Source organism: Macrotis lagotis, chromosome X (assembly GCF_037893015.1).
Source record: "Macrotis lagotis isolate mMagLag1 chromosome X, bilby.v1.9.chrom.fasta, whole genome shotgun sequence".
Lineage (NCBI taxonomy): Eukaryota > Metazoa > Chordata > Mammalia > Peramelemorphia > Peramelidae > Macrotis > Macrotis lagotis.
The window spans coordinates 77,020,237-77,142,132 of NC_133666.1; the positions used below are offsets into that span (position 1 = coordinate 77,020,237).

General features: G+C 42.9%; 6 protein-coding genes and 1 long non-coding RNA gene across 9 annotated transcripts; 4 read left to right on the forward strand and 3 right to left on the reverse strand.

Moving 5' to 3' along the window:
* Positions 1-7,130: 7,130 nt before the first annotated feature.
* GLOD5 (glyoxalase domain containing 5) lies at positions 7,131-15,262 on the reverse strand. The gene is made up of 4 exons (XM_074204239.1): positions 15,132-15,262; positions 13,078-13,233; positions 9,070-9,207; positions 7,131-8,523 (listed from the first exon to the last, which is right to left on the reverse strand). Exons 1-4 carry the CDS (start codon positions 15,204-15,206, stop codon positions 8,497-8,499), a joined length of 396 nt encoding a protein of 131 aa, XP_074060340.1. The 5' UTR covers positions 15,207-15,262; the 3' UTR covers positions 7,131-8,496.
* Positions 15,263-37,282: 22,020 nt separating this feature from the next.
* Positions 37,283-38,227, forward strand: LOC141498710 (olfactory receptor 1P1-like). Its single transcript, XM_074201869.1, has one exon. The coding sequence runs from the start codon at positions 37,283-37,285 to the stop codon at positions 38,225-38,227; it is 945 nt and encodes a 314-aa protein (XP_074057970.1).
* A 14,165-nt stretch (positions 38,228-52,392) lies between these two features.
* On the reverse strand, positions 52,393-99,647 carry LOC141500683 (uncharacterized). Its single transcript, XR_012471998.1, has 3 exons — positions 99,019-99,647; positions 53,599-53,795; positions 52,393-53,036 (listed from the first exon to the last, which is right to left on the reverse strand). It is a non-coding gene; the product is annotated as an uncharacterized LOC141500683 (long non-coding RNA).
* LOC141500682 (olfactory receptor 3A2-like) lies at positions 97,835-98,782 on the forward strand. The gene has a single exon (XM_074204080.1). The coding sequence runs from the start codon at positions 97,835-97,837 to the stop codon at positions 98,780-98,782; it is 948 nt and encodes a 315-aa protein (XP_074060181.1).
* A 144-nt stretch (positions 99,648-99,791) lies between the features above and the next one.
* Positions 99,792-105,875, forward strand: ARAF (A-Raf proto-oncogene, serine/threonine kinase). Of its 2 annotated transcripts, none has more exons than XM_074200763.1 (15): positions 99,792-100,202; positions 102,085-102,270; positions 102,410-102,513; positions 102,631-102,891; positions 103,084-103,185; positions 103,287-103,428; positions 103,585-103,612; positions 103,710-103,837; positions 103,993-104,195; positions 104,276-104,452; positions 104,577-104,623; positions 104,762-104,880; positions 104,968-105,099; positions 105,240-105,374; positions 105,488-105,875. In XM_074200763.1, exons 2-15 carry the CDS (start codon positions 102,130-102,132, stop codon positions 105,623-105,625), a joined length of 1,857 nt encoding a protein of 618 aa, XP_074056864.1. In that variant the 5' UTR covers positions 99,792-100,202; positions 102,085-102,129; the 3' UTR covers positions 105,626-105,875. The 2 variants fall into 2 exon arrangements, with proteins under 2 accessions (XP_074056864.1, XP_074056865.1); XM_074200764.1 differs by lacking the exon at positions 99,792-100,202 and adding an exon at positions 100,484-101,671.
* A 252-nt stretch (positions 105,876-106,127) lies between these two features.
* On the reverse strand, positions 106,128-119,907 carry SYN1 (synapsin I). 2 transcript variants are annotated; one of them, XM_074201756.1, is made up of 14 exons: positions 119,489-119,907; positions 118,241-118,298; positions 117,907-117,998; positions 117,411-117,567; positions 117,232-117,321; positions 108,828-108,890; positions 108,377-108,519; positions 108,097-108,171; positions 107,618-107,720; positions 107,376-107,516; positions 107,220-107,292; positions 106,718-107,035; positions 106,408-106,612; positions 106,128-106,269 (listed from the first exon to the last, which is right to left on the reverse strand). In XM_074201756.1, exons 1-14 carry the CDS (start codon positions 119,905-119,907, stop codon positions 106,128-106,130), a joined length of 2,079 nt encoding a protein of 692 aa, XP_074057857.1. The 2 variants fall into 2 exon arrangements, with proteins under 2 accessions (XP_074057857.1, XP_074057856.1); XM_074201755.1 differs by having other exon boundaries at positions 106,408-107,035.
* Positions 114,303-116,251, forward strand: TIMP1 (TIMP metallopeptidase inhibitor 1). The gene is made up of 6 exons (XM_074201370.1): positions 114,303-114,437; positions 114,693-114,836; positions 115,070-115,149; positions 115,239-115,368; positions 115,796-115,917; positions 115,996-116,251. The coding sequence occupies exons 2-6, from the start codon at positions 114,713-114,715 to the stop codon at positions 116,176-116,178; spliced, it is 639 nt and encodes a 212-aa protein (XP_074057471.1). The 5' UTR covers positions 114,303-114,437; positions 114,693-114,712; the 3' UTR covers positions 116,179-116,251.
* Positions 119,908-121,896: the final 1,989 nt, after the last annotated feature.

The window sequence follows — 121,896 nt, forward strand, 5'->3', positions numbered from 1 at the left end:
AAAATATTTACCCCAAACCTTGGAAGGGAAATCTTACCTGACTACCATTGTCCACAGTTACAGTTGCTATGGATATTGGGTCTTTCAATCTCAAGAGATTTCAAAAGTGTTAAGCACTCACCCCCTAATGAGCAATGGAAGTTTGAGAATACTGAGAAGACTGAGGCCTTTCTAAGAGAACAGGTCCCATGTGCCAATAAGGACCTCACAGAGAAAAGCAGAAACTAGAAGGTTTACCAAAGGTCAGGTTTTATAAACTCCTTACCTTATAATACCCTTGTGAGGTGAATATTATGGACATTCTCGCTCCCATGACAGATGAGGAAACTAAGGTTTGCCCAGTGTCGTGCAGCTAGTTCACAGGATCATAGATGGAGGGGAATGACTTGGCCAAGGTCACACAAGTTTAAAGGATTCAAACTCAGTATCCAGCCAGCAGTCAGTCTTTTTTCTGTTATTCCATGTCTCGATAAACCAGAGCACAGACTGAATAGAATAAGATTCAAGTCAATTAGGATAAATGTAAAGTCTTACCTTTGGGTTCAAGCAATCAACTCCACAAATACAAGCTGGGAGCCATCATCCTAAAGGATAGCTGGGGCTTTCAGAGGACTGCATTCTTTCTTGGTCTGAATCAGTGTGAAGATGTGGCAGCATCTCTTCGGTTGTTTCAAAAGGGTCAGATCTTCCTGAATACAGAGGTTTCTGTTCCTTTGGTCCTCTGTCCTGGTCAGGCCACACTGGAAGTATCAAGTTCAGGACTCTGTACCTGATCACTTGAGAGGACATTGCCAAGTAGGTCTTACAGAGGATGAAGAACCTCAAGATTAGAAGACCCATAGAAGAACCTACAGCTCTCCATGTCTCTGAAGGACTGTCGCAGAAAGGATGGGTTAGATGTGTTCTCTCTGGTCCCAGAGGAGTTGGCAGGGTGAAGTTCCCAACAAGTGAAGCTGCCTCGGGAGCTAATGGGTTCCCTGACTTTGCTTGATTAAGCTTTGTCAGTCATATTAACATGCATGGGGTTTCCTCACTTCTAGCTCTGAGCTCCCTCCCAAATCTCTAATTTTATGATTTTTGTCAGATTCAGAGAATAATGTCATAGAATGTTGGAGACAGAACAGACTGCAAATGTTAAGAACTGGGGAGAGTAATTAGTTTAGGTATCAGCTCCCCATTCAGGGATGGGAGGTGAGAGAAGCTGGAATCTAAAGGGTAGGATAGTGTGAGAGAGAAGAGAGAACAAGTAAGGGGTCTGAGGGCACAGGCAGGAACTTAGAGGTTCAACATTTAAGGTATCATCACAACAGTGGGGAGCTAGAGTAGGTTGCTGGAGTGGAAAATGTAGAATTCTGTGACCTGGTTGCTAGAAAGGTAGATCATCCACATAAAGAGTGAAGCCTGGAAAATGATGGCAGGGGAGAGACTCAAGTAGAAGGATCCAAGTGCTGATACTTTTGCCTGAATAAAATAAGGAAAAGGGGGTAGTTAGGGGGCACTATGGTAGACAGAACACCAAGCCTGGAGTCAAAATGGCCCAAGTTTAAATGTAACATCAGACACTTGCTGGCCAGGTGAGTTAATCCATTCTACCTAAGTTTCCTCATCTGTTAAATGGGTTGGACAAGGAAATGTCACACCATTCCAGTATCTCTGTCAAGAAACCCCAAATATGGGGTGGCTAGATGGTGCAGTGGATAGAGCACTGGCCCTGGAGTCAGGAGGACCTGAGTTCAAATCCAGCCTCAGACACTTCATAATTACCTAGCTGTGTGGCCTTGGGCAAGCCACTTAACCCCATTTTGCCTTGCCAAAACCTAAAATAAAAACCCCAAATACAGTCACAGAGAGTTAGATACATTGAAAAACAACTCAAGGATAAAATGGGTAGCTGTCAATGAGGGATAGGGAAGTTTTCAATTAAAGATATCCATATGATTAATAAACTTATATAACTATATAAGACTCAGAATAGCTCACAATAGATCACAAACAATAAGAAATATAGAAATCAAAGCAACCATGAGATTTTGCCATACTCCCAGTGAATTGGCAAAGATGACAAGACATGAAAATCTTCAGTGTTTGTGGGAGGGGGTACAGGAAGACAGGTGCATGAAGCAGTGATAGTGGGGGGTTTCTGACCAGTTGCTCTGATCATTTTAGAAAGCACTTTGGAATGTTGGTAAGAAAATAACTTTTATGGGAACTAATGTAAGCATTTTAGTGAGCAAGATGGAACTAATGTCCAAAGAGCAATAAAACTGTTCCTACCCTTTGACTCAGCAATTCTAATACTAGGCCTATATCTGAAAGAAATCATAAAAAATGGGACAAGTACCCCATGTTCCAAAATATTCTTAGCAGCTCTTTTTGTAGTGGCCAAGAATTGGAAATTGCAGGGATTCCCATCCATTGAGGAATGGCTGAACAAGTCTGGGGACATAAATATTATGGAGTATTATTGTTCTACAAAAAACCATGAATGGTCAGACTGTAGAAAAGCATGGAATGAATGGCAGGACCTGATGCCCAGAGAAGGGAGCAGAATCAAGAGAACAGTGTCCACATTAACAGCAACACTGTGAGTTGATCAACCTTGATGGTTGCAGCTCCTCTCTGTGGTTCAGAGAGCTGGGACAACCTGGGGAGACCTCTTATGGACAATGCTATTCCCATCCAGAAGTAGAAAACCAAAACAAAACAAAGTTCAAAACAAAATCTACAGGATCTGAATGAGCACTACTTTCACTTTTAAAAAATTTTTCTTGTTTTTTTCCTATCTCACTATTTTCTTTCTTTTCCCTTAGTCCTAATTCCTCACATAAAAATGACAAATCTGTAAACATGTTATATATACGCACATATATATAAATATGTATATGTGCACATAGATAATATGCACCAGACTGCTGCTGGGGGGGGGAAGGTTTTGCAAGGGATGGCAGGAGGAAATTATATAACTTATAAATATGTACATGCATGTGGATGAATGTTGAAAATATTTCATAACATGTAACTGGAAAAATAAAATATCAATTTGGAGGAAAAAAGAGTAACTTTTAAAAGATAGGCACAAATTCTGCCTCAGGCACTTGTATTTATGTGATGCTGGGCAGTCACTTCATCCCTATTATTTCTTTTTTTTTTAAGGTTTTTGCAAGGCAATGGGGTTAAGTGGCTTGCCCAAGGCCACACAGCTAGGTAATTATTAAGTGTCTGAGGTGGTATTTGAACTCAAGTACTTTTGACTCCAGGGCCAGTGCGCTATCCACTGTGCCACCTAGCCGCCCCATCCCTATTGTCTTTAAAAAAACCAAAAGGATAGAACAAACCATTCTGAAAAGAATTGCTCATTGTTTCCAATCATTGGAGAGAACCGTCCAAATCCCCAAGAGTCTGAGCCGGGGTCCTCATGATGACTCAGAGCTTTCACCTGATACCCTGGCAATGAGCCAAGGTGGCAAATGATGGGAGTAGTCAGTGGTGCCCTCTTGGTGGAACCATGATTTGGTGAACCATTTTGGAAAGCAATATGCAATCATGCAAATCAAGTAAGTGTCCTTTGATTCTCGTCTCAGGCCGAGACTCCCGGGACGGGGCTCCTACCTCGTGCCATAAAGAAGTCCCAAGATGGACCGAAATGTTTGTGGACATACTTTTGATGATGGCTGAGAATTGGAAGGGAAGAGAATGCCCATGGTTTGGAGAAGGGCTGAACAGTGTGTGCTAATATGCCAAGCTTCCTTTCACCACCCTGCGACTCCAATCTGCTGCCACTTCCCCCAGCAGGCTCCCAGAGGCCTCTTCCAGGCTGGACATGCAAAACACGGGGAAACTGCCAAGTGACCGAAGCCATTCTCTGCCCTCAGGGAGCTGCCAGTCGAAGGGGGGGAGACCTCAGGCCCCCAACTCTGTCCAAATAGAGGATAACTAAGCAAGACCTGGTAGGAGATGGGAGCGGGAAGCCTTCCTAGAGAAGGGGGATGGGGGACTGTGGGAATGGAGATGAAAGGAGGCTGGGGAGCTCAGTAGATGGAGCGGAGCAGGGGGACAATCAAAAAGGTTGGGAAAGGAGGGCAAGATGGACGTTGAAGGCCAAAGAGAGCACCTTGGATCTGCTCCTGCAGACCATAGGGAGCCACTGCAGCTTGTGGACGCAACAGCATCCAAAGGCCCTGGAAGGGCCCCGCCCCTCCGGCCTTCCGGCCCTGCCTCCCTGCCCACCCGCCGCAGCCCCGTCCTGCGCGCAACGCGCCTGCGTACGCACACAGGCGTACTCGCATAATGCAAACACACACGACAGCGGCTGCGACCGAGAGGCTTCAGACCCGACTAAACGATGCCAGACCGTAAATCCGGGCGGCCAACGCGAGCTCCGAGCGCCCCCCGGAGGAGAGAAAGAAAACTGAGCACTCAGGGCCCACGGCGGTCGGGACACCGCCCTTCTCCCCCCAGCACCTCCTCACCTAGCTTTTAGGTTTCAGAAATGACTTGTTCTTTGGCAAAGACTCTTCACGCTTCTATTGGGACAATCATGGACTTAATTTTCTTTTCTTTTTAATACGATCGATTTCTACTGATTTTTGCCTTTATCCCTAGCACAAATACACAGATTCATGATGAGTGACTTCTCGGATAAGCCTCCAGGGGCTGTGCAACAGAATGCGGCTTACAGGTTTTGAACCAACATTCATAGTAACAGCAATCTATAGTTTCTTTTATCATTCTCTAATAGAATACAACACTGTATTTGTCTCATCAAAGATCGCTGGCAGTTTGTGTTCTGAGTTTGAGAATATTTCATGCTCTTTGGGTACAAATGGTTCTTGAAAAGTTCTTCTTAAAACTTTGATACAACTCTCCTGTGCATCCCTCAAGATCGAGTCTCTCTTGTTTGCTCCCTTTGGTACTTACTTTACAGATGTTCTGTCTTCCCTTTCTGAGAATGGGTTATTTCAGATCTCAATCTGGTCATCAATTTGGATATTTTCTGTCAAAGATTTTCCTTCATTTCTTTTCTTTTTTTTTTTTTTTTAGATTTTTGCAACGCAAATTGGGGTCAAGTAGCTTGCCCAAGGCCACACAACTAGGTCATTATTATGAAGTGTCTGAGTCTGGATTTGAACCCAGGTCCTCCTGACTCCAGGGCCAGTACTTTATCCACTGCACCACCTAGCCACCCCTGATTTCTTTTTCTGTTCTCAGTTTTACCAGCATATAACTGTATAATGGGTTCTAATTATCATTTCTTCTGGCTTGGCTATACTTCACCTTGCTCATCTGCAGTTTTATTCATTTGATTTTTCTTCCCTGTTCTTTTTAATAATATTGACTAAAAATTTCTCAGTATTTTCAAAGAATCAGATTTTAGTTCTGTTTACCATTTCTATAGGTTTTTTAAAAAATTCCAGTTTATCTATTTCTCCTATAATTGTTAATCTCCTTTTTTGCACTCATTTTAAGTTTGTTTTTTTACAATTTGTTAATGCCATATTCATTTCATTAATCCTCTCTTTTTCTATTTTGTTGATGTATGTTCTGTATAACAACATAAGTTGTCTAAATACAGCTCAATGATAGATATTTCTTGATATGTCCTCTCCAAGAACACCTTTGATTCCTAACTGGAGGGGAGCAGAAGGGGTCTTGAGACTGACTACTTGATTCTCCTGTGAGAAAGACAAGTACCAAATTAAAATTATATTTTTCTGCCCCCCCCCCAATCTAGCTGATCTAAACATATACTTCTTATTAGGTTCAAAGGAAACAAAAACAGCTAACTTCCCTGGTTGGTAAATGGTAAATGGGAATGGTAAAACTCATCTCTTCCCATCAAATGCTAGTTACCCAAAATACCATCACTGAAAAGGATTATCTTAGAAAACCCCTTTACTCAAACAAATATCAAATACAAATCAGAGAAGTCATACAAGAAAATATAGAGAGAATGAGGGTTCCAAATGGATACAAGATACCTCAGCCAAAGAAGAGGCCCTGATGTCATCCAAAGAGAAATTCCTCCCATTCACTACGGAGAAAAGTACCAGATCTACTTGCATGCTGCTTCCCAGTCTTTTCTTTCTCTTCAAAATGAATCTGAAACAATTTCTTTCTCAAGGAAGGAATGAAAAATACCTATCTCCAAATCTCTCAATTCTTCAATAAATATCCCTTTGTCAGGGCAGCTAGGTGGTGCAGTGCATAAAGCACCGGCCGTGGAGTCAGGAGTACCTGGATTCAAATCCAGTCTCAGACACTTCATAATTACCTAGCCATGTGGCCTTGGGCAAGCCACTTAACCCCATTTGCCTTGAAAAAAAACTAAAACTAAAAAACTAAAAAAACTAAAACTAAAAAACTAATAAATATCCCTTTGTAAAGGTCTAATTGATAGTTAAATTAAAGGGAGATCAATAAGTCCATTTATTTTGGAGTGCCTATCATCAGGCAGAAGATCCTGAGAAACTGGTAACTAGGTAAATGACATTGAGAGGTACAACCATGGGGCGGCTAGGTGGCGCAGTGGATAAAGCATCGACCCTGAAGTCAGGAGTACCTGGGTTCAAATCCGGTCTCAGACACTTAATAATTGCCTAGCTGTGTGGCCTTGAGCAAGCCACTTAACCCTGTTTGCCTTGCAAAAACTAAAAAAAAAAAAAAGAGGTACAACCATATGGAGGCCTAATAAACAGTAGTCCTAAGACAAAGATCCTCACTCCCACCCCCAACCTCCAACCCTTCAAAGTTACCCATAGGACCCAAAGGGTGGTTAATCTGCTTCACACAGGTGTTCCTGGCTTTCTAAATCTTATCACAGAAAGGACAAACCCTAATTCCAGAGAATTATTTCATAATGAAGCAGGTTACCTGCCTTCTTGCTTTTCTATTTTTTCCAGTTTAGGGTGGAAGCAGGTTGGAAGGAGAGAGGGACTAGGAAATGTACCCTCCCCATTTCTCTACCTCCCAAATTATATGAGAAACAGATCAGAAGGAATCATGGACCAAGAATCATGGACCACTTTAAAAGTGAAATATTCAACTTGTCACGCATTTTTAGAGAAGCACAATAGAGACTCACAGTTTTTTGTACAATTCTCTCTTTGATACAGGGAACATGAAAAGGCTTTTATTTAGGGTTAAGTTCAAAAGGAAAAATGAAATAAAGTGAGAAAAAGTCTACTAAAACATGACATCTTGTACACACAGGTAGACACCCTCTCTTGCTTGAAACTGTTAAATCCATGATTACTTCTTCTGACTCTGCTTCTTCTTTCCTTGTTGTTACGGGACCCTTCAAACCAAACCACTTCTCACTCTGTGAGGACCCTCAAAAGCTCACTAGCTACCATTGTGGCCAAGAGCTAGGATGAGAGATTTGGCCTTGGAAGGGTCCTCTTTCTCTCAACTGTTGTCTGAGTGTTGGAAGTAGGTCTCAAGTTAATACCCCCTTCCAACCTCTGGCTTGGGCAGTATCATAGCAGGGACCAAGAGACCTTTCCTTGGTGCCTCCAAGGGAGCCACTCACAGGGTGATTTCAGGACTCCCAGGAAGCAGCCCTTGATGCCCCAGAGCCTCTACCACTGATTAATGATGCTGAAGATGGAAGGTTATGTGCATAACCCCCCCAAAGCAGTTAGCTCCAGCCAAAGAATCACATGGATATGGAATGCAATTTTATCTCTGGGCAAATGTTTGGGATTTGGTCATCAAGAGGGAGCAAGGAAGAACACCTAAGAAACAAAAGCGGGGTTGGAAGCACCTAGTGCCAAGAATAGAATACTGATCTAGGGACTCAGGATACTGTTTCTGCATCTGACTAGCTCTCTATGACCTTGGTCAAGTCATTTCCTTCTCTGGATCTCACTTTAATTTTCTGCAAAATAAGATGATTTGAGTGAGTTATCTGGAAGTTTCCTTTCTAGTATAACATTTTAGGACCTGGCAAGAACAAGGGTGAGGGCAGAGCACAGTGCAGAAAGTAAGGCAGGGGCACAAAGAAACTCAGTCAACTTAGTAACTTTATGGAGGACTGACCTTAACAGGCAGCAATCATTTGTGTTGGAAAAATCTGAGTTTAAAAAAGGTTTTTTGGTTCAGTCAGCATACTGTCCTGTGCATAAATGCTAATGCTAAAGAAGTATAGTAGAGAACACAGAATGTAGGATGAGGGAAGGCAAAGAAAGAATCAAAAATATCCAAGTTATAAAGCCGGCATTGGGAAGATGGATGCAACCTTGGTGGAACTCATAGGAAGACATCTGTTTGGGAATGTCCCCCTGGACAATTCTGGGAAGGGCAGAGATGGGTGGCAGGACTCTTGAGGTGGCCAGGTCACTTAGAAGGGTCGTTCCCGTTCTGTGCTCTTCCTCTCTTTCTTTTGGTCTTTTCCCTATTGCTTCTTTCCCAACACTTCCTTTGACATTGAAGGAGCATCCTCTGAGATAGCAGCAGCTCACACCCAGATCATAGGCAGGAGGGACAACTGAAGTCCAGTTAGCAGCCAGCATGATTCCTATGATCCTGAAGACAGGTGAACTGAGTGAAATACCATCTTCCCCATATCCCCTTGTTTAGTCAAACATAGGGGCAGCAGATGCCCTCCCCCTTCCCATTATTCCTTTCCCAAACTTCAAGGTGGGGAGCAAGTGAAAAAATAGAAATCAGATATATGACAGCAGTTCATGAGCCAGGCAGACAGACAGCAGATTTCCAGTTTGGAGACTATTCCATACCATCCCTCCAACTCATTTCAGGGTCAGCCTTTAAGACAGAGGGATTTCATTGTATCTCAAGCAGACGATGTTATGCAAACATTGTCCTCTCTGTTGGAATGACCCCCACCCATGGCTCCCTATGGTTTTTCAAGAAGGTTAGCGGGATAGCTTTTACACCATCTCACCCAGGCCCCCCCATGTGTATCATACATGTGTGATGTGTCCAATGAATATTATGCCATATCTAAAATGTAATATGAATATATGATATGTCAAAATATGAAATAATTTGGGGTGGGGCTAGAAGAAGTAAAAGCTATATTTTACAAAGAATAATACTACAGAATCATACCTTATAGCCAACACGTTCTGTGATATACTTGGAAACTTCAATCAGATTCTTGTCAGGGTCTCGAAAGTACACAGATTCAATTGGCCCCAGAGCTCCAGTTCTGGTCACTGGGCCTTCTTCAATAGGGATGTTGCAGCCCTGTCACAAGGGGAATAAGGGATCAATTCCAAACTAAACATCAGAAGGAATTGTGACTCAGGGAATACATTTAGAAGCATAGATCATTTCTCCAAAGCCCCTCAAAGTCAATTTCACAACCTCAGGTTACAGAACCTCTAAAAGGACCTCGAAAACCATCCATCTAAGCTAGCTTGCATTGAAACAAGAATCCTGCAATGTAGCTTTATTGATTATATCTCCATAGTATCCCCCGATAGCCCTCATGCCCCTTTCCAAAGAACTACCCCATAGAACAAAGAAAGAAAAGGAAAAAACAAAAAAACTGATCATATCATACACCACCTGAGGATCTCCCACCTTTGCACAGGAATGTTCTCACCCACATTGTTATGGTCCTGTACATTGTTTTCTGGTTTTTGCTTCCTTCCCTCAGCTTCAGTTCATGTAAATCTCCTCATGCTTCTCTATATTTCTTACCCACATAATTTCTTTTATCACAGTAATATTCCATTACTTTCATGTACTATCATTTGTTTAGCCATTCCTCAATGGATGGACATAGACATTGTTTCTAATTATACTCTCACAAAAGTGTTGCTGTCAATATTTTGGTGTAATTGGGAACTTCTTACCAATGACCTCTTTAGGGGATAAGCTTAGGGCAGCTAAGTGGTGTCATAGAATGCTGGCCCTGAAGTAAAAAAAGACAAGTTTAAATCGTGCCTTAGACACTAGTTGTGTGGCCCGAGGTAAATCACTTAACCCCTCACCCTCAGTTTCTTCATCCATAAAATGGGAATAACAGCACATTCCTCCCAGAATTATTGAGAGAATCAAATTATATAATACTTGTGAAGTACTTTGAAAATTTTATATAAATACTAGCTATAGATAATCTTTATATAGACAAATCTAAATAAAGGTCAGCTAGTAGCAGCAACAGCAGTGGGTCCAAGATATGGACATTTTAGCCACTTTATTTGCAAAATTTCAAATTGCTTCCCCAATGGTTGTACTGATTCACAGCTCCACCAACAAGGTATTAGTGTCCCTTCATTTGGCAACACCTCAAATTTTGATATTCCTATATTTTGCCAATTTTTAGAATGTAAAACGAAAACCTCAAGGTTATTTTGATTTGTATTTCTCCTTGTATTTATACTTTGGGGCATTTTATATGGTTGTTAATAGATTGTAATTCTTCTTTTAAAAACTTCCTACCCTTTGATAAATTTATCTTGTGGGGAATGGATTTTGATTACGCGTGTATTTAGCTAGCAGCTAGTTGATGCTGCTGTGGTTCCAGTGCTGAGCCTGGATTTAGGAAGACCTGAATTCAAATTAGGACTCCAATACTAAGTAGTTGTATAGCCTGGGCAAGTCACTTAACCTCTGTTTGCCTTAATCCATTACAGAAAGAGATGTCAAACCTCTCTAGTATCTTCACCAAGAAAGCCTCATGGACAAAACTACAGTCCAAGAGTTCACAAGTCAGACATGACTAAATGGCTGAACAACAGCAACTATAGGGGTGTGTGTGTGTGTGTGTGTGTGTGTGTGTGTGTGTGTGTGGTCTGTCTGTCTGTCTGTCTCTGTCTGTCTGTCTTGGATACCAAACCTTTTATCAGAGAAATTTGATCCAAAGGTTTTTTTTTTCTCATTTGACTGCTTTCCTTCTTATCCTGTGTGCATTAATGTTATCTGTACAGAAGCTTTCAAGTTTCATTTATTTCTTTTATCTTTTGTAACTGCCTCTAGTTTGATCAAGAACTCATTTCCTAATAACAGTTGTTTAAGGCAAATGATGTTTCCTCTTCTATTTGTTTGGTAGCATGATCTTTAAGATTAAGTTCACATGTTCATTTAAAAAGTATTCTGGAGGGGGTTGCTAGGTGGTGCAGTGGATAGAGCACCGCACCAGAGTCAGGAGAACCTGAGTTCAAATGCAGCCTCAGACACTTCTTAATGACCTAGCTGTGTGGCCTTGGGCAAGCCACTTCACCCCATTGCCTTGCAAAAAAAAAAAAACCTAAAAAATAGTATTGTGGAATGTGGCATAAGATACTGATCTAAGCCTAATTTCTACCAGACTGATTTCCAGTTTTCCCAGCAGTTTTTAATCAGTTCTTTCCTAGATAATTTATGTTTTCTAGTTTATCAAACATTGTCTATTGTTTTCCTTTGTCTAGTCTGTGCCATTGATCTGTTCTCTAGTTTGAACCAATACTAAATACTTTTGATCTCGTCTGTTTTATTCTAAATCCAGACTGAAGTCTAGACGTGCTGTTCTTCAGTCACTTCTACCTCTCTTCATTATTTCCCTTGATAGTCTAGAGCTTTTGTTCTTCTACACTGTTTGGCTATTTTTAATTATTGAGTTCCACAAAGTATCCCTTCGATAATTTGATTGGCATAACATTGAGATTGTAAATTAACTCTGCTGTGCTTTTATTTTTACTGTATTGGCACAACCCCACCCATGAGCACTGAATATTCCAACAACTAAGTTATTTTTGATTTGTTCATAGTGTATTTTATAGTTGAAGCTATACAAGGACTTTATGTATTTGGGTCCAACAATCTTACACATTTTATAGTTATTTGGAATATGATTTCCCTATCATTGCCTCTTGCATTTTACTAATAGCATAGAGAAATGCAATTGATTTTTGAGGGTTGGTTTTGAAGCCGATGCCTTTGTTAAAGCTATTAATTGTGAAAATTAGATTTTGTTCATTCCTTGGGATTTTCTAAGTACATCATCATTTAATGGTAAATAAGGATAATTTTTCAATTTCCTCTTTACCTATCTTCATACCTTTAATTTATTTCCTCTTGTCCTGTTGCTATTATGAAAATTTCTAGAAATGTATCAAATAATAGTGAGAAAGGTAGGCATTCTTGCTTATTCTTGTATTTATTGAGAAAAGTTCTAGAATATCCCTATTGCATATGATCTTTGGCCTTGGTTTTAGTTAGCTACTTTTCACAATATTAAAAAGGTGCAGAGTATGATTTCTCTCTCATCACATCCAACTGAGATCAATGTATACCAATGGGAAAGACTACCAGACTGCCTTCCATGGGGGTCGGGGAGGGAAGTGAGATTAGGGGGAAAATTGTAAAACTCAAAATAAAGAAATACATTTTTAAAAAAAGGTTCAGGGGTGGCTAGATGGCACAGTGGATAAAACATCAGCCCTGGAGTCAGGAGTACCTGGGTTCAAATCCGATCTCAGACACTCAATAATTACCTAGCTGTGTGGCCTTGGGCAAGCCACTTAACCCCATTTGCCTTGCAAAAACCTGAAAAAAAAAGTCCAGAGGATGAAGCCAAGATGGCAGCGTAAAGGCAGGGCCTTGCCTGAGCTCTCTCCTCAAAACCTCCCTACATATCTTTAAATAATGACTAAATAAATTCTGCTTTGGTGGAACCCATAAAAAGACAGAATGAAAGAATTTTCCAGCCCAAAACCACTTAGGAGGTTGGCAGGAAGGGCTGTTGTGTCAGGGTGAGAGGGAAGCATAGTTCAGCAAGCTTTGCCAATGCAGACTGGGTCCCAAAAAACCAGGAGCAGGCCTTGGAAAACCACTGAGTCAGTCCACAGACAGTATGGAGCTCAAGCAACTGGTCAGAAAGAGATCACGGGGTTGTCTTTGGTAGGGAGCACGGAGGCAGTACTCTGTTATTGTGTCCATCCTCAGATTCCAGTCTCAGTCCTGGGTCACAGTCCCAGGGAAAGGAAAAAGACTTGCAGCCAGAGTAGCCTGGGGACCCTCCTCACAGTTCCAGGTCAGAAAAGAGTGCTGGTGGTCCCTGACAGACAGAATTCACCTTTACATTCCTCCAGTCATTTCTGCTCTCTTGGAGATAGCTGACTCACTAACCTTGAGATGTTCTACCACCTCATGGAGAGGAGATTCTGTAATTAGACAGACATCGAGGGATCCTGGCACAGGCTGGTGGGCTTTGGGTTCAAACTCCTTCCCGACCTCATGAAGATTAAATTTCTGATTTCCAAAGCACAAGGCTTTCCGGTTTCCCTGTTTGAAAGAGATCATGTGTCCAAGTCAAGAATAAGGTTGGAAGAAAGAGCAAGAATGCAAGCATTCTTGGCCCTCTCAGGGGGGGGCAAGACTGCAAAGGTTACTCCTGAGGCAGGTTCTATATTTGTCCCTTTAGGTGCTCATTACCAGACTTCCACACCCATCTTCCTGCCTGCCTGGCTTGAGAAGACAGGACCTATTAGGACATTTTCCAGGCCCACCCCTCCTGTAAACTGCAGCTTTTTCAGATCAGAGGCCTCTGGACAGTCTAGACAGAAGAGCATGGAGAGGCTGACTTCCCATGTCCTGGGCAAGGGTGCTTAGGCTCCCTCCTTCCCTGATCCTCCACTTATCAGGGCACCTCCCAGAGTAGCCAGGCCCAAGTGGAGGCAAGATCATTTCCAGGAGGCCTTGCCTTGCCTCAGTAAAGGGTAGCAGGCAGGGTCTCGCAGCTTACCTCTCAATCATTCCACAGCCAAGTGCTCAAAGCTAGCCATCAATCCCAATACCTCAGCTAAGACCAGAAGACAGAACTTACTCTAGCCCAGGCCCATATTAGAAGGCAGATAATAGGAGTCATTCAAGTTTGCCAAAGGACAAAAGGGCAAAAGATTCAAGAAGAGAAAAGACCCTAGAGGTTGAACTGCTTCACCAAGGGCTCAAACTGGAGAAAGCAAGAGAGTGATGGCCCAAGACAGGACTAAGAAGTGAAGGCTACAATGATGATGAAGAACAGACTTTGGGGTTTCAAGGCAGAGGGAGAAGTGCAATTCCTGAACATGGAATTCCTGGTGTATTTGTGGATGCTTGTGAGATCAAGGGTCTGACCAGCTTTGGGAGGACCGAAGTGTGCCTGGCAAGGAGCACCTGATTGCCAAAGAGGAATCCATTAACAAACAAACGAAAACCAGATAAGATTCCCTAAGCTGTGCTTCTGTCCAGTAGGGATGACCTCTGAGGGTGGTGGAGCCAAGTGTTCTCTCAGGAAAAGAGCACACATCATGGAGTGACTCACCTGCAGAATTCCTGCAATCATTTACTGCCACCACTCTCCAAACACATCTCTCTGACATCTGGCCTCACAACTAGGGGACACCACAGTACCCAGAGCCCTCAGCCTGGAGGGAAGAAGACCCCAGTTCAAATTTGGTCCAGCTGAGTGACCCTCATTGAACCTCTTCCTACCTCAGTTACATCATTTATAAAATGGGGTTAACAGCCCTTGTTTCCCAAAGTGGCTGGATGCATAAGACAATATTTATAAAAGCACTTTGCAAATCGTAAAGCATTATCTCAATTGCTAAGGGTTACTACCACTGCCTACGCCACCACCACCACCACTTCAATGGCTTTTCAACACAGTCATTTCCACTTAGGGTGTCCACTACATATCTCCCACCAACTCTCAAACAGGAGGACTTTTGTCCCCTGGAGGAGAGCTAGATTTGCCAGCCTCTGTGCAGACATGTCTGGAGCCAGGGGAAACTGTTATTGTATCACAGAGCACTAGAATAGTTGAGGCTATAGGCCCAGTTTAGCAGAGGAGTCTAAGATCATAGAGCACAGAGGCAGGTGGGTGATGTCAAGCTGAGACTGTTGGGGGGGACAGGGTTGGACAGGGAGGAAGAGGAGGATTACCAGCGCTCCTGGCCCTTGCCTCATTTTATGGTCCTCAGAGGGGTCCTGTACTCACATACACAAGTGCATGTTCACATACTCAAATATATTCACAGTCATACACACTTTCATGTACACACACACACACACACACACACACACACAAACTTATTTCTGGGCCAGGTCGGTTGACAAGGTCCCAAAGGAGGAGAAGGGGCAACCAGACCCCCAGAGTATCCTAAGCAATCATTGCAGGAAGAGAATGAGAGTGGAGTTACCTTGAAGGTCACCACATCCATGCCCAGTGACTTTGAGTAAAATGATGTTGTTTCCTCAATACTCTTTACAGTCATCACCAGGTGGTCTAGTCCATGGATGAGACATGAGGATAATACTTTACTGCAACCACTTTGAGACTGAGAAAAAAGGAAGGAGATCCTGTCTTGGTTGACTCCCCCACTCCTGCTCCCACTCTCCCTTTCCAACCCAATTTTAGAGGAAAATGGTTGCCTAGATAGATGTTCTATAATTCTCAGGAGGTAAATAGTGTAGTCACTCCTTTGCTCCTTTTCTATTCCTGACTAGCCTGACTTTCAGTTCTTCTTCCATTTCTCTCTAACTTCCTTGTCCCCCTCCCTTCTTGTGTGCCTTTTTTTCATCTCCTTCACTCCCCACCTCTTTAATCTCTCCCTCCATTTCAGTCTCCTGACTGATACAGGTGAAGCAAAATAGCAGGAAAGAAACAGGAAATCACCAGGGTCCCTGAGGAATTCAAGAAAAGAGAGGGAGAGGTTAAAGGGCTAAGTACACAAGTTTGGGAGTTGCCCATTTCTGTCCAACCTTACTGCCTCTCCCTAAGCATAGATTATAAAAATGCTCAGCAAGCCACAAGAGGGAAAAGGTTATTTCAATGTCCATGTTTTCCAGACCATTTCCTGTGCCCTGCCACCAGATGCTTCTGCTGTTCCTGGCTTGTGATGTTCCGCAGAGGCCAAGAGCGATGTGGCTCTGTCCCTTCTTCCCTCTGCTGTGCTTCCTGTCCAGGGGAGTTCCAGCTGGACCTTTTTTTTTTTTGCTCCACTTGGGCAATGCCCTTTCTCCAAGCCAGGATGACTGTGGAGTATCCAGACCCAGTGCTAGCTCTGGCTCTGCTCAGGCCAACTTCTTCCTGTCAGGGCTGGAGTCCAAAGGTAGGAGGAGGAGCTTTTGCTACCGTTGGCTTTTCACCCCAATGCCATCAGGGTACAGGTAGCAGGTCCCACTGGGGCCTAACTCAGTCAAGTTAATTCCAAAGGCCACCAGCTCCCAGCTCCCTCTTCTGCCAGATACAGAAGAACTATGAGCACCTGGTAAAGCCAAGGATACACAGGTTACGCTCTACTCACAGCCCCTCCCTCTGATTTAGGCTAAGCCAAGATGCCTCAAAATGGAGAGCAACCAGGTTGGGCACATTTCTGAAGCCCTGAGTTGGGAGGAGTCTGATTCAAAGGCACAGAAGGTCATCAGCACAAACCCCAATCCTATCCTGTGGTGACCTTCTGAAAGGATATGAAGAAGAGCTGCCCTGAAGGAGATCTTACTATGCTTCCTTCCTTCTGTATTGTTGGAGGATATATCCAAATTGAGAATATAGATTCATGGGATTATTTGAATACTGTAAATGAACAATGGAAATGAAGGAGGAGGAGACTGGGGATGGGGGTGGGAGGGAGCTGATGACTTCTAAGGTCTCTGCACACTCCACAGCTGCCACCCTACGATATTGTAGTAGAAAGAGACTGAAGGGTCTGACCAAAGGTGGTGACTTCATAAGGACAGAATGTGAAACTTGGACACTGATTTTTGAGGGGGGACAGAGAAGGCAGAATCAAGAGTTCCCTGATGTTGTAAACCTGAGGAAATGAAAGCACTGGTGGTACTTAGATTGCAAAAAGTTCCCCCAAATGCATATAGACTCTAAAAGATTGGATAGCTAAAAATGCATGCAAAATCCACATTTTTAGTGAGGACTCTCCATGCATTTGGACCCTAAATAAAGAATTAAACTATATGTGTTAACCTCCAGAGTCTGGTCTTAAGAAAGTACAAACAGAAATTTAGTTAACATACATGTTTAATAGTTCTTCTAAACTCTGGGGTAATAGACAGTACTGGGTCAGGAACAAAACCACTGTTAAATCAGAACCTGGAAATAAAGGGGGTGGGGAACCTCTGCAAAGGCAAGGCCTGGACTGCATAGGTAACATCTTGGGCAATGGCAAGCCAGGGATCAGACCCCAACCACAGAAAAAAACAAACAAAAATAACATTGGATCTATACTCCCTGTACCCCAGGAGCAGAACTAAAACAGCAAAGATGAACAAAAATACTAAAAGAATGCTTACTATAGAAACCTACTTTACAGATATCAGTGCCATGTCTAAAGAATAAAGTAGTGAAAAGCACAGGGGAAGTAGAAAAACAGTCTATAAATTGCACTCAAATACAAAAGCTCATTGAAGAGCTTAAAAATAATTTAAAAACCAAAGAAGGGAGGAAGAAGAAAAATGGGGAAAAAATGAAAGTCATACAGGAAAATGATGAAAAATTGACCAAAGAAATAAACTCCGTTAAAAGTAAAAATAACCAACTGGAAAAGGAAACACAGAAGCTAATTGAAGAAAATAAAACCCTAACAATTAGAATTGAACAAATAGAAACCAATAAATCTACAAGACTACAAGATTATATCAAACAAAATAAAAAGACTAAAAAAAATTGAAGAAAATGTAAAGTACCTTTTAGGGAAAATGAATGACCTGGAAAATAGGTCCAGAAGAGACAATCTATGAATAGGACTACCAAAAAGCCTGGATCAAGAAAAGAACCTGGAAAACATCATGCAGGAAATTATAAGGGAAAACTGTCCAAATATACTAGAACAAGATAACAATATAACCAATAGATTTAGCCCATTGAGGGAATAAAATACATTCCCACTTGGGTTTAAAAATTTACAAGGAGGCGGGGACTAGGAATGGGAAAGATAAGGGAAGAAGGTACTGATAAAAGGGAAGGGAATATATAAGTGAAAATAAACTGAAAGTTAAATTTTTAAAAGAAAAGTCAAAGGGGAAAGGTAGTAAAATTTTGGTGAGGAGGAATAAGAGAAAAGGAAAAAGGAAAATATAAATGGAGAAAGATAGCATGGAGGGAAATACAGAATTATTAATCTTAACTGTAAATGTAAATGAGATAAACGATCCCATAAAACAGAAGTGGATAGCAGAATGGATTAAAAACCAGAATCCTACAATATGTTGCTTACAAGAAATACACGTGAAGCAGAAAGATACACACAGGGTAAAGGTAAAAGGCTGGAGCAAAATATATCATCCCTCAGCTGAAATAAAAAAATCTGGAGTGGCAATTCTAATCACAGACAAAGCAAAAGCAAAAATCAATCTCATTAAAAAGGATAAGGAAGGAAACTGCATCATCTCAAAAGGCACCATTGGTAATGAAGCTATATCATTACTAAACATGTATGCACCTAGTGGTATAGCATCCAAGTTCCTAGAGGAAAAGCTGAGTGAATCACAAAGAGATATAAACAGCAAAACTTTAATAATGGGGGACCTCAATCTCCCTCTCTCAGAACTAGATAAATCTAACAACAAAATAAACAAGAATGAAGTTAAGAAGGTGAATGAAATCATAGAAAACTTGGAAATGATAGACCCTGGAGAAAACTTAATGGGAATAGAAAAGAATATACCTTTTTCTCAGCAATACATGGCACCTGAACCAAAATGGATCATGTACTGGGGCACAAAAACTTTATAATCAAATGTAGAAAGGCAGAAATAATAAATGCACACTTCTTAGACCATGATACAATAAAAATTACATGTAATAAAGGGTCAGGGAAAAATAAACCAAGAACTAATAGGAAATTAAATAACTTTATCTTAAAAAGGGGTGGATCGGGGTGGCTGAGTGATGCAGTGGATAAAGCACCGGCCCTTGAGTCAGGAGTACCTGGGTTCAAATTTGATCTCAGACACTTGATAATTATCTAGCTGTGTGGCCTTGGGCAAGCCACTTAACCCCATTTGCTTTGCAAAAGCCTTAAAAAGGGGTGGATCAAACAGCAAATAAAAGAAATAATCAATGATTATATCCAAGAAAATGATAATAATGAGACATCATACCAAAATTTATGGGATGCAGCCAAGGCAGTTTTGAGGGGAAACTTTATATCTCTAAATGCCTATATGAATAAAATAGAGAAAGTGTAGATCAATGAATTAGGCATGCAACTAAAAAAAAGATAGAAAAAGAACAAATTAAGCATCCCCAATTAAATACCACATTAGAAATTCTGAAAATCAAAGGAGAGATTAATAAAAAGGAAAGCAAGAAAGCCATTGATCTCATAAACAAAACTAAGGTTTGGTTTATATGAAAAAGCAAATAAAATAGACAAACTTTTTGGTTAATCTGATTAAAAAAACAAAAGAAGATAACCAAATTACCAGTATAAAAAATGAAAAGGGTGAACTAAGCACCAATGAGGAGGAAATTAAAGAGATAATTTGGAGCTACTTTGCCAAACTGTATGCCAATAAATTGGATAACTTGAGCAAAATGGATGAATATTTACGAAAATACAAACTGCTCAGATTAACAGAAGAGGAAATAAATTACTTAAATAACCCATCTCAGAAAAAGAAATTGAAGAAACCATCAATAAAATCCCTAAGAAAAAGTCTCCAGGTCCAGATGATTTACAAGTGAATTCTACCAAACATTTAAAGAACAATTAATTCATATTCCACATAAACTATTTTAAAAAATAGGAGAGGAAATTCTGCCAAACTCCTTTTATGACACCAACATGGTTCTGATACCTAAACCAGGAAGAACCAAAACAGATAAAGAAAATTATGGACCAATCTCCCTAATGAATATTGATGCAAAAATCTTAAATAAAATTTTAGCAATGAGACTACAGCAAGTTATTACTAGGAAATACACCATGATCAGGTTGAATTTATACCAGGCAGGCAGGGATGGTTCAACATTAGGAAAACACTCAACATAATTAAACATATCAATAGAAAAACCAACAGAAATCATATGATTATCTCAATAAATGCTGGAAATACCTTTGCTAAAATACAACATCCATTCCTATTAAAAACATTAAAAAGCTTAGGAAATAGTATCTATCTAATATTATATATTATATATTATATATTATATATTATGTATTATGTATTATATATTATATATTATATATCATATTATATATGTCTTGGAACACTATTGTTCTATTAGAAACCAGGAGGGATGGGAATTCAGGGAAGCATGAAAGGATTTGAATGAACTGATGCTGAGCAAGATGAGCAGAACCAGAAAAATATTGTACACCCTAATAGCAATATGGGGTGATGATCAACCTTGATGGACTTGCTCATCTCATCAGTGCAACAATCAAGGGACAATTTGGGGCTGTCTGTGATGGAGAATACCATCTGTATCCAGAGAAAGAATTGTGGGGTTTGAACAAAGACCAAAGACTATTACCTGCAATTTAGAAAAAAAAAATTATCTTATTATGTAATTTTGCTATCTCTTATACTTTATTTTTCCTCCTTAAGGATATGATTTCTCTCTCATCACATTCAACTTAGATCAATGGAAATAATGTAAAGATTAACAGACTGCCTTCTGTGGGGGGTGGGGGATGGAAGCAAGAATAGGGGAAAATTCGTAAAACTCAAATAAAATCCTTCTAAACAAAAAAAGAAATGCTTGCAGTAGCAATAAGAGAAGAAAAAGAAATTGAGGGAATCAGAATTGGCAATGAGGAAGCAAAACTTTTGCTCTTTGAAGATGATATGATGGTATACCTAGAGAACCCTAGAAAAGCATCTAAAAACCTCCTTGAAACAATTAACAAATTCAGCAAAGTAGCAGGATATAAAAGAAACTCACATAAATCATCAGCATTTCTTTATATGAACAACAAAGCCCAAGAACAAGAGATGGAACTATAGACAACATTAAATACTTGGGAATCTACCTCCTAAGACAAATCTAGAAACTGTATGTGCACAATTATAAAGTTCTCCTTATCCAAAGAAAGCCAAAGCTAAATAATTGGAAAAATGTCAAATGCTCATGGTTAGATCTAACTAATATAATAAAAATGACAGTTCTTACCCAAATTAAATTACTTATTCAGTGCCATACCAATCCAACTCCCAAATAACTACTTTACTGAGCTTGAAAAAAATAGTAACAAGATACATCTGGAGCAACAAAAGGGCAAGAGTAGCAAGGGAACTGATGAAAAAAATGTAAAGGACAATGGCCTAACTCTACCAGATCTGAGACTATACTATAATGTGGCAGTCAATCAACACTGCCTGGTACTGGTTAAGAAATAGAGTAATGGATCAGTGGATTAGCATAGGTTCAAAAGAAACCACAGTAAATGACTACAGCAATCTACTGTTTGACAAACCCAAAGACATTAGCTTCTGGGATAAGAATTCACTATTTGACAAAAATTGTTGGGAAAATTGGAAAATAGTATGGTAAAAGCTAGGCATAGATGCACATCTCACACCCTACACAAAAATAAGGTCAAAATGGGTACAGGATTTAGACATAAAGGGCAATACCATAGATAAATGAAGACCAAAAAATTCTCTATTTATCTATGGAAAAGGGATCAATTTATGACCAAATAAGAATTAGAGCACATTATAAATTGCAAAATGAATGATTTTGATTATATTAAATTTAAAAGTTTTTGCACTAATAAAATCAATGCTGCCAAAATTAGAAGGAAAGCAGAAAGCTAGGAAACAATCTTCACAGCTAAGAGTTCAGATAAAGATCTCAATTGTAAAATATATAGAGAATTACATCAAATTTATAAGATCACAAATCATTCCCCCACTTATAAATGGTCAAAGATTACGAACAGACAGTTTTCAAATGAAGAAATCAAAATGAAGAAATCACATGAAAAACTGGTCCAAATCACTATTGATTAGAAATTAAAACACCAATGAGGTATACATCTCACACCTATTAGATTAGCCCAGATGAGAAAAAGGAAAGATGATCACTGTTGGAGAGGTTATGGGAGGATTGGGACATTGATGCTTTGCTGGTGGGGTTTCTCTCCTTTGGGTTTTTCAGGATTTCTAATTTGGTACTTAACTGAAATTTTAAATTTGATCTCTTTCTAGCTTTTTAAGTTGCATACTCAACTCATTGATCTCCTCTCTTCTCTATTTTATTCATGTATGCATTTAGTTAGAAATAAAAAATGTCCCCTTGGAACTTCTTTCACTGCATCCCATAAGTTTGGTATGTTGTCTTATTATTGTCATTCTCTTGGATCAAATTGTTGATTGTTTCTATGATTTTTTATTTGACTCAATTAATTTTTAGTCTATCTTTTCATGACTCTTTATTACATGTAATTTTTAATGTATAATTATGTAAGAAAGATGCATTTAATATTTCTGCCTTTCTACATTTGATTGTGAGAAAGTAAAGGTAAAATTAAAATTAAAAAGAAAAGTGAAAGGGGAAAGGGAGAAGAAAAGGGAAAAGGGCTGATAGAAAAAAGGGCTAATCAAGAGGCAGCAATTAGAAACAAAACCGGTGAGGAGGGAGGAGGGGAAAGGAAAGAGTAAAGTATAAATGGGGGAAGGTAGCAGGGAAGAAAATACAGAGTTAGTAATCATAACTGCAAATGTGAATGGGATATTTTTTGGAAAGAGGGTGTGGTATAAATTTATTACAATTTGATGATGTTTGTGACTCTTGAGAAATGTATTTCTAATAGGGCAGTTGAGGGGAGTATACTTGGACAGAGGCTGTGGGTATGAAGTGACTATGAGATAATGTTGACTATAAATCAATCAATCAGGGCAACTAGGTGGTGCAGTGGATGGAGCACTGGCCCTGGAGTCAGGAGTACCTGAGTTCAAATCCAGCCTCAGACACTTAATAATTACCTAACTGTATGACCTTGGGGAAATCATTTAACCACATTGCCTTGAAAAAAAATCAATCAACCCTTGAGAACTGTACTAAAAGGATTATATCTTGATAGAGGATGTGGGTAGAAGACAGTTTAAAACAATCAAGACATGAAAAGAAGGACTATACTAGGAGAAGGCAAAGCATTAGAGGGTAAATAACCCCACATAAAGAGGCACAATCAGGTAAAAGTTGAATATGAGTAAATTTTACTCTCCTTTAGTTCTAATTCCTCTTTCACAAAGTGACTAATATGAAACTATATTAAACTTTTACAAGATTGCTGCCATGGGAAGTAGGGAGGGAAGAGTAGTAGAAAAATGAGGAACTCATAAAGTTGCAAATGGATGAATGTTGAAAACTACCTTTGCATGTAATTGAAAGAATAAAATTAAAAAAAAAAAACAGAAAAAATCATGTGGGACAGGAGTTCAAAAAAGTCTGGAAATACTTGCATGAACTGATGCTAAGTGAAGTGAGAAGAGCAAGAACATTGTACACATTAACAGAAACACTGTGTAATGATCACCTTTGATGGACTTGCTCTTAGCAATATAATCAAAGACAGTTCCTAGAGGACATGTTATGGAATATACCTCCATATCCAGAGAAGAAACTATATTACTATTTTCAATTTTGTAAATATATTTTATGTATTATTTTTCTTCCCTCTCATTTTTTTTCTTTTTTCGCTTTGATTTATCTTTCACAATGTGATTAATATGGATATATGTTTAACATAATTATACATGTATAACATATATTAGATTGCTGTCCATGAGGGGAAGAGGGGAAGGAAGGGAAGGAGGGAGCCAGAAAAATGTGAAACTCAAGACCTTACAAAAAATTATCATTGAAAACCATATTTGCATGTAGTTGAAAAAAATAAATAAAAATATTTTCTTCAGTTAGTTTTTCCATTTGGCCAATTCTGCTTTTAATGACAGTGTTTGACTTCAGTCAGTTTTTCTGTTTCCTTCTTCAATTTTTTATTCTCCTGCAAAACTCATTTTTTCCCATTTTTCTTCTACCTATCTTCCTTGGTTTTTAAAATCCTTTTTAAATTCTTCCAAGTAGACTTTTTTGGACTTGAGACCAATTCATAATTCCCTTTGAGGCTTTACATCTAGGTATTTTGTCACCACTTTCCTCTTCTGAGATGGCATTTTGATCTTCCCTGTGACCATAGTAGCTTTCTTTGATAAGGGCTCTTTGTGGTTTTTGCTCATTTTAAAAGTTGAGTTCTGGGATCAAGGTACAACATGGAAACAAAGTAAAGACTGACAGATTGCTTTCCGTGTGGTGGGGGGTGGGGGGAGGGAGGTAAGATTGGGGGGGAAATTGTAAAACTCAAATAATATCTTTAATAAAAATAAATTTTAAAAAAGTTGAGTTCTGGGCCTGGAGCACAGGGCCACAGTCTCAAGCTTTTTGTGCTGGGGGCCAGGGGTCTAGTCACTGGCTTTCTGCCCTGGAGCTTCAGGTGCTGGTAACTTGATCCTGGCATTAGGATACCCATGGCACTAGCAATCTAGGACTCACAGTGTGCTTTCTGCATTGTGACTGGGCCCTCACTGTTGGCCTACTGACCTGGGATCCAGGGGTCTTGGTTACTGATCTGCCCTGTAGCTAAGAACCTCCTTCCCCCACTTGCACTGGACTGTATTCCTCTTTTACTCAAATGAAACAGACTTTTCCTGAAGTCCCCCCAAGGTATCTTGAGGTGAAAATTTTTTTTCACTCTGTCTTTTTGTGAATTCTGTCACTCCAGAATCTGTTTAGAGGCTTCATTTCAAGTTGTTCAGAGGGAACAGGGTTTTTTTCCTGAAGGCAATCTAAATTCTTTCCAATGGAGTTTTCTTTTTATGTTCAGTAGCAATTCTCTTCCATTATTTCTTTCATTATTGGTATTAAGATTTTTTTTGTCCTGTCATGTTCTTCTGAGAAACCTAACATCCTTAGGTTGTCTCTGCATATTCTGTCTTTGAACATAGTATATTTTGTCTACATGGTGGGCATATTTTCTTTTAATATTACAAAGTTTTGTTTTGTTTTTTAGATTGGCCTTCCCAAACTGTTGTTCTCTCTTGTTTCTTTGATGAGGCTTGCTATTATGGATTCTAGTTTTTCTATTCTGTTCATTATTTTTGCTGTGCAGGACATAGATTGTTCTTATAATTTTCATTTCTTTTTTGAACCACTCAGGAACAGTGTGTTGTGATTTTATGTTCTAAAATCTCACAGGGTCCTCCGTCTCAAGTGTTAGATTATTTTCCTTTGTTATGCAGTATTTATTCATAAATGTCTGAAGTTGTTTATTAAACCTGGTGGGCATATTGCCTTCTGTTGTTACTGTTTTTCCTGATGATTTATCTGTTTATAATCAAGGTCTTTGATTTTTCTTCTTCCTGAAATCTTTGTTACTATCAATCTTTACTTCCTCCTTATTTTCCCTATCATTCACTTCCTGACTCCTTCTCTGGTTATGGCTTCCCTTGGGATTGGATCTCAGAGAGATCTAAGGCTTAATATCTCTAACTTTGGGGCAGTAAGAAATGTCCCAGCTGGAAGTTTGGCTCTTTCCCTCTGGCTTGGTAGAGTGCTGTGCAAGTACACACACACACACACACACACACACACACACACACACACACACACACCACACAGAGCATCCTGTCCTGGTGATCTATCCCATTCCCATTATGGCATCAACAAATCAGAGCTTGTTTCCCTTCTCTCCTCCAAGCCAGCAATTCTTTCAGGTTGCTCCTAGAGGGCTGCAGCCAAGCTGGTCATTAAGGCAAATGTCTGCAACCTGAAGTCAGCCTGGATCCATAACTCAGGAAAAAGGAGAGATAAGGGTATACTGGTAAGTTCTGTTGTAAGGCTCTGTGGTGTCCTTGGGTCTGCTAATGCAGCAAGGGAGGTGGGAGATGGCTGTTGAATGAACTCAGAGTCAGTAAGCATCAGTTCAAGGTTTTAGGGAGGGTTTTTGCCTTCTTTTCGATTCTTGGTATTCTAGACAGTGGAGATAGCTGAAGTTGTTTTATCTTTACCACATAATTTCTGTTTTTGAGCAGGTTGAGAAAAATCATGGATCTTAGAGAAAATATCTAGACCACCATTTTGTTGCTCACAATCTCTCATTTGATTTTTGAAATCATTTTGTTATTGGTTTGTTTTTTTGTTACCTTGCTATGGTGCTTTTCTAGATCTTTGTGGGGAAAAAATGTGGAGGAAAGATTAACTTTTCTTTTTGCCATACCTCTGTTAGCATTTTCAAAATAGATTAGTGTCTGAAAATATGTTAAACATGATTGAACGTGTATAATCTATATCAGATTGCTTACTGTCATAGGGAGGGGGGGAGGGAAGAGAGGGAGGTGGAAAATTATGGAACTCAAAAACTTCCACAAATATGAATATTGAAAACTATCTTTGCATGTAATTGGAAAAATAACATTGGAAAAAAAGACTAAAATAAAAAAACAGATTCCACTAATCATAAATTTATAAGCTATGTCAATGTCCATCAAAATTCTAGAATAAATAATTAAAATAATGACTTGTGAATATTTTGAAATAAAAATGTTCAACACCAGGACTTCCAACTAAAACTCTACTTTCTATAGGATGCCTTGTGCTTTCTGTCTGTTAATTATTTCCTATTTATCTTATATTGAGCTTGCTCTGCATATATTTATTTGCATGCTGTCTCCTCCATTAGATTGTAAGTTCCTTGAGGGCAGGGACCAACTTTTGCCCTTTGGTATTATCAGCACTTCCTATAGTGGTAGGCACATAGTACATGCTTTAAAAATGTTTACTGATAGGTGGTACAGTGGATAGAGCACTGGCCCTGGAGTCAGGAGTACCTGAGTTCAAATCCAGCCTCAGACACTTCATAATTACCTAGCTGTGTGGCCTTGGGCAAGCCACTTAACCCCATTTGCCTTGCAAAAATCTAAAAAAATGTTTATTGATTGTTTGATTGAAGTATTGGACTACCATGGCAAACTCATTGGTCTTAAAGTAGGAAGACCTAGGTTGAAATGCCAACCATGCTGATGACTACTCATGTAACATTTTAGTGCTCTAAGTCTCAGTTTCCCTATCCATAAAATGAGGTAGTTAGCATGGATGATCTCTAAAACCTTCCTGACTAAATCCTGCAAATTTTTCAGATTAAACTCCTTCAGTTTGTAGAATGTCTATTGGGATATCCTTCCACCAAAGCTCTACTCTTGTGACTTGTAGTATCTACATGGCCCTAGGTCTTAGAAGGAAAAAGAAAAAATGATGCATAAATTCAAAATGGAAAGGATGGGGACTAGCTAGGGTGCATATAGAGAAGGCTAACCAGAAATAGTGAAGTACTTTAAAATGATGCCCCCCAAGGACAAGTTGAATAGAAAGCTAAAGAAGCACCTACCAGTGTCTTTGAAAGTCTGAGAGGCCATCAGAGACCCAGAGGAACAAGGTGTGGAGGTGGGAAAGTTGACCCAAAGTAGAATGGGTGACCTCAGGATGCTGGAGACTCCTCACTGGAAGCCTCCAAACAGAAACTGGATAACCAGGGGATGCCTTTTCAGGCAGGGAGTTCCTACCAACACAGGTGTTCTGAGAGGCCTTGTCTTCCATCCAAAGCCTTTCCTTCCCTCAAACTTCACTTTTCCTATTGCCCAGTTACCCAGATATGTTACCTTGATATCATCTCCCTTCTTACTTTTTTTCTCACCCTCCCCAAGCCAATGAGATGCCACTTCCACTTTCATACCCATCTTCTTCCTTTTACCTCCATGTAGTCCCTCATCACTTTTCCCTGAGATAGCAGAATAGTTTCTCCATACAGTCAGTCTCTCATTTCTTCAATCTATCTTCTACTCAATCCTCCCAAGTCCCATGCCACTGTAGCCAAGCAAATCTGACCCTGACACTCTCCCCCCTTCATTGAATTCATCAAATGAACTCATAATGATGACTACCTTATTGTCTCTGGGGATAAATATAAATTCTTTTGATCTGGCATTTAAGTGCCTCCAAAGTCAGGATTTCTACTACTCCCCTTCACAAACTCCATCTTCCATCCAGATGGGACTGGTAATGGCTCCTTGAATTTGGTATTCACTTCCTACCTCCATACCTTTGCCCAGGGAAGGATCACACATCCTACAATGCCATTTTCCCCAATGTCTGTCTTTCCAAATTTTTATTTTCCTTTAAGACTCAGTTCAGGGGGCAGCTGGGTGGTGCAGTGGATAGAGCCCTGGCCCTGAAGTCAGGAGGACCTGTGTTCAAATCCGACCTCAGACACTTCATAATTACCTAGTTATGTGACCTTGTACAAGTCACTCTTAGCCCCATTGCCTTAAATAAATAAAACTCTAAAAATGTCAAAATATTCCATTCAGGAGTGATGTCTTCTATGAGGATTTCCCAAATATCCCACCTACAGTTGTGGGCACTGCCTCTCCCCAAATTACCTTCAATTAATTTGTTTATATCTACATTGTATCAGGCAGGAGAAGGTCATCTCCTTGAAGGCAAGAAATGTTTGCAATGCTCACAAAGTATCCCAGTGGGATGCATGCTTAGGCAGATGCTACTGAGCTGGGAAGTGATCACTCATGGGCCTGGAGCAGGCTCCGTTCCTCTCTTCTGAAAGCCAGTTTAGCTAATTGCGTAGAGCTGGGGACCAAGTGGAAAATGCCGTTGGCTACAGCAACTGATAAAACTGAGTACTAAAGCAAAGAGGGCTGATTTTTGGAGCAAGATGAAATCCCCAGTCCTTGAAGTATTAAAGCCCAAGTAAGTACAAGAGAATATCAGTCATAGAGGAGAAGGAGGAGGAGAGAAGAGAAAGGGAGGGAAATGCAAATAAGGAAAAGAAGAAACAGATAGAGAGGAGGAGGGAGGAACAGATAAGGAAAGAGAGAATCATCCATAAAAAGGGGAAAGGACATGGGTGATGATCCAACAAAGAAGGAAACTGAGAAGATGTGGTCTGCCAGGATGGAGAGAGTGCAGACCAGGCCATTTATCTATTGCTCTGTGGGGAAATATTTCCCCAATACTAAACCTGAATGGCTGGTCTCTTGGCAGTTTCCCAACCCTTCCTACCCCCACTTTGCTCCTAGTTCAACTCCCCTTTCTCATGACAGTTCTCATGCCCTACTACCCCACTTCAGAGCCTTCCCTTCTCCAAGTTAAGCATTTCAACTTCCTTCATCCAACCCTAGCATGGCATCACGTCTCCCTTGCCTGGACTCTTGCAGTGGCTGCCCCTAATTCCAATCCAACTTGCACTCAGCTGCCAAAGTGATCTTCCTAAGGATCTGACCCTGTCACCATCCTAACTGTCTATGCAGTAAACTCTACCGACTCCCTATTGCCTTCAGGATCAAATAGTGACTTCTGTTTGGTTCTTCAAGCCCTCCACAGCTTTACCAGGCTTATCAACTTCATATAGTCTGCCTATTCATATAAACCTGGCCTCCTGCTGTTCCCAACATACACAATTCTAGGCCCCATCTCCATGTGTTGGCACTTCCTTCACACCTCTGCCTCGTGGAATCCTTGGCTGATACAAAGCTCAGCTCAAAGGCCTAGGTCCTTACCTTAGGATCTAGAAATGTGTTTGTTTGCTTTTTTTCCCTCACTATTTCAATAGAATCTGTTTCCATTGTAACCTTAGGTTGTTCTTTTATACATTGAAAAGTTTGAGGATCTCCAAGAAACAAAAGAGCTCCTACAAGTTTCCCTCAGTCACGATCATTCACATTGTCATTGTTACTAGATGTGTTAGTTCCTTCCAAAAGGTGAAAGTTCCTCCACGACAAGGCCTGCTTCTTCTTTGTCTTTGTTCCAAGCTTTCTGGCTGCTGATGGCTTGACAGGGACTCTAAAGATCCAGGAGTTCCTACCAATTATTTGGGTTGCAGCTTTCCAGCCCTAAACTGCTGAGATGGGTTCCTTTCCAAACAGTCCTTACTCTTCCAGAGATAAAGCTGATCTTAGTCCAAACAGAGCTACCTTTTGTAGCACCTTCATTTCAGAAACTTGTCAAGGTTTGGAAGGGATGTGAAAAAGACAAGTTCTCCAAGATGAGGCTTCTGCCATCCCCTTTCACCACCAATTGCTTCCCTCCAAATCCTTGGAAAGGGAAAACTGAAATATCACCAGCAGCCAGCAGCAATAGGACTTTTTTAAAAATAAAAATGAAAAGGTGGTGAATCATCTGGGGTGTTGCCTGCCCCATGAGATTGTTGGGGTGTGGTAGTCCCTCTCAAGACATCTGGGAAGCTGATAGAAGCGGCCCAGCTAACTGACAAAGCCCCAACTCAAGCCACAGTGGCCCCACCTGAGAGTTCTGCTGGCTGGCAAGCAGCATTAGGAGATAGTTGTTCTGTGCTCAGACCACTCCTGTCCTATCTCTGGACTTTGCCAAGTCAAGTCAATAAGCAGGCACTAGAGATGCAAAACTTAGCTACTCTCAAGAAGTTCCCAGTCTAATGTATTCAGAGACCAGCTGCTGCTCTTTCCCCTTCCACATTCCAGATCCCTCTAATTCCAGGAAGGTCTTGACTTCTCTGAGCTTCCCATGCCCCAGATCCCAGTTGCCTTGTCCCAGAACTGATCCCTTCAGTGTCTGAAGTCCCCATATTATCCCTGGAGTTTGTCACGTGGATTCTTTTCTAGCCACCCCTCCCCCAGCCTGTCACCCTCATCTGTTGGACTTCTTTGGACTCCTGACTCAGCCAGCCAATGGGTCAGATTTCACCTCTTTTGTCTTTGGATGAGGACCCCAGGACGAGAGGCAACTGACAGCTGCTGATTTCTCCATTCTTCAGTCACCTCCTTTAATCCGTCCCTGCAATCCCCACTGTAAATTGCTTCTGTAACTTCATTTTCCTCCATCTGCTTACCCTTCTCACTTCCCTCTCATCCCTCCTCAGCCCCTTTGTATCTGAAATCACAAAGTCCCCTTGCCTCAGCCCTGTTAAGGCCTTTATGTCTCAGGTCTGATTACTCTCCTGTTCTCTCCTTTTTCCCCCACCGCCACACAGTCACCTTCTAAGTTCCCATGTTCTCATTCTCTTCCATGGCTCTCAGAAATCCAGAGCAAGGAAGTACAGACAAGGAGCCCAGGCCTCAGAGTTGTCTATGACTAGAGCATAGTTTGGGGGTGGGGTAGCGGCAGAGAAGGCAGAGGTGGAAGTGGGAAGAAACTCTCCTCAAAACCCAGGGTGGGGCTATGGGGAGGTGGAAAATGAGGACTGATGGGCTCAGAATCTGGAAAGAAATAGTGTTGGCTTATTAGGGGTTCAGGAAGGAAGCTGGCCAAGACATTGGAAGGCAACAACTCCAGGTGTGGGGACAGTGAACTTCTGCTTCCTCTGCTTGGCCCCACGGTTCTGGAACCACACCTGGGATGAGGGAGAAAAGGAAGTCTTGTAGTGAAAATACTGTCCCCCTGCCCCCATGGTCCCAAAGGGTGAGCCTAGACCTCCAGAGTCATTGGGAAGATGAGGTGACCTCTTTTAAGGACACAAAGAGTGAGAACATTCATTGCAGGGCTTTCCCTCTCAGAGACTGATGATTCTCCCTGTATCAGTATGACTAAGGACACTCCCCTCCCATTCAAGATGCTCCCCAGAGATGAGAATTCTACCAGGTCTCTCTGAGGGCACAGGGCTATCACCTGAACTCAGGTCTCATCAGACCCAGTATCCTGGATCAGAGCTTCTTGGACCCAGACATCAGGGTACTGGTTTCTTCCAAAGACTTCCTCAAGCTATCCCAGCTGTGTAGGAGTGAAGATGGCCTGATATCAACACCGTTGCCCAGCTGAGGGTAGAGCTGACCCTGGAGTAGCTTCCCCTGGGGGGGGAGATGTGCCCTGGACAGCTCAGGCCTGGCACCTCCAGAGCCTGGTTGGAAGATCCAGTGCCCACATCTTCTGAGAGAAGAAAAACAACGGAGGCCACATTCAGTTCAGTCCCACCCCAAGTCATTTCCAGCCCAAATAAAATATAGAATGTCCGGAGCTCCCATATATAATCCAGGCCCCATGTATAGCCCAGGCCAAATATCTAAGTCCTGGAGCCCTTATACAACCCAGGCCCCTGAGAAATAGCCTGAGAAACACAGTAGGTTTTCCATAATTGGTTGTTTATTGAATAACCCCATGTTCCTAGGAAAAAATTCAACCCCTTGCCCAACCTACAACCTGGCCCTCTCCCCATTCCTCCTACCCCCTCCCAATACTGTTTAACCCTTCCTAGTTCTAGCTTCTGGCCATGTGTGTTTGTGTGAGTGTGTCTGTGTATGTGCATGCACACGTGCACCTCTCTCTCTCTCTCTCTCTCTCTCTCTCTCTCTCTCTCACCCTGAGCTCTGAGCTGATGGATCTCTAGCTGGAACTAGGGGACCTGAGGCCAAGAATCCAAACCTAGACAGAGCTCAGGTGCCTGTAGAAGCCCACTGGCTTTTGTCCCAATCCCCTTTTGAGGTCTGGAAGGGGTTGGGATGGGAGGGGGGGATACATTCCATAACCCAACCCCTCTCCAAGGGTGAGGCTAGGGAAAGGGGGCCAAAAGCAGCTAGGATGGAAAGCTGGGCCTGGGAAGGCTCTGGGTAGAGCCCCACCCCAAGAACCCTGGGAGGCAGCCATGAGTCAAGGCTCTAAGCCCAGGCCCCTCGTTCACCTGTTCCCTCAATCCACAGTAATGAGAGCAAGGATTCAAGGCAGGCCCAGGGCCCAGATTGGGGGGGGGGGGTGAAAGGACAAATGAAGGCAGCTGTTCTACTCTTTGTTCTCCCATCAGTCTGATTATTTTCCCTTATTGATTGGCTTCTTCTTTTCCTTTGTTGATTGGAGCAGCTGATTGCTGCAACTTACCTCAGCTTTCTCATCTGTCCAATGGGGCTTAGAAGATATAAAAAGATAGAACTAGGAAAGTGAGTAGAAGAGAAGCAAATCAAATTAATTACAGGAAGTGGGGGGTGAGTACAAAGAAGCAGGAAAAACTCTCTGAATGAGGTGGCATTTAACCTGGGACTGGAACTGGTTGAGCTGTCAACCAATGGAGAGGGAGGCTGGTAACCCAGGCAAAAAGAAAAGTGTAAGCAAAGGTCTTTGAGCCACAAAAGCATGGGCCACATCTGAGGAGCTTGGGGACCATGGAGAGAGAGGGAATGGTGGAAGACCAGGCTGGAGAAGCCAGGCGGCTCTGCATTATGCCAACCTGTATTTGGAATATATGTTTGTAGTCTATGGAAAACCCTGAAAAGTTTTCCTTGCAATGTCACATATCTGGGAGGCCTGTGGCCCCTGGGTTTTGGCATCTAGTGAGTTTCTTGCCTGGTTTCCAGGGTCTCTAGTTCCCAAGTTCTTAAGAAAGAACCATACATCCCATATACTGTCTAGGTCTTGTCCATGGTTCTGAAGTCCTCTACCCACCCTTTCCAGAGAGGCTCAGTTAGCATGGAATTTGCCTTCAAATAATTGAAGGTCTGTCTTGTGCTTGGTCCCAGCTATCACAACTGGAATGTCTGGGAGACAGATTTGGGCCAGGGAAGTAATGAGCTAACAAGCAACCCCAGTACTGAAGTTGTTCAGGCTGAGGCTGCTAGAAATACAGGGGTCTTCTCCCCTCTGAACCCTATATCAGCCATCTGTTGCCCTCTGATATAAGAACAGAAGCATCAGGGGTCATAATGGGTCTCAGAAGTCAGCCAGTTCCATCTCATTATTTCCCAGTTAGCATCCTTAGTGAACCTTGTGGCTTCATCCTTTCTTATTTTTCTCCCTTAACATGTTACCAAGATTCTGTATGTCTTTCTAATGGCCAGGGCAGAGACTCCTCATTTGTTGGGCCACAGATGAATTTCTGAGCCATGCATTAGACCAGCAGGAGTGTCAACCTGTGCTAGGGGAACCAGGAAATCTTGCTGGCTCCTCTCCAAGGTTTGGCTCCAACACACAACCATACCCTTGCCACCTTCTTGGGAGTGATGCCCATGGGCAGACAGGGGAGCAATAATGAGCTCCCCAGATCAAAAAGGGGTCCTTGGAGGCTGGCTCACGAAAGACCAGTAATTGGGCCTGGGAAGAGGACTGGAAAGGCAGGAGATCCCTGGCCAGCTGCTCACTGGGGATTCATCAAGTAAAGGAGAGAAAAGGAGGAAAGACAGGACTATGAAACATGCTCTGTGTTGATGCTTCATTTGAGATTGAAGCAGAGGAAAGGGAGAGGGAGAAGAAGCAGCAGAGGTCACCAAGGCAGCACTCAGGGTGTCACAGGTAGACAGAACACCAGGGTCTCTGGCATTCATCTGGCAGGGGCCCTTTGTCCTTATGGGCAATGTAGCCAAGAGCCTAGTGGCCACTAGTCCCTTCTTCTATCTGGTTGAAGGTGGTCCCCAAACCATTCTTCTCAGTACCTCAGCTCCTTGAGGAAAGGCAGGCTAGCTACAAGTGTTCAGGTTTGCCTCCTTTTGAATTTGCCAATGCTAACTACCACCTTAATTCTCTACAACTTAGTCTTAGAGCATCTAAGGAGGTGCTGAGAGGTTTCATCAGGGAAGGTCAGAGCCAGGATTTGAATTCAATTTAAGGAGGAAACTAAAGCCCAAAAAGAGGAACATCCCATAGATAGTAGGTAGCAGAGTAAGGCCCCAAACTCAGGGTTCTTCCTCCCCCCCATGCCCCCCCACGCCTGATGCCTGTTGGATAGCCCTAACATTCAATGTAGCCAAGAAAAAAAGCCAGAGCAGCAAGTGAAGGACTGCAAGAACTGAGTGATGGGATACACCAAGGTCAGTGGCTGATGCTGGGTGCCAGATCCCGGAGTGGACAGTAGGAGAGGGAGACCCCAGGATGCCAGGCATTGTTAACCTTGTGCCAGACCTGCTACCTATATCATGATCCCACCATCATCTAGGCTGGAAGATGGAAGGAACCAACAGTTCCAATATCCAGTCTGCCACTCAAACATGTCCCGGCTGGAATGTGATCTGCTTGTTGGCTCCCCCATTAGACCATGAACTCCTAGAGCTCCCATTCATTTGGCAGATGAGGAAACTGAGGACCCCAAGGAAGTGAATTGTTCAATGGCACACAGGTAGTGAGTAGCAAATGTTTTCCCCATATGAACCCCCGAAACTATAAAAACTTTCAAATATAGGATTTAAATAAAATGACAGAAAATATGGGTTAGACATTTTAAGTTTTATTCTCTAAGATCTTACCTCTTAACCTATTGGTGGAGGCCATTAAGGTAATGACCACCTCAACTGAGAGAGAGGGGAAATATTTATGCAAAAACATAGACTAGGGAAAATTATCAACTTCCTTTGTGACCCCAAAATGAAGGTTGCACAATATCGAGTTGCTCAAATGCTTCTCAAAGGTTCTCGTCCTTGTACAATACTATCTGATGAATTATTATCTCTGCCTAGCATCCTGATCATTGTCTTCCTGAGTTTGTAATCAACACAGGGAGAGATACCCAGGAGTCTTGCCTTCTTACCTAGTGGCAAGATGACTGAGAAGGGAAGGCTGAGGACTCTCCAAAGAAATCAATCTTTTTACCAGGATTATAGTTTTGAAAAATCTATTATCCTTTAACCCCCACTAGTGACATTACTAGTATCTCTGAGTCCCAAGGGGCCCCAAGTCAAGGCTCGGTCGGATTGAAGACAGTCCAAGCTTCCTCCCTAGGCAAATATGGGGGTTATTTTTCCTCAGGGAGCAGCCTCTGGGAACTGAAAGAGCTGTCTGATCTCTCTCCCCCTAAAATGAGGCCCTCTCGTTTTAGCTATGCTGAAGATAAGACCCAAATAGGAAAAGGTTACAAAGCCAAGTAGGGAGAGAATTGGGTACTTTCCTCCACCCACTGCCTCTTTCACTTCCAGGGATGAGGACCTCACTCTCTCACGCCTTTAGGTTTCCTCACCTGCAGGAATGAATAACCAGCCAGATTCATTTAGGCACTGGCTTCCTGTATGGCTGCCTCAGTGGTTCCTGGGTCCTTCCTGTCCCCTCCAAAGCTGTGCTCTCTCCTCATCCTTCACTCCAGGAGATGCCTCAAGTCTTTTCTGTTCCATTCTGGGTGATATTTCTTTCTCCCAGATTGTTGGGTCCTTAGAGCTGGAGGGGATCCCAGAGGGCATTAATAAACTTAGCCCAAGGAGAGCAGGGATGCTCTCTACCACATCTCAAACAAATGGTCATTCAGCCTTCACTTGGAGCTCCATTGACAGGAAGCTCACTCCCTCTTGAGGCTCTTCAATTCCCAACATCCCACCCCAACTTGGCCTCCTCCTGACTTCTCCCCAGGTGCTTCTAATCAGAATTCAACCCAGGAAGGTATGAGCCCAGGGTCACAGAGCAAATTAGGGACCCAGCTTCCTTCATTTTACACGTGGGTAGGGGAGACTCGGACCCGGGGTCACACAGTGAATTCAGGACAGACTAGATGCTAAATCAGAAATTATCCCTGTTGTGGAGGCAGAGAGGGGGCTACTAAATCTTGGACGGATTTGGCTCAGGGCCAGAGAAGAGTCAGACAGGGAGAAAGGCTGGAGAAAAGGGGGACAGAGAAGGGAGCAGGGAGGGCCCGGCTGGCCACTCCTCACTCTCATTGTCATAAGTCACATTTGTATGAAGTTCTGCCCAGATATGATCTCAGTGGAACCTCACAACAACCCTGCAAAATATTGCTCTTATTGATCTTGCTTTATAGATGAAGAAACTGAGGAGAGAAATGAAATGACTTGCCCAGGATTGTACAGGTAGTAAGGATCTGAGGCAGAATTTGAACTCAGATCTTCCTGACTACAAGTCAAGAGTTCCATCCAGTGACCTACCTTGCCACCTCAAGCATCTTTGGTGATTTGTTTATCCATCTCTCTCTGCCTACATTCATCTATCTATCCATCCATTCAGGTCGAAAGAATGTGAAAAGTGATGGGAGATGTACAACAGATTGGTGGGGGGGGGGGGGGAGAGGATGGGGAAGTAGAGTAAGGAAGGTCTAATTCTGAAGGAATTAGGAAGAAGAGCTGGGGAATACTACCTGAAGGTGGAAGAAAGCCTGAACTCAAACAAATTCCTCCTGTCTCAAGCCCTGTTTACCCTCCCACAAAATGAGAGAGTTGGGCTCCCTAGTACATTCTAGCTATAACAGATTATAAGTCTCTAAGCCATCACAGCTCAGTTAAGTGGAGGCACCAAACTGTACTACAGGATTCTTGCCTTTCAAAACTGCTCTCAATTGTTTCTCCCTTGGGAATTCGTTCACCAGGAAGGGGACAGAAGTCAATACCTCCAAACTGGACTAGGTAGTGGTTCTGTGAATTTCAGAGCAGACTCATGGATGAAGGCAACCAAAGCCAACTCTTGGAATTCATCCTGCAGGGTCTTTCAGAACAAACAACCTATCAATGGATCTTTTTTGCACTCTTCTTCTGGTTGTATCTAGTTGCTTTGATTGGTAACTTGCTCATTTCCATGGCCATCCTGCTAGATGCCCATCTGCACAAACCTATGTATTTCTTCCTTGCCCACCTCTCTCTAGCTGATGCCTGCTTTATCTCCACCACAGTGCCCAATCTGTTGGTGAGTACCGGAACTCATGACCAAAGCATCTCTTACCCCAGATGCATGACCCAGCTCTACTTTTTCCTGACCTTTGGTGACCTTGACATCTTCCTCTTGGCTGTGATGGCTTATGATCGCTATGTGGCCATCTGCTACCCACTCCACTATGTTATGGCCCTAGGTCCCAAACACTGTGCCTTCCTGGTAGCCATCTGTTGGATATTTACCAGCCTGGTGGCCCTCACACATACTCTGCTTATGGCCCAGCTCTCCTTCTGCCCTGCCAAAACCATCACAAGTTTTTTCTGTGACCTGGGGCCACTGATGCAGGTGTCATGCTCCAATACACAGACTAACATGTTAGTGCTGCTCACCCTGGGAGGGGCTGTCATCCTTATCCCCTTTACCCTCATTCTGATCTCTTATGCCCACATTGCCGTGGCCATCTTCAGGACCCCATCTGCCCAGGGAAGGCGCAAGGCCTTCTCCACCTGTGGCTCTCACCTCACCATGGTCTTCCTCTTCTTTGGGACAGTGATCCGGGCATATCTGTGCCCCACAGACCCTGACTCAGCTGCCACAGGGGACAGAGTTGCCATTGTCATGTACACAGTTATCACACCAACAGTGAATCCTTTCATCTACAGTCTGAGGAACCAAGATATGCAAGCAGCTCTGGGCAGGCTCCTCAGAGGGAATATCCCAAGAAGAAATTAATAATTACCCAGTTGTGTGACCTTGGGCAAGCCACTTAACCCCACTGCCTAGTTAAAAAAAAAGAAAAAGGAAAGGGAAATGAACTATAATTTAATTACATGGAATTCAAAGAACAAAAGGTTGATTTTAAGTGTCAGAGGCAGGATTGGAGCCCAGATCTTCCTGCCTCCAAACCCAGTATTTTTATCCATTATAAATGAATGGAGCATTTGTTAAGTACCTACTGTATGCCAAGCCCTGAGAAAACAAACTAGGTGAATCAAAATAAAAATAGAAATCATAACTATCATAAAGAGAACACTAAGGGGCAGCTAGGTGGTGTAGTGGATAAAGCACCAGCCTTGGAGTCAGGAGTACCTGGGTTCAAATCCAGTCTCAGACACTTAATAATTACCTAGTTGTGTGGCCTTGGGCAAGCCACTTAACTCCATTTGCCTTGCAAAAACCTAAAAAAAATTTTAAAAAAGAGAACACTAGCAATGAAACAAGAAAAGTTCTATCTGGGGAAAACTTTTGTTAATGAGATAGAAATAAAGAAGATTAATGAGAATACAACTAAAAGCCTAGAAGATCAACAGCATTCAAACAGAAATTTTTGAAAATTAGAGGAGAAATAGACAAAATTGTAAAGGAAAGAGACCATAAAGAGCTTTTTTTTGCAAAAGACAAGTAAAATCAATAAACCATTAGCCACCAATAGAAAAAAATGATAGAAGTTGCCTTTCCTGAGATCATGATTGCTAGCCCTGCGTTTTTTTTATTTCAGTTTAAATGTATGTGACAATTTTGATTATTTTAAATTTTAAAAGGTTTTGTACAAATAAAACCAATGAGATCAACAAAGTCACTGCTGGTAAATTATTTCACTTGAAAAGGCTACAAGCTAAGTCTAAAATGAAGGGAGAATTGGTGCATAACTTTTTTTTCACAGATGATTGTGCACTTAATGCAGCCTCTGAAGTTGAAATGAAACAAAATATAGATTCTCTGCCACTTGTGCTAATTTTGGTCTGACAATTAACATCAAGTAAATAAAGGTTCTCTACCAGCCAGCACCATGCTATCCATATGTGGAACCATTACAACAAATAGAGAAATTTTGAACACTGTGGATAAGGTTACTTACTTTGACAATAAATTCTCCAGATACACTAATGCACTATTGATGGGTTATGAATTGATCCAATCATTCCAGAGAACAATTTTGAAGTATGCTCAGTTTTAAAATTGTGCATTCTAGGTCTGTATCCCAATGAGATCAAAGAAAAAGGAAAGGGACCTATATGTAGAAAAATATTAATAGCAGCTCTTTTTCTGGTGGCAAAGAATTGGAAAATGAGAGGATACCCATCAATTGTGCAATGGCTGAACAAGTTATAGGTATATAATTGTGATGAAATCCTACTTTGCTATAAGAAATTATGAAGAGGATAGTTTCAGAAAAACCTGGGAAGACTTGTATAAACTGATATGAAATGAAGTAAGCAAGATCAGAACATTGTACACAGCAATAACAATATTGTAATGATGATCAACTGTGAAAGACTTAGCATGTCTAATAAATGCAATGATATATGACAAATCCAAAGAGCTCCAGAGAAAGAACTGATGGATTCTGATTGAACTGAAGCAGACTGTTTTTCACTTCATTTTTCTTGGATTTTTTCCCATAACTTTGGCTAATTTATAAATGTTTTACATGATTTTGCATGTATAATGGGAATCAAATTACTTGTCCTCTCAATGGATAGGGGAGAGGCTGAAGGGAAGGAGGAAATTTGGAACTCAAAATTTAAAAAAAATACACAAAATTCCTAGTTACAACTCTGTTATTACAATAACAAAGGAGGAAATGAAAGAAAAAATAGAGAAGGCCATACAGTTGTTAGTAGAGTCCAGTAGAAATGGCTTTTATATTGATATAGATATAATCAGAGTTTTAGAATCCTAAAAATCAAAGGGACCACAGAAGTTACCATGGTCAGTCCTTATATGATGTCAAAATATTCTTTTAATTGGCACCTAGGAGTCAAAGTAGGAGCCAAAGATCACTGATTTCTGGGCTCACAACTAAGTGACTTTTGAGTTGGGAAAGTTGGGGCCAATAAGCTCAATAAATAATTCAAGTACTTTGCCCTAGGAAGGCACAGAGACAGTAGCTAACATTGAAGGAAAGGAGCAAGAGAAGAGCTGCAGGTCAGGAACAGTCTGCCATGGTGTGCATTTGGGACATTTGTTTTGGCCTATTATTTCTGGATCAATTGTTTAGATGGGATGAGAGGGACCATTTTGTTTTCTAAAATTGATCTATTCTACCTCTGTCCCATATAGCCCTTCCCTTAAGATGGAAAATAATTAATCATTCTGCACAGTGATCCATTAAGAAAGGCTCTCTGACCTCCAGCACTGGACAGTTCAGACTGAGGGCCCTCACTGGAATAGTCTTTGTTAAGTTTTTAATGCTTTTTTAAAAGTCAAATGCAGGATTGTCCATTTGTGGATTTACATTTACATTTTCATCAAGCTGAGCAAGGACAGGACCAAATGGAATGAAATGAAAGAGTGGGTCTTTTGAAATGGATTAATTTACCATGTTACTAAAACAAACCCTACCACTGGGGAAAACTTAGTTCTTGAAGCCAGATACTAGAGACAATGGATCCAAATTCAATTCAACCCAATAAAAATCTATAAAGTGTTTACTGTTTGCAAAGTTTTACCTTTGTCTTACACAGAAAATAGAATAAGAATGATCCTCCACTAATATACAAGGAATAAAAGATGGGCAGTAACAGATGGGTGCCTCAAGTGTTGCACTTGTATACAGAAAATATGAAAAGATTTAGAGCAGCTGTTCCAAGACTGGAGACTAAGCTCGCCTTGACGGCTGCAGTGTTATTGTGAGAGGATAGTCACATAGTAACTAGGCTAAATGAATGTCTCTCCCATCTAGTTTTTAAATACGTTTTAGCTATTATCCTGATTAATAAATAGAAAATAATTTATAAGAATTTAATTGATTATCCATTTGTAATTTTTAAAGGGGATGGCTTCAGAAAACCTGGGAATACTTTTATGAACAGAATCAGGAGAATATTGTACATGGTAATAACAACACTATAAGCAACTGTGAAAGATTTAACCACCCTGAACAGAATAATTTTAAGAGATTCGTGATGAAAAATGTTCTCCACCTTTAGAGAGAGAATTGATGAACTCTGAGTGCAAATCGAAGCAGATTTTTTCCCTTTCTTATTTTCCTTGCTTCCCCCCACACACATGGCAAATAGTGAAATTGATTTTGTATGATTTCGCATGTGTTGCCCTTGCCTTTTCAGTGTTTGAGGGAGGAATGCAGGGAGGGAAACAATTTGGAACATAAAATAAAAAATGTAAAAGGTACATCATTTTTAAAGAAACAGAATTAGGGTTAGATATAGAGCAGGATTAGAAAATTCAAGTTCTAAAGTTGGGTATTTTACATTTCATCCAGGAGGCAATAGAGAGCCTCTGGAGTTTATTGAATAAAGCGGTGACATAGTAAGAATGGACTACCTATGGTGTGAGGAGACTTGAGTCAGGGAGATCCTTCAGCAGTTATTACAACCAGCTGGCATGGAGGAGATGAGGGCCTGTACCAGGGTGGTGGCAGTATCAGAGGAGAGAAGAAGGTCTAATTGGAGAGGTGTTACAAAGTAGAAATGCAAGTAGAAAGGACTTGGCAACTGATTGTATTTGTCATGTGAATGAAAGGGAGGATGGAAGAGAACAAGCCTTTATTAATCATCTCCTAGTGCCAGACATTGTGTTCAGCACTTTATAAATATAATCCTATTTGATCCTCACATCAACCCTGTTTATTATTCCCATTTTACAGTTGGTGAAACTGTGGCAGATAGAGGGGAAGTGATTTGCTCAGGTTCATGTTGGGAACCGTTGTGTATGGGAATATTGTGAGTTATCTTCACCTGGTGTCCTTGAACACCAGAGTCTTATGTTACTAAGTGCTATGGAGTGAGAGTGGACTAGAGACTGGAAAGTTATTTAGGCACTGGTGTTTTGGTAAATAAAGGGAGCACTTGGAGATCTTGATGGAGTACTTATCTCTTTTGTCTTCCTTGTCTCCCACCCCTCCAACGCTGGCCTGGGGAAGATTGAAGGAGTCCAGAAGTGGGACTCAACATAAGAGTCTGGTAATGGGACTCGACAGGTTCACACAAGAAGTGTTTTAGGTCATATTTGAACTTGGGTCTTCCTGACCCTAGGCCCAATGCTCTCTTCATTGCTCTTCCTAGCTGTATTCTCAGCAAGTAAGAAGATAAGGAAGGCTCCTAGCTTGCAAACCTGAGTGACTGGTAGGATGGTGGGGGGCGGGGATCTTCATAGTAATAGGAAAGTTAGGAAGAGAGAAGCTTGTAGGAAGAAAGATAAAAGTTCAGGGTTGAACATCTTGAATTTGAGATGCCTACAGGACATTCAGTTCAAGATGTTCTTGGAACTATGCCATTGAAACTCAGCAGCAGCATCTACAGAAATGATTTGGAACTGATCAGATTACAAATTAAAACAGCATAAAAGGAGAAAGGAAGGGAGACCCTTTGGGGCATGGTTACTGGACATGACCCGGATGGAGATCCAGCAAAGGAGACTGAGAAAAGTATCAAGATGAAGAGGATGGTATATTAGGTGAGAGGCTGCCAAGAGGTCAAGAAGGATGAAAATTAAGAAAAATCACTGGATTTGGCAATTAAGAGATCATGGTAACTTCAGTGGAACAATCAGATCAGAAGCCAGGCTGCAGAGAAATTAGTTTAGAGTGAGAGGGGAAGAAGTAGATGTACCAATTGTAAGTAACCTTCTTAAGGAATTTAGCCAGGAGAGGGAGGAAACATCTAGGGTGATGCCTAGTGGAGATGTACAGACAGGGTGACAAGGCATGTTTGGAGGCATTAGGGAAACAGTCAGAAGTCAAGGAGAGATTGAAGATCAGGGAGAGAGTGGGGATTATAGAAAAGGTGATCCACTGGAGGAACCAGGATTGAATGGGATCAAGAGGGGAGGGAGTCTACCTCTTCTTGTGAGACAGGGATGAAGGAAGAGATAATGGCAAAAAGCACCTGAATGATGGGGCATGAGGAGGGGAGAAGAGGGAGCTCACAGTGAACAGTCTGAAGTTTTTCAATAAGGTATGACATGAGATTCTGGGTTAAGTGAGTTGGGAGAGGGGGGAACCACAGGAGGACTGAGGAGGAATGAAAAGTCCTCTGGTTGTCATTTCAAGTACTTCATCGACTTAGAATGAAAGGTACTGTCCATCTCCAAAGAAAGACCTGCTGGAGCCTGAAAGCAGCTCAAAGATTTGGCAATTTGAAGTCAGCTCCAGATTCTCCAGTAGAAAAAAGCAGCCACTATTTGTATGCAGAGGAACTGTTTGTCTGGGGAGGGTGCTTGTCTAAACTTTACTTTTGAATGGATCTTTCAGCCTCCTCCTTCACAGCATGACTTACTGGGAAATGTGTTTTGCCTGGATATACACGTATAACCTATGTCAAACTGCTCATCTTCTCAATGGAAAGGAAAGGAAAGAAAAGAGGGAGAGAGGGAGAGAATTGAAATTCAACATTCGAAAAAAAAGAATTTTACATTTGTTTTTACATGTAATTGGGTGGGGGGAAATAAAATATAAAATAAAATAAAATAAAATAAAATAAAATAAAATAAAATGAGCCGGAGAAGAAAAAAAAAATCAGTCCTTCATAACCTGGTCTCTTCCCGTGTCTTCTTTTTTCTTACTCCTTACTCTTCTCTATGCACTCTGTGGCCCAGCTCCACAGGCCTCCTGGCTTCTTGCACACACCTCTCCAATCTGAGATCTCTTTGTACAAGCCATCACTCAGGATGCTCATGTAAAAAGTAAAGTTTAGACAAGCACCCTCCCCAGGCAACAGTTCCTCTTCACACAAATAGTAGCTGCTTCTCTCTACTGGGGAGTCTGGAGCTGGCTTCAAGTTCCCATATCCCTCTGGGGAACTAAGAAGGTGGGAGGAATGAATTTGGAATTTGGATGAGGAGCCCCCACAAGATCTGGGGGCCAGTCATCCCACCATTATTTGCAATCCAGCAGCTCATTTGGTGATTTCCCTTCCCTCACCAGAAAGTTCATCTGCCCAATGAAGTGTGCTCAGCCTCATATGCTAAATCAGTATTGGGGTGGGATCCTAACCTTGGCCTCGTGCCTCCAACCCCAGAGCTCTTCAGAGAGCTACAAGAAACCTCCAAAGGACTCTTGTCCAACCTGGATTTCAATAGTCTTCCCATTGGGTACCATCCCTGACAAAGGCTCACCCAGTCTTTACTTGGCAACTTCCAGGGATGGGGATTTCACTCATCAGCATCAGGGAGAAGCCAGAGGGCATCAAGCTAAGCCTAAGAGTCTCTATGTCCCAGGATTGGGAAGGAGGGAATTTCTTGAGCAGCTGCTGAGGGAGGAGAGAATAACCTTGCAGAGTGAAGCTGAGCACTTTCTTCCAGATTCCTACATCTTGGCCTCAGAGGGGTAAATGGGAAGCAGAGCTGCCATTTGAGGAGCTCTGGAGGTCTTCAAGTCTAGACACAACACTATTTCTGGAATCCAGAATCATCACATCCCCAGGCAGGGAAAGTGCTTAAAGATCATCTCATCTACTTTTCAACAAGAGAAAACTAAAGCCCGTGGAGGAGAAGGAGCTCAAGGTTATGAAGCCAGTCAGAATCATAGATCATAGATCACTTTGGAGTTCACTTTCTAGACACATTCCACACAATCAGGGGATGAGATCCTGGATTTCTGCCCCTATAAGGCAGGGGAATAGGAGGGGGCACAATAAATGATATCCTATTTTCCCATAACAAGGTATTGGCCTCCAGGGGCCTCTGCACACAATAAGTCTTGGGCTCTGCCCCTCCTCAACCCAGACTAAAATGAGAGCCTGGCTGGGACCATACCACCATGTGGAGGAAAGAAGATACATGAAGCCACTAGGCTAAGGGACTGGATAGCAGACAATAGAAGCCTTGAGGTATACATCCATCCACAGTCAGACTTATAGCTCCTCAATCCTCCTCAGTTGCTCTATGTTGCTACTTTCTCCAAGTCTCAGCTAAAAGTCTACCTTCTCCAGGAAACCTTTGCCACGCCCCTCTTCATTCTAGTGTTTCCCTCCTTAGATTGGGAGCTCTTTCCAAGTGAGGACCAGCTTTTGACTTCCTGCTGCTTATCACAGTGGCTGGTACGCAGTAGGCACATAATCAATACTTATTGCCTTGACTCAGAGAGCTGCCAGGGACATCAAGGGGTAGAGGTTGTCTTCACTCTGTCAGCTTATTGTCCATGGGATATGGGATAGATACAAAACCAATTCATGGTGCTCTGGGGGAAAGTGGTGGTGGTGGCACTTGGAATGATCCTTGAAATAGACCAGGGTTCTTCAAAGAGGCTGAGGCCAAAAGGGCCCACAGGGGGAGATCCTTTTGTGTAAAGTCTACCAGGGAAACCAGCTTGACTCGAATTTAGAGATGTGAGAGAGAAGAAACCACACTGAGTCCACAAAGTCCTCCTGCTGGAGGCAGATCTTGAAGGAATGATGGGGAAGCCCCAGGGATTCTTGTGATCAGATCCCCACTGGCTTATGAATAACTCTTTAGCACAGGATGGGCTGGTCAGGGACTAGATCAGAGATCTAGAAATTTGCATTAGTCCAGGACCACAGAAATGAGGGCCTGACCAAGGCTGGTGGCTGAGGGAGTTGAGTGAAAAGAGTGCATATGAGCAATGTTGTCAACATAGAAATGCTGAGACATAGGGAATGAGAGACAAGGAGGAGTCAAAGATGACGCTGAGGCTGGGGGCCTGGGGATGAGCAAGATGAGGGCTAGGCAGATGACCTGCTCAAGATGGAATTCCAACTGTCTCCTATGGGATGTGACAAAATTCTATGTCCCTGTGAGAGAAATTTCTCTGAACCTCAGCTTCCTCATTTAGGGGAGGAGGCAACAAACTGGACTTGGATTCAGAAGATTCAGAATGGAATTCCAGCTCATTTCCTTACTTTTTGGCCTTCTCTTATCTGTGACCCTCGGTTTGCCCATCTATAAAATTGGGTGGGTGAATTTAGATTTTTCACTATGATCTCTTCTAGCTCTGCCATCAATTTTCTGGGTAACCTCAAATAAGTTGTTTAATCTCTCTGGTCCTCAGTTTAACCAATTGTGAAATGACAAGTGGCACTTAACGATTACCAAGTTACCTTTTAGCTCTATATTTTAAGATCCTGGTACAAAATGTGTGTGTGTGTGTGTGTGTGTGTGTGTGTGTGTGTGTGTGTATACATATATATATATGGGATGAGGTCAAATAACACAACTATGACTTGAATCAACTAACTTGAGGCACCTAAAAAGGCTTAATGATAGTACACTGGAATCATTTAAGAATCAAGCAGCCCTGGGGCGGCTAGGTGGCGTAGTGGATAAAGCACCGGCCTTGGGAGTCAGGAGTACCTGGGTTCAAATCCAGTCTCAGACACTTAAATAATTACCTAGCTGTGTGGCCTTTGGCAAGCCACTTAACCCCATTTGCCTTGCAAAGGAAAAAAACCTAAAAAAAAAAAGAATCAAGCAGCCTTGGAAGGCCAAAGCTAACACCTTCACTCCATAAGGCATTGAGGCAAGCAAACATCACCAGTATTAGTGACTTCCTCCTCCAGAGCTGCCCTACTGTGCTAAATTTATAGTTTTCCCTACTTCTTTTGTGACCAGCTGTCCTGCTCAGACACATTCAGCAGTAACTTGCTGGTATTTACTGAAAGGGGGTTAGTATTGCTCACCTGTTTCATTACCTTCATCTCCTATGTCTATATCTTCTCAAGGAGTCAAAGATCCCACCTGTCCAAGGAATTCAAAAAGCCCTGTCAATCTATGGCTCCCACCTCACCACAGTGCCAACATACCAAACTCAGCACCTGAACACTGGGGCCTCCTTCATGCTCAAGCCTCTCATCTCTTGTCTAAGGAATCAAGATAGGAAAGCCACTTGTTCTCTGGAAGATCTAGAGACACAGAGAGTTTCTGAATGCATGAGTGGAAATATGAGTATAAGAATGAAAAATCAGTGTCAGTCTAGGACTTGAATCCAGTTCTACTCACTCAGAGTTCAGTGCTCTTTCAAACACCTGGCAAGGGCAGGCCTCAGGTGTCCTCCATAACCTGGACTCAACATTAGCCAAACTCACAGTACTCCAGAATCCTTCCAATTCTCAATTTCATATAGATTGGAAAATGTCGATAATCCCAGATTGAGAAACCTGGACATCAGCAGACTGTGATCACCCCTCTGGGCCTTGCCACTTTCTAACCCTAAAAAGTGCCGCTATCAATATTTTAGTGAATATGGGAAATTTCTTATCAGTGGTCTCCATGAGTATGAATCTAGTAGTAAAATCTAAGTCAAAGGGCATAGACACTTTAATTACTATATTTTCATAATTTCAAATTGCCTACTATAATGTTGTACTTATTCACAACTCCACCAACAATGTAATGTATTCTCTTCCATCATTGATTATTCTCATCTTTGGTCATCTTTGCCAATTTGAAGAATGTGAGGTGAAAATTCAGGGTGGTTTTGATTTCCATTTACTTCATTATTAACGATTTAGAGTATTCTTTCATTAATTCTGATTTCTTGGATAAGTCATTGTAGTCTGACAGTATTTTATTGAATACATTTGAATCAGTTTTCTATAGTTCTTTTATCCTTCTCTGGTTTCACTTTGGAGGCGATATTTGACTCAGAAAACAAATCTGGCAGGGTACTTCCTTTCTCACTTTTTGAGAATAACACATGTGGTATGCATAGTAATTGTTCTTTATAAGTTTGATGGCATTCTCTGGGGAATCCATCAGGATTAGTTTTTTTCCCCCTTTGGGATTTCCTTTATACAAGCAGTACTATTTCCTTTTCTGAGATCTGGTTATTTAAGATCTCCATTTGGTTTTCTTAGTTTGAATATCTTGTATTTTTAAGGTATTTCTCTTTACTTTTGTGTTCTCAGATTTGGTAACCTATAACTAGGTAAGAGGTTCTAACCAGTCTCTTTAATTTATCTTGGCTTTACTGTGATAGCTATTTAACAAATATTTAGTGAATTGAATTCTTTTGCTACTTTGCTGATTTGACTGCTCTCTTCTTTTTAATCAAATGGACTAAGGGCTTACCAACTTTTTTAGTATTTTCAAAGAATGAGCTTTTAGTTTTCTCTAGGTTTTTTGGTTTCCAGTTATCAATTTCTCCTCAAACTTTTGGTCTTCTGTGCTTCTTTTAGGTATGTTTGTTTGTTGGCTTTCTAGGGTTTTTTAATGCATACTCAGTTCATTAATGCTCTCTTTTTCCATTTTGTTAATACATGTTTGTAGAAATATGATTTTTCCTCCTGAGGGCTGCTTTAGATGCATTCCACAAATTTTGGTATACAGTTTCATCATGATCATTTTCTTTCACAAAATGATTGTTTCTATGATCTTTTTTCCTTGACCCAGTCTTTTATTTATGGTTCCTGAAATTACTATTTTTATTATATCATGATCTATAGATAATATATTTATTATTTTTGCTTTTTATATTTATTTGAAATATCTATGTGTAATAACAAATGATCAGTTTTTGTAAAAGTTCCCTGTGATGCTGAGAAATATATATGTTCTTTAGCAATTCCATTTAGAAGATTCCATAGGAGATTCAGTAGATATAGCATTGAACCTGGAGTCAGGAAGAACTAAATTTAAATCAAACCTCAGACCATTCAGCTATGTACACCTGAGCATGTCATTTCACCTCATTTACCTCAATTTCCTCATCTGTAAAATGAGCTGGAGAAGAAAATGGAGAAGAAAAGCCACTCCCATATCTTTGCCAAGAAAACCCCAAATGGAACCACAAAGAGAGTCTGACACAACTAAGCAACACTAAGTCTCTAAGCTCTCATTTCTCCAATGATTTATCTGGTTCTGCATTTTCCCTTTTGTTTCTCTTCTGGCAGACTTATACAAAACTGAGAGAGGAACAATGAGGTCTTCTAGAACTATTGTATTACTATCTATGTTTTCTTGTAGTTCAGTTAATATTTCCTTTATGAATTTAGATACTAAGGCATTTTGAAGCATTTAAGTTTGAAACTGATAATGGTTTTCTGTATGTGGTGTCTTTGGGTTCCTTTTTTATCATTTTTTATGGTATAAATGTTTTTTTTTGGGGGGGGTGATTCAATTGATGCATAGTCAATTTTGTTACAAATTCTCATTTTAATTCTGTGTGTGTCTTGTTTTTTTAGGTATGCTTCTTTTAAGCAATAGATTGTGGAACTTTATTTTTGTGTTCAATCTATCACTTTCATTTTATTGGATTATTTAACCAATTCACATTTAACTTGTGAGACTTACGTTTTAATTTCCTTCTATTTGATTTCCTTTTTCCTTTTTTCAAAATTAGGATTTTTCTCCCTCTTCCTCTGACAATACTTTGTCTCCAGTTATTTTAGCTCCACGAAGTTTTTTTGAAAGTATTTTTTCATTTATTTCATTAACTGCTTCCCAATTACATGTAAAAATGTTTTAACATTCACTTTTTAAAATTTTGAGTTTCAAATTCTCCCTCCCTTCTTCCCCTACCCATTCTTTGAGAAGGCAAACAATATGATAACAATTATTATACTTGTGAAGTCATGTAAAATATTTTTCCATATTAGCCATGTTGCAAAATAAAAAACACACCAAAAAAGACAAGAAAAATATAAAGATTAAAAAGTGTACTTCACTTTGTACCAGTTCTTTCTCTGGAGGTAAATAGTATTTATCATAGGGGTCCTTTGGAACTGTCTTGGAGCATTGTAACTGCTGAGAATAGCTAAGTCATTCAAAGTTGATCATTGTACCATATTGCTTTCACTGTATACAATGTTCTACAGATTCTGCTCACTTCATTTTGCATCAGTTCATGTAAGTCTTTCCAGGTTTTACTGAAACCATCCTGCTCATCATTTCCTATAACCCAAGAAGTTCTATCACAATCATACACCACAACTTATTCAGTCATTCATTCTCCAATTGATGGATATCCCCTCAATTTCCAATTTTTTGCCACCACAAAAAAGTTGTTATGAATATTTTTTTACAAATTGGGTCCTTTCCCTTTTCTTTGATCTCTTTAGGATGGTATTGCTATTTCTGAATCAAAGGGTATGCATTATTTTATAGCTTTTTGGATGTAGTTCCAAAATGTTCTCAAAATGGTTGGCCCAATTCACAACTCCACCAACAGTGAATTAGCTCCCAATTTTTCTACATTTCCTCCAGCATTTGCCATTTGCTTTTCTGTCACATTAGCCCACTTTGATAGTTGTATGGTAGTATCTCAGAATTGTTATAATTTATATTTTTCTAACTAATAGCAATTTAGAGTATTTTTCATGTAAGTATTGATAAGTTTGATTTCTTCTTCTGAAAACTGCCAGTTTAAATCCTTTGCCATTTATCAATTGATGAATGACTCAATGTTTTATAAATTTGGCTTAGTTTTCTATATATTTGAGAAATGAAGCCTTTATCAGAAAAACTTGCCATAATTTTTTTTCACATTTTTTTTCTTCTAATTTTGGCTGTATTAGTTTTGTTTGTGGCTTAATCTGCTTTAACACAATCCTATTCTGACTGGATCTCTTTCTTTCATACTCAAGCTTTACCCCTCCCATTTGTTACTGTTTTACATAGTTTTGAAGTTTTGCTTAACTTCTTGAGTCCTTTTTCTTTTTTTCTTTTAACTAATTATCTTATTCTTTTGTCTAGTTATCTAATTCTTTCCTTCTTTTTTCCCTCTCAGTTAAATAGTTAAGTAAAATTCCCCATCCTCTCCTTTCCTCCCACCCAGTGCTCCCTGTAAGTCTATTTTGAAAGGGTTTTTTTATTCTAGATGGTTTGGGGAAGAGTTCAAATGAGTATTGGATATGGCAATATCTAAAACATATGTTGCTCTTAAGCTTTCATGACTCAGACAATTGTGGACCATGGTTCTCTGGGTATAACACTATTCTGGTTGGAATATAGTTTATGTGCTGAATTTCTAAGGATATCTTCAGGCATGTGTTTGTGGTCTACAGATTTTTCTCTGAGGTATTAAAGGTTATCAAGCTTTTGGTTAATAATTCTAAACAGCAAGTTGTATATTTCCAGGTATCCCACAGGTGCTCAGTTTTTACATTATGCAGTGATATAGTGCCCAGTGTGGGGGACTTTGTTATATGAGCTTTTTTAGGATGAATGGTAATGATAACCTGCTCCTAAATCACCATCATAATAAGCTTCTCTGGTTCTAAAAATATTTCTTCATGAATAAGACATTTCTTTCACTTTTCTCTGTCAACTCATTGTTGCTTGCACTCATACAGATATCACCCATCAAGCACCTTCTGATGTCATCCTGATTCCTTAGATCTTTGTGAATCATGGATTCTGTTTAGCACTAAACCCCTGTCATTTATGCTCATCATGTCCAGTGGCATATACCTAGTGTCAGCCTTTGCTCTTGTTCTGTTTGTTTCAGAAATATTTCTGTAAAGGGTTAACCTGTTTAGTGTGTGATCTGAGAAGTCATGCCATCTGCTTCCTCCTTTTTTACAGAGAAGTGTTCATTTCTCTGAAGGTGCCACAGAGTTATGAGTCCTAGTTTTGATTAACTTTATGAAATCATCATTATCATTTTGTTCTCTTCTTTTTTCAAAAGAAGTTTCAGATAGAAACAATCCTGGGACAAGTCACTGTCCTGCTCTTTTATATTGAATGCTCTCTAGATTGTGGTACAGGCTTTTTCTAAGTGATTCAAAGTGTTAGGATGTGATCTTGTGCTTTCTTAGCTTAGCATGGTGCCAGTAGCTGGCAGAGCCACAGCACTCCTCCTATCCTCCAGTTCCTACACCATTCTGTTCTCCTCTGCTATGGACTGCTGTATTTCAAAAGCTTAGAGCTAATGGGTACTAAAAATGGTGACAATAATTACAAACTTTGGTCTCCAATAGATCAATGATATGTTTGGTAGAATAGGGATAACAGTTCAGTCTGTGATAATTGTCCAATTCCACTATAATTTAATACTTGACTTCTCCAAGATATTTCAAAGTCTATATAGAATAGGGATTTATTATCTTTCAGCCCATGAAAAGTAGTGAGCTTCTGATATATAATCCTAGTCATCATGTTATTTTTTGCAAGGTATTCTGTAGTGTCTAAATATCTATCACTATCATTGTGACATGTTGTCAAGCTGCCATATCCTTGAACAATAAGCATCAATTATTAAATCTGTGTTCCTTAAGGATAATCCTTCTGGATTCTGGTGCTAGTAACCTGCTCCCAAATTTCTATAATAAATTCCTCCATTTCCACAAACAATCTGCATGATTCAGCTATTTGTTTGAAGCTTCTTTATTGACATATTACTGGCTGAGCTTACCCCTTCAAGTGAATAAGTATCAACAAAGCCCCTACTGCGTGGTAGGCACCCTCCAGGGCTCCCTGGAGAGATGGCTCTCTCTTGGTTCAGGTTCAGTGATTTATGTGACCCTAACACAGCAAGGACACAATGGCCTCTGTCTTCTCTGGTCATCAGTACATGGTGCCTTGGATGGTTTTTAGAAATACATCCAGTTGAAGGGACCCTGACAGCACAGGTCCATAGATGACCAGGAAGTTTGTTGGAAAAATAGGAGTCCTTGGTCTTTGTCTCCTAAGAGAGAAAACATATCCTTAGCACAGGAGGGAAGGAAAAGGGGTAGGTTTGCCCCATGTTGTGGGGAGACACTGATAGAGATTAGTTCTATCACAAAAGCAAAAGGAAAGAGAGGCTTACATTGCATAACAGTGACTACTTTGGCCCTTACTCCCTACACACTGGGTGTGTTACATTTCACTCCTCCTCCCACAGGGTTTGGGAGGGTGCTGGTTTTTTTCCACTGACTCAAGCCTCCACCAATTATGTTCCTCCAAAATTTTAGGGGTCCAATCACTCTAGATTCATTTTAACAACTTAAAAGTCGAATGAGGAATATTTCCTTCAAAGCATAGCACCAACAAACATACAAATATTCCCCTTCCTCAACACCTGGGGACAGAGCATCATCTCCCCTAAAGACTGCTAGGTGCTTTGGACAGAGCACCTGAAGTCAAGAAGGCCAGAGTTCAAATTCAACCTTGGATGCCTCCTAGCTCTGTGACCCTGGGCAAGTCATTTAACCTCTATATGTCTCAATTTTTTTCAATTAAAAAATTAAAATAAGAACAGTGCCTACCTCCCAAGCATTATGAAGAACCTGTTATGAGGACCAAATGAGAAAAATATCTGTAAAGCACTTAGCATAGTGGCTGGCCAGAGTAGGTGTGGAAGAAATGCTTCTTTTCTTCCTTCCTATACTGCCTCCATTTCTGGAGGAGGGGGAAGGAGGTTAAGTGACTTGAGGTTCCACATTCAGGACTCCACACTCTGCACCTAGAATGAAATAGACCAAAATCTCAGTCCTGTTTCTTGGGACCATAGGCCTAAGGGGAGTTCTTCCTCCCCACCCATACTATGGGTGAAGAAGACATTCACTCCTTGATGACACTGAAGAGGCTGCTCCCATCTCTCTGGTAAGCGAACACACAAAGGAAGTAGGCCTCTGCTATCTCCCACATTCATGCCTTCATCTTAGATGATCTGAGCATACAGCAAAGCCTCGTTACCATTATAAGGAAGGGGAGGAAGATAAGGAGAGGAAAGTACCCAAGTTGATCCATGAAAGCAAAACAGAGAGGCGGGAACAGAACACAGAGAAGAATGAAAGAGGAAATGTGGGGAGCCCAGGCACTTTCCTTCAAATGGAGATTCTCAGTTGACCAATCAGAGGAAGGGATCAGAGGAGTGGGGTGATCTTCCAGGGTGAGAAAAAGTCCAGAGAGGCAGTAAGGGGGTCATTTTACAGGATTCATACAGAGGTGAACCACCCTTATGCAGTAAATCCAGGGGGTTGTATGTCTATTAGCAGATCAGCTCTGTTATCAGGTTAGCTCAAGGGCAGCTAGGTGGCACAGTCAATAGAACACTGACCTTGGAGTCAAGAGGATGGGAGTTCAAATCCAGCCTTAGACACTTACTAGCTGTGTGACCCTGGGCAAGTCACTTCACATTGATTGCCTCACATCCAGGGCCATCTCCAGTTGTCCTGATTCATATCTGGTCCCTGGACCCAGATGACTTGGGAGGACAAAGTGAGGCTGGTAACTTAGCATACTTCACTCAAATCCAGTTCATGTGCTTGTCATGACATCACCTCCCTGATGTCAGGGTCTTCTTCAAGAATGAGCGATAACAGTTTTTTTTCCCTTGAGTTTTGTTTCACTAGCTGAATATCTCCAAGACCAGCCTCTACAGGATGCCAGTCAGCTGTGCCAATCATTCCCTGGACCCTGCCTAAATGAAGTTCTCACTGCAATGCATTCTTCTCCAAATGGACTCTGAACGGCCCAAAAGAATAATTGTGAAGGGGGAAATGATACAGGGAAAAAATGTAAAGAATTATGAATGTAACAGAAACAAAATCTGTTTTTTAAATCTTGTTAAATGGGTGGAGATACCCCACCCTTCAGATATAAATCAACTACCATTGTTTCATTGTAACCTAATCTCCTCAGTCTCTAACCCTCTACCTAATTCCTGGTGCCATAAGGGGGAAGGAAATTCCCCTTTTGTCCTCTGGATAAGGGGCAAAACCATAAAAATCTGGGTTGGACCTCCGCTTGGGCTAGTGCCTCTGACTATCTGGCCCAGTCAGCTCTGCTTGACTGTTCTTTTATCTCTGTCTCTCTCTCTTTACCTATCACTTTCTTTTGGGTTGTAACTTCCTTTAATAAATCTCTATTTTCTACCAAAAAAAGAAAAAAGGATGAGAGACAAACATTATCATTATTATCAACTTTGCTTTGGTAAGATTTTTTATAGGGTTTGGATCAATTTATTAGGTGCTTGAAGAATATCTGTCCATGTATGTGAAGAATATGGGGATGTTTCAGTTTCACAAGAATGTGAAGGGAGAATTGTTAGTTCATATTACAAAGACTGGGGTCTGCCTGTATTACTCTTGTTGCCTATGGACAGGTAGGTGAGTTAAGACAAAAGATTCAGCCTCGATCTGATCAAAAACTGAGATTAGGCCAGGTCTACCTCACCTAGTTCTGAGTTAACCTAGGATCTGAGTACTCCTTTACCCATGCTCAAGGAGGGAGCTGTTCTTGCTTATTAGTATAATGAGTAGGGTGGGGAAACTTATGGGGATGAATATATCAATTAGATTGTCCCCCCAGCCAATGATTAGCATAAAGGGGGAGGAATAAAGCCTTTCAAAGTGCATATAACACCTATCAGTTCTGAATTTCAGGGCCCCTCTCCCCAGAGAGAGGTGTGCCATTATGTCTTAATAACATCTAAATAATTGGAAAAATGTCAAATGCTTATGGATAGGTCGAGCTAATATAATAAAAATGACAGTTCTACCCAAATTAAATTACTTATTCATCACCATACCATTAAAACCACCAAATAACTATTTTACCAAGCTAAAAAAATAGTAGCAAAATTCATCTGGAGCAACAAAAGGGCAAGAATAGCAAGGGAATTAATGACAAAAAAAAGTAAAGGAAGGTGGCCTAACTCTACCAGATGTAAAACTATACTATAAAGCAGCAGTCATCAAAACTGCCTGGTACCAGTTAAGAAATAGAGTAATGGATCAGTGGATTAGGATGGGTTCCAAAGAAACTGCAGTAAATGACTACAGCAATCTACTGTTTGACAAACCCAAAGACATCAGCTTCTGGGATAAGAATTCACTATTTGACAAAAATTGCTGGGAAAGCTGGAAAATAGTATGACAAAAACTAAGCATAGATCTACATCTCATACCCTATACCAAAATAAGGTCAAAATGGGTACATGATTTAGATATAAAGAGTGATACCATAGACAAATTAATAGACCAACAATACTCCATCATTGATCTCTGGAAAAGGGATAAATTTATGACCAAATAAGAATTAGCATACATTATAAATTACAGAATGAATGATTTTGATTATATTAAATTTTAAAGTTTTTGCACTAATAAAATCAATGGTGCCAAAATTAGAAGAGAAGCAGAAAGCTGGGAAACAATCTTCACAACCAGGAGTTCTGATAAAGGTCTAATTTCTAAAATATATGGAGAATTGCATCAAATTTATAAGATCACAAGTCATTCCCCAATTGATAAATGGTTGAAGGATATGAACAGATAGTTTTCAAATGAAGAAATTAAAGCTACATATAAGCATATGAAAAAATGCTCTAAATCACTACTGATCAGAGAAATGCAAATTAAAACAACAATGAGGTATCATCTCACACCTATTAGATTAGCCCAGATGAGAAAAAAATGAAGATGATCAATGTTAGGGAGGTTGTGGGAGGATTGGGATATTGATGCATTGCTGGTGGAGTTGTGAATGGATCCAACCTTTCTGGAGAGCAATATGAAACTATGCCCAAAGAGTAGTAAAACTGTTCATACCCTTGACCCAACAATTCCAATTCTAGGCCTGTATCCAGAAGAAATTGTAAAAAATGGAAAAAACCTACATGTTCCAAAATATTCATAGCAGCCCTTTTTGTAGTAGCAAAGAATTGGAAATTGAGGGGATATCCATCCATTGGGGATTGACTAAACAAGTTATGGTTCATGAATGCTAGGGAATATTATTGTTCTATAAGAAACCATAAATGGTTGAATTCTAGAGAAACATGGAATGACTTACAGGATCTGATGCTGAGTGAAGGGAGTAGAGCCAAGAGAACAATGTACACATCACCAACATTATGAAATGAACAACCTTGATGGAAGCAACTCCTCTCGACAGTCCAGAGAGCTAGGACAACTGTATTAAACTTGTAATGGTCTATATTATCCCTAACTGGAGGAGGAAAAACAAAACAAAACAAAATACACAGGAAAAAAAAACCCTTCCAAATCAGAACACTTTATAAAAATTATCTCTTATGTATCTCTATCCCTTAATCTTAATTCCTCATGCCAAAAATTACTAATTTGTAAATATGTTTAACAAAATATGTATGTACAATACTAACCTGACTGTTCCCTGATGAGGGGAGGGGGATGGGAAGGAAGGGTAGAGGGAAATTTTGTAACTTGGAAATATGCATGTACAAATGGATGAATATAATAAATATTTTTTTAACAGATGTCTTAAGAAAAAATCATTTTAATCACTCTGGACTAAGTAAATATTCATGGTCATTTATAACAATGTGGTAAGCCTGTTCCTGAGGTTGGAGCAGGGTACTTTTATTCCCCATCATGACAGATATTCTTCAGGCACATAATAAATTGATCTAAACCCTTTAGAAATTTTTTGGAACAAGCACAGCTGATAACAGATCATTCATCAAATGATAGAATATGAAAAAGTTGATAACACAAAATTATTCAGACTCTGGCTCCAAAATAACTGCTTTTACCACCATGGATAACACAAAACATCAGATTAAAAGAGCAAAGCTCAAGGGGCGGCTAGGTGGCACAGTGGATAGAGCACTAGACCTGGAGTTAGGAGTACCTGAGTTCAAATCTAGGCTCAGACATTTAATAATTACCTAACTGTGTGGCCTTGGGCAAGCCACTTAACCCCACTGCCTTGCAAAAACTAAAAAAAAGCTCCAGCCAACTGGAGGAGTAATAAGGAGGGCAGGGGCTTTACAGGGAAAGAGAATGAATGGTTCTGTTTTGGACATTAAATTGGGAGGTTGGGGTAAGCAGAGAATTTGAGGCAGGAGACCGTGAAGCAAGAATCATAAATATAGAAATGATTCATGGGAACAAAGTAGTAGATGGGAAAAAGAGAAGAGCTCATTGGTCACTTTGGTGGAATAATGAGGTTTTGAAACCAGATTATAAGGGGTTAAGAAGAGAGTGAGAGGAGAGGAAATAGAGACAGTTTTCTTTTCAAGGAGTTTCACCACAAAGGGCAAAAGAGACAGTATAGGTGAGTATTGGCAAGGATGGAAGGATCAAATGAGAGATTTGGGGGGGGGGGGTTTCAGGATGGGGGAGGTATTTGTAGGCAGTAAAGAAGGAACCAGTAGAAAGGGGGAGATTAAAGAGAAGTGAGAGAGTGGGGATGGCAGAGGAGAAAACATGATGTTATGGGATGACTTGTACAGGTAAATGGATAACCTTGGTCAGGACCAAGGTCATCTTTTCATGTGATATGGGAAGAAGGTCCCTGAGTGATAGGAAATGAGGAAGAGGAGAGGAGGGGGAGCTCAAGGTGAGTGGATTTTTTTCTGTATAATATGAGGCAAAGTTCTCAGCTGAAAGGGACGGGGAGCCACATTGAGATTGCTTCTTGGGAGTTGAGAGAGCATGAACTCACACTCCATTACTTAGATTCAACTAGAAAAAGATGTCACTTTATTCACATAGAAAAATAGCAGAATAGTTAAGTCTGCCCAGGATCACTTCTATCTGAAAACCATCAACACAGATGTGAAGAACAAGATAACAATTATCAAAACAGCCTAGTGGAAAGTCCAAAAGTATAAAACACATAGACAAAATGAAAAGGCAGAAGGTCCCAAATAAAGGGGATTAAAAGGGAGAAGATAATTTCAATGTATCTGAAAAGTAGGTACTAATAAAATATCAGTTCAGCCAAGACAGATGAGAAAAGGGTATGAATTGTTAGGTTTTTCTGACCTGGAAGGGGGCTTAGGGATCCTGAAGATCTGCCCCACAAATTTAGAGTTATATTTTCCTTATCCAAGGCCAAAAACTTTGGAATTTGGGCATCTAGGTGATGCAGTGAATACAGCACTCACTCCAGTGTCAGGAAGACCTGAGTTCAAATCCAGCCTCAGACACTTACTGGGTGGGTGACCCTGGGGAAGTCACTTAACCCTATTTACCTCAGTTTCCTCATCTGTAAAATGAACTTGAGAAGAAAGTGGCAAACCATTCCCGAATCTTTGCCAAGAAAATTCTAATTGAGGTCACAAAGAATCAGACATGACTGAAAAACAACTCAATAACAAAAAAATAGCAAAAGTATTCATTATAGATATATGTATACATGAACCAGTTCCACTTGAGAATATTCTTGATGAAACACTAAGTACAATGTCTTATTCCATTTTGACCTTTAAATCCAATTTTTGGAACATTCTGCATGACCCAAGGGGAAGACTGTACCCAGCCATTGCACTTCCTACTATAATGCCATGGTTTTCATCAGGAGAAGCCCTTAGGAGAAGGTTGGAGCTATGAGCTGAATCAGCCACTTGGTTCAGGAAAGATCTTTTTTACCTAAAAGAACAAATGACAGGCAAACTCTGGTTACTGAGACATTTTCTTAAAAATTAATAAAGTCCAGCTGTCAACTTCACAAATAAGAACTGACAATACTTGGGGGTAATGATAAAACTCAGGTTGTCAAAAGCACATTTCTTGAATCCTTGCAGTTTTCTGATGAAATGGGTGCTGATACTGACAACTCTCATTTTTTGTATAATGAAATGTGGCAACATTGCAGATATCTATATAACCAAGTGAAGTAGTATTTTCCAAATGACCAAGGCATCATGCTACACAATTATCCCTACAAGGATAGCCAAAGCCTTAGCCCTGTCTGAAGATGGCAGCTCTCCAAGTTTTCCTGAGTCCCCTGCACTTGACTGTGGAGGGTGCCTGTGGGGGTAAATCAAGGCTTCCAAAGCTGACAGCTGACTCACTGGACATAACTCATGGGTTGGGGTTGGAAGCAAAAGGTCAGGGAGCCATGTCCTGACCCTCAGTTCAGATCCTTCACTACATGGGGAGCCAGGAGTTCTGGCCTTTGGCTACTAACCACCCTAAACCACCAGTCCTGTTCTCAGCCTGGCCCTCACATCCATCACTTGGGGAGAGGGCTCTTGTGAAAAAGGGGCTAGTCACCCCACCATCTGCCACCCACAGGGGAGCAGTCTTGGAGGCCGAAAGACCTGAGCTCAAATCCCCCACAGATGCTGACTGGACAAGTCACTTTACCTGTCTGTCTCAGTTCTCTCATTTGTAAAATAAAGGAAATGACAGCAAGACTGTTGTGAGGATCCAGTGAGATCACTTATTTATAAGTGATTATGATAATGAGGATTATTGTCTACTGGAGGCCTTGCTGTGATGTCTCCCCCCCAATTTCCTTAAATAAATTTTATATCTATGGACACAGTGTCTCCCCTGATAAAATGGCAGTGCCTGACCTGATTCATTTTTGTCTTGCTATGGGCCCTTAGCTGATTACATATTAAATGCAGTTATTCCTTGGAGTCCCGTCTCTACTATCCATTACATGTGCTCTGTTCCAAGGTGAAGAACCCACCACTCCTGGCCTTTCTGAACCCACTGCACTCTCTATCTCTTTCCCAAGAATACCCTGAGAGACTCTGGAATAATAATATTAACCAGAATAAGGACAACAGCAACAATAATATGACTACATTTCTCAGGCACTTTAAGGTTTGCAAAGGTTTGTATGCATCAACATAGGTTGATTGGTTGGTTCTTGTCCTTCATTATCAAAGAAGACCAAAATGACATCACTATGTGTGAGACAAACATAATCTCATCAACAAAGACTATCTCATTGGACCTTCAGAACATCCCTCTCCCTGCTCTGCTTCTGCTTCTCCAACTTTTGGTACCATTTCCCAGTCACCTTCTTACCCTGGAAGTTCCATGGAGTCTCGTGGCTTTCTCACCACCCTGCAGTCCCTTCTCCCATACCTTTGCACAGGTACCACTACTCCATTCACCTCCCCCCCCCTACTATTTTCAGATCCTTTTTATGGGCTGCCTTACACAATTAGAATAGAAACTCCCTGAGGGCAGGGGTTATGTATAGCCAGCACTTAGAAGAGGGGCTGATATATAGGAAGCCCTTACCCCATGATTTCCCTCTAACTAGAGAGCTCCCTGAGATCTCTTTGTGATTGCTGTCATTCCTATTATAGATGGCCATCAGCCATTACTTGGATAAGTCTTCCTAGAAGGAACTCCAAGCCAAGGTCAAGCTTGCTGGCCTCTTACTTATTAGCTACACTCTCATCTCTTTTTTGAAAGCTGGGACATCTACCCTTCTCCAGATCTATTCTCAGCAATCACCTCAGCCTAGTACTAATGTACCCTGAGATGTAGGGCATCTGGTCCAGATGACTTGAATAGATTCAAGGCATATTGACATCTTAGGTATATACTACATATTAACCCATTTAAACCATGAATAAAGGAATGAATAAGTAACTGAGTGAATGAATAAATCAATGAAGGAATGAGTAAGTGAATCAATGAAAGGAAGGCTAATGATGGGAAAGGAAAGAGAAGAGGAAGAGAAAGGCTCAAATGCCTGCTACTAGAACAGCAGGGCACTGGACATTGAAGAGCAGGCCTTGAGGGAAAGTGTCCAACCAGAATTCAGGCATCAGCTTCAGAAATGGGAGTGAAGGGAGCAGCTAGGTGGCACACTGGATAAATCACCTGCCCTGGAATTCAAATCCAGCCTCAGACACTTAAAATTACCTAGCTGTGTGACCTTGGGCAAGTCACTTAATCCCATTGCCTTGCAAAAAACAAAAACAAAAAGAAAAGAAAAGAAAAGAAAAGAAGAGAAGAGAAGAGAAGAGAAGAGAAGAGAAAAGAAAAGAAAAGAAAAGAAAAGAAAAGAAAAGAAAAGAAAAGAAAAGAAAAGAAAAAGGTATAAAACCAAGGCCCTGGTCTTCAGCTTGCCCCTGGAAGCTGCCCAAGCTAAAAAGTTTGCACTAATAAGCTCTCCTAGTACCTCTTTCCAAAGAGGCTACTTCTTCCCCTTGGCCTCATTACCCAAGGATCCAAAGGGAGAGTCCTCAAAGCCACCTGGGAACTTGTTAGGTAGAGCCTATTAGTCAAGGCTCATTAGGGTGATGAGCCAAGAGCTCCATTCCCAAGGGAGAGCATCCCCATCCATTCCTGGGCCCTATCCCTAGGTGCCAGACCTCAGAATCAATAGTGAAGCAAAACTTGGCCATCTCTTTAGGGAGATGTTCCCTGGGGTCTGAATCAATCAGCTTCCAGCCAAGGTAGCTAATGGATCCAATCCAGTCTCCATCTCTACCTCTGGCTTATGCAATGACCCCAACAAAGTCCCTTATGCCACATCTTGAGATGCAGCAGATGGGGTATGAAGTGAGGAGCTCTATCTTTGAAGCCTATGTCAGCCATTTGCTGACCATGTGGCCATAAACAAATTCCTTAATCTTTCTGCCCACCCCATAGAATGACATCATTTTCCCCTCTTGGCTGGAGTCAATGGCCTCTTAAGTGTTCTCCTGGACCTAAAATTCTGAGACTCAAATAATCAAAAGTACCTCTATAAGATTAGAATGGTAAGGAAGTCAGATTCTCAATTGCCAGGCTAAAGGAACCTAGACTTTAACAAGGGAAGAAGGGAACTGAAGAAAATTCTGAAGTTGGGAGAAGGACATAGTCCAAGAGGGAGCAATAGGTCAGGGAGCAGTTATACAGAGCAAGTGAGAGACAGAGAGAGAAGGGGGAGAGAGATAGAGACAGGGAAACAAAGAGAGACAAAGATAGACACAAAGAGAAGGAAGAGATAGACAAAGACAGAGAGACAGGGACAAACACACACACACACACACACACACACACACACACACACACACACACACACACACACAGCCTTGAATGCCAGGCAGAGGCTCAGGAAGAATCCTGCAAGATCTCAAAGCCCTGGACCCAGTTATTATCCTTTGATCTATATTTTTGACAGATCCTAAAAATGGACAATGAATTCAAACCAGAAATAAATCAGAGGGGAAAAGAAGGATGGTTAACCTTTGGGAATTGTAAGTTTCTCTTAATGACCCCAAACTTCTCCCCGAAGCAGAGGCCCATCTTTTTAAATCCAATAGTCTACTGATTTGTAATATTATGTGTTATGCCTGATAGTCTTCAAGGACTCAAAAATGAGTATATCAGGAGGGCAAAGAAGTAACATGTGCCAGTGTGAGCCAACTGTGACATAGCAATAAAGAACAAGAAGAGGAAAGGAAAGAGAAAGATGATGGGTCAGACACATACCAAGAGGGAGGCATTACTTAGGAACAGATTATGCCTGTGAGCTATGGGAGGACTTGGGCTAGGTTGGCTCAAATGGGTTTATTCTGAGAGAATATTCCACTTATTTGTTAAGCAGATCTCAACCTATTCAGGCCTGTTCATGAACAGTCTTACATTTTTAAGGATGGTTTAATATTGACTCCTTTGTGGAAGCCCCTTCCTCCCAGAATCCCTCCTCAAACAAGAGACCTTTCCCTACTGACTGTGTGTGGTATGTGTTTTCCCAATTACCCTGCTCAGAATCTTAGACTTGACCAAAAAACTACTTGACAATACATCCATTCAGTCTTTGCTTGAACATTGAGGCAGAACTGAGATAGAACACACCATCAGCTAATCAATAGACAAGCATTTCTTTATAGATAGATAGATAGATAGAGATATATACATCTATTTATTTATTTATTTGTTTGTTTTATTGTTTATTTGTTGAGTTTTCCAACTACATGCAAAGATAGTTTTCAACATTTTTGGTAAGATTTTAAGTTCCACATTTTTCTCCCTCCCTCCCTTCCTTCTCCCCCCCTCCCCTTGACAGTGAGCAATTTGATATAGGTTGTATGTGTATAACTATGTTAAACATATTTCCCCATTAGTCATGTTGTGAAGGAAGAATCAGAACAAAAGGGGAAAACCATGAGGGGGAAAAACAAAGTTTGAAACAAATTTTAAAAACTGAAAATAATATGCTATGATATACAATCAAATGCCATAGTTTTTTCTCTGGATATGGATGGTATTTTCCATCACAAGACTTTTAGAATTGTCTTTGAGTATTGTACTGCTGAAAAGAGCTTAATCTATCATAGTTGATCATCACACGATGTTATTAATGTATACAATGTTCTTCTGGTTCTGTTCACTTCACTCAGCATCAGTTCATGCAAGTCTTTACAGGCTTTTCTGAAGTCTACCTGGTCAGGATTTCTTATAGAACAATAGTACTCCATTCTACTCACAAACCATAATTTGTTCAGTCCTTCTTCAATTGATGGGTATCTCTCCAATTTCCAATTCTTTGCCACCACAAAAAAGTGCTGCTATAAATATTTTTGTACATGTGGGTCTTTTTGCCTTTGTTATAATCTCTTTTGGATACAAACCTAGTATTGGTATTGTTGGATCAAAGGGCATGATCGGGTTTATAGCCCTTTGGGAATAGTTCCATATTGCTCTCCAGAATGGTTGGATCAGTTCACAGCTCCACCAACAGTGCATTAATTAGGTAAGCATTTCTTAAGCACCCTTTTGATGACAGGTACAGTGTTTGAATCTGGCAATACAGAATCAAAGGTGACACAGTCCCTGCCCTCAAGTTTTCATTCTATTGGTGGGATACAACAGGTTCCTAAATAAAGGATACATGAAAAATAAATACAAAGTAATGGTTGTGGGGGGGAGCATCAATTCAGGGAATCAAAGACTTAAGCAACCCTGGCACTGAGGCTTGAAGGAAGTCTAGGAGATCCAAGAAGCAGAAATGAAGAGGGAAGGCATGCCAAACTTTAAGGAAAATGTGAACAAAGGCAGGGAGGCAGGAGATGAGATGCTCTCACACAGCATAGTGAGTGAGTCATTCTGGAAAGATAGGCTGTAGCAAGATTAGGAAAGGCTTTAAATGTCAAAGGTAGAACTTTATATCGGAGACAATGAGAAGCCCTTGAAGTTTCTTGAGCAAGGGAGTGCCATGGTCAGAACTGTGCTTTAGGAAGATCATTTTGGCAGCTCAGTAGAGAATGGACTAGAGTGGGGAGAGACTGGAGGCAGGGAGGTCAATGAGAGGCTATTGCAAGAACCCCTGGAAACACTGGACATACTCAAAAATGAAATTTTGAGGTGAATCCAAGATAGCAGAGAAAAGGCGGGATTCATCTGAGCTCTCCTCTAAACCCTTCCAAACACCTTTAAATAATGCCCCAAAACAAATTCTGGAGCAATAGAATCCACAAAAGGACAGGGTAAAACAAATTTCAAGCCCAATATAACTTAGTCAGCAGGAAAGGTCTGTTGCACCGGGGTAAGAGTGAAATGCGGTTCAGTGCAGGCCATGCCAGTTCAGACAAAGTCCTAGCAAAGCAAGAATAGTCCTTGGGAATGGCTGAACTAGTTGTGACAGTGAAGGATACCTCTCAGCCTACAGAAGATCATACCACCTTGGTAGAATCAAAATTTTACAGATCCCTAGAATTATCTCTGAAAAACAACTGCACAAAAAACTTGAACTTTGGGATAATGAGCTTGGGAAGCAGAGCCCTACTATAACAAAGAGTTGAAAATCAAGAAAAAAGACTAGAAAATGAATTAACAGCAGAAAAAGATGCTGACTACAGAAAGTTCCTGTGGTGACAAGGAAGGGAAAAACATAGACTCAGAAGATAACAAAGTCAAAACTTCTATATCCAAAACCTCAAGGAAAATAATATGAATTGGCCCTAGACCATGGAAAAACTCAAAAAGGATTTTTAAAACCAAGTAAGTGAGGCATAGAAAAAAATGGGAAGATAAATGAGAGTGATACAAGAAAATCATGAAAAAAGAATCCACAGCTTGATAAAGTTTGCACAAGAAATACTGAATAAAACAATACCTTAAAAATAAAATAGGCCAAATGGAAAAGGAGGTGCAAAATTATTCCTTAAAAAATAGAACTGACTGAGGGACAGCTAGGTGGCGCAGTGGATAGAGTACCAGTCCAGTCAGGAGGATCTGAATTCAAATCCAGTCTCAGACACTTAATAATTACCTAGCTGTGAGACTGTGGGCAAGTCACTTAACCCCACTGCCTTGCAAAAACAAAACAAAAAAATTAGAATTGAGCAAGTGGAAACTAATGACTTCTTAAGATATCAAGAAACAATAAAAAATCAAAAGAATAAAATAATAGGAAAAATTTGAAATATCTCATTGAAAAAAACTGGAAAATAGATCCAGGAGAGATTATTTAAGAATTTTTGTACTACCTAAAAGTCATGATCAAAAAAAAGAGCCTTGACAGCATCTTCCAAGAAATTATCAAGGAAAACTGACTTTATATTCTAGAACCAGAGGGTAAAATAGAAATTGAAAGAATCAACTGATCACCTTCTGGTAAAGATCTCAAAATGAAAACTCTCAGGAATATTTTAGTCAAATTTCAGAACTCCCAGGTCAAAGATAAAATATTGCAAGCAGCAAAAATGAAACAATTCAAATATCAAGGAGCCATAGGCAGGATAACACAGGATTTAGCAGTTTCTACATTAAAGGATCAGAGGGCTTGGAATATGATATTCAAAAGGGCAAAGGAGCAAGGATTAACAATCAAGAATCGCCTATCTAGCAAAACTGAGTTTAATCCTTTGGGGGGGGGGGGGTGGATATTCAATGACATGGAGGTTTTTCAAACATTCTTGACGAAAAAACAGATCTGTATAGAAAATATGACTTTTAAATGCAAGACTCAAAAGAAACATTAAAAGGTGATCAGAAAAGAGAAATTATAAGGGACTCAATAAAGTTAAACTGTTTACATTCCTATATGGGATATTTATAACTTCTAAAAACTTTCTCATTATTAGAGCAGTTAGAAGAAGTATACATAGATAGAGGGCATGAGTGTGAGTTGAAATAAGTATGAGTAGGATAATTATCTCAAAAAAATCAAAAATTAAAGGGTGAAAAAGAAGAATGCACTGGGAGAAGGAGAAAGGGAGAGATAGTATGGAGTAAATTACTGGACAAAAAAGGAATAAATAGGAGAAATGGGGTTGGGTAACATGTGAACCTTATTCTCATCAGAATTTGCTCAGAGGGGATAACATACATAATCAGTTGAATGTAGAAATCTATCTTACCCCATAGAAAAGTAGAAGAGGAAGAAGATAGGAGAAAGAGGGGTTGATAGAAGGGAGGGAAAATTGGGATATGTAAAAATCAGAAGCAAAAGACTTTTGAGAATGGAAAGGGTAAAAAGAGAGAGAGAATATGATAAACAAGGGGGGGGAATAGGATGGAGGGATATATATATATATATATATATATATATATATATATATATATATACAGTCATCAATACCGAAAGAAAAAAAATTACCACAAATTTCTCTGAAGAAGACCTCATTTCTCAAATATATAGAAAAGTAAGTCAAGTTTATAGAAATAAGAGCAGCAGAAATATTAACAGAATAGAAAACCTAGAATCCCCAGGAGCAAATGTTTCTAAAGAAGTAAAAGAAAGAATAGTACCTTGGGAATTAAAATACATGGAAGTGAAGGGCAATCTGGAAGAGAAGTAAAAAAGAAGACATATTAAAAGAATATATGGTTTCTACACAAACAAAACATATTGATCTTTAAGACAGAATATGCATAGACAACTTAAACATCATTTTCCAGAACAACATGACAAGTTCAAAAGACTGAATACAATGTAGAAAATAATATAGGAAAATTTTCCAGAACTTCTGAACACAGAAAACACAAAACCTCTGGGGGAAACAATCATGCTTCAAACCCCAAGGCACAGAGTGGCTAAATTTAATTATTCCAATAACAAATAACAAATTCTGCAAGCAACCAAGAGAAATATCTTCATGTAAAGAATAACACAAGACTGACTATTCTACACCCACTAAATACCACAAAAGGGAATGGAATAAATATTCCAAAAAGTAAAAGAGCTCAAAATGCAATTTAAAATTCACCCTACACACCTAATCCAAATCATCAAAGAAAAAGATATACATTAAATAAAAGAAAAATATTTCAAGCATTCTTTCATAAAGTCAGACAGAGACAAACACCCCAAACCAGAAAAAGACAAGAAAGGGTAATAAACAGAACTACCAAGGAAAATGTTAGTAATAAAATAAATTATTCTATCACTAGAGACTATGAAAAGAAAAAAATAGAATATCAAAGAAATTTATTTTTAAGAGACCATTAAAATACTTCTTTCTAAAAGTACATAAAGGAACAAAAATGAAAGTAGAATTTGAAAGAAATCAGATAAGTCATAGTAGAGGAGCAAGCACGATACAGTATGAATTAAATCTTGAAAAACTCCCCAACAGGTGAATTAATGTATTTCATGTGCCTAGATTGCAAAATTCTCTTCCCTTTGTTGTTATTTAGGGTTCATTGCATTTTCTCCTCTATCTTTCACCTTCCCTCTCCCCTTTCATGTACAAATGGAATGGAACAACTTAAGATACAATTATATTTCTACCATGGGCAATCCTTCTCTCCCCTCAATAATTGGTACTTCTAAGAGTGAAGCATAGCAGATAAAAAGGTTGAGAGGGCAAAATCTTAACAAGGTAATAACACAGAAATTGGTTAGAAGAGGAAACTCGAAATTAGTTCTTTAGAAATTTAATTCAATGAGAAATGCAAAGAACAAATAAGTATAAAAACTATGAACCCAAGTTTAGAATACACATAGTGAAAATTAATGAAGTGACCAAGATAAAGAAAAAAATTTTAAGAAGATACAAAAAGAGGAAAAAAATACAAACAAAAAAATCAGGGGAAAAGGGGAGGTTAAGAATTAACTATTTAAGGGTGGCCAGGTGGCACAGTGGATAGAGCACCGGCCCTGAAGTTCAAATCCGACTGCAGACACTTAATAATTACCTAGCTGTGTGGCCTTGGGCAAGCCACTTAACCCCATTGCCTTGCAAAAACTTTAAAAAAATTAACTAAGTGAAAGGAAGGGAAGAGAGAAATAAGAGGAGAAGAATTAGATAACTAAATAAAAGTAAGAAACAAAATGGAATAAAAAAGCTACATGAGGATGTCTCAGTGGCTGGAAGTGAAAGCAAGTTGCTTTTTTCTGAGCTCCAAGCCCCTGGGGGATTCATCTGCATCTCACCCACCCAGCCGCTGCCACCATCCCAGAGGATGAAATTGGCTTTTCTCAAGTGGCACTGCTTCCAAATTAGGCAGTATAACATTGTGGGAGACTGGTGATTAATAACCACAGAAAAGGTGGAGATATAGAAAATCAGATGTTTGGTCAGCCTGGGACATCTTAACCATTGAACTACAGTGGAGTGTTGCACCAGGCCAGAAGGAAAGGAGACTAGAAGCTATCTGGGACCAGTTCTGTTCTCACTGAAGTCATTTGGTATAGTAATTGAGCCTAGTAAAAACTGAATTCCCCACTGTGGTATGAGAAGAGGCAAAGACTGCTTCTAAGTTCCAATCTTCAAGGGATTTGCCATCAAAAGAAAAGGAATCAGAAACTGAATGATAAGAGAACAAAACAAACAAAAAAGACTGAAGTCACTAAAGATCCCAGAATAATATTCTATTTAAAATTTTGAGTGCAAGCAGACGAATCAGCAGGTTAGCTATTAATAATAGAAGGGAAGATGGCATCTAAACCAAGCCAGGAATCTCTGAATAAACAGAATAAGACAAAGCAAAATGAAGGAACACATGATAAGGCAACAAAAACTTTGTATTCCCAAGAGAGAATGGAATCACAGCAAGATGTTCCTGAATGGTCCACGACAGAAATAAGAATCTGCAAAGAAGAATGCATGGCCTATACAGGAGAGATAATTGACAGAATTGAAAGACTTGAATCTGCCTTAGCAAATCTCTCCAAAGAAACAAAAGAGAAGAAGCTTTAATTATGAGGAACACAAACTAAAGAAGAAATTAAGATGTGTAAGGACCATGAATGAAAGAATAACATTGTAGAATAGACAGAAAAGAGAACTAATGAAGATAACAAAATAAAGTCATTCTTCTTAGGGGGAAAAAGAAGCAAAATATTTTAAAAAGCTAGCAAAATAAGTTAAAGGAAAGAAGAAAGGAAGACTTTAATCAACTAATGGAGAAAGAAAAAAGAGAGAGAGCATTAAATTATGTAAAAGGAAGACTGGAAAAGAAATTAATAAGTTGACCAAAATCTAGGAGAAAGGATTGGGGTAAAGAGAATAGAAGAATATTCATTTATGTATATACATAGCATTCCTTTTTTTTATTTTGAGTTCCAGATGCTTTCCCTCCCCACTCATTGAAAATGTAAGCAATACGATGCCCATGATATCTATGAAGTCACTCAGAGCATTTCTGTATTTGCCATAAAAAATTATGAAAAGGAAAAACAATATTCATACACCTGTTTTAGTTCATCAGTTCTCTCTAGGGAGATATTTAGCATTTTTCATCATATGTCCTTTGGAATTGTCTTGGTTCATTGTATTGATCAGAGTACTTAAGGTTTTCATAGTTGACTATCAATATCAAGCCTTGTTGTTTCTCTGTACAGTGTTTTGCTAGTTCTGCTTACTCAAGATTGCATGTCTTTCTGGGTTTTTCTTGAAACCATTCTGCTTTTCATTTCTTATAGCATAATAGTATTCCATCACAATCATATACTTCAACTTGTTCAGACATTCTACAATTGATTGGGATCCCCTAAATTTACAGTTATTTACCTCCACACAAAGAGCTTCTATAATTTTTTGTTATACATGTGGGTCCTATTCCTTTTTCTTGGATCTCTTTGGGATATAGACCTAGTAGTATTACTGGTTCAAAGAGTATGCCCTTTGGATATAGTTCTAAATTGTACTCCAGAATGACTGGACCAGTTCAAAACTCCACCAGTAATGCATAAGTGCCTCTAGATTTCCACATCCATTCTAGCATTTGTCATTTTCTTTTCTGTCACATTAGGCAATCTGATATTATACTGTGAGGTGGTACTAATCAGTGATGTAGAATATTTTTCCATCTGATTATTGATAACTTTGATTACTTCTGAAAATTACCTGTTCATATCCATTTATCAGTTGGAGAGTGAATGGAGGGAGGAATTTAAGTGTGAAGAGGAAAATTTTATGGAAATGGGTTTCCTTAAAATACATTAAGCTGAAGTAATTTAAGAAGCAATATTATCTTTAAAAAAGATTGTTTTGAAACTGGCTATGTCCCAGCATGGTGGGGGGGTAGAGACTCTCATAAATCCTGAGAAATGTAACTCTAACAGAGAGAATATACCTAGCCAGAAATGATGGACATCCATGACCTATCCATGAGACTGATATCTAATGGGATGTAACTGGCTTTAACTCCACTGGGGAGAAAGACTCTAATAACTCTCAGGAATTTTGACTCTATTCAACAGAATATACTGAACTAGAAGGGACAGACACTCAGAATTTTCTATGACTTAGATAGAATGATCTAAAAAAATACACTACCTCCCTAAAAAGGGGGACAGGAAAGAGATGGGAGGAGGGAGGGGATTGAATGGGACAAATCTCATTACACTAAGAGGTACAAAAAACCTATGGTAATAGAGGGGAAGAAGGGAGTAGAGGAGAAACACCTGAATCTTCTTCTCATCAGACTTGGCTTGAAGTCAACCTACACATACTCAGTTAACTTATAAAACATCTAACCTTTCAAGAAGTAAAAGGGGAAAAGGTGAGGGGGGACAGAGAAAGGGGAGGGGAGTGTAGGAAATAAGGGGAAATAACAAAAGGAAGGGAAGGGAACAGGGAAAGGGGAAAGAAAGGGGAGGGTGTGATATAGGAGGGCAAACACACTGAAGGGGGGCGGTATTCAAAAACAAAATACTGGGGAATATGGAGAAAATGGGGGGAAAGGGGGGAAAAAATACAAACAGAGGGAAGATAGCACAGAGGGCCATAAAGAATTAGTAATCATAACCTTGAATGTGAATGGGATGAACTCTCCCTTAAAACGTAAGCAAATAGCAGAGTGGATTAAAAACCAGAATCCTACAATATGCTGCTTACAAGAAACTCATTTGAAGCAGAGAGATACATATAGAGTAAAGGTAAAAGGTTGGAGCAAAATATATTTTGCTTCAGCTGAAGTAAAAAAAGCAGGGGTAGCAATCCTTATCTCAGACAAAACAGCAGCAAAAATAGATAGCGTTAAAAGAGATAAGGAAGGAAACTTTACCCTCCTAAAAGGTATCATAGACAATAAAGTCATTTCAATATTGAATATATATGCACCCAGTGGGACAGCACCCAAATTCTTAGAGGAGAAGCTGAAAGAATTACAGGAAGACATAGACAGCAAAACTCTACTAGTAGGAGACCTTAACCTCCCGCTATCAGATCTAGATAAATCAAATCATAAAACAAACAAGAAAGAAATTAGGGAGGTAAATAGATTGTTAGAAAAATTAGATATGGTAGACTTATGGAGGAAACTGAATGGGGATAGGAAGGAATATACCTTTTTCTCTGCAGTACATGGCACTTACACAAAAATTGACCATGTACTAGGACATAAAAACCTAATGATCAACTGCAGAAAGGCAGAAATAGTGAATACATCTTTCTCAGATCACAATGCAATAAAAGTCATATGCAATACTGGGCCAAGGAGATATAGACCCAGAGCAAATTGGAAACTGAATAACCTCATCTTTAAAAATGAGTAGACCAAAAAACAAATTATAGAAAGAATTAACCATTTTATCCTAGATAATGATAATAATGAAACAACATACCAAAACCTATGGGATTCATTCAAAGCAACTCTCAGGGGATATATTATAGCTCTAAATGCTTATATGAATAAATTGGAGAAAGAGGAAATCAATGAACTAAACATGCAACTAAAAAAATTAGAGAAAGAACAAATCAAAAATCCCCAATCAAATACCAAATTAGAAATCTTAAAAATTAAAGGAGAAATTAATAAAATTGAAAACAAAAAACTATTGAATTAATAAATAAAACCAAAAGTTGGTATTATGGAAAAAAACAATAAAATTGATAAACCTCTGGTCAATTTGATTAAAAAAAAGAAAGAAGAAAACCAAATTGCTAGTATTATAAATGAAAAAGGTGAACTCACCACCAATGAGGAAGAAATTAAAGTAATAATTTGAAGTTACTTTGCCCAACTTTATGCCAATAAATTTGATAATCTAAGTGAAATGGATGAATATTTACAAAAATATAAGTTGCCCAGGTTAAATGAAGAAGAGATTAAATACCTGAACAACCCTATCTCAGAAAAAGAAATTCAATAAGCCATTATCGAACTCCCTAAAAAAAATCTCCAGGGCCTGATGGATTCACAAGTGAATTCTACCAAACATTTAAGGAACAATTGGTTCCAATCCTATATAAACTCTTTGGAAAAATAGGGAAAGATGGAACTCTGCCTAACTCTTTCTATGAAACCAATATGGTACTGTTACCTAAACCAGGAAGAGTTAAAACAGAGAAAGAAAATTATAGACCTATTTCCCTGATAAATATAGATGCAAAAATCCTAAATAAAATCTTAGCAAAACGACTACAACAAGTCATCACTAGGATAATACATTATGATCATGTAGGATTTATTCCAGGAATGCAGGGTTGGTTCAATATTAGGAAAACTGTTAGTATACTCAATTATATCAATAACAAACATATCAGAAACCATATAATCATATCAATAGATGCTGAAAAAGCTTTTGACAAAATACAGCATCCATTCCTATTAAAAACACTAGAGAGTGTAGGAATAAACAGACTGTTCCTTAAAATAATTAGCAGTATCTATCTGAAACCATCAACAAGCATTATACTCAATGGGGAGAGGCTAGAGGCATTCCCAATAAGATCAGGGGTTAAACAAGGGTGCCCATTATCACCACTACTATTCAATATTGTATTAGAAATGTTAGCATCAGCAATTAGAGAAGAAAAAGAAATTAAAGGAATTAGAATTGGGAAGGAAGAGACAAAACTCTCACTATTCAAAGATGACATGATGGTCTACCTAGAGAATCCCAAGAAATCATCTAAAAAATTACTGGAAACAATTAGCAATTTTAGCAAAGTTGCAGGTTATAAAATAAACCCCCATAAATCCTCAACTTTCCTGTATATGACTAGCAAGAAACAGCAGGAAGAGCTAGAAAGAGAAATTCCATTCAAAGTAACCTCAGACAGTGTAAAATACTTGGGAGTCTATTTGCCAAGACAGACTCAGAATCTTTTTGAAAACAATTATAAAACACTTCTCACACAAATTAAATCAGATTTAAATAACTGGGCAAATATCAACTGCTCATGGATAGGTAGAGCTAATATAATAAAAATGACAATTCTACCAAAACTAAACTATCTGTTTAGTGCCCTACCAATCAAAATTCCAAAAAATTACTTTAATGAGTTAGAAAAAATTGTAAGTAAATTCATATGGAGAAATAAAAAGTCAAGAATCGCCAGGAGCTTAATGAAAAAAAATGCAAACGAAGGTGGCTTAGCACCACCCGATCTAAAATTATATTATAAAGCATCAGTCATCAAAACTGTTTGGTATAGGCTAAGAAATAGAATGGTGAACCAGTGGAATAGACTAGGTGTAAAAGCAGGAGAGGATTATAGTAATCTGCTGTTTGATAAACCCAAAGAGTCAGGCCACCGGGATAAAAACTCCCTCTTTGATAAAAACTGCTGGGATAATTGGAAGTTAGTATGGAAGAAACTTAGATTAGACCAACACCTCACACCCTTTACCAAGATAAGATCCAAATGGTTACAGGACATAGACATAAAAAACAATACTATAAGCAAATTAGAAGATCAAGGACTAGTCTACCTGTCAGATCTATGGAAAGGGGAACAGTTTATGACTAAGGAAGAGTTGGAGAACATCACTAAAAACCAATTAGATGATTTCGATTACATTAAATTAAAAAAGTTTTTGCACAGATAAAACCAATGTAATCAAGATCAAAGGAAAAGTAGTAAATTGGGAAACAATCTTTACAACTAATGATTCTGACAAAGGACTAATTTCTAAAATATACACAGAACTGAGTCATATTTTTAAAACAAAAAGCCATTCCCCAATTGACAAATGGTCAAAGGATATGCGAAGGCAATTTACAGAGAAGATCAAAGCAATCCATAGCCATATGAAAAAATGCTCTAAATCATTAATTATTAGAGAAATGCAAATTAAAGCTTCGATGAGGTACCACCTCATACCTCTCAGATTGGCCAGTATGACCAGGAAGGATAATGATCATTGTTGGAAGGGATGTGGGAAATCTGGGACACTATTACACTGTTGGTGGAGCTGTGAACTCATCCAACCCTTCTGGAGAGCTATTTGTAACTATGCCCAAAGGGCAACAAAAATGTGCATATCCTTTGACCCAGCAATACCACTACTGGGTCTATACCCTGAAGAGATGAGGAAAAAGGGTAAAAACACTACTTGTACAAAAAATATTTATAGCAGCCCTGTTTGTGGTGGCAAAGAATTGGAAATCCAGTAAATGTCCTTCAATTGGGGAATGGTTTAGCAAACTGTGGTATATGTATGTCATGGAACACTATTGTTCTATTAGAAACCAGGAGGGACGGGATTTCAGGGAAACCTGGAGGGATTTGCATGAACTGATGCTGAGTGAGATGAGCAGAACCAGAAAAACACTGTACACCCTAACAGCAACATGGGAGTGATGTTCAACCTTGAAGGACTTGCTCATTCCATCAACGCAACAATTGGGAACAATTGTAGGCTGTCTGCAAAGGAGAGTACCATCTGTATCCAGATAAGGAGCTGTGGAGTTTGAACAAAGTACAAGGACTATTCCCTTTAATTCCAAAAAAAACCCAGATGTCTTATTGTTTGATCTGGTTACCTCTGAGAATTCTGTTCTCTTTAAGGATATGATTTCTCTCTCATCACACCCAATTTGGATCGAGGTACAACATGGAAACAAAGTAAAGACTGAGGGAGTGCTATCTGTGGGGTGGGGGTGGGGGGAGGGAAGCAAGATTGGGGGAAAACTGTAAAACTCAAATAATATCTTTAATAAAAATTTAAAAAAATATATGAATCACCAAAAAAAAGAAAACAATCTGTATTGCATTAAAATTTAAGAAAGATAAAGAAAAAAAAGATTGTTTTTAATTCCAATTCAGAAAAAGAAAGCCATATTAGAGACAAGAATAAAAATATAAACCTAACTCAAAACTTTACATGTGGATGGATTAAATAATCCCATAAAACAAAAAAGTTACAAAACCTCAAACAAAACAAAAACTTTATCAATTTTGTTAAGAGTTTATTTTCTCTTCATCCTTTTTTCTGCCTTTAAATAATATTCTTTGATATGAGTGGAAAGAGGAACTAGAAGAAATTGGGCAATGTAACAAAAAAATATATCAATAAAAATGTTAAAGTGCTATAAAAAAGCTACGTGAAACTCCAACAAACTAGGGAAAAGGGGCAAAAAACTAGGGGCAAAGAAGACATTTGAGAGGGAAAAGAAGTGCTAAAATAGATTCAGCAAAACTAATTTCAGGGACAAAGTAATATCATAAAAAGAAAAAGGAGAACCAAAAAAAAATCCAAATTTAGAAAAAGTATTTATATACATACACACACACACACACACACACACACATTAGAGACAGAAAAGAAAGAAAATATAAACCTGTCATAACTTTAAATGTGAATATATCAGACTATTCAGTAAGACAAAAGAAAGTGACCTTTTGGATAAGAATACAAAACCCCACCATTTGTTACTTATAAGAAATACATCTTAAAAAAATACATCTAAAATAAAAAAAGGAAACATCTAAAATCAAAGATATACACAAAATAAAAATGAGGAACTGAAACAAAATTCTATACATTAGAAGAATCCAAAAAAGAAGAAGTTGCAATCATACTATCAAAGCAAAAAAAAATTTACAATATAAACTGAGATAAAGAAATGACATTATGCTGAAAAGAACCATAGAAAACAAACCAATGTCAATATTAAACTTACATGCTCCAAATGGCAGAGCATTTACATTCTGATGACAAAAATATGAAGACTAACCATTATTCTGAGGCACATTTAAGTTCATCTCAATGTATATTCAAGCAATTTCTACCTTAGAGAGAAAGAGGAAGAGATCTATAGTGGCTCAGTCCCTCATACCTTACGAGGTGGCTCTTACCCAAGATGATTTATGGTAACATTTACAGGAATTTTGAACAAGGAAAAACTCACAATATGTAAAAAACACACGCAGTTTTGAGCTAGTATTACAGAATAATCACCATTCAGTTCCTTCCTGGATCACTATCCTTAAGGACTGAGAAGAGTTCCTTCTTCTGATCAATATCTTAACCTTGAATGCAAAAAAGAACACAACTCTTAAGTGGGTTGTGGTGCTAATTAGCTCAGGTGGGCAGAGAGGCAATGATCTTATGCAGACAAAAGTTGTTTGGTTACCACCATGACTCTATTTCCCCAAGAAAGGCCTCAACTTCTCTTCTATCCCCTTTGCTAGAGGGAAAAGTTTGGGAAAGGTTTTAGACTGGAGAAATATCATTTCTTAATACTTCTAGGGAAACTAAAAGGAGGCTTTTAATATGCTTCCATGATTCATAAAGGAAAAATTAACTGAATTACAAGAAGAAATTTAGTTAAAATTAAAATAATAGGAGACTTTAGTGTCCTTCTCTCAGGGTTTAGAAAAATAGAGTTTTAGAGAAAGAGAAACAAAAGGAAAACTATATAGAATTGAATAAACTGTTGAAAAAATTCTAATTTTTCCAGAATGTGACCCCTGAAGATATACATTTTTTTCAGCACTCCATGCAGCTTTTACAAAAATTGGTCATGGAACAGGGCATAGAAAAGTTGCAAATAAATGTAAAAAGGCAGAAATTCAAAACATTCTTTACAGACCATAATGTATCAAAAGTGGTCATTGGTTCAGCGATCACAAACAAAAGACACAGATCCAAGTGGACATGTAATAAGGAAATCCTAAGTGATCAAGTTAAATAAAAAATCATAGAAATAATTAATAATTATTTGAAAGACATTAATGATAAAAATAAAAGTCTCAAAATTTCTGGGATGCAACTAAAACAGTCCTCAGGAGAGAAATTATATCTATAAAACATATTAATAAAATAGAAAAGGACAAGACTGATGAGCTAAGTGTACAGTTAAGAAAGTAGAAAACCAACAAAGAAACCACAACTAAACACAAAAAAAAGGTAATTTTAAAAATTAGAGGGGTAATAAATAAATTAGAAATTAAGAAGTTTACAGAAATAATAAATTAAAAGCTAGTTCTTTGAAAAAAATGAATTACAAAATTGATCAACATTTAGTCAATCTGAGACTAAGAGGGCAGAAAATCAAATCAACAAATTAAAAAATAAACAATGTAAAATCAAAATAAAACAAAAAATAATCATATACCAACAAGACTGAAAACACAAACAAAATAGTGGAATAATTTTTAAAATGTAAAATACTGTAACAGAATAGCAAATAGAGATATTCAGAAGTCTCATCTCAAAAAAAAAGATAAAAAAGTAGCTGAAAAGGAACTATGAAAAAGCAAAACAACCAAAAATCCTTGTGGTCCTGACAAATTTGCAAGAATTCTACCAAACTTTTAAAGAACAAGGAGGAGCAATACTGTAGAAATCATTTCCCAAATGGAGAAAGACATGGCACACTTGCAAGATTCTCTTTTATGAGACACATACAATCCTAATAGCTAAATCTTGAAAGGGCAAGTCACAGGAAAACTATAGACCACTATCACAAATATTCAACACCAAAAAAAAAATGGGCAGACTCCAGCAAATCATCCAAGAAACCATTCATTCTGATACAGCTGTATTTATGAATCGAAGAAGGGTTCAACATTAGGAAACAATCAACATAATTAATCACATTAAAAACAAAAACTTCCCCAAACCACATAATTATCTCAATAGATGCAGCAAAAGATTTTGACAAATTATAATGCTAATTTAAAAGGGAAAGTTCTAGATTTCATCCAAGAGAAACTCCCTTAAGACTCTAGTGACAGGGATATGATTGAGGTGCCAGCCTCTCAATATGTCTGCTTCTTTCCTGCATTTTTCTCTCCCTTCAAGAACCTGAAGAGAATCTGGAACCAAATATTTTATTTTATTTTATTTTTTATCATATATTACCTTTCTCAAAGCTGAAAAGCAGAAGACTAGGATCTTTCTTCTCCCAAGCTCTTACCATCTTCATTCTTCACACAGGCATGGACCACTGAGTAATCAATGTCTCCATATGAGATGAGTCCTATTCAAATGGGCTTTGAGCTATCAGCTATTTCCAAAAAATATGAATTGTTCAGGAAAATACCTCCCTATTTGATAAGAACTTCTGATAAAACAGGAAAACAGTCTGACAGAAATTAGTTTTAGAAAACATATTGCATACTGCAATAATTTAAAAATAGATGTGTGACCTGAATATTAAAGATCATATAATAAAATTAGAGAAGAAACTGATCAATTCACAGAAACAGAATCAATTTCACAGTTATGATTAGGATATATACACTGCTCGCTTGATTGATTGTTGTCCTTTGTAATTGGAGAAGACCAGGACATCAAATGAATGATGGCATAATCAAACAGGATAGAGACAAATACAAAAAATAAAAGAGATCATTTTGATTAAGTAAAATTGACAAGCTTTTGCAAAAAAAAATAAATGCATTTAGGACAAGAAGCAAAGAAATCAAATAGGGGAAAATTTGCATCAAATTTCTTGAATACAAGTTTGGTATCCAAGATACCAACAGATAACCATATTATATATATATATATATATATATATATATATATATATGTATATATATATATATATATATATATATGTGTGTGTATATATATATATACACACATATATATATGTATATATATATATTATATACATACATATATATGTATGTATATATGTATAAAACCAAAACTCATTTTCTTCTCCTTCTTCTTCAGCTTCCTCAAAGAAGACCAAAATGATGGTACTAAGTTGGAGCCGAGGTACAGTATGTCCACCTTGACCAATACAAGATCAAAGACTCTATCACAGGTCAGGTACAAATCATCCACATGAATATTTGGAATGGAGATATCTCTAAATGTGTACATCTTACATTTCTTTTGAGCTACCACAATTCTTCATTCATAGAATAAGATGCCTTCTTTGATGTGAGTGTACCATGCTGTGTGGTCCTTTGTCCTTACATCACACAAGTATTCCAAAATTCTTCAGAGAGACCTTGAGAGTGCCCTTGTATCCCTTCTTCTGACCTCTATGTGAGTGCCTGCCTTGTGTAGGATCTCTGTAAAATAGTATTTTAGGCAATCATAAGTTTGCCATTTGAATATCAAATGGATAAAACAGTTCAAAAAGTTATTGAGGAGAAGAATGCCTTAAAAAGCAAAATTGGCCAGATGGAAAAAGATAAGAAGACTCTCTGAGGAGAACAAATCCTTCAGACAAAGAATAGAATTCAGGGAGATTGATGAATTTAACAGAAATCAGGAATCAATACTTCAAAACCAAAAAAAAAATGAAAAATTAGAAGAAAATGTGAAATATCTCATTGAAAAAAACAACTGATATGGAAAACAGACTTAGGAAAGATAATTTAAAAATTATTGGAATACCTGAAAGTCATGATCAGGAAAAGAGCCTTGACATCATTTTCAAAGAATTACTACAGGAAAATTGCCCTGATATTCTAGAAGCAGAGGGCAAAATAGAAATGGAGAGGATCCACCGATCCCCCAGAGAAAGAGATCCCAAAAAACCAACCCCTAGGAATATTATAGCCAAGTTCCAGAACTCCCAAGTCAAAGAGAAAATATTACAAGCAGCCAGAAGGACACAGTTCAGATATCATGGAGGTGCAGTCAGGATCACACAGGACTTAGCAGCAACTACATTGGAAGCTCGTAGGGCTTGGAATATAATATACCGGAAGGCAAAAGAGCTTAGAATGCAGCCAAGAATGAACTACCCAGCAAGGCTGAATGTCCTCTTCCAGGGAAAAAGATGGACTTTCAATGAACCAGGGGAATTTCAAATGTTCCTTTTGGACTGGCCAGAGCTGAACAGAAGGTTTGATCTTCAGATACAGGACTCAGGTGAAGCATGGAGATTGGAGGAGAGGGGGGAAATATGAGGGACTTAATGATGATGAACTGCATGTATTCCTGCATAGAAAAATGACACTGATAATACTCATATGAACCTCCTCAGTTAATAGAGCAAGTAGAGGGAGCTTTTATAGTTGAAGCACAGGAGAAAGCTGAATTCGAAGATAAAATATGGTGTAAAAATGGAGTCAATAGAAAAAAGGGAAATGTAATGGGAAAAAGAAAAAGGAGAGAGGGAATAGGCCAAGATATTTCAGATAATAAGACTTTTTTATTATTACAATGATCTATTGCAATGATATGGAAGGGGGAGGCAAGGTGGAATGAGGGAACCTTTGCTCTCATCAGAGGTGGCTAGGAGAGGAAACAACATATATACTCAATGTGGTATAGGCATCTGGAGTAAGAAGGGTGGGAAGCAGGGGGAAGGGGTGGGGATGTGAATAAAGGAGGAGAAGATGGACCATGGTGGGAGAGTGGTCAGATATAACACATTTTCTTTTTTACTTCTTGCAAGGGGCTGGGATTGGAAGACCTGTCCGGGACCATAGGGCCGGGTGGATTCTGGGCCTAAGGGGTGGTATGGGGGCTCAGGGCTTCTTGGCCCCAGGACCAGGGATCTGTCTGCTGCGCCACTCAGCAACCCTACAGCAGAGTCAGAGTGAAAGGAGAGAGAAAATATAGTACATGGTAGTGGAGAAATAAGAAAGGAGGGAGTTGCAATCAGCAATGGCAACATTGGAAAAATATGGAAGTAACTTTTGCGATGGACTTACCATAAAGAATGCAATCCACCCATGACAGAGTTGTTGGTGTTGGAACAAAGACTGAAGCACATTTTTTATTATTATTATTTGGGGGAGGGTGCAGGGCAAATGGGGCTGGGTGGCCTGCCTGGGGCCACATAGCAGGGTGATCTTTGGGTGTCTGAGGCCGGATTTGGACCCGGGTGCTCCTGACTCAAGGGCCAATGCTCTGTCTGCCACCCAGCCACCCCTACTATTATTACTATTTTATTTTATTTTGGGTCTTTTTTTTCCTTCTTTTGGGTTTTTGCAGGGCATTGGGGATCAGGTGGCTTGCATGTCACACAGCTGGGTGATTGTTGGGTCTACGGGGCTGGTTGTGGGCTTGGATGCTCGTGACTCCAGGACTGGTGCTTCGTTCATTGCTCTACCTGGCCATACCTACAATTATCACTATTATTCTTTTTTTAATTTTAATTTTTTTTCTCTCCCCTTTACTTTATCACCCAAACAAGTCTATATTTATGGGGGGAGGGGTATTTTGTTTACTCTTAAACAAGAATATTTTATTAATGCAAAAAAAATTTGTGCAAAATGAGAATTAAAAAAGTAAAATTAAAATAAAAAAAGAACTTCCCAAACACTAAACTGGCCTTGGCAATGCATGCATCAACTTCATCATCTATACTATACATCCCTAGTAAGTCTACTGCCAAGGTAAATGAACTTGCCCGTAGCACTCAAAATTTCTCCATTTGCTGTAACCGATGGTTCTACATATGGATAGTGTGGTATTGACTGCTGGATAACCTCTCTTTTCTACTGAGATGTACTATAGGTCTTTAGCCCATAAATTAACCTTTAGGGCATCATAGAAGCACTTTGGAGAGGTACTATCAACACAAAACTGAATTTCATCTGCCTTCTTACTGAGCCAAGAATCCTACATCTCTCTAAGTTTCACTTAACACTTTACTTTGAATGAAATTAAATGCTGCCTTCTTAGAGATCAATGAACTATCCTGCGGGTGAAAAATCCTGTGGGGTTCTCATTTTTCATTTATCAGTTTCTGAGTTTCTCTGTTGTTTTCATCAAATCAGTCTTGATGTTTATGGGTATTCTGACCCAGATGAGCAAACACAGCTCCAAATTTGTACACCAGAGCTCTGAAAGCTGCCCATTCCTTTTCTGTTCCACTTTTGTCAATCATGTGTTGGCTTAGCTTTCTCTCTAAGTTAGTAATAAATTGTTACTGCTCAAAAAAGCACTCTAATCTGTTGACTTCAAATCTTCTAGTAGTCATCTTGCCTTGGGATTGCTACTTTTGGTGAATGTAAATATTTAGCTTGAAGAGAATACATCTATGATCAATTAGCACTCTGTGGCACACATCACCTTTATCACCCTCACATCCTCTCTGTCTCTTCTTACACTATAATAGTCTATTAAATGTCAGTGTTTGTTGTGAGAGTATAACCATAAAGTTTCATTATGTCTAGGCAGTGTTGGTAATGAGAATGTCATGAGATACACAAGTCTTCATAGAAGGTGACCATTGCTGTTGCTGTTTCCAACCCTATTCTTCCCAAGGACTCCCTGAATTATCTGATAGTCTGTGCCTGCTCTGGCATTAAAGTCTCACAGAATTACAAATTTGTCCTCTTTAAACACATTGACAATGATGGTCTCCATTGTCATTAAATTTTCTTTGACCTCAACAGGGTTCATCATAGTGGGAGCATACCCACTGATGATACTGGTGTGGCACTTTCCTGCAAATAGCAGTCCCATTGTCATGAGCCTATCATTCACTCCTTTTCAGAGGGGCATATCAGTTTGTTAACTAAATTGATTTTGATTGAAAAACTTACAAGATTTACAGTACTCCCTTTCATTATGGCCACTTCAGAAAACTGTGTGTCCAGCTATCTTTGGTAAGCTAGCCTTCATTTGCTAGCCTTGTTTCTCTCAGGTCTACCATTTGGATGTGATACTTGCTGGGTTTTCTCACAACAAGAGCTGTTTGTCCTTCAGGTTTACTGGATTTTATGTTGACCATAAGCATGCACACGTTCCATGTATTGATGAAAAATCATCTTCGGAAAAGCTTTTGCACATTTTTTTATGTTTCAGTTATAGGGTGGAATCCTCCCTTGTCACTGTAAACAGGCCAGGGTTGAGTGAAGTAAAACATTTTCAGGGCATATTTTTAGGCCCTTCCTAACTAGGTTTATTTCCCTATTTAAAAAGGTAGTCAGAGGAAATTAATAGACTGCTTTAAAACTGCAAACTATTATCAACTATATGAAAGACTATTCCAAAAGTTACTAGGAAGATGAATGCAAATAAAAACAACTTTGTGGTTTCATGTTCATGAAGGCAAAATGTTCAAAGAATTGAGAAGTTAATCATCTTTGTACATTAAAAGCACTTGGCCATAATGAGCCAGTCCTGTGTAAAATCTTGCCTTTATAAATCTTCCCACTTGAGGAGGGAAGAGTTCCAATAGGCACATTCCTTTAAAGGAAATAAACCTAATTTTATGTCCTTCAGAACTCTAGGGTCTTTGTGTCATGAATTCTTCACTAGGCTTAACCCAAACTTCATCAATGTCATATCTAACAAATTGGCAAAGATGTTAAAAGATGGGAATAGTCCATGTTGGTGGGATTGTGGAAAAACAGGCATACTAATATATTACAGGTAGAGCAGTGAAGTAGCACAACCATTCTGGAAAGAAGTTTGGAATCATGCAAATAAAATGACAAAAATATCCATATCCTTTGACCTAAGATTCTGTTGCTAGGCATATATCCCCAAGGACATAACTGACAAGAAGAAATGCTCCACATAGACCAAAATACTTAAAGCAGCAATTTTATATTACAAAACAAAGTCACTGGGCACTGACTAGGGCATGGCTAAACACATTGTGGCACATGAATGCAACTGAGTATTACTGTGTGGTTCAGAAACAATAATATGATGAATAGTGGCAGACTTAAAAAAAAGGATACAAAGTGAAGTGAGCAGAACCAGAACAATATACACAATGCCACAATGTTTATAGAAATAACAACTACCACAAAACAAGTGAAATTGAATGAAGTCAAATGCTAATGACCAAGATTAGTCCCAAAGGAGATCTATGAAAAGGAATTTCTTCTCAATTGCTTTGGATCACTGCATGTAACAACAATTTTTTGATATGATAGCTAGTTTTTCCTGAGCTTTTCCCTTGGTTTTTATGCTTTATTAGAAAGGATGGCTTTCTGGGAGAGGGAAAAGAAGAAACATGTTGGGAAGTAAGGTAATATAAAAACAAATAATATCAATAAAAATTTATTTAAAAAAGATAAAAAGACACTTGGGCATTCTCAGAAGAACTCAGTGAAATTTCCCAAAAGCAATCTAACCTCCTTTCAGAATGGGTTTTTGGGACATTCCCCCCCTCCAGTTCTACTTGTCTGACTACTTTTTCTTAATCTTCTATTACGTCATGATTATATATATATCCTTACCCCGCCATTACGGTGGGTATATCACAAGGTCCCATCCTGGCCCCTCTTTTGCCTCTAATATTCAATTGAGATTTTTCTTGGTGACTCATCATTTCCCATAGGTCAAATTATCATCCCAGTCCAAATTGCTCCCAAATCTCTATATCTAGCCCAAGTGTCTCTCCGGAACTAAAGTAAAGCATTACCATTTTGAACAGGATGTCCTCCTAAGTGAAGTTCAGGATTCCAAGGTACCGTGCAAGGAAAAGAGAGAATCCAGCATGAGATGAAAGTCAGCAGAGAAAAAAGGAAAGCAAGGCAGCCAGTTTTATTGAGAGGGGTGGTCAGGGAGGATGGAATCAGGTCAGCCCTGCTGGGATTCCAGGTGGGTTTTTCTAGAGTTCTTATCTGGGTCATACAACACCAGGCAGGAGGGGAAGGAATGGAGTGGGAAGCCTAGACTTATTGTACAGATCAAGATTCAAAGACTCACCAGTCTTTGCTGAGTCATGCTGAAGGAAGAATGCCTAGAAATTTTACAGGTAATATTCACCTTCCAGCTGAAGATGGGAGTGCAGGGTATGCACACCCAGGGGATTTCATTTTCAATGTTTGGTCAGTCATAGAAGCTACTGTGGTACTTACAGCATCTCATACTCAGCAAATCCAAACTAGAACTCATTTGCTCTCTCCCTCAAAAACTTCTTTATATCTGTTGAGGGTCCCACCACCCTTGCAGTCCTGGGGAGAGGGGGGTCACAATCTCACAGGTATCCTCGACTCCTCTACCCTCTTCCACCCCTCATACAATGGAGATAGTAACTGAGGTCCTCATCACCCTTCACCTAAATTATTATAAGAGCTTTCTCCAGACTCATCCAGGCTCAAGTTCATCTTCCACAGTTATGGCCATGATCTTTCCTCAACAAACTCCAGTAACTCTCCATTTCCTCACCAAGTACAAATTCCTCTGTTTGACATGGAAAGTCCTTTACAACCTGGTCTGAACTGACTTTTGTGCTCCATTATAGATCACGGCCCTTCTCACTCTCTATGGCTATTGGACTGTTTCCCACCCAGAAAGGAAAATTAGGAGAACTGACTGGCTCTCGGGTCTCAAATGTTTTCCCTCCTTACTTCTATCTCTCATAATTCCCACTTTTCTGCAAAACTCAGCTCATATGCATCAGGATTCTTGATCTGGGTTCCAGTCATCCTTTTTAGTATTTTGATAACTGTATTTTGACAGAACTAGTTTTCTTTAAAATCCTATATATTATTCTTCTGCATTAAGAAGTATGATTCTGATGAGGAGTCTATAAGTGTCAGCAGCCACAAAAAAAAGCTTTCCTGATTAGCCCAGGTGCTGGGGTCTCCCCTCTCCAAAGATCTATGTATTATGTATGTGTAGATAGACAGATACAAGTATGTGTGTGCATGTGTGCACATGTGTGTGCATGTGTCTGGCACATATACTATGCATGTGGATATGTGTGTGCAAGAGTATATATACTCTATATGTGTGAATATATGGGTGTACATATAACTCAAATCTTCCCTGTTAGGGAAGGAAGTGTTTCTATTTTGCCACCCTAGCCCTAGCCCCACCCCCACGCTTGGCACATCATAGGTTCAAGGGTTCCCTATGGCTTGACAAACAGAGTAGATTCATTGTTGATTCATTTGCATGTTGAAGAATACCCATAAATTGAAAGAAGTTATCTCAAAACAAGTAGTCACCGATGTTCAGAATGGCTTCCCTGACCCTGGATTATCCCTAACTCAGAGATAAGAATATATATACATACACACACACACAAGTTCACACAGATTTCTATAGATCTCTTTCAATTCTGAACCCAGATCTTTGTTCACTTGCTGAATCTGTGAGAGAACAGATAGTCTGAGAAACAAGAGAAACAGAAAGACATATCAGCAATCATGAAACAGACTCAAGGTAGGCCCCAAATTTTTTGCATCTTTCTTTGACAAATAGGCAATCCTCTGTATACACTTTGGAAGACAGAAGATGACAAAGCCCTTTAGCATTTTTTTTCCTTTTTGCAAAGCAGTGGGGCTAAGTGACTTGCCCAAAGTCACACAGCTAGGTAACCACTGTCTGAGGTTGGATTTGCACTCAGGTCCTCCTGACTCCAGAGCTGATGCTCTTATCTGTTGTGCCACCTAGCTGCCCGACATTAGTATTTTCTTTTTTTTAATTTTTAAATTTAATTTAATTTTAATTTATATTTTATTTGTTTTCTAATTATATTCTACCCATCATTTTCTGTAAGCTTTTGAATTTTACAATCTTTCCTCCACCCTCCCTTCCCTCCCCCATCCTCCCACAGAAGGAAGTCTGGTAATCTTTATATTGTTTTCATGCTATGTATTGATCGAAATTGAAGGCTTTCTCTGGATATAGACGGTATTCTCCATTGAAGATGCTCTAAAATTGTTCCTGATTATTGCATTGATGGAATGAGCAGGTTCATTAAGGTTGATTATCAACCCCATGTGTACAATGTTCTTCTGGTTCTGCTCATATCACTCATTAGTTTATGCACAACTTCAGCATTTTCAAAGGACATTTTGTAATTTCCAAAATCCTGTGAGGTTCCCCAATCACTTTCCAACTTGCAAACTAGTATTCTAATAGCCTCACCATTTCCTAGAGCCTTTTCATACACTGGTGAAGTAGGTGAGAAGATCTGTAAGCAGATTCCAGTGCTTTTCTTCTTTCCATCCCCTGATCCATTTCTCCCTCTGTGGGCCAGAATTCTAAGCCAGAAACTCATCTTGCTCACATGATGGGTAATGGTATTAATCACATCTTCATGAATACAAATGAAGACACCAAGAAGAAAAAGGTTTGGGCCCCAAGCAGTCTAAGGCTGAGGAGAAGATGGCAGGACCCCAAAGCATTGACACAAAACTTTAGGGTGACTAATAGTGGGAGGCCAGGGAGTGGCTAATGGCTTCCAAATTGTCATGAGTGAGTCCATCCCACTTTCTGGGCCTAAGTTTCTCCCTCTGCTGCTTTTTCAGGTGTCATATTGAATGTTCTTTCTTTCCACCTCAGATGGTTTATGAGCCTGAAAGCTGATCCAAGTCAATGAGTAAGCATATCTTCAAGGATTGGGCTCAAAACTCTATGGTATTAATGAGTGAGGCTCAGCCATCAGCAAAAGAGTTATTCTGTCTCTTTCTACCTTATTCAAAATAATCTCTCTTATCAAGAGAGTCTTAGCAAGATTCAGACTTTCAAGTGCTGTTTGGGCTCAAGGTTTTCAAAGTCTAATAAGTCTTTGCTATAAAGGACAAATCTGTATGCAGTAAAGAGGAAAGAGTTTTCCCAGAGGTCTTCCAACAGTTCTACCTTGAGACACTGAGAGGGGACCTCAGGTTCCCCCAAGTCCTGAAAACCCCCCAACTCTGCTAACAAGGCCCTGGTGGGGGGAATGGGCCTCCCTTAATTAATGAGTGCTCATTAGCAAAACCTCTGGGAGTAACCCTAAGGAGGATAGAGCCCTGGGACAAAAATTATCTCTCTCCATCATTTCTCTCTCTACTACTCTATAAATACTTCAGTTGGGATGACCTTATCCAAGAAACCCCTTCCTGGATCCTGGAACATAGAACACAGTCTGGTGAGTTCCCAATACACAATCTCTTTACTTTGCTCCACAAGAACAAGAAAATCTCAGAAGTGTAAGGTATCTTTCCCATTCTTTTAGAGGAATGAAACTAAGACACAGAGGTGGGGAAATAAGACCCTCTCAGGGTCATAAAGTCAGAGGCAGAGCCAGGATCCAAAGTCATTTGTCTTTCTCTCAGTCCCACGCCTAAATATCCTTCTTTATTGCTTTATGGCAAGTTACTGAGGCACATAAGAGAGGATCATAGTGCTGGAATGGACCTTTCAGGCAGGCTAATGGAGCCATCTATCTTCTTTTAAAGATGAGGAAACTGAGATAAAGTGGATCCCTTTAGCAGTTTCTTGGAGCCTCAAGTACCTTTCCCAGAATAATGTGATTAAATATCTAAAATCAATTACAAAAGAATCTAAAAGTCAATGAAAATAAAATGGTAAAAGATGGCAGATTAGGGGTAGCCACTCAGTTGATCCCACCCAACATTCCCCTCCAAACAAGTTTAAAATAATGCCTCTGATCACAGTTTTAGAGTGGCAAAGCCAACAAAAGGTCAGGTAAGACATTTTTCCTGCCTAAGGACACTGAAGAGGTTGGCAGAAAAAATCTGGGGCATCAGAATGGAGGCATGTCTAGATCCCACACCCGAGGCAGCAGCAACAGCTTTGAGAGCTCTCAGTCCAGAGATGGGAAGTGAATCAGACAGCCCATCAGAAAGAGATTTCAGGGGACCCTGGGCTAGCACTGGATACAGGTGGCACCAACTGACAACTCTATTGTCCATATGCAGTTCTAGATCACAGTTCCAAGGCAAAGAGAACTAGCAGATGCCCAAGTCAAGTAAAGAACAGAGTAGAGGCTGAGAGAGCAGAGAACACACCTCTCCCCAGATCACACCACCTTGGAAACCCTAGCTCCATGAACAGTGGCACAAAAAGAGCTGAAACCCCCAGGTCAACAGAACCCAACTTCAACATAAAGTTCAATTGAACATAAAGTTTATTTAATATAAAGTTCAAAGTCAAAAATTGTAGTCAAGGGCTGAGAAGGTGAGCAATAGACAATACATAAAGCAAAAGACAATACATAAACTCAAAAGACAACAATGTGAAAACAGCTACCCAAAAAAGCCTCAATGAAAATAAAGACATCCTGTCTATCCTCTCAGAGCCCCTGAAATCTACCCATGGCTTCCCAGGCTAAGAAGCCTTGGTCTAAGGGTTATCTAATCAAAACCAGGTCTCCTGACTCCAAGGTCAATGAATGCTATACTACCTCTCAAAGGATCAGGCAAAGGCTCCAGACAGTCTTGTAATTTCAGGTTCCCCCAGAAGAGTCCCAGTAGTCAGGCTGGCCCAGCTTAGGCCTGCTGGCATGCAATATAACAAGATGTTGTCCAGGAGAAAATAACAAGATGCAAGACCCTTGGGTGTGTGTGTGGGGGGGGTCCTGTCAAATGAGGAGAGGAGTGAAGAGGGATAGGGAGGAAAGAAAAGTGAGCACCCCTTCTGGAAGGTGTGGCTGATGGAGACACCAAGAGTAACTAACCTGTATATGACTTTAGTGACAGGGGAAAAGCTCAGAGGCAGGAAAAGAAAGAAGAGTCAGAAGATGCAGAGAGAAGAGATAAAGGAGAAGTGAGAGAGGAAGAGGAGAGGACAGAATAAAAAAAGAAAGAGAAAAGAATGAGAGACAAGAAAGAGAGAAAGAAGGAGAGACAGGGAGGAAGAGAGGGGGAATGAGAGAAAAAAGGGAAGGGAGAAGAGAGAGAAGACAGAAAGGTGACCATCTGGCAGACTCACTCCAATTCCCTATGGATTCATTCAATGTATACTATATAAAAGACACTAAGATGGCTGGTGGGGCTAGAAAGAAAAAAAGGAAAAACAGCCCCTTCCCTCAAGGAGTTTCTTTTCTACTGGAAGATACAACTTATGAACAAACATTAATATAAGCAAATTTGGCTTTAAGGCAAAGGTTTCCTGTTCAAGGTAGGGCCTTAGCTGAGTTTTGGAGGAATCCAAGGGATCTAGGAGATGGAGGAAAGAAAAGAATGGATTCCAGGTGGAGGAGTGCAAATGTTCAGAAGCAAGAAGTAAGCTAGTTTGGCTTTAAAAGAATAGTGAAAAGGACTAATGTGAAAGAAATCTGGGAGAAAAAAATAGATCCTAGAGCAAGAACTTACATGATCAGATCTGAACTTTCAGAAGAACATTTTGACAACTCTGAGGAAAATAATTGGAAGTTGGGAGACCAGTCAGGAACCTATTACAATAGTTCAGGCCAGAGCTGACAGAAGCCTAAACTAGAAAATGGTAGCCATGGCATAGAGAGAAGGAAACGGATATGAGCAACATCTGGAGGAAGAACTGAGATTTGACTAATTGGTTACCAAAAATGAATCAGAGAATAGGTTCTGGATTTTAATAATACAGATTAAAGTACAGTATTAATTAACACTTGGTCAGGGATAGAATGCAATTTTAAAGGGCTTGGGGAAATGCATTTACATGAAATCTTGAACATCTCATAGAATGAGCTTTAAATTGAAAAGGGAAAGGAAACAAGGAAACTTTCTCTTGATAGCTACTGAGCTAAGAACCTAGTATAGAGACTATGAGGGAAGAAAACTAGCAGGAGGAAGGACCAGAAATCCTTAGGAGACTAAATCTAATAAATGAGTCAGAAAATAATGACAACAACCTTAGCTATCCATCCATATATGCACCAAGTATGGGATTTTAATGCAAGGAGGCAAATTGGGATTCCCAATATCACTGACACTTGGCAAGAGGAGGACCTATAGCTGGGTATATGGCTCTAGAAGGAGGTACTTGACTTATCTAAAGGGAAGAGAAGAGATCCAAACAGAAAGACATTGTATCAGATAGAAGATATGGTCATGTGAGGAATTCTAGGAATCAGATAAAGGTAAAATATCAACAGAGGGAGAAACAGAAGTCACAGATAAAAATGAATAACATGAGTTAGAAACAAGATAAATGATGAAACCCAGAGAAACCACATCCTTGGGTCCTGAGAGAACAGGCAGCCATGACTACTAAGCCACTGACAGGGATCCCTAAAAGATCCTGGAAAGGGAGAGAGATGCCACAGGACCAGAGAATGGCACATTTTGTACCAATTTCCAAAAAAGGAAAGACAATAGGGCCTGTTAATGATAAGCTAGTGAGCTTTATTTTGATTCCTGAGAAGATTCTAGAATTAATCAATAAAGAGATAATTGATAAACATCCAGAAGGGAAGCAGTGATTACCTAGGGCCAGCATGGTGATTTCATCAATAATGGATCATGCTAGACTAACTTCATTCCTTTTTTTGTACAAAATTACTAAATTAATGAGAGGAAACCATGACAAAGTAGACAGAGAGCTGGCCTATCTCTATCTCCATATAAACTAGCAATTGAGAATTCTGTGGCTATTGCTCACCCCAATATTAGGAGAGCACTGGATAAAGTATTTTATACTATTATTCTGGAGAAGATGGAGAGATTAGGATTAGATACTAACATCATAATATGGATTCCAAACAAGTTGTCAGTAGTTCAATGTCAGCATGGCAAAATAGCTCCACTGACATGTCCCAGGGATCTCTGCTTAACCCAGTTTCCTATTTCTATCGGTAACTTGAAGATAGGCATTGATAGTCTGCTCACCAAATTTTCAGATGATCCCAGGCTGGATGACAGATTTGGGGTCCAAAAAACTTGACAGTCTAGCATTAAGCTGAATCTAATAAAATGAAATTTAATGGGAATAAATGTTGTCTCACCCATGGGTAAGAAATCAGCTTTCTGAACATAAAATGAGGGAAGTCTGGCTGGACAGAAGTTTGTCTGAGGTCATTCCGCAGGTTACAGTGGACTTCAAGCTTAAGATGAGTCAACAGTGTGATGTGGCAGCCAAAAATGCCCATGCCATCTTGGACTTCCTTAAGTAAAGGCATGGCTGACAGGAATAAGGAAGCAACAATCCCTCTGTCATTTGCCTTTGTCAGACCTCAACCTCACCTAGAAGATTGCAAAAGGATATTGATAAGCTACAGAGGGTTCAAAAGAGGGCAATAAGGATGCTGAAGGTCATCGAGTCCATGTCATATAAGGATTAGTTGAAGTAATCAGGAATATCTCATCTGGAGAAGAGAAGATGAACATGAGTGTCTTCAAGTCTTTGAAGACCTGCCACATGGATTAGGGATTGAAGGTGTTCTCTTTAGCTCCAGAATGGAGGAGGTGACTCCTCCAAGGCTGGGTAGGTTAGAAATTCCTATTGTAGCTATGGTGGACTAGATGGCAACAAAGATCACTTCCAATTCTCAAATTTCATGGTACTCCCTGGCCAAAAAGAAGAAATAGATGAGGAAGAGAAGGGAACAAGTATTTCTTAAGTACCTACTATGTGTTAGGGGCTTTATGGGCATGATCTCATTAGATCCTCCCAACAACTCTGGAAGATAAGTGCTACTATTATTGCCATTTTAAAGTAGAAACTAAGGGAGGAAGAACTTAATTGATTTATTCAAGATCACACAATTAGAAGTATAGGAGGTCACATTTGAACTCAGGTCTTCCTAACTGCAGACTCGAAGTTCTATTACACTACCTTAGTAGGTCATAACAACAGGGAAGATAAGGAAAGGCTTCCAAAATGGACTGGCTCCTCACCTGAGCCTTAAAGGGAACCAAGGATTCTAAGAGGAAGGAGAGAATGGAGTACACTGGGTGATAGTTAATGCAAAGGGATTGAGATCAGAGTCAGAACATCAAACTGGAGCTTAGAGAAGAAGGGAAGAGCAATGAAAAGTCAGGCCAAGGTGGGTACATTTGGTTTGGGAGTAGTGCGGGGGCGGGGGGGTGGCATGAGAAGATTCCTTGGGCTGAGTAAAGGGTAAATGAGTGAGGAAGCTTGAGATCAAGATGACAGGGTACCAGTCAATCTGAGGAAGATGCCACAGGACAACTACATAGAGAGGGCAGCAACCAGGTAGCAATTCTGGACCAAAGACTAGGGGTGTTTATATACATCTGACAATCAACTACACTGAAAAGGCAGTTGAAATGGCAGCTAGGTAGCGCTGCAGTGAATAGAGAATTGGGCCTGGAGTCAGGAAATGTGAGTTCAAATGTCACCTGTGTGTAATCCTGGGCAAGTCACTTAACCTCTGTCTGCCTCCCATTCTCATCTGACAAATGAGATAATATTTGTAAAGCACTTAGCCCAGTTCCTGGCTCATAGTAGGACTATGATTATTCCCTTCCCCTCCCCTTTCTCTCGTAAATAAATCAGCAAAAAAGAATAGAGAGAAGGAGAGTGGGTCCAGCATGAAATTTGGAGGGATGCCCACACAGATGAAGTAGGAGAGGGACAATCATCCAAAAAAGGAGACCCCGAAGGAACAGTTCAAGAACTGAAGCAGAACATTATAGAAAACATTACAGAAACCAAGGAAAGGGTAAGTTGACTAAAGGACTGACCAGGTGATTGACAAAGGGAAGGAAGACAGGAAAACTGGTTGAATTTATCACTGAGAAACTATCAGTAGCCTGGGGGCAGTAGTAGTAGTAGTACTAGTAGTAGTAGTACTAGTAGTAGTAGTACTAGTAGTAGTAGTAGTAGCAGCAGAGTGATGAGGACCAAGAAGCAAATAGGAGATATGGCAGTGGAGATAGCAAATATGGATGACTCTTTCTAGAAGTTTGACCCAGAAAAGGAATAAAACAGAAAGGATCAAAGAATATTGTCGAACCATGTTCAAATTTAAAGACCAGAACAACCTTCATCCCCCTTGGGCACTCCTTATTTTTCCACATTTATTTACTCATTGGCCTTTTCCCATTGGCCTTCTCATGTCCCAAGAGTCCCTCACTGTGAAAGACCCCTTTTGGCCCTTCTTCCTAATGTCATTTCCTCCAGGAATCTCTATTTGCAGGAAGAGCCAAGGTCAACCATGTTACTCTTTCCTTCCACCCTCCCCTCCAGTCCCCTTCACTTTTCAGCTTCCTTTAATATGCTATCTTTCCCCAGTAGAGTTTAAGGAAGCTCCTTGAGGGCAAATCTCTCTTTTGGCTTGTATTTGTACTTCTAGTCCTTAACCCAGTAAGCACTGAATAAATTCTTACTTTGTCTTGCATACTTGTAGACAGGGGGAAGAAGTGGATGGATATGAAGGAAAATCTTGAACCAAAGAGAGAGCTGTTGAGAGTGATTTATACTCCTCCCCTGTCTGTATATCTATGTCTGTGTCTGTTACTCTCTCATACACACACACACACACACACACACACACACACACACACACACACACACACACACACACACACACACACACAAACATCCACATTCTACAGTGGCTCCATATTACATTTTTTTAGGTTTTTGCAAGGCAAATAGGGTTAAGTGGCTTGCCCAAGGCCACACAGCTAGGTAATTATGAAGTATCTGAGGTCGAATTTGAACCCAGGTCCTCCTAACTCCAGGGCTGGTGCTCTATCTACTGCACCACCTAGCTGCCCCATCCATATTACTTTTATGATCAAATATAAACTTCTGTCTTTGACTTCTGAAGCTCTTTACAACTCACCTCCTTTCGATCTTTCCCTTCTTTACTATGATATTCTCTCTTTTGCCATCCAAACATATTCCATCTCCATTCTCCACAAGTTTGCCCTATGTGTAATTTATGTTTAGGTTGCAGTTTTTCCTAACTTCATAGACTCTGGGTTTCCTTCCAGATTCAATTCAAACACTCCCTTCTATTTGATGGCTTTCTGAATCCCTCTTCTGCTTGTGCCCTTCCTCTCATAACCAGCCTATATTCATCTTCTATTTATCATGTGTATATATGTATACAAAGCGAAGACTATAAGTTCTTTGAGGGCAAGGTTTGTTGCCCTTCTGCCTTCATAACTCCAAAACTCTGCATGTAGTCAGAATTCAGTAAATGCTTGCTGATCATTGCCTGAAAAGTCAACAGGACTTGCTTGCAGAGTAAAGGGGTGAGAATGAGCTCAAGGAAAGAAGTACAGGGTTGAACTAGGCCAAAAAGTGTGGGCTGTATAGGCCTCAAGGCCTGCCTGTGCATCACTGACCATGGTTCTTGGTTTCAGAGAAGGGGATCAATCAGCCCTATCTGTAGACATATGCTCTGAATGGTCAGGTTTATAGATAGCTCTGTTAGAGGAAATTGTTCAGGAGTAAATAAGTATCTGGGTTCAGGTGAGTTACTGAAGGGAGCTGGGGCTCTGCAAGGTCAGCTTGGCTCATGTTCCAAAAGCAGACATTGGTGTGGCACACAGGATCCAGATCCCAATCATCTACCACTGGCAGGATCACAGCAGCCACAATGTCCTCAGAGCAGTGCAGCTCAGCACTGTCTTTGGAGCACCAAAAGGTAGGTGACTTGCCCAGGACCACCCAGTCAGCAGTCAGGGATTCCATGGCAGCTTCCTGAACCCATGGGCAAATGCTATCACTGTTTGGATCTGTCAAACTGGACTTGATGGTCTCCAAGTTCCATTTCCACTCTGCTGCTCCACAGCTCTGGGGGGCAGGGAGAGTACCTTCTTGTACTTGGGAGTTTCTTTTTCTGATATGAATAAGCAGTAGGAAACCTAAAGTCTAGTAATAGATGTTTGGAGGAGTTCATGCTCTGAAAAGTCCTGCTCTGAATGTTTTCTAAAATTTTATAAGTCCAAATTAGAGCCACTAAGAAAAATCAATCAGGGGTGTTGTACAAAGTCAGAAAATGTTTTTCTAAGTCTTCTATTTTATTTTTCTAACTTTTTCCTAGTTTTCTCTTTCATTCCCTTGTGAAACAAAACTCATTTTTCCCAATGGCTGTTAGAATCTGGCAACTATCTAGCACTCCCGGTTTCTCCTGAAGATGAAAAGACATTGGGTGGGAACCAACAGGGCTGATTCTTGATTTCAGTAATGACATGAGTACACTCTGCAGTCTCACTTAGGCACAGGATTCCATAGGGTTGTACAGTTGGTAAAGAGCAGTTTATTAAAAAGAGAGAGCAAAACACACACACACACACACACACACACACACACTCAATGCCCCCCCAAATACACACACATTACTCACCACACTCTTGATACCAGAAGAGGTGAAGAGTGATTTCTTAGCAAAGACAGGTTGAGTGGGGGAGACTAGAGGTTAGAGGTACATCACATAGTTTGGGCAAAGGATAGGGGAGTATTGGGTAAGGCCACGGCTAGACATGGAGAGATAGGGACAGATGGGTATGATATCAGATCATGATGATTGACTGAATCTGGTGGGTGGGAAATGTGAGTAGAGATGCTGTGGAGAGTTCAAGTTTGTAGGGCAGGGAGACCAACTTTGAGCTAACAACTATTGTGGCTTCTCCTCCAGTCACCTTCAAATCCTGCTACTGGTCAAGAAGAGAGCCCACCCATGGACCTACAAGCTAGTTATAATGTGACATCAGTGACAGAGTTCATTTTGCTGGGGCTAACGGAGAGGCGGGAACTGCAGCCAGTCCTATTTGCCATTTTTCTCTTAGCCTATGTAGCCACAGTGGGTGGCAATCTGGGCATCTTGGCTGCCATCTTGGTGGAGCCCAAGCTGCATACACCAATGTACTTCTTTCTGGGGAATCTGTCAGTGCTGGATATTGGTTGTATAAGTGTCACAGTGCCCCCAATGCTGGTGCGACTTCTCTCCCAAGAGCGAGCTGTCCCCTTTGCTGCCTGCCTCATTCAGCTCTTTTTCTTCCACCTGCTTGCTGGTGTTGACTGCTTCCTGTTGACTGCCATGGCTTATGACCGTTTCTTGGCCATCTGCCATCCTCTCACCTATACAGTTCGCATGAGTCGAGGAGTCCAGGGAGTGCTGGTAGCTACATCTTGGGCCTGCTCCTTTGGAAATGCGTTGACCCATACAGTGGCACTATCTACACTTGACTTTTGTGGTCCCAATGTGGTAAACCACTTCTACTGTGACCTCCCCCCACTCTTTTACCTTGCCTGCTCCAGCACTCACCTCAATGAGCTGTTGCTCTTTGCTGTGAGTGTCATCATGGCAGGCATTCCCATAGTCCTTATTATCACCTCTTACCTGCAAGTGGCAGCTGCTGTGCTGCGGATCCGCTCAGCAGAGGGCCGGAGAAAGGCCTTCTCCACCTGCAGCTCACACTTGGCTGTCGTGGGCATGTTTTATGGAGCTGGTATCTTCAATTATACACGCCTGGGTTCTGTTGAGGCCTCAGACCAAAGTAAAGGGGTTGGGATCCTCAACACTGTCCTCAGTCCTTTGCTCAATCCACTCATCTATAGCCTCAGGAACCCAGATGTGCAAGGAGCCCTGAGGCACGTTTTCACAGGGCAGAGGGCCTCAGTCTGAGAGGATTGGAGGCCTAGGCCCTTGCCCCCACTGCCTTTTAAGATCTTTCCTACATTCTCAATGGTCTCCCAGCTCTCTCCTTGACCTGATGACCAAGCCCCCAGCAGCCTAGACCCTCATTCTTAGTGCTACTCCAGCTTCTTTCAGAGGGCATCAGGAGTCTCTGAGTAGTGTTCCCTGGCCTGCCTGAGATAATCCTGTAGCTAAGGCTACCTTCCCCAGTGATCCCTCCTTACCGGGAACTTAGTAGTCAGTTCTCCATATTTCTTCTCCCTTTGACTGAGAGCTCCATGACAGTGATGGATCAGGGCCCTAGACTTGTTTACCGGATTTCTCCTTGAGTTTCAGTCCTTTCTCCTAAATACTCAGGTGGTTTCGTCAGATAATTTCTTGGCCTGCATGACAGTGACAGAAAGAAGCGGCATCCCTGGCTTAAAGTGCTTCCTTGGTGATTTCTATCCTCTGTTTCTCTGCCAGTCTGTGTCTGTCTGTGTCTCCTCCCATGTCTCTCCTGGAAGCAAGGATGGTAAGGATGGGTGGCAGACGCTTTGACCTCAGGGGATTCTATGGCCCCAGGGAAACTCTTGGGGAACTGGGGGGAAGGGGGCTAAGAGGAAGAGTCAAAGACAAGAGAAACATCGAAACTGGCAAGGTGGGGGGGCGGCCGAGGCAGGATGGAGTCTCTTTGGTCTAGGATCCTTTCCTGGGACAGTCAGCTCACTCAGAAGCCCTCAGGCCGCCCCGTCCTTAGCGCTTCTCCGGGGACAGCTTCATGCCCGCGCCACCCACCTCTCAATCACCCCTTTCCCCCTCCTTTTTCCTGGTCCGCTTCATGAACCAAAGAAGCCACAAGCTGAGGAGCAGCCTAAGGGACTAGGAGACAGCCAATGAGAGTGCAGCAGCGGAGGAATGGAGGAAGAAGAGAGGAAGCCGCCCCGGCCAATGACTGTGGGCCTAGGAGGGGTGGAGGGAGAACTAGCCAATGGGCTCTCGACAGAAGTGGAGCTCCGAGGATGGAGACGTAGGGAAAGAGAAGACAGCCGGGGCCCTGCCAGACAAGGAACCGAGAAAAAAACCTGTGGCGGAAGTGACCAATGTGCGCCCGGGAGAGGCGGAGCTCCAGGGGAATGGGGATGGAAAGGAGAGGGGGAAAACCCCAGGAATGGCCAATCAGCACTTAGCAATCTAAGACGGGGGAAGCGTTCGCCAATGAATGTGGGATTGTGGAGGAGCGGCGGCTTCTATGGTCAATGAGATTGTGGGTCGGGACTTCGCCAGAGCTGACTCGACCAATGGGATCTCTATAGGGGCAGGCTTGACAGGACAGGGGCCTTGGGGGCGGCCGTGGCCGGTTCCACCCTCCGGGAGAGGAAAGACGGGCCCCAAGATGGAGGAGGCCACTGTGGCAGCACCGTGACAGGTAAGGCGACGCCAGGCCGAAGCCACGGTGGCCGCTCGGTGTTATTTCCTGTCTTGTCCCGTGCCCCCCTCACGGAATAAGAATGGAATCTCCCGGCCTTAGGAGGGGTAGCTGGACGCATCGCGCAGGCGCGAAGGCAAGGGGGAGGGGCACTGGCTGGCTTTGGTTCCTGTCTGACTGCTGGCGCCTGCGCACGGGGCCCCTCCCGGGTGGGGCTGTTTCCCACTCATCCCCACCCGCAGACCCCTCCGCCCGTGTCTTTTCCATTCCCCCCCCCCCCCCCACTTTCGACTGCTTGGAAATCGCCAGCTCTTGTCGGGACCTTCGTTTTCCCTGGTGACGGGAGCTTCCTGGTAATGGTTCTTGGAGATCTACGCTGACCCCAACATGTAGGACCTGCGGGGTGTTTCCCGAGATTTTCGGGACCCTCCATAATGCTCATCTCGGCCTCCCAGCCCCACGCCCCCTGTCCTAGTAGCTCCGAAATGAAGGGCCGGGGCCCCCGAAGCACCTCTCGGTTGTCACTTCTTGTTGACCCCACCCATCTGGAGTCTGGCTAGCCACTGGCTCCCCTTAGAAGGGTTCCAACTGAAAGGATGAGCCCAGAATCACACAAAGACTCATCAGATCCCAGAGACGCATGCCTACACATCTGCACGCCGGAGCACACAACCCATCTCGAGACCTCCTCTGACATCTAGTACTCTCCTGAGCTGCATTCCAGCCAGGCCTAATGCCGGGGTTTGCCCTTTCTAATCACTCTGATTTTGGCCTCCTGTAGCTTTGCTCAACAGGTGGTCTTTGTTTCTCCAAGCCCCAAGTACTGTTCACCATAGCTTCACTTCTGTGTTCTTTTGCTGATGTCCACAGTTGTCCTATTCTACATCAGACAACACTGGTTGCCTTCCCCAGAGGCCCAGCTTCACTGATCCCTGTGGAGTGACCACTTTGAAGTCCCTGCCTTGCCCAACTGTGTTGACAGCCAAAAGCAGTCTGGAAGAACAGTTCCCCCCCTCCTTTGAGCATCTTTTTTGTATCGTTGGATTCCACAATCCCTTCCTCCGACAAAAAGGCTCTTGTTCCCTCCTTGCTTTGTTCAAACACGCTTTATCCCAGGTCCTGGTGACTCAGTATTGTTTGCTTTCTTTCCTCCCCAGCACCCCAGGCAGTGCCTCTCCTGCTTATTTCTGATAGCCCCATTCCCAGCTCAGTTTTCTCCTGAATCCTGGATTTGAATTATTTAAACTACCCTAGTATTCCTTCACATAAGATCCCTGAGGATTATAAGGGAGGTTACAATTAGAAAGAATGATGGATGGAACCAGCTGTTTGGGGCAGGAACTAGCCTGACAGAAGATGTTCATAGTTCTCGCTTCCAGTGTAAAGCTCCAGTCTCCTATCCCATCATCCTTAGTCTCTGACAATGTTCAGAGATCTACTGTCCCCATCTCCGTCAACCTCCTTTTCTGGTAACTAAAGATTTACTTACCCCCCACCCCCATGAATTCAAGATCTGTCAATCTTCCCCTGCCCTAAATATTCTTAGCCCCAGAAATAAGGGATCTTAAGCCATACATACATCATTGTCATTCTAATGGTCCTAGGACACCATTAGAATCATACAACCAGAGGTGGGAGGGAAGAAAAACCATGTGCTCTAACCTCTTCTTTAGACAAAGGAGGAAACAGGCAAGGAAAGATAAAGTGACTTGCCCAAGATCACCCACTTAGCAAATGGCAGAGTTCAGGATTTGAATCCAAGGCTTCCAACTCCAAACCCAGCACCATTTCCACTGGACCAGTTTCCAGCCCCCTGTCATCCTTAATCCTAAGTGATATATAAAGATCTACAGCCTACTCCATCATCTTTGTCTCCCAACAGTATCTATCCCCACCTTTCAAGTCATTTGGGTGTGGGGGGCACAAGATGAAACGAGGCCCAACTGCCACTCCAACAGAACCCTCAAGGGGCCTAACTCCACCTGAAGATCCTGATGCTGTCCCTTCTACCAGCAGTCGTGTTGGAGGCACTGTGAAGGTCTATCTACCCAACCAGCAGCGCACAGTGGTGAGCAACCCAACAGGGAAGAAAAATCTGGGGCCCTGCCCAGGGAAAAGAGGGACTCCTAAACTTGGGAGCTGGGACAAGGAGGTAGACTTGAGAAAAATAAATTGCAACCATCTGGGGGAATCTGGGGCCATGTTAGGTGACCGCACGGGATGGAATGACTGTCTCTGCCTCATTGGACAAGGCACTGAAGGTGCGAGGACTGAACCAAGATTGCTGTGCTGTCTATCGCCTTGTGCAGGGGTGAGCTTCTTGCCTGTCCTCATTTCTCCCTCTGCCTCCTCCTCCTCTTCCTTGATCATCACTGATGATCATCACTGATTCTTCCTCATATGTCATCCCTTCCGGTCTGTCCCATAGCCGCAAGACAGCGACAGCTTGGGATGCAGCCATTGCTCCCTTGCATGGGGAAGAACTGACTGTCGAAGTCCGGGCCGATGTTCCACTTGCAGCTGCCCACAACTTTGCCCGGAAGACATTCCTGGCTCTCACCTTCTGTGACTTCTGCCGCCGCTTCCTCTTTCATGGCTTCCGCTGCCAGACCTGTGGCTACAAGTTCCACCAACATTGCAGTGCCCGTGTCCCCACTGTCTGTGTTGACATGGCCACCGCTCGCCAACCGTGAGGCCTATGGTCCTTCCCCAAATCCCTGGGAGTTTCCCAATGAGCCCTAGTCTCCTCAACCAGCCTTTTCCCATGAGCCTGTCCTCACTGGGGGGGAGGGGGAGTTTCCTTAATCCTAGCTGGCCCTTCCTGAGGGTTCCTCACCCTGCCCTTCCTTCCTAAGTTCCCTCTTTTCTCTTTTGGCTCTAGTTTCTACCGAAGTGCGCAGGACTTGACTGGAGGCCCTGGTCCTCAGGAGCCCCACCCTGGCAGCCAGGACCTGTGTGAGCCCCTGGCTCCAAAGGGCCCCAGGTAAGGTCAGCAGGTAAAAAATGATGGGGAGACTGCCTGTTCTTCCTCTTCCCCCCTTCTTCTCCTCCCCCTCTTCTTCTGCCTCTTCCCTTCTCCTCCAGGACACAAACACCAACTTCCCATGGGGAGACTTTTGCTTTTCCTGGGTCTGGAGGTCCACCTCTGCAGAGGATCCGCTCCACATCCACACCTAATGTGCACATGATCAGCACTACAATGCCTGTGGACAGCAGGCTCCTGCAGGTAAAAGAATGGGGGGGGGCGGGTTGGACTAGGTAGAAGCTTTGGAGGAGTATGGCCTGCCTTGGTGTCAGGGAAGCCTTGCTAGAGCCCCAGGCAAATGGGAACCCAGAGCTTCAAAGAAAACGCTGACCTAGGCTCTGCTTTTTGCTCCCATAGCAGGCAACCCAAGTCTTCACTGCAGAAGGTGAGTGTTGGAATCCCTTGTACCGACTCTACTGCCCCCTTGCCTTCAAGCCTTCTGGCTCTCTCCAATTAATTATCTGTATCCTTGCATCTCCCAGAAACAGGTGGGGAGAGGACTCCCCAAGGCCTTGTGTCCCCTCCTGGAAGGAAATCCCCACACCCCAAGTTCTCATCAGAGCCCCTTGAGCGAAAGTCCTCAGCTTCAGCTGATGATAAGAAGAAAGTGGTGAGCTGAGGAACACAACACACACATACACATACACACACACACACACACACACACACACACACACGGGTCTGACAGGAAAAGGGAAACAGTGGGGGAGATGCTTGGGGGAATGGGAAGCCCATTATCCCTCCTGTCCTGTCCATGCCTCTCAGAAGTCCCTGGGCTATCGAGACTCAGGCTACTATTGGGAGGTAGCCCCAGGGGAGGTACAACTACTGAAGAGGATCGGAACAGGCTCTTTTGGGACTGTGTTCCGTGGGCGATGGCACGGGGATGTGGCTGTGAAGGTGTTAAAGGTGGCGCACCCCACGGCTGAGCAGGCCCAGGCTTTCAAGAATGAGATGCAGGTCCTCAGGTGAGCATGTGCCCGCCAGCCAAGAACAGGAACTGACTCTAGGCAAGCTGGGTGTGACCAGCCCCCTCCTGCCTCTGCAGGAAGACTCGTCATGTGAACATCCTCTTGTTCATGGGATTCATGACAAGGCCAGACTTTGCCATCATCACCCAGTGGTGTGAGGGTTCCAGCCTGTACCACCACCTGCATGTGGCAGATACACACTTTGACATGGTGCAGCTCATTGATGTGGCCCGGCAGACGGCCCAGGGCATGGAGTGAGTACTTCTGACCCCTCCCGGATTCTTTGGGCTCAGCTGGGAGCTTTGACCCCAAATAGGTCTCCCCATGCATGGGCCCCCAGACAGCTCTTCCTAACTCATCAGCCATTTCCTTCCACAGTTACCTCCATGCCAAGAACATCATTCACCGAGATCTGAAGTCTAACAGTATCCACCTGCATGCCCATAGGCATGGATAGAGATTAGGGGGTTTGAGGGGGATGGGTGAGAAATGCCAGTTGTCCTCAGGGTTTAGAAGTGGGAACCTCGAGAGTTTACTGTCCACGGTCCTTGACAAGAACACAGATATCTTCTTGCACGAGGGACTGACAGTAAAGATCGGAGACTTCGGGCTGGCCACAGTGAAGACTCGATGGAGTGGTGCCCAACAAGTTGAACAGCCTACTGGCTCTGTGCTCTGGATGGTGAGGCCTCGGGCCGGGGATGGGGGGAGCAGTCCAGTGCTTGCTAAGGGCCACCACACTCACCTCGGGCCCCATCGGATCCCACAGGCCTCAGAGGTGATCCGCATGCAGGATAAGAATCCCTATAGCTTCCAGTCAGATGTCTATGCCTATGGTGTGGTTCTCTACGAGCTCATGAGCGGCAGCCTTCCCTATAGCCACATCAACAACCGAGATCAGGTGGACACCTCCCTCCTCTTCCTTCCTCTCTCCCTCTCCTTGACCACCATTCTGGTCCCGCCTGACCCTCACTTGAGAACGTCCTCCTGGGCCTGGGGCTGTGTCTCCTATCTGATGGCCATGCCCTGCTCTGATTCCAGATCATCTTCATGGTAGGAAGAGGCTATCTGTCACCAGACCTCACAAAGGTCTCCAACAACTGCCCCAAGGCCATGAAGAGACTCCTGGCTGACTGTCTCCGCTTCCAGCGGGAAGAACGTCCCCTCTTCCCAGAGGTCAGAAGCCAGGTCCTGACAGGGCTGGGGGCTGGGGGCTGGGACAGGTCCAGGAAGGTTCGATTCTCTCAAGCTTAGCCTGTCTCCCCCCCCCCCCCCCCCCCCCGCCCCAGATCCTGGTCACCATTGAGCTGCTGCAGCGGGCGCTACCCAAGATCGAGCGCAGTGCTTCGGAGCCCTCGCTCCACCGGGCCCAGACCGAGGAGCTCCCTTCGTCCTTGCTGGGAGCCCTGCGCCTCTTTGGGCCCTAGTGAAGGAAGGCAGGCCCCTGGGGCAGTGAGCAGGGCCCCCCCCCCCCCCGACCTTGTCATGGCTGAAGGAGGCGTTCCCCAGAAGCAAGTGGCCCCAGAGTGGGGGAAGACTTGGTTCCAAGGGTACAGGGGAGCCCTCCCCCCCAGTGCCTGATTCCCCTCTCCGCCCCAGCCCCCCCAGCCCTAAGAAGCACAGGAGGCTGCCCAGCTCTTGCTTTGATCACTTAATCACGTTTCTTGAGTCTTCTCTGGTCAGAGTAACAGATTGGGGGGGGGGGCAGGGGGCCGGGGCGGGGCCACTACAGCTTCACTGCGCGCATCACAGGCTTCACGAGAAACTCCAACACACGCCAAGCGGCGGCACGAGGGTCACGGGCAGGCACACGGACGGACGGCACACTGACACGCACGCGCACGGGGGGGGCTGGGGGGGTTGCATATTTAAAGACACAGCCATCCCGGGTGCCGGGGGGGGGGGGGTCACACCTCGGGGGGGGGGGGCTCAGTCGGAGAAGAGGCTCGCGAAGGACTTCCTCAGGCTGCGGATGGTCTCCGCCTTCACCTCCTCCTGACTAAGGCTGGGCCGGGGCGGGGCCGGGGCCGGGTCTGGAAGGTTGAAGGTATTGGTCAGAGACTGGGATTTGCTGAAGAGAAACAAGGCGGGAGGAGGGGAGGGGGGCGGGGCGGGGCGAGACCGGGAGGAGAAAGACAGCGTTAGGCCCCGCCCCGGCGGCGCCCCGCCCCGTCGAGGCCCCGCCCTCGGCCCGAGGCGCCGCCCTTACTTCAGCTGAGGAGCCGCGGCCGCCGCCTCCTGGCTCGGCTTCTGGGCCGGCTGCGGCTTGGGCTGCCCGGGCCCGGCGGGGGCGCGGCCCTGCTGGCCCTGGGTGCTGGGCCGCGGCTGCTGCGTGGTGGGCGGCCCGGAGGCGGGGCCTGGCCGGCCTGCCTGGGAACCCGCCGGGCTCGGCTGCCTGCCGGGCGGTGCCGCTGCTGCCGGTGGCCCGGGCGGCGCCCGCGACGGTGCCCGCTGCGGGCCCCCGGCCGCCTGGGCCCGGGCGGACCCGGCCTGGCGCGGCTGTGGCTGCGGGGACTGGCTGCCCTGGCGCGGGCTCTGGGCCGCGGGCGGGGGCGGCTGCTGCGGGGGCGGCTGCGGGGGCGGCTGCTGCGGGGGCTGCGAGGGCTGCGGCGGCGGCGGGCCGCGCGCCTGCGGGGCGGCTCCCGAGCTGGCCGTGCGCGGCTGGCGGCCGCCGCCGGAGCCCGCCGGCGCCTGGCCGCCGGGGCTGGGGAGGCGCGGCTGCGCGGCCGCGGCCGCCTGGGGACCCAGGCCCTGGAGCTGCTGGCCCTGAGGCGGGGGGCGCTGCTGGGAAGGGGGGCCGTGGCGCTGAGGTCCGGGCCCCGGCTGTTGGGGGCCTCCTGCGGGTAAAACACACGCACACTTACGCACAGGCCTACGCGTAGGCGGGGCCCGCCCTCTTCCCCGACCTCTGGAGGCCGACCCGCACATTGGGCCTCTGCAGCCAGCGCTCGCTGCTCTACTTGGATGGGAAGCCCTTCTCCTCCCCCGACTCATCCGACCTCCGGGAAGGCCCCTGCTTACCCTGTGGTGGGGGGCGCTGCTGAGCTGGAGGCCCCACCTGGCGACCCCCAGCCTGTGCCCCTGGTGACGGAGCCTGTGGCAAGAGGAGTGGGATGAAGGTGGTCTGCCAACTCTTACCCCTTCCCCATCCGGCTGGAAGAATGGCTAGGGCCTAACCTGAGAGTGGGATCCCCGGCCCGGAGACGCCTCCCGGGGCCTGGGCAGGGCCAAGGCCATCTTGTTCACCACAAGCTCCACGATGAGCTGCTTGTCCTCGTCCTGGTGATCCCCAATGAGCGGCATGGAGGAACCGACCACCTGGTGGGGCCGGGGGAAAGGGAGAGGTTCAAAAGACCCGCTCCTGGGACGGAGAGGTAGGCCAAGTTCGCCGAAGGGGACGCGGGAGGAGGAGTGCTGACCTCGATGATGTGGTCCCGTCCATCCTTGCCGTGCAGGGCCTCCACGGCGCAGATGTCCAGGCCCCCAAAGATTTCCGAACACGTGTCTACCCACAACTTGTACCTGTGGACAAAAGCCATCGGGCTCGCCCAGGAACATCTCGGAAAAGTAAACAGCTTGGCCACCTTGGGAGCTGTCTACACAGGTGGCTCATTTCACTTGGAGACAGTTCCCAGGCATAGAAAGTTTGCCCTTTACCACAGCTTTAACTCTGCCTCTAGGCCTCCCCTCCCACCCTCCACAAGCACTGCCAAATAGATCCCATCTCCTCCATGTAGTATTTGAAGGACTGGCATATCTCTCTAAGGGCTTATCTTGGCTCAACATCCCCAGAACCACTAAAGATGGTTTCTCTATTATCCCTGGCTGAGTTTCCTACAATCCCTTCTTCCCTGGACCCCCCTTCCCAATTCTTCAGTTCTCCCCCCACTGGCCCCACCTGTCAGACATGGCAATTTGCTCTAGCATGGCAGAGCCCGTGTTGGTTTTCCAGTTCCCAGACACTGAGGTCCTCCTGGGAGGAGAGCAAAGAAACAGTTCAAGAAGTATACTGTTAAGCCAGTCAGGGAAGAGGGGGAGGAGAGGAAGTGGCAGATTGGGGGGCAGGGAAGGGCCAGAGATGCAGGTAGGGATGGAAAACTCCCAGAGAAGTTAGGACTTCATTTAAAGAGGGTATGGGGCCAAGCTGAGATCCGCTCTACCAACTCCTCAGGGCTCACATGTAGGCTTTATAGCTGTGCCCAATCTTCTGAACCCGGACGTCATACTTGGCATCGATGAAGGGCTCTGCTGTGGCATAGGTCTTGGTCAGTGCCACCACACTGGCAATGTCCTGGAAGTCATACTGATTCTCTACCTTCACCTGAGGGCCAAGGTTGAGAAACTAGGGTCAGGGTTTCCTGGAGTATGTAGGCATGGGGTCTGATGATGCCAGAACTCATGAACCCAAACTCAAGAATGGAAGAGAGTTCAAGTTCAAACCAAGCTAGACTTGTTCAAGAATGCCCTCAGAGCCCACCCAGTGTCTAACTAAAGAGCTCTGGGAAGGAAACAATCATGGCCTTTCAAGACATCCCAGTGAACTTTGGATGCCCTCATTATTAGGCAGTTTTAGGGCAGAGGCTTCAGAGGGTTGCCAGTCCTCAGTGATGGAGAGGGAAGGAGACTTACTTTGCCCATGCCTGAATGAGCATGGCCCATCTTCACCACTACAGGATATCTGGCTGTGGTGAGCTGGCAGAAAAGAACAATGATACAGTTAGTTTTGTCCTGCTCCCAAGCCCAGACTTGCTCTGTTCCTTCCTTCTCCCTCCCATCTACCCCTCAGCCCTCCCTCACTAGAGAATTTGGAGTTGGCTCTGCAACTTTGAGCTTTTGTGATCCTAGGGAAGTTCACTTTGTGCACTTCTCCAGGTTCTCCATCTGTACAATAAGGGAGTGAATTGGATGGTCCCTTGTAGTTCCAGGTCATCGATGATCCATGTCAAGTTTGATTCTAACCCTGACTCCTCCCCCTCCCCTTGTACCTGGCATGTGGAGCCTCCTAATTCCTGGCAGACCTGTTCCCCAGGTTTTGGGGGAGGGTCAGTGGCCAAGGGGAGTCTATCACTGACTGAGTTTGGGGAGAGGAAAAAGAGCATTGGTGATAGGAACCTTCACATCCTAGGCTCAGAGAGTAGAGTGGCCTTAGCATTGACAAGTGGGAAAACTTCAGGAGCCCCAGAAGAGTTGCTCATGCCCACACACAGTTAGGGAGAAGCAGAGCCAAGGTCCTCTGCCTCCACATCCAAGAAAGGATGGACTTGACCCAAGGGCACACCCACTAACTCAGTGGCTTAGTTGGGACTCAAATCCAGGTTTGCTAAGAACTGTCTGGTGATCCTCCCTCCATCTGGATACCACCCACACCCAAGCTTTCCCAGCTCTCCAAGTAGGGGGTGGTGGTGACTGATGAGTAGCCACTTCCAGAAAAGAGAAAGTTGATTTTCCCACAGAGGAAGTCAGTGAGTGAATGAGTGGCTGCCTACATCCTGGTTCTGACCTGACCCCAGCTCAGCCACAAAGAAAAATGCAAGAAGAATCAGCCAAGACTGAGGACAGAGCCTGCCCCACCCAATGGCTGAGACAAGAGGCCATGCATCACATATGCATGTCTGCCAACACATAGACCCAGGCAAGAATGAGTACACAGGCTCCCACAGATTATCAAACGTGCAAAAGAGTAAGCTCCCTCCCTTTCTCCATCACCCCACCCCCACCCAGGGCCCCACAGACCCTTTGGAGGCCATCATACTCCAATTAAGGGACATCTTTTGGTGCCCCATTTGTCTCAGACATATTTGCCTTTCAGGAATCACATTTTGGCCTTGGACGCAGTAAGTGTGACCTTGGACCAAGTCCATCCCTTCTGGGTTATGGAGGCACAGGACCTGGGCTCTGCTCCTTACTGTGTGTGGGCCTCCTCAGTTTCCCTACTTGTCGGATGAGTGTGCAGGACTACATCAATGTCTTCTGCTTTAAGCCTCTAATGGAAAGGCTCCTTTCACTAGCATAGCCCCAGGCTCTGCCTTATGAAGACTCTCCCAGGACTGACATCAGGAAGAGCCCTAGGACAGCCTCTATTCCAAGTCCTTGATTTTCCTATTTGGGGGTCTACCTTTGCCCTTCTCCGTATCCCTATTAATTAACAAATGACTAGGTACCCAGTAAATGAGTAACACATGCTTATCGGATAACTTGAAGTCCTCAGAGGTGGGTGACTTGCCCAAGGCCACACAGTGCATTCAAAGCAGGATTCAAACCCACATTCTCTGGTCCTCCTGTCTCTTGTTCCCAGTGTGGTTCAGAGGCCCGGCCCGTTAGACATGAACCTTTTCTCAAAGCATGCATAAGCATATATGCACATATTTAAAAGTAGGAAAAAAACTGTAGACTTCATTTGGACTACCTTCATCTTACAGAGCAGTAAACTGAGGAACAAGAGGTGCAATGACTTGTCCAAAGTCTTTTTTTTTGGTACTGGGTCTTGAAAGCAGCCTAGGGACCCCTTGTCAGGCACTAAGCAAATACATGGGAGTATTGCCAGGTGGACTTCCGAAAGACAACTGGATCTGGAGTTGGGTGACCTGGGTTCAAATCCCAGCTCAGTCACTTACTAGTTCTGTGATTCTGAGCTTCCTAAGTTTCCTCATTTTTAAAATGAGGATATTGGACTACACAGATGCCCTCTAAGGTTCCTCCAGGCTCTAAAACTGTGATCTTATGATACAGTGAGAGGGTTCTAGAAGGATAAGAGACACTGAGGTAAAAAGAAAGGAGGTACAAGAATGAGAGGAGGGACCATAGTAATAGGGGAAGAACTGAAAAGAAAGACAACAAAGGGTAAAGTGAGGAGAAAGGAAAAGGAAATGAGAAAAGAGGAGAAGCGATTAAAGAAGAAAAGGGGAGAAGATGGAAGAGGACAGGAGAAGAGACAAGACAAAATAGGGGGAGGAAATAAAAGGAGAAAAGAGGGGAGGAGAGGAGCCAAGAGGAAATGGGAAAAGAGGAGAGGAGATGAAAGAAGAGGAGCCAAGGAGAGACCTGCCACTAGCCTCAGGGAAAGGCTAGAGCGGGGGTGGAGGGAAGGAGGGAGGGAGGGAGGGAGGTCTGCTCTAGAGATGGGGAAGTTGTTCCCGGCTCTGCGTCAATGTGATGTAGCTTTCTGGCTGACTGGAAACTTCCCTCCCCTTTCCTCTCTTTAGGCCCCCTCTTCCCTCTCTCCTTCAGCCTAATGCCTGAATACCAAGATGCTGCTGAGCCAAGTCTTTCACTGGACTCAAAGGCCCTGTAACCTTGAAACACTGCTGCATCCATCCATTTTGTCAGAACAATCCTCTGAACTGGAGGGTTTGACAGATGAATAAACTGAGGCTCAGGAAGGCAGTGCCCCACAGCACACTCACCCTTCTTGGACCTCAGTTTCCTCTTCTGACAAATAAAAGGGTTGGACCAAATGATCCATTCTGGGCATGATTTCTTCCTTTGGCTCTAACAACACTTCCAACATGGCTCTAGAGTTAGTGCTCAAGAGCCTGAATTTTAGTTCCCATCCCAGAGATCACCTAGGGAGAGAGGAAGAAACTGAAGCCCATGGAGGGAAAAAGACTGTCCAATGTCTCACAAGGAGGAAAGGGCAGAACCAGGATCTGACCCTGGGGTTTTGAGTTCCAAGTCCAGTATTCATTTCACAGGTCCCAGGACATTAGGTGACTTGCCACACAAGACTACAGCCTAAATTGAAATTGGGGGTCTGGAACAGCAGATAGCTGAACTATTTCTGGGGGGGGGGTCTTACTGTCTCTGATTGTGACCAGGAACCCTCAAGGTTCCTGGCAAGTCTCTCAGCATGCATTGAGCACTGAGAGAGGAAAGGCCAGGTCTAGTCCTGGGCTCTATAGTAATAATAATCATAACAATAATAATCATAGTAATGACAAATCAAGTGACATCTAATTTATAAAGCCCTTAGCAGTCCCCCATAAAAACTAACACAAAGCACTTGATTAGGAGCTCCCTGGAGCTGGTCTCAATCTGTTCTAGGTATCATTCACATGGAACCAGGACAGGAGCTGGTTCACACCTCATCAAAAGTCTAAATGTAGCATCAGTGGGAATGTCAGTGCTCTATGTGTGGAGACAGACACCTGGCAAAGTCTCACCCTCAATCCACCTTGTCATCTCTGACCATGGAGGGTTTCCCAGGCTAGACAGGTTCTTTTCCCCTCTCTCTCTCTCTCTCTCTCTCTCTCTCTCTCTCTCTCTCTCTTTCTCTCTCTCTCCCTCCCTCCTCTGACTTTTTCTGTATTTCTGTCCATCTGTCTGTTTCTGAGTGTATGTCTGTGTGTCTTTCTGCCTGTCTGTCTCTCTTTTCTGTCTTTCTCTATATTTCTGACTCTCTCTGTCCATCTCTGCCTCTGTCTCTCTGTCTCTCTCTCTCTCCTCTCTCCTCTCTATGTCTCTCTCTTTCCCTCCCTTAGCTCTGCATTCTAGAATCCCAAGGTTCCTCCAAAGCTGGTGGCCACCTCCTCCAAGATGCCATTACACATTACACACACACACACACACACACACACACACACACACACACGAAAGCTCCTTGAGGACAGGCATAGTTTTGTTTTTCTCCTGGTATCCTCTGGTCTGTAGCAGATGCTTCCTAAACCTTCACCCTGGTCACATCCACTGCAAGCATTTATCCAGAAACCCTGGGTGACCTCCCCAGCCCCCCCCCACACCCTTGTTCTCTTAAATCAGCTACTTTGACATAATCCACAAGCAATCAGGAGTTGACTCTGCAATTGTGAAGTTTAAAGACCTTAGGGGCTGCCCCCTCCCTCCCCTCCTCATTTGGGCACTTGGAGATGAGACCTGTTCCTACAGCTCTGAGCAAACCTTCTGGGTTCATCTAATACAAACCTTCCTTATTGTTCATTTTTGGTCCTCTACTGTGGAGGCCCCTTTGCCAAGGCCTTCTTAGGTTTTACATGTCCAGAAGGGTGGGGCCTTCAGACCTATCCATTCAATCCCAGATCCTTAGAAATGCCCCCCCAGTCTCAACATGGCGCCAACTTCTCAGGCAACACATCTCACTTTGGGGGGGGGGGGTTGGCTTCAATCTGCTGACTCTTCTACCTCCTCAGACTCAGGTTTGACCTCAGGGCCAAGCAGAACTGGCAATTCCTCCTCCTTCCCTGGCCTTTGAGGCTTCTCTTTCCCAAGTTAATCATGCAGAAGGCACCCTGGCTGCCCTACTTCATGTGGGTGCCTAAGAGCTGATCTATGTCTAGGCTCCAGCTACTAGTGAATACAAAGGATAATCCAAGGTTATCTAGAGGACTGTAACTATGGCTGTGACCAAAAGTGCTAGAGATGTTCCAGACCCTCTGACTCCACCTTGCTACCTCCCCTAACTCTGAGTGACAAGAGGGTCCTCTCTGCACAAACAGCAGGAAAAGAAGGGGCTCAGTAAATGGGGGGGAGCTCTGCACCCATGTATACATATACAAGCATATAGAAACACAGAGAAACACACACAAGCACCCCACCCCAGTGGCTTCATCAAAGGGTTATGTCTAGCTCAAATCCCAACCTCCCGCCCAGGTCACCAATTGGGTGTTGGCTGCCAAGAATGAAATGACCCTAAGGCCAAGGGGCAGGGGAGTCAAGGTCACAGTTCCAAGGGGAAGTAGAGGGAAAGTCCTGCAACTGATTCAACCACCAGAGACGTCAGAATCCTAAGCATTACCACACTGTAAGGGACCAATCAGGGGTCACTGTCCTAATGGTGACCCCTCTGTCCCCAGGTCAGTCCCTCATCTTTCTCTTGAACCCCAAGAGTTCCTACTATCTCTCCTTCTTCCCCACTGAATAATAATCCAAAAACTATCCAGCATCAGGCTGAGCTAGGGTGGGGGGTGGGGAATGACAAGCCCCCAAATGCAGCCTGGACTAGCCCTGCTGGGCTGCCACAGGGGTGTGAGTAAGCGGAAATGGGGGGGGGACGCCCTCTGCCTGTGGTTTCCTGGCCCCCAGCCGGCTGGCCTGCCCGCTGCCCCGCCCCTCCACCCCCACCCTCACAGCTAGGTTAAATAGCAGCCCCAAGGCCAGGCAGCAGCGGCAACAGCAGTAGCAGCAGCAACGACAACAACAACAGCAACCGAAACCGCAACAGCAACAGCAGCAGACTAGGAATCCCAGACTTGGACACTGGCTTCCTGCTGCTGCTGCCTCCAAGGCCAGGTAAGTGGAGATAGCTCTGCCAGGCTGGCAGAGCTAGTGGCTGCTGGCCAGGGAGCCCCTTCCTGGACCCAGCACTTAGCAATCAGCTCTGCCAACCTGGCAACCCTGGCTGAGAAGCAAGCAGAGCTGGCTGCATTCTGGGGGCCAGGAGCAGGGGATAGGGGGTAGGGAACAGGGGACACAGCAAGCTTTTCCCTGAAAGACTAAACAGGGAGAGTTACAGTCCTCCACCCCATTCCCTTCTTCCATGCATAGGCTCCCTGAACATCCTGAAAATGGGTATGGCTGGCCTCTTTCTGGTCTTGACATTCCAGTTCCTGATCACCACAAAGCTGCCTGTGAATGCCTGCAGCTGTGGCCCTCAGCATCCTCAAGAGAACTTCTGTAGGTCCGATATGGGTGAGTAGATCACTCCTGACCACCACCCCCAGCATCCTCACAGGCTCCCTAGGACAGGGACACTCCCACACCCACCCTGGACACACACACAAACACACACACAGACACATATATGCACCCCCCAGGCCTCTCCTCCAGCTTAGGGGCACACAGTTGAGCAGGAGGTGGGGAAAAGGGAGAGGGGGAGTGGGGGCAGGGCCTCCACTCACTAGTCCTTTCCTTTTCCCTGCCAGTGTTCACAGCCAAATTCCTGTCTGACCCCCAGTTCAACCACACCCTCCATCATCTGCAGTATAAGATCAAGGTTATCAAGGTATTACAACCCTGCCCTCCCCTGCCCTGTCCCCCAGCCTCTCAACTCTCCACTGACATTCCTCTCCCTTGATCTCTCCTTCCATCCAGAAGTTCAAAGGCTTTGAGGTTCTGGGAGGCATTCCCCATCTCCCAAAGTTCCTTACCACCCCAGCCCAGGAGAGTCTCTGCGGTTACCGGCACAAGGCCCTGGCCAAGAACAAGGAGTATCTGGTTGCAGGTGAGAATCATGCTTGACTCTTCCTGTCTGTCTCTCTGTTTCTGAGTGTATGTATGAGGGGAAGGAACCCAGGGAGAGAGACCAGGAGCACTCCAAAGCCATCATGTGTCCTAGGGAAAGCCCCATTCTACTGGAGTCCAATCGAAAGCCCTTTAGCTCATCTGAGCTACAGAAGATACCAGCCCCTCCTCCTTCTCTTGTCCCATCCCCAGTAGTCACTTTTGGTTGCTGGGCAACAAAGTAAGGGGCGGATGGAGAGAGATGGAAGGACCCAATCATCTCCCTGGCTAGCTCCATCCTGGCTGCTTGGTTGCCTAGCAACAAGGAGGGACCTGGTCTGGGAGGGGGAATTTGAGCGCATTGCAGCTGAGCCCAGCCAATCAGGGGGCACTCTGCCCCATTCTTCCCCACCCCCACTTCTCCCCAGCACGCCTACTGGAGGGCCAGTTGTACGTCACCAGCTGCAGTTTCGTGAAGCCCTGGAGTAGCCTGAATCCAGCCCAGCAACTGGGTTTCAACCAGACCTATGCCACCGGATGTGGCTGCCAAGTAAGTGAGTGCCCCTAGACAGAGGGCAGGGCAAGCTCCAGTCCGGGCTCTCCACTGACCCCTCACTTCCTCCTTCAGGTGCAGCCTTGCCTGAGTGTCCCTTGCAATGTGGAGAGTGACACCAACTGCCTGTGGACAGATTCACTGACTTCCGCCTCAGAGGAGGGCTCCCAGAGCCTCCACTTGGCCTGCCTGCCCCACAAGAATGGTCTGTGCTCCTGGAGATCCCTGAGCACTGAGGCTCCACAGCCAACAACCTGAGCTGGCCTAGAGCTCCCTTCTCTCCATTCTTGTCTCCTTCTAAGAAATGGCCAGTAAAATACATAGAAACCAATCCAGTGACTCTGTGTATGTGTGTTAGCTGTGTTCACGTGGGTGGGGAAAGGGATCGAGAGAGGGAGGGAAGGAGAAAGTGGGAGGGAGAGGAGAGAAGGAAAGAAAGAGACAGAGAAGGGGGAAGAGAAAGAGAGGGACAGAGAGAAAGGAGAAAGGAGAGGGAGAAAGAGAGAAGAGAAGAAAGAAGGAAGGAGGAAGAGAAAGAGATTAGGGGAGAGACAGAAAGGAGAGGAAGGAAGAGAGGAGAGAGAGAGAGAGAGAGAGAGAGAGAGAGAGAGAGAGAGAGAGAGAGAAGGAGAAGGAGAAAATGAAGAGGAGAGGGAGAGCACACATGGACAAGTGTACCTACAACAGTACTGCTGCTTTGGAGGAGGTGCCATTGTTATTCCCCATTTGAAAGATAAAGAAACAGACTCAGAGATATTCTGACTTGTCCATGGTTATTCAACTAAAAGCCTTTTAACTTGGTCTTCCCTGCCTCCAAAAGACCTCTTCCTTGTCAATTTGATGAGACCACATCAATTCCCCAGCTCAGATCCAACAAGACCCCTCCACCTGAAATTTCAAGTCACCCCCACCAACCTGGCTCCTGCCACTCTTTCTGGCCCAAATCACTTTTTACTCACATGTATGAACTCTGGATTCCAGCTGTTCCCCAAACTGAATAGCCCATCTCCCATCTGTATACACTTGCTGAGGTTGTGTCCCTTGCCTGGAATGTTCTCTTCCTAGTATCCCTAGCTCCGTTTGGCATCACTTCCTCCAATTCTCCAATTGTTGGTTCTCTTTCTCCTTTCCCCAAATTGACTTATCTGTGTCCATGTTATGGCTCCTGGAGGAGATGGACTGTTTCATTTATATTTTGGGTATCTAATAAATGCCTTTTCAATTGAGGTGTGGAAACTAAGGCCCAAAGGGGGGAATGACTGCACTCCCAATGTTTCATCCTCTTGTGGGGGTATGGTAGGAGCCACTCACCATCTCCTTGTGGTTAGGATAATAGGTCTGGTCAATGAGAGGAAACTCCTCAGCCCCCAGTTTCTTGTGCAGTCGAACCATCTGAGCAAACTAGACATGGAAAAAGGAAAGAGCAGTGAGGAGGCCAAGGCCCTTCCAGAGCAGGCCTGTTGACTCCTCCCCAAGGGTGAGGCACTCACCACCCAAGGCTTGTCGCAGAAGTTGTAGACTGAGTGCAAGGAATTGACACTGGGGATGCCGGCGTACTGCAGGCCAATGACCAGGCTGCGGTAGTCTCCATTTCGGGCCATGCTGAAGGCGTGCTGGCGGATGAGCACAAAGTCTGGCTTCAGGGACCTACGGGAGGGAGCAGGGAGGAGGAGGAGGAGGAGGGAGGAAAGGGAGAAGGAGAAGGAAGGGGAGGAGGGGAGGCAGAGGAGGGGGAGAGGAGGAAGATGAAGAGGAGGATAGAAGGGAAGGAGAGGAAGAGGTAGAGAGCTAAATGGCTGCAAGTTTGAATTGAGCATTCTCTGTCTTCTCAAAGGTCACCTGCCTGCCTCAGCTAACCCCCACATTGGTTCTTCCCTGCACAATAGCTCTTTGAGGATGTCTGCTGTTTGATATTGAAGCTGAAGGCAAAGCTGTTAATCATCTCTTCCCTGCCCTCAAGGCTTGATGCCAGCATGGGCCACTCACCGAACTACTTTCACTCCATTCCGAATCACTTCCATGTCCACTGAGAAGCTGCCATTAGCATGGGCCACCAGGTTGAGATGGGAGAACTCAGCCTGCGAAGACAGAGGACAGGCTCAGTTCTAGCTAGCTGGCCCTCCCCCAGTGCACCAGCACATCATGGTGGAAACCTTGCTAGGCAAGGGGACTGGACTGAGTTGGGGTCCTTTCTCTACCCTGTCACTGTTTGCACTAGGAAAGGTCATTGTGAGTAAGTGAGCCTCACTGCCCTGTGGCCCTGCAGAGGAAGCCTAGGGTTGGGACTAGGACTGTGGGCCAGATACAAAGAGAGACCCACCTGCTCCACCTTGATGTCAATCTCCCCATGGATCTTCTTCCCCTTGAAGTATTTGGCCCTGGAGAGGGAGGGGATGAGATATGGGGATCAGACCCAGGAAAGGGCAATCTGAGCCCCTCCTTCTTCTTCACACCTGACCTGGAGAAAAAAAAGAGCACTGTAGGCTGGGGGGGGGAGGTTCTGAGGGTTTAGCCAAGCTCCTGCCTCCTTCGAGGTGACAACTCCCATGAGGATGAGATTCTGGGGAAAGACAGTACCTGGAGGCCAGGGATTGGCTGCCATCTCAACTTCTTCCCTCCACCTCTGAGGGCAAGACTAGCTGTTTGAACAGATTGACATGGGTGGGGTGAGGGGGCATGGGGGGGGGGCTATGGCCGAAGGGCAGGGCTGGAGCCCCCTCTCCTTCTCCCTTCCAAGTCCCCTTCGGGACAGTAGTTAGCATCGTGCAGCGGCCGTTGGTTGCGCTTTTGCTGTGAGCATGCGTTAATGAGTCTGGGGGTGCTGAGAGCTTTTAGTCTCGGAGGCTGGCTAGGTGTGGGACTGCGTAGGAAGGTCCTCGAGGAGGGGGATCCTGGGCTCGGGGGGGGGGGGGGGCTGGGGAGGAGGAGGTGGCTCCGGGGTTCCAGGAGGGGTAGGGGGCTCCGGGGCTGCAGGAGGGGGAAGGGAGTGGTAGGCGATGACGATGCAGTTTCCGATCTGCAGCCTCTCCACCCACCCCAGTGGGAAGCCTGCTGCAATGGAGCCTCTCCCTCCTCCGCCCCCATCCCCATCCCCAAACGTAGGAGGCTCGGGAGAGAAAGCTGAGCCCTGACTAGGTTGCGCTCTCTTTGCGGGTGCCCACACCATGCCAGCCTCCGCACAGAGTGGGAAGCACCGGGGGTGGAGTTCTCCCTTGGCTAGGGAAATGACTCGGTCCGAGTCACGCTTGCTCCACGCTGCGGGGGTAGAGCCCTGCACTCGGTTCACTGTCAGTACCTGAGAGGCGGTCCCCGAGCGGGAGCGCGGAGGAAGGGGGGGTCGGGGAGCCTGGGCCCTAGGCTGCAGTGCGCGCTAACCACTGAGCCCCCGGGGCCCCATCCTGCTCTCGGGGACCTCTTCAGCCTCCCCGCCCCCAGGGAGCGTCAAGGAGACCCCGGCACCCCTACCCCTGGACCGCTGTCTGTGTGTGGGGGAGGGGGGAGTCAGAGAGAGGGAAAAGGCGGGGGCAGGGGAGGAGATGCCGGGGCCTGGGCGGCAGCGGCGTCTCACCAGTCCGTGGGCCCCTCGTCGATCACCAGCAGGGTCTTGCTGCCGCGGCCTGAGCCCCCCGCGCCCCCGGCCACGCCCCCCACCTGCTCGCTGAAGGTGGCCGCGGCCGCTGCCGTGGTCTGCTTCACCGCGTTGGACAGCGACGAGAAGAAGCCGCCCGCGCCGCCCCCGCCCAGCCCCGAGCCGGAGCCGGGACCCGGGCCGGGCGCGGGGCCGGGGCCGGGCGCGGGGCCGGGGCCGGGCGCGGCCGCAGGCGGGGGCCGCTCGGCGGGTGACAGGCCGCCCGAGCCTCCCGGGGGCGCGGCGGGGCCGCCGGGCGGGGGCGGGGGCGGCGCGGGCCGCTGCAGGTCGGTCATGTAGCCGTTGGGCAGGTTGGCCATGAAGTTGCTGTCGGACAGGCGGCGCCGGAGGTAATTCATGGCGCCGGTCGCGACTCCGGCGGCCGCCTCCCGGGCCGGCCGCGGGGCGCGGGCTGCGGCCGAGGAGGCCCGGCTCCGCCGCTCGGGGGCTCGGGGGCTGCAGGGGGCCGGGCAGCGGCGGGGCCGGCGGCCGAGGCAGCGGCTCCTGCGGAGCCCTGAAGCCGACTGAGCCCAGCGCCGCAGCGGCAGCAGCAGCAGCAGCAGCAGCACCAGCAGTAGCGCCGCAGCGCCCGGCCGCCCCCCGCGCCTGGGCCCGCCCAGCGCGGGCCGCCGCCACCGCTACCCCCCTCTCCGCCGCGCGTGGTGCACGCCGGCACGGCCCGCAGGCTGCTCGGAGCGGCCCACTTCTGCTGCGAGAGGGGAGGAGGAGGGGGGAGGGCAGAGCGTGCGGGGGTGGCGCTGGCCGTGGTACTGATGAGGTCGCCGCCACGCTTGCTGGGCTGCGCTTGGGAGTAGGGAAGAAGGGTGCGGCCTGGCCCAGCCCGCTGCCGCAGCCACAAGGCTCAGCCCCCACCTCCGCCATGTCCCTGCGTGTCTCTATCCCTGGAGCATCTGCCTATTTCTTGGGCTCTTTTGATGTCTGCCTCCGATATCCCCCCTCCCCACTTCTCTGTCTCTCTGTCTCTCTCTCTCTCTCTCTCTCTCTCTGTTTCTCTCTGTCTTTATCTCTCTATCTCTCTGTCTCTGTCTGTCTCTCTGTCTCTGTCCCTCTCTGTCTCTGTCTCTCTGTCTCTATCTCTCTTTGTCTCTGTCTCTCTCTGTCTCTATCTCTCTCTATCTCTCTCTCTGTCCCTCTCTGTCTCTGTCTCTGTCTCTATCTCTCTCTATCTATCTCTCTGTCTCTGTCTCTCTGTCTCTATCTTTCTATCTCTCTGTTTCTGTCTCTGTCTCTGTCTCTGTCTCTCTCTCTCTGGCTCTCTCTCATTTCAATTTGAGAATTCATTCATAAGCATATACTCTTGTGTCAGACATTATGCTAAGCTGTAGAGAAACAGAGACAAAAATGAAACATCCCTGCCCTCCAGAAACCAACATTCTATTAAAGAAAACATATTCACAGATAAGAATAGCAGATATATACTGAATAAATCACAATGACTATATAAAGGGGAGAAGACTACTAAAAGGGGAATAGTGATCTAGATGAGCCTTCCATACAAGATGGTGCTTCAGTTGAACCTTGACAAGAGCTAATTATGGAGTCCAACAGATCCAGGTGAGATGAGAGAGCTTTCCTACTTGGTTAAACAGCCTGTGTGTTAAAAACTGAGAAAGGAGTTGGGAAAGTCACCAGAATGTGATAATGCATGAATCAGAATTTTATCCCAGGGCCAATAGGGTGCCACTAGAGCTTTTTGAACAGGGAGTAGTATGATCAGGTCTGTCTGTTGGTAGCTAGAAGGAAGATATATTGAAGAGGAAAGAGTGGAGGCAGCAAAACCAATTAGGCTTACCTAGAACTCATGACAGGTAAAGGAGTGGAGAGAAGGCTGCACAAATTTGAGAGATGTGGTAGCAAGAAAACTACAAAATTGGATGTGGACAATGAAGGAAAGAGAAAAGTTGAGGATGACCATAAGGGTGGGTAAAGATATGAGTGACCTTGGCAAAAATTAAAGATTTTACAGTAACTGAAATGACAAGATTTGGTACCTGATTGGGCCAGGGGGGTTAAAACTAGAGAAGACAAGGTCACCACCAACTTGACAACCTTGGTGCCAGGATGACAGTGTCTTTAACTACAATACAGATGTCACATCAAGACTAGAACTCCAGAGAGACACAAGGAGTGATAGTTGAATTGGTACAAGCTAATGAACTAAACAAGTATGAAGAAAGAAGTGTCGAGGACCCAGGAAAGAACCATGGGACACCTACAAAAACGGAAACAGATACAGGAAAGGAAACTGAGAAGGAGCAACCAGACAAAGAAAAGAACCAAGGGAGAACAACATCACAGAAATTCAAGAATACAGACTATTCAAGAGA

Coding starts and splice junctions, on each gene's coding strand:
- GLOD5 (XM_074204239.1), bottom strand. CDS start 15,206: ATGACTGTAAAGAGTATTGAGGAAACAACATCATTTTACTCAAAGTCA. Junction 13,234..15,131: donor TGGATGTGGTGACCTTCAAG/GTAACTCCACTC, acceptor TCTTTCAAACAG/GGAAACCGGAAAGCCTTGTG. Junction 8,524..9,069: donor CAGAACGTGTTGGCTATAAG/GTATGATTCTGT, acceptor ACCTGTCTTCAG/GATCATAGGAATCATGCTGG.
- LOC141498710 (XM_074201869.1), top strand. CDS start 37,283: ATGGATGAAGGCAACCAAAGCCAACTCTTGGAATTCATCCTGCAGGGT.
- LOC141500682 (XM_074204080.1), top strand. CDS start 97,835: ATGGACCTACAAGCTAGTTATAATGTGACATCAGTGACAGAGTTCATT.
- ARAF (XM_074200763.1), top strand. CDS start 102,130: ATGAAACGAGGCCCAACTGCCACTCCAACAGAACCCTCAAGGGGCCTA. Junction 102,514..102,630: donor GTCTATCGCCTTGTGCAGGG/GTGAGCTTCTTG, acceptor TCTGTCCCATAG/CCGCAAGACAGCGACAGCTT. Junction 105,100..105,239: donor ACATCAACAACCGAGATCAG/GTGGACACCTCC, acceptor CTCTGATTCCAG/ATCATCTTCATGGTAGGAAG.
- TIMP1 (XM_074201370.1), top strand. CDS start 114,713: ATGGGTATGGCTGGCCTCTTTCTGGTCTTGACATTCCAGTTCCTGATC. Junction 114,837..115,069: donor CTTCTGTAGGTCCGATATGG/GTGAGTAGATCA, acceptor TTTCCCTGCCAG/TGTTCACAGCCAAATTCCTG. Junction 115,150..115,238: donor ATAAGATCAAGGTTATCAAG/GTATTACAACCC, acceptor CCTTCCATCCAG/AAGTTCAAAGGCTTTGAGGT.
- SYN1 (XM_074201755.1), bottom strand. CDS start 119,907: ATGAATTACCTCCGGCGCCGCCTGTCCGACAGCAACTTCATGGCCAAC. Junction 117,322..117,410: donor TCTGCGACAAGCCTTGGGTG/GTGAGTGCCTCA, acceptor TTCCATGTCTAG/TTTGCTCAGATGGTTCGACT. Junction 107,517..107,617: donor GACGGGACCACATCATCGAG/GTCAGCACTCCT, acceptor CGGCCCCACCAG/GTGGTCGGTTCCTCCATGCC.